Source organism: Pseudonaja textilis, chromosome 3 (assembly GCF_049901715.1).
Source record: "Pseudonaja textilis isolate UNSWEBS1 chromosome 3, rPseTex1.2, whole genome shotgun sequence".
Taxonomy (NCBI): Eukaryota; Metazoa; Chordata; class Lepidosauria; order Squamata; family Elapidae; genus Pseudonaja; species Pseudonaja textilis.
Genome location: NC_141992.1, coordinates 36205341 through 36327236, shown reverse-complemented (window position 1 = coordinate 36327236; position 121896 = coordinate 36205341). Strand labels below are relative to the sequence as shown.

General features: G+C 38.1%; 3 protein-coding genes and 2 long non-coding RNA genes across 5 annotated transcripts; 2 read left to right on the top strand and 3 right to left on the bottom strand.

Annotated features, from left to right (window-relative positions):
• Positions 1-546: 546 nt before the first annotated feature.
• TNNT2 (troponin T2, cardiac type) lies at positions 547-40104 on the bottom strand. The gene is made up of 14 exons (XM_087930358.1): positions 39975-40104; positions 39091-39108; positions 36076-36105; positions 34027-34080; positions 33176-33208; positions 31485-31506; positions 28204-28264; positions 27982-28098; positions 27198-27275; positions 26262-26372; positions 25339-25448; positions 23037-23127; positions 5193-5233; positions 547-833 (listed from the first exon to the last, which is right to left on the bottom strand). The coding sequence occupies exons 1-14, from the start codon at positions 40102-40104 to the stop codon at positions 785-787; spliced, it is 945 nt and encodes a 314-aa protein (XP_087786484.1). The 3' UTR covers positions 547-784.
• An 8575-nt stretch (positions 40105-48679) lies between these two features.
• On the bottom strand, positions 48680-77162 carry LAD1 (ladinin 1). Its single transcript, XM_026713012.2, has 10 exons — positions 76869-77162; positions 65486-65635; positions 62193-62775; positions 60783-60935; positions 59677-59720; positions 58115-58187; positions 57199-57333; positions 52564-52653; positions 51341-51418; positions 48680-49790 (listed from the first exon to the last, which is right to left on the bottom strand). Exons 1-9 carry the CDS (start codon positions 76904-76906, stop codon positions 51380-51382), a joined length of 1305 nt encoding a protein of 434 aa, XP_026568797.2. The 5' UTR covers positions 76907-77162; the 3' UTR covers positions 48680-49790; positions 51341-51379.
• A 2417-nt stretch (positions 77163-79579) lies between these two features.
• Positions 79580-90140, top strand: LOC148126074 (uncharacterized). The gene is made up of 2 exons (XR_015743358.1): positions 79580-79761; positions 89846-90140. It is a non-coding gene; the product is annotated as an uncharacterized LOC148126074 (long non-coding RNA).
• Positions 90141-92614: 2474 nt separating this feature from the next.
• On the top strand, positions 92615-95254 carry LOC148126073 (uncharacterized). Its single transcript, XR_015743357.1, has 2 exons — positions 92615-92924; positions 92982-95254. It is a non-coding gene; the product is annotated as an uncharacterized LOC148126073 (long non-coding RNA).
• Positions 94584-101809, bottom strand: TNNI1 (troponin I1, slow skeletal type). Its single transcript, XM_026712976.2, has 6 exons — positions 101771-101809; positions 101376-101507; positions 100013-100102; positions 99138-99314; positions 97171-97281; positions 94584-95527 (listed from the first exon to the last, which is right to left on the bottom strand). Exons 2-5 carry the CDS (start codon positions 101499-101501, stop codon positions 97174-97176), a joined length of 501 nt encoding a protein of 166 aa, XP_026568761.2. The 5' UTR covers positions 101502-101507; positions 101771-101809; the 3' UTR covers positions 94584-95527; positions 97171-97173.
• Between the last annotated feature and the right edge of the window lie 20087 nt (positions 101810-121896).

Here is a 121896-nt window from a genome sequence, read left to right as displayed (position 1 = left end):
ATCTTGATATGATCAAATGATTAATCAATATATTAATTGCTGCTGCTGCTGCTGTTGAAAAGAGCAAATTGTTGCTTAGGAAGAAATTGTCTTGAAAAGTCCTTGAAGATAGGTTCTAAACTGAAGGTGTGTGTCTTTTCGTGTCTGTCTGTTTGTTTGGGAAGGGGTGACTGAAGTTAAAGATTCAGTGGGTGGCAGGATTCAGAACGTCTATGCAGTGTAGCTTGAAGATGCCACATGTAACATCTCATACATGTTATAAAGTACCATGTGCAGAGAGAGTGTTGCGTAAGAATGATCACTCCATACTAATGCTTTCAAATCTGGGTGACCTCTCAAATAAGGTTCCTGACAGGATAAATGGACTTCTTCCAATAACAAAATCATTAATAGCAATAAAATTCCACGCTGGAATGACTTTTTAAAGGTATGTTCTCTTAGCAATATATGAAGAATGCCAATATTGAAGGAAGTCTGTCCCTTTCTATTTAAGATTGTAAAATTATTCAGTAAAAAGCAAATGATAAAATTAGGCAAAGAAAATAATTATAGCTTTTTGAGTTGCTTTATTTACAGACATAAATTTGTTAACTTGAGTGACAGGTAATCTGTCCATTTCCATCGTGCAGTGCTGGGGTTATGCAGTTATAGAGTGAGGCCTTTAGAAAGCAGCTTGTTCTGGAAAATCTAGACAAGTTGGTGCATTTATCTGGACCACACAGATGGGGAGAGTGGATCAAATGTACTGAATAGTTGTCTTCAGAGTCTAGACAGGAAACACATTTCACTTCCATCGGCCACCAACCACAGGCTTTCCACGGGCAGCTTTGGAGCTATTGTGAAAGGAAAAAACAAATGAGGAATTTCTGGGATTTTTTATTTGTTTATTTATATTTGCAAATATCTCAACAAAACAAAGGTGAGTAGGGAGAAATGGTCTGGATCTACTACTGTTTTGAAAAAGGGAGCACGCAGAGAGGCTCTTTTCACAAGGTGGGTGTTGGATGTTGGGTTTTGGGGTTTGTTTGTTTTTTGAGCTCTCAGCAGAATCTTTTCAGAGACCTGGCTCAGCCCAGGCTATCCAATCTGGCTCTCGGAGGGCAGACAAATGCCCCTGAAGGAAGAGCAAGACAAGTGCACAATAAAAACACATCATGTTTAATGCATAATAAGATGTGTGTGCTGAGGAAGTGGAACCCTAAGGGGAATATCAGCTTGTGCCTTAAAAGCCATAACTATACCCAAGTCTTCAAGATGATTCTCACCCTCTAATGAGCCTTGGGAACTATAATTTTATGAGGGAAGTGCAGAATAATTAATTTTCAGCATTTTCACCAATTCAATTCTACACTATACTTATGTTGGTTTTTACAGGAAGATGTTAAATGCTTCAGCATGGATTAATCTGGGTTTTTTTTGCTAAAAACTGTGAGGAATGTACGCTAAAAAGTAATTTCTGTTAAAATGAGTACGAGATTAAAGGAGGTTTGTGCCAAGAGGCAATATATATAATGTGGCCTTGTAATGAATGTTTATACTTATTTGCAAATCAATGTTGCTCTGTAAATTTTTGCTTTCAAAGTATTTTTCCACTTGTTTCTGATTAAGCCAGAAAATAGGTCATTCCTTCCAAATAAAGCAAAATTCAATAGTTTGCTGAAAGCCCAAATAGGGCTAAGATTATCAATATTGAACTCTTTTCAGGTTAAAGGCAAAAGGAAACTAAAGGGAGGTAAGATAAAATGGTATCTTATGAAGGGATCAGCAGTGTTCTAACTATTCATTTATTTTAATTCTGGTTTTCATAAGATATGTTACTTTACAATTCTCTATTTATTCGTACATTGATTAAAATGTATTAACATAAAAAACATAAATTCATAAATAACAGGTTGTCCTGGAGATTATCTATATGGTCACTACCAACCTTACAGAATAATTTCATTTTCTATAAAAGATAGCAGAGGAAACATTGTATCTTTTATTAACTCTCCTCTTTAAAGTATTTATTAAATCCTCTCAAATTAAATTGGAAAGAAGTGGGATATTAGCAAAATTAGAGAATAACTGGAATTAATCTCCCATTATTCTATTTTATTAAGATGAATAAGTAAAAGTATAAAAGAAGTAGTGATATAAAATATTTTTCTCCCTATTTCTGGCTGGATTGATGCAGCAGCAAACAGTTGCTAACTTCCTACACAGCTATAGGAAGTCTTACTAAGTGTTGTTGAGGAGAAAAAAACAAGGATGTTTACTGCCTCAAGTTACTTATAAAGTAGTAAAAATGAGATTAAAAAATCTAATAAACTTTTACCACAAGTCAACCACTTTTATTACCATTACCACTATGACCATATTGAAAAAAGATTGCTGACATTATTAATTGGAAAGTAGCAAACAGGTTTTCTCTAACCAACTAAAGAATATATTTAATTGACTTGTAGGAATGGAATTATTGTCTTCCCTCTAGTTCCTGAAATAAAGAGACCACATTGCTTCTTCCTGTAACCAAGATTGCTGGTCACTATAATAAGAAGCCATGGTGTTTTCCTTTCTCACCTAGTGATCCAGTTAGATTTGGTTTCCCACCTTAAGTTGAAAATTATTTGTTTTCCACACTGGTAAATATGATTTCTACAAGTACGTTTTGCCGAGAAAGGAAGCTTCATAAATTTTTGTTTATTTTTCAATAAATAGGGTATACATCAGTGTTAAACTTGGCTGGCTGGGGAATTCTGTAAATTAAGGTCCACATATCTTAAGAGTTGCCAAATTTGAGGAACACTGGTATAAATTGACATATATAAGTAACTGCTTGCGTATGTGTATACTCCTCAGTGAGCTGATGGGTCCAGCTATACCTTAGTCCTTGCTACTGTGGGTAGTGGGAATTGGTCCTGAGTATCTAGAGAATGCCAGGTTGAGAAAGAATACTAAATGGGATTTTGTATTGTTCTGTAAACAAAATTGCCTGGTGTTTTGGACATAGACTATGCATGAGCAATTTTAAACATTTTAAAGAGCAAGAATACAATGTTATTTAAGCAAGCTAGAGATATCATCCAGTTTTAGACTGGCTGTGACAAACCAAATAGGAAATTTATAAATATTTGGTTTGATTCTTTACCCTCTCTGTCTAGCCAATACATTTGTCTTGTTTCTCTGAAAGGGCAACAGCTGTTCCTAAATTTGAGGGCAGACTAAGAATGATATTTATTAATCTGAAAAGATTCACAGAGATTTCACAGTTTACCATTAGGCTCTAATATTTATTTTTACCTGTCCGTATAACCTCATTTTATATTGGCCTGACAAAATTATCCTTTCCTTCACTTTCTATAGTAGGCCAGTCTCCTTCTTATCAGCCTGCAGAGCACCCTCAGATCATGCTACCATGAAGGTAAAGAGGAAATATCAGTGTTCAATGGTTAAAAAACACCTGACTGTTCCCTGAATATCCAGGAATAAAACTGAAATCAGAGCATAAGAAGCATTGCATAAAACCTAAGTTGGCCATCAGTAGACATAGAGGAAGAAATCAGGATTTGCTGTGGAACCAAAGATAACATAGGGTGAAGCTTAAAGCCATTCCTTTAAGTATTTGCACAATACAAACTAGCACAGCAGATCAATACACCCCAAAGGGCACAACATGCTACTTACCCTTTCCTGAAATAAATGAGGAGACAAAAAAAGAAACATAGTTTAGTATTGCTCAGTAATTAGTCTAACCAGTAAGTTTTATTTGAAGGATCTAAAAAGGCCACCAGAAACCAAGACATTATGAATCAAGATGCCATTTGTTTCTGGGTTGAAGTAGGAACCTGGAACAATTCCAGTCCACAAACAGCTACATTTGTTGCTCACATCAATAAGAGAGGCAAGCTCCATAAAAGATACAAAATTATCGAGTTTTCACCTGGTGTAGACTGACTCCTATAATCAATACATGTAACACCAAGGAGTTTTTAGCCTCTTTGTGCCTATCTCCCATCTCTGAACTGATAGTCATAGCCAAGGAAAATGGAAAGGTGCCAATGTTAACTGATAGTTCATAATTGAATAGAATGATTCTGACACATCAGGTAAGACACAGAAAGTTCTGGGTCTTAGAAAATGAATTATATGATCCATAGGTGAGGAATAGTTTCCACTTCAAAGGTGAAGTTTGACACCACATACTGTGGTAAAACTGAACTGAAACAAGCCATGCCGTAAAAAAGTATCAGAAATGCATCTTAATTAATGCACTTTTCTCGCACTTAGTAGGGAGGTCACTTAAAGAATGAAGACAATGAGGTTCTATGAGAAAGTAATGATGTTCAGGGAGGAAAAGGAAAATAGCTATAGGAGGTGCAAAGGAACTTAGTGAAAACCGCAGCTGGAGAAGGAAAACTAGGAATGAACATGAAGAAATAGAGAAAAATGTGGGAGCAGGCATAAGATCTACAAATTGGATTGGGATGGGAAAGAAAAAAGCAACCAACCTTTCTCTGCTCAGATATATTTGACTATAATGCCTGTGATGACTTAGAATTTTGAGAGTTATAATCCAACTTTACTGGAGAATATCAGATTGTTTGGGGGTGGATCTAGTCAGATAATTGGGAAAGTTCCACTAATGGAAAAGGTAGGATATCGTTGTTGACCCACCAAAAATTGTCTCACACTTCATTCCAGGGGAGCCTTCTTGATCTCACTCTGTTTCATAAAAAAAAATAATGTCTCCCCTATACCCAATGTGTAGAATAAATAGTAATGGCAAAGCAAAATTTATAAAAATGGTAGACAGAAGAGAAAAGGAGAAAGCTCAGTTGAAGTAAGTGACAAAGAAATTAAATAAGAAAAACAACTTTTAAAAAAGTAGCAGTGAATGATATAAGCTGCCAAAGTAGAAGTACTTCATTCAAAACACCTGAACACCAAGTTATAGAAGGTGTTGTCTTCATTTATTAGCCTTGGGTTGGAACAACAGGAAAGGCAAGAAATGAAGGGCAAAGGATTAGTAGAAATGGATGAAGCAGAACAGGAAAAGAAATAAAAAGAAGACAAGAAGGAGAGCACACATTAAAGCTAGAAAGATTTGTGAAGTGCAAGGGGAAAAAGGGGGATAAATGTGGAAGATCTAGTGGGAGTGCTCGATGCTATGAAACATGGTGGACCTTTTACTACATGTTATGAGTACTTACACCTTTTGATGATCACTAATGCGATTCCGTAGAACATTAATCTGGAAGAGAAATAAATAGGTGATGATGTTTTAGGAAGAAAACATGAGAGCTACTGTGTCAGCACAGTATGAAGCCAAGAAAAGAACACAGACCAAAGACAATTGTCCCCAATAGTCAGGAAGGCTGCAGGCAGTAGAAAGATGTAGAAGTGAGAACCAGGAACATATTTGGTTGGTTTTATGTTTATTTACCTCCATCCTTGTTTCCTTTTTTTTTTTTTGTTATATCAGTGCAACTTTCTCTTTTACAACATGTCTTCTTTCAATGAAGAGGAGATTTAAATTCAAATGTCTGCTCTACCACATCTGTAAAGGCTTCATTTTTCAGATTGCTTCTCTCACATGGTCCCATTGAGATCTTTTCTAGCAACAGAATGGTATGTGAATAGTCTCCTTTCAGATACTTAAAAGCAAAGCTCTGTTATTTGTGGCAGGATCTGCATTTCTTGAAACTGTACTTCCCTTAGCACAGCTCCACAATATCCCTCATTTTGAACATTATGCATTTTTTCTGTACAAACATGTCCAGATCATGGAGTTCCACTAAGCATTCATAAATATGGGAGGAATACTAATAATGCCATAAAACTAAATTGCATTACTATGTGGGTAATTGAAATGTCAGCCAGTCATAATTTATGTCAATTAATTTTCAGAATTCCTAAAAGGAGAAATTGCAAAGCAACCAAAGATACATATACAACGTGACCATGAACAAACAATTTAATGTTAGTTAACCTACAACATTTCTAATAATTTGTGATACATAATGAAGTGATCCAAAGGATCTTGGAACGTTCATTGCCAAAAACAAAAGGATCGCGGTCCTTCTATTTCGGAGAAGGATCAAAGGTTGGAGTAAAAGAAAGGGAAAACTGGAAAAACAATATTTGTTCACTTAAGTTAGTTAACTTAGTTGCTGTTGCTACTGCTTCTGGTACAGGGTTCGAATTAGAAAAGAAAGCTTCCAAAAGATTTTTCATGTCCATAGCCCTGTTGATGGCTGAAAAGACAAAAGGCTGCTTGACCTCACAAGACTTAAACTTGATTATAAGAATCATTGCAAACCAAGCAGGCAAGCATGCCAAAAAACAAGTTATCTGAAAAGTCATTGATAGCATCCAGACTTCACAGGGACATTGGAGGACACTATTGAGAGCAGGGAGTTGTATACATAGCTCCACACCATATATGACGTTTCCAGGAAACAGGCTATACTTACTACTTGCTTAATTCATCACAGCGTGCAGTAAGTATGGAAATCTGGTTAGGGTTAGAGAAAGGAGAATATTACAGCCTTTCATGGATAAATCCACATTTTTTTTAACTTTCATCATCTGAACTTCTGGAGAATTCAGCCATTTCTAATGATTGATTAGTTCCTATTTTGGTGTCTCTCCTGAATTATTATTGCAGTTTGCTACCTAGTTTCCTAACTCTACTTTCTGTGTTCTGGGTTAAGTCCAGAATAGCATGGTCTCTATAGATTTGGATATCTCCCAATTCACCCCCTTTTTGCCAATTGTTAAGGTGGCTGATTATATACATGTGTTACTTGTTTAAACTGCTGGTGCTGACTTTCCATGTACATAAGAATGCCACTCAATTGTAATTCATATTCCCACATACTTGGCTCACTTATGCAATCAGAATGACACAATTTTCTCTTATCTTAGAATAGGCACCCCCACATTTCAAAGCTTTCTTCCATCTAGCTCCTACTCTTTAGAATGTACTCCATCTTAAGCCATGCGGTTTTTAGAGGCCTTCAAATATTTAATATATTCAAATATTTTTAAGGCTTTTATGAAGCTAGAACTTTTCAGGATGGTATTTGTCAGTGATTTAAATTATGACACTACTGGGATTAGATATTGATTATATTAACACTGGCTTATGCCATGCTGTGTTTTTATTGCTTTTTTGTTTAGATCACAAATAGTATAAGGGAATATCAAATGAAAATACTATTAATAAAAAAGTATGAAACTTGTATGCACCCAATTCTCAATGGCTTAAACAAGAAAATTACAATTAAACATTTAAAAAAACGGCAAGCAATTTTTATTGGAAGTTAAGTGAAGCGTTTCACTCTCCCTCACCAAACGCTGAATAAAGAACTCATTACTTGTATAAACATTAAAACATTTCAAAGGAAATATTAAAAGTATTGTGTAATGGGCTTCACTAGGAAAGAAGCAGACCAGCACAGCTACTACAACATTCATTGACTCAAAACTGGAACTAAGGAACAGCAAGCAAATGCCTATTATTTATAATCTAGGCCTATAGGGCCTTAACCAATCATAATACTTGAAAAAGCCCGCCCAAATATGAATGTTCTAAGTTTCCCTCCAAAATAGTTGGAGTTAACAGTTAGTTAACAGTCACCTAAAGGTTAGTTTTACTTTGGCGGTGCTTAACACAACTATATATACATGTATATTCAATACATAACAAAAAGAAACACAAAGAGGGTGATCCTGAGAAACAAATATTAAATATTCAGTTATGATACTTGAATAGCATCAATAAAGATAGCTGATCATAAATATTAACAGCAAAATCATTTTTTGATTATACATTCTTATGTAGACAAATGGATCTGTGCATGCAGAAATAGAAGTGCCATGAGGTTTGTAGGAAACCTCGGGTTTGCAAAATGGGCCTTCAGACTTGCAAAATTCTGTTAATAGAGCTTTACAATGAATTTGTTTCCTGTCTGGTCTGCCTGGGAAAGCTGACATCCATTTCGCAAGTCTGAAGGTTGAAATATCATACTGCCACTTTTACAGTCTGAGAAGCTAGGGAGAGTTTCCTCTCTGCCTCTTTCCCTGCCCATTATGCAGTGCGGGCTAGACTCTCTCTTATCTGACCATTATCTAGGCCAGAGGTCCCTAACCAGTGGTCCATGGACCACTGGTGGTCCGTGAAAAAGTTTTGGTCATCCGTCATGCATCCGGATGGAGCAGCTGCTCCAGGATTAGCAATGAGTAGAGCTCTGGATTATGGGATCAACCATAATCCTGGCGGGGCTGGAAATCTGCGGCATAGAGGGAGGCATGTGCAACTTGCAACTTTGCAGGAGTTGCAAGATGCAAGGAGTAGCGTAGCCCTTACCAGCCGGAATGAGGTAATGGTGCTGTTGTGGCAAGGGGAGGTGGGGGTGGCAGCACAGGTGGTGCGAAGCAACAGCTGTCGGCAAGCCGTGGCTCTTTCTTCCCCCTGCTGTGGCTTCCTGTTGACTGAATCCACCACTGGCTGGCTCTGGCCCTTACCCACCCCTCCCACTCACTCCTCTCCTGGCCTGAGAAGGGAAGGGCAGGCGGTGGAGATTTGCTCCATATTCCAGAGTGGGATCGAAGCTTCATCTCTTGCTGGGTCTCCCAGGCATTTCTTCCAGCCTTTTGGGGTGCTGTGCGACTGGGAGACACGCGACTTCCTCTCTGCCCCAAAACACTGGCTGGCCCAGCTGAGAGAGATGAGAGAGAGAGGGGTGAAAGAGAGAGAGATGAGAGAGAGAGAGAGAAATGAGAGAGAGAGGTGTGTGTGAGAGAGAGAGAGAGAGAGGAGAGAGAGAGATATGAGAGAAAGATGAGGTGTGTGTGTGAGTGAGAGAGATGAAAGAAAGAGAGAAAGAAATGAGAGAAAGAGAGAGAGAGATGAGAGAGAGAGAGAGAGAGAGAGAGAAATGAGAGGTATGTATTGTGTGAGAGAGAGAGAAAGAGAGGTGTGTGAGATATATATGTTTGTTTTCTTAAGTGTTCACGGGTATCTATATGTATGGTATTCAGCTTTGTTTGGGTATTTTCCCACGTCATTATAGTTCTGCTTGCTAAAGTTGTAGCAACGTTTCGGCAGAATCTCATCTGCCATCATCAAGCTTCTGTATTGTGTTCGTCTGTGAGTCAGACTTTCACAGCCATTTCTGTTTTAAATTTGGTGCTACCCTACTGCTGTGCCAGGATGTTTTTTTCTTCATCCTCATTGGTTGGGAGTCTTGATCTGTGTTTATTGGTCTTGGAGTTTGCTGTGTTCTGCTTGATTGGTGTTTCTAATATCTTCTGTCTGTTTTGTAGCTTTTCTTTGTCTTGATTGGCTGGCAACATTGTATTTCCTGTATTGGAGGCTTTTAGTGCGGCTTGGCTCTGAGTAAATGGACGGCTATCATTTATTAGGAAGCTAGGTTTCATCTGGGTGCCTGGTTGGGGTGTGTTTGAGCTGGAGGTATCAGGGGGTTCTGTTTGTGCCCAAGTGTTTACCTGGCTTGTGGTGTGGGGATTTTTTTTTTGTTTGTGAGTGTGGGCTTCCAGATAATTGACAGTCTGGTGGAGTCATTTATTCTATTCATGCTTTCAGGTCTTTTTTCAATCTCTATGGCTTCTCTGATAATTCTGTAGCTGGGGTTTTCTATAGTGGCTAGGGTTTTGGTGCCATTGAAGTCGATGCTATGACCTGTTGCTCGTGAGGAAGTGTGTTCCAGCTTTTTTACTGCATTTTTGTGTTCATCCAGGCGGGTACTTATTCTTCTATTGGTCCGTCCAATGTATGTGGCAGGGCATGATGCACAGGGGACTTCATATATGCCTTGGTTTTCCAGGTAAATTTTATCTTTGGGGTTTCTTAGGATGGCTGCTATTTTTCTGTCAGTTTTGAAGGCAGTCTTGATATGATGTCTGTACAGTATCTTACTAATTTTGTCTGTAGTACCTCTTATGTAGGGCAGGACAGCTGTTCCATAGGTCTGTTCATCTTCTGGGTCTCTATTATGTCTCAGTGTGTTTTTGTGGATCAGGCCAGTAATTTTGCTTTTGTGGAAGTCGTTAGCTGTCAGTACTTTAGTCAGGGTGCATAGTTCAGTCTTTATGTGTGTCTTGTCTGCCAGGCATTTGGTTCTGGCAATTAGTGTTTTGGCCACAGAGTTTATCTGTGCTGGGTGGTGGTGGGATTGGGCATTGAGGTAGCGGTTGGTGTCTGTTTTCTTCTGGTATATGGTGTGTCCTAGTGTGCCATCTGTTTTTTTTATAGATTAGTACATCTAGGAATGGTAGTTGTTTGTTTGTTTCTGTTTCCATGGTGAATTTGATTTTGGGGTGTGTGCTGTTTAGATGTGTTAGGAAATTGTTTAGGTTTTCTTTTCCATGGGGCCAAATCACAAATGTGTCATCGATATATCTTAACCATAGTTTCGGTTTGTGGGTGGCATTGGCTAGGGCTCTGGATTCGAATTCTTCCATGAACAGGTTTGCAATGACGGGTGACAGTGGTGATCCCATAGGGGCTCCTTCTCGGAGCCAAGCCACACTAAAAGCTTCCAATATAGGAAACACAACGTTGCCAGCCAATCAAGACAAGAAAAAGCTACAAAACAGACAGAAGATATTAGAAACACCCATCAAGCAGAACACAGCAAACTCCAAGACCAATAAATACAGACCAAGACGCCCAACCAATCAGGATGAAGAAAAAAACATTCTGGCAGAGCAATAGGATAACACCAAATTTAAAACAGAAACGGCTGTGAAAGTCTGACTCACAGACGAACACAATACAGAAGACTGATGATGGCAGATGAGATTCTGCTGAAACGTTGCTACAACTTTAAAAGCACAACTACAATGACGTGGAAAAATACCTGAACAAAGCTGAAGGCCATATATATATATGAGACTTCATCGAAACGTTGCCTAGATACTTTGAATCTTACGCGGGAGAAAACCCGAACAACCAAAGATCCACATACAAATACCCGTGAGAACCTCAGAAAATATATATATATATATGTATGTATGTATGTATGTATGTATATGTATATGTATATGTATATGATGTACACACACACACACATTAGTTTTCTGAGGTTTTTGCGGGTATTTGTATGTGGATCTTTGGTTATTCGGTTTTTCTCCTGCATAAAATTGGAAGTATCTAGGCGACGTTTCGATGAAGTCTCATTCATCATCTTCAGACTTGTGTCTTCGGTTTTGTGCTTCTTGGAGTAATGTGAGCTTGCAGTTGCTTCTTCCTTTTAACTGCTAGTGGGGGTGGGACTTGTTTGGGTGGGGGCTTGGCTCTGTTCTGATTGGGTGGGGGGTTAGCTGTGTTCTGATTGGCTGGGGGTGTGTTCTGTTCAGGTGGAGGCTTGGTTGTGCTCTGGTTAGTCTTAGTTGCTGGAGGATTTGAGCTGGTGAGCTGTGATCCTGTTGTTTGGCTTCGCGTTCATGGTCGTGCCACATCTTCATGATGGGCATCAGTTCGCTTCATGTAGGGGTCGGAGGAGTTTGAAGTGGGTAGGGATGCAGCTGCAGTATGGCTTCTGGTCTGTGGTCATGTCTCATCTTCTGTGTGGGTGTGAGTCTGCTTTCTACGTGGAAGTGTGGTGGTAGCATCTTGTGTGGCCCTCGTGGGTGTGGGTCTGGTGTCATTCTTCATGTTAGGTACTTGTTTGTTAATGAGGGCGGATTTCCAAATGGCTGGTAGGCGGGAGGTATCATCTCGTTTATTCATGCTGTGTGGGTGTTTTTCTATCTCTATGGCTTCTCTGATTATTCTGTTGTTGAAGTGTTCGGTTTTGGCGATAGTTCTGGTATTTTTAAAGTCAATCTCATGTGAGAGATGTGATATCCTGAGTGGGTGGCTGTGATGTGATGTTCCGGGTTTTGGTTTGGCTCTGAGTTTGAGGCCTGAATATGTGTTCATGGCATGTGTCCATTTGCTTGGTTTAGCGGTCAGGGTGTGTGGCAGCTGGTGATGCAGCCATGGTCTGGTTTCTGGATGGTGGTTGTCTTTCATCTATGGGATGGGTTTGGGATATCACATCACAGAACTCAGGAGGTTACAACACAAAACCTCAGGATATTTCAACACAGCCAATGACCCAGGAGATTATAGCACAAGACCCAGGATGCCACAACAATAGAACTCAGAAGGTCATCACACAGCCCATTACCCAGGTCGTTACAACACAGGAGGCTGATAGACACACAGCCAATACCTCAGCCACACATGTTCTTACGAAAAAGCCAGCCAATCTGCAAACATCAACTCCATCAACCAATCAAGAAATGACAACACAGCCAACCTCCCCAACAGTATATAGGGAGATGGCAGCTCTGGTCATGCTTTGCTCGCACAAGTACAAAGCCGAAAGCACCAGCCTGAAGATGGCGAATGGGACCTTGTCGAAACGTTGCTAAGATGCTCTCAATCTTACATGGGAAAAGACCTGAACACGCCAAGACCTGCATACCTGTACCTGTGAAAATCTATGAATATATGTATGTAGATAGATAGATAGATAGATAGATAGATAGATAGATAGATAGATAGATAGATAGATAGATAGATATAAAACAAATTAAGAAAATATATACATACATACATACATATATACATACATACATACATACATATTTTCTTAAGTTTTCATGGGTACTTACATGTATGGCATTCAGCTTTGTTCAGGTATTTTCCCACGTCATTGTAGTTGTGCTTTTAAAGTTGTAGCGACGTTTCAGCAGAATCTCATCTGCCATCATCATGCTTCTGTATAGTGTTCATCTGTGAGTCAGGGTTTTATAGTGGTTTCAGATTTAAATTTGGGGCAGCCTATTGCTGTGCCAGAATGGTTTTTTCTTCACCCTGATTGGTTGGGAGTCTTGGTCTGTGTTTATTGGTCTTGGAGTTTGCTGTGTTCTGCTTGATTGGTGTTTCTAATATCTCCTGTCTGTTTTTTGGCTCTTTTTGTCTCTTGATTGGCTGGCAACATTGTGTTACTTTATTGGAGGCCTTTAGTGCAGCTTGGCTCCAGGTAAATGGATGGCTATCATTAGTTAGGAAGCTAGGTTTCATCTGGGTGCCTGGTTGGGGTGTGTTTGAGCTGGAGGTATCAGGGGGGATCTGTCTATGCCCAGGTGTTTGCCTGGCTTGTGGTGTGGAGATTTTTTTGTTTGTGAGTGCAGGCTTCCAAATGATTGACAGTCTGGTGAAATCATCTCTTCTATTCATGCTTTCTGGTCTTTTTTCAATCTCTATGGCTTCTCTGATGATTCTGTGGCTGGGGTTTTCTATAGTGGCTAGGGTTTTGGTGCCATTGAAGTTGATGCTATGACCTGTGGCTTCCATGTGTTGGACTAGTGAGGAAGTGTGTTCCAGCTTTTTTACTGCATTTTTGTGTTCATCCAGGCGGGTACTTATTCTTCTATTGGTCTGTCCAATATATGTCACCGGGCATGATGCACAGGGGACTTCGTATATGCCTTGGTTTTCCAATTTTATCTTTGGGGTTTCTAAGGATGGCTGCTATTTTTCTGTCTGTTTTGAAGACAGTTTTGATGTGATGTCTGTGCAGTATCTTACTAATTTTGTCTGTAGTACCTCTTATGTAGGGCAGGACAGCTGTTCCATAGGTCTGTTCATCTTCTGGGTCTCTATTATGTCTCAGTGTGTTTTTGTGGATCAAGCTGGTGATTTTGCTTTTGTGGAAGCTGTTGGCTGTCAGTACCTTAGTCAGGGTGCATAGTTCAGTCTTAATGTGTGTGTTGTCTGCCAGGTGTTTGGTTCTAGTAATTAGTGTTTTAGCCACGGAGTTTATCTGTGCTGGGTGGTGGTGGGATTGGGCATTGAGGTAGAGGTTAGTGTGTGTTTTCTTCTGGTATACGTTGTGTCCTAGTGTGCCATCTGTTTGTTTGTAGATTAGTACATCTAGGAATGGTAGTTGTTTGTTTGTTTCTGTTTCCATGGTGAACTTGATTTTGGGGGGTGTGCTGTTTAGGTATGTTAGGAAATTGTTTAGGTTTTCTTTTCCATGGGGCCAAATCACAAATGTGTCATCGATGTATCTTAACCATAGTTTGGGTTTGTGGGTGGCATTGGCCAGGGCTCTGGATTCGAATTCTTCCATGAACAGGTTTGCAATGACGGGTGACAGTGTTGATCCCATAGGGGCTCCTTCAATTTGTTTGTATCTTTGTCCTTTGTATATGAAATATGTGTTGGTTAAGCAGTGTTCTGTTAGTTCCATGCGGTGTTTAGCTGGTTGGTATTTATTTTTGATGATTTCAAGGGTCTCTTTTATCGGGTCTTGAGTGAATAGTGAAACCACGTCAAAACTTACAAGCAGATCTTCTTGCTCCACATGTAGATCTTTGATCATTTCCAAGAAGTGGTATGAGTTTTGTACATGTGAAGCTGCTGTTTCAGCATGGGGCTGTAGCTGTTTTGATAAGTATTTGGCTAGGTTTTGTAGTGGTGCTCCTCTGGAGCTGACTTTGAGTCTGAGAGGTATGCCTTCTTTGTGTATTTTTGGGAGGCCGTATAGTTTGGGGCATCTGGAAGATTTTTCTCTTGGGATGATTGTCTGTTGGATCTCTTTGCAAAGATGAAACCTAGCTTCCTAACTAATGATAGCCGTCCATTCACCCAGAGCCAAGCTGCACTAAAGACCTCCAATAAAGTAACACAATGTTGCCAGCCAATCAAGAGACAAAAAGAGCCAAAAACAGACAGGAGATATTAGAAACACCAATCAAGCAGAACACAGCAAACTCCAAGACCAATAAACACAGACCAAAACTCCAATCAGGAGACCAATAGAACTAACCAAATTTAAAACAGAAACGGTGAAGAAAGTCCATTCTGACGAACACAGCAATGATGGCTGCCTGCTGAAACGTTTACAATCTGAAAGCCACTATAAAAAAATACCTGAACAAAGCTGAGATATATACATATATACATAATATATATATATATATATATGTGTGTGTGTGTGAGATGTGTGTGTGTGTGTGTGTGTGTGAAACATGTATGTGCTACAACTTTAAAAGCACAACTACAATGACGTGGAAAATACCTGGAACAAAGCTGAATGCTCCTGCATAAATACATAGATAAGTCCATTCATACTTCAGGTTTGTGTCTTCAGCATATTGTGCTTCTTGGAGTAATGTGAGCTTGCAGTTGCTCACTCTGAGAAGCACAGAGCCAAAGACACAAGCCTGAAGATGATGAATGAGACTTCATCGAAACGTTGCCTAGATACCTCCAATCTTATGTGGGAGAAAACCCAATAACCAAAGATCCATATACATATATATATATATATATATATATATATATACACATACACATATACATATACATACACACACACACACACACACACACACACACATATATATATACATACACACATATATACACACACACACACACACACACACACATATATATATATATATATATATATATATATACACACACACACACACACACACATATATATATACACACACACGCATGCACACGCAATGAGAGGAAGAGGGAGATGAGAGATCATGGTATTTTGTTTTCTTTGGAAAACGGGTCCAAATAGCTCTTTGAGGTTGCAGAAACAGGTGGCCAAGCTAAGTGATTTGATTTGATTTGATTTATTTGATTTGTCAATCGCTTACAAGATAATAGGTATAAGTATATACATAGTTATGAATACATAAAATGGGTACATATAAGAAAAATAAAAGAAACAATAGGAGAGGGACGGTAGGCATGTTGGTGCGCTTATGCATGCCCCCTATAGACCTCTTAGGAAAGGGGTGAGGTCAATAGTAGACAGTCTAAGGTTAAAGTTTTGGGGGTTTGGGGAAGAAACCACAGAGTCAGGTAGAGTATTCTAGACATTGACCATTCTTTTTTTTTTCTTTGAAAGTTTTATTTGGGTTTTCACAAAAACAAAATACAAATAAAACATCTTTTTTGAAAATAGCATGGTCCCAGGTTATCACTTCTTCATACGGACACCAAACTCAATTTCATGCTCATTTTTATATTCTATTCCATAATTTGTTACCGTTTTATATTTTCTACATAGTTTTTCCCCTCTTTTAATTTTCTCAACTTTATTTTAATTATCTCATCTCAATCATTATATTTATACTTTTGTCTGTCCTGTTTCAATTTCATATTATCTTTTCTCATTAAACAAATTTTTCCCTGTAGTTACCAACTGGAGTATGACACCTTTATACCTTTTAATTTTATCCATTCAAACTCTTATTTAAGCTTCAATGTATACCTTTAAGATTATAGCATTCAATATAATACATAACTTCCAACTGAATTCTGCTTGGTACATTCTTAAAATACACACTATATTCTTAAAAAGAAAAATATATATATATATGTAAATAAAGCACACATTCCATTCCAATTCAATTCTATCATTAATATTCATTAAAATCTTAACATCTTTAACAGTTCTTTTCAATTAAATATCATACTTCCTTGGGAACACTTATAAACTTTCCAGTTAATTCTTTTTTTTCCATATTTCTCACTTATATTTTTATAAATCATTACTAACAATTAAAAATGTTCCCATTTAATTCTCTCAGTCATTTTAATTCATTTATTTATTATCAAACATTCAACTACATTACAGTAAATATTTTATCCATCATTTTAATCATCTTTTCTAAAATTATTTCTGTTTATAATATAACAATGCTATCTTATGTACCTTTGCAGAATCCCTTTTGCAATTAAATTTTCACCCATTATCTCTAAACAAGCTTTTGGTTACAATCCTTATATCTTTTCCCTGTTTCTCTATTTCTTGTTTCTATCTTTTACAACTTCTTTTCCTTGCCTTCTTCCCCTCTTCTTCTCCCTCCCCTTTTACCCCCTCATCTCTACTTCTAACTCTCTCATCTGTAATCCCCTCTTCTGTTGCTTTCTAATATTATACTTATCTTTCAAATTATTTTTCTTCTTTTTGGTTGTTTTTTCTAGTCTTAAACCTTTCACTCTCTTTCCCCCTTTTCTTTCCCCCCACTTAAAATTATTTGATCATTAAAGATGGCTTCTTCTTTGTCCCAATCTTCTTGTTCTGCAAGCGTTTCTTGTTGTTTCTAATAGTTCCAGATCTCCATTTCTAAGAATTGAAATATGAAGCCAAAAGAACCTCTCCCTACTTGTACATCTTCTTTCCATTTTTAAAGTTCCATTTTCAGTTCTTCTAAGAGTGATACCATTTTAAAGACTTTTAAACAACCACCCGGTTAATTTTAGTCATCCAGGTGCAAAAACCAAAAATCACCAAGTAATCCAGATAATCCAAGGCTGTTTCTACTTGCTTCTTTTTTCCACTTTCTCTTCCTGGGGTTCTATTATTTTGTTACCAAGTTTCAATTAAAATGTGGGGAATCTTGTTCAAATTTCACTGTAAGTTCCTTTTAGTTACAGTTCCATTCCTTAGTTCCAGGCAGTCTCCTCCATTTTTCCAGATCCTGCCCTTTTATTCTTTTTTTTTCTCCTTTCCTGCTTTTAAAAACTTTTAAATATCCAGAAATCTTTATTATCCCTTTGACTTTTATTTTCAGCTTAGATGCCTATTAATGTCAAAGTGGATTTTTTTCAATTTCTTGCTTAAGTCTCATAGCTGTCAGTATAAGGAAGGAAAGAAAAAAAAACTAATCTTTTCCCTTCTCTCTCTCTCCTTTGCAGCTTCAAAATCTTCTTTGGGAACAATGTTATTTAATTTAAATTCCAGGGTACCTTATGTTGTTGCTTTTGCTGTTTGACCCAGTCAGCCAAAACTTTCTCTTCTTATCTTCCTCCTGCACATTCTTTTCCAGTCGAGTTCTTCTTTGTGGTGGCCATTTCTGATCACCGCTACAACCACCTTCAGGAAAGGGAGTAATGGCCAGCTGGGGAGGAGAGATGCGGCTCCCCTCAACCCTGCAGGCAGTCTCCCCCTTCTTCACCACCTCTATGGGGTGGCTTAGCCCCAAAACCAGCTGGCTCGGGGCACTCCAACAGCGAGCATGGATTGAAGCCTCGCAGAGATGAGGTTCTGGTCTGTCACCAAAGAAGCACAAACCAGAAGTCTCAGACATGGACCATTCTGTTGCTGAAGTCGTATTTCCTGCAATCAAGTTTGGTGCAGTTAACCTTGAGTTTGTATCTATTGTGTGCTCTTGTATTGTTATGGTTGAAGCTGAAATATTCATTGACAGGTAAGTCATTGCAATGTATGATTTTATATACCATACTTAGATCAGACCGAAGACGGTGTAATTTAAGGTTTTCTCAGTCTAGAATTTTAAGTCTGGTGGCATAAGGTATTCTACAATGAGTAGAGGAGTGGAGAACTCTTCTTGTGAGATATTTCTGGACTTTCTCAACTGTGCTAATATCAGATACGTAATGTGGGTTCCAGACTGATGAGCTGTATTCGAGTATTGCTCTAGCAAATGTTTTGTATGCTTTAGTTAGTAGTGTGATATTACCAGAGAAAAAGCTATGTAGGATTAGGTTAACAACTCTTAATGCCTTTTTGGCTATGTAGTTACAGTGGGTTCTAGCACTTATATCATTAGAGATGAGTATTCCAAGGTCCTTTACAGAGCTTGGATCATCAACAAGATCTTGACTATTCAGCTTGTATTTTATTTTCTGATTTTTTTTTGCCAACATGTCAGACAGAGCATTTATTTGTTGAGATTTGAAGTTTCCATTTGTTTGACCATTCTGATACATAGTCAAGATCATTTGAAGGGTAGTAGTATTGTCTGTGGTATTGAACAGCTTTACATCATCAGCGAAAAGAACGTAGTTGCTCTTAATATGATCAAAGAGGTCATTTATGTAGAGTTTGAAGAGAGTTGGTCCTAGAAGACTGCCTTAGGGGACACCCCTATTGACAAGTACAGAATTTGATAGGACGCTCCCAATTTTGACCATTTGTTGTCTGTTTGACAGGAATGCTTCTATCCAGTTATGCAGGTGTCCAGAGATACCATAAGATTTTAGTTTTAGAAGTAGTTTGTCATGTACCACTGAATCAAAGGCTTTACAGAAGTCTATGTAGATTGTATCTATTGTTTTGCCCTTATCAAGTTGTGTAGTCCATATGTTTTTGCAGTGTAAGAGTTGCAGATTACAGGATAGTTTTTTCCTGAAACCAAATTGTTTATTGGAGAGTAGGTTGTTTGACTCTAAGTGGAGGATAATGGAGTGGTTAATAATTGATTCCATGACTTTACAGGTGATGCAGCATAAGGAGATTAGTCTGTAATTTTGAACTAGGCTGGGGTCTCCCTTTTTGAAGATGGGGATGATCGTGGTTTGTGACCATAGGTTAGGCAAGGAGCTGGTCCTGAAAGATTTTTCAAAGATTATGCTTAGAGGATTCAGCTATGGCAGTGGATAGCTTGTTTAAGAAGTAGGCAAATAGTCCATCCGGTCCAATAAATAGAGGTGGTTTTAGATTGTGTAGTGCTTTTTCAACATTGTCTTCTGTAAAATCAATATGTATTAGATCATTGTAGTTGTCTGTGGTTCGGCTAGGAAATACTGGGCATGATCCATTGCTGTTTTCAAATACTGAGCTGAAGAATGTGCTAAAGATGTTGGCTTTAATGGTGTCGTCGTTGCAGTCTTTACCAATAAGTCCTTTCAAGGGTGGGATGGACCTTGAGTCTTTTAGTTTGTTGTTTACAAAATTGTAAAAAGCGCGGGTGGAATTGGTGCGTAGATGATTTTCCTTTTATTTAATGTGATAATTGGTGCATTCAATCTTTATCTGGTGGCATAAATTTTTGTATCGGCTTTTGAAATTGGCAACATGAGCAGATTTGTTATTCCGCCAGAGTGATCTCTTTTTGGATTAAAGTTTCCTTATTGTTATGGGTAATCTGTTTTTTTTTTTTGTTTGTTTTGGGAGTTGTTGTTGGTACATATAGTTTGATGACTCTTTTGACTTCAAGTAAAAATATGTTGTAATGGTCTTCAACAGCATTTCATCCAGTGAATAGAGATTGCCAATCAAGGGATGAGAGATCGTTGTCTATAAGATCATAGTTGCCTTTTTTGAAATTATAATTGGGGATTACGTCATTGTGATGATTTTTGTGTGGGCATATGTTGAGACAAAAGTCAGTCATATTGTGGTCACTGCTGGAAAAGTGTCCTTTTGTTTGTATTCCGTAAATTAAATTCAAACTATTGCAGAAGATGAGATGGAGGCAGTTATTTAGTCTAGTATTGTTGGTTACTAGTTGTTCCAGTCCCAGATTTGTAACAGCATTGTAGAAGGTTGCATGTATGGGTTCAGTTGTACATTCATTTAGGGTCAATATGAGGTAGATTGAAGTCACCAAGAAAGATAAAAGCATGTGGGCAGGATGTTGCCCATGTTAGTAGTGTATTTAGCTTGTTTACATGTTCGATGTCATAATCAGGTGCTCTGTAACATAGTAAGAATCGCAATGTGATATTTAAGGATAGTTCACAGATGATGGTCTCAGGAAGAGCAAGCTCCTGGGTAACTTGGATGTTTTTTAGATGTAAGGACTTTTTATAGAAGATAGCAACACCACCTCCTCTACTGATTTCACGATCGGATCGGTAAACGTGATAGTCTCTTACTGTGGTAAGGGAGTCAAGGAGAGATGCGTTGAGCCATGTTTCATAGACAAATATGATGTTGAATTTAGCCATATTTAGTAAGAGGAGAAATTCAGGTATTGCCTGAAGGACCCCATCCCGTCATTGGGAATCCAAGTGCTTCAGCCAGCAGCACACTGGATTCATATTGGTGGTCTGTGGGATTTAAAATTAGTGGTCCCTGAGGTCCAAAAGGTTGGGGACCCCTGATCTAGGCAGCATTTCTTTATCCAATTTCCATTTTTTTTTGTAAAACGTTTTTTGTTTCTTAAATTTTATACAACTTTTCACGTGAGCAACATGTTTCCAGATTATAACACTTTTACATAGTCATATTTTCATTTCCATTAACCTTATATAATATTAACTCATATTATTATCCATTTCATTCACCTTTAAATAAATTTGCAATTCATATTTCAGTTCATTAATTCAATATCAATATCATTTCATCCATACATAAGTGTCCTTATTTTCCTCTCATTTTCTGTTTACCACTGTGATACTCTTGTGCGAGGGCACTTTCTTTCAACTTCTTGGGGTTGTTAAGAAAAAATTCAGTTCTTTTATCTGTTTACATGTCACTCACCACTTCACTGCTCCAGCGCAAACTTAGGGTCCCGGCAGTCTTCTGTCTTCAGGGCAGCCATTTTAGACTGCCATTTCTCCCTGTCTTCCAGGGGAGTAATACCTAGCTGGGGGGGAGATGCGGGTCCCCTTGACCCAGTTGGTGGTCTCCCCCTCTTCTCCCACCCCTCCAAGGTGGGTGAGATGACTCCAGTCCCATGGGGACCCTTCCAACAAGGGAAACACGGATCAAAGTCGTGCACAATCAAGGTCTCTGATCTGTCGTTAACAGAAACTCCACCGAAAGTCTCTTTATCCAATTTCTAAAGTTCTTTCTCCTGTTCCTATGCCCAATATCCTTTGCTAACCCGGGTTGCCCACATACATTGGGAATACAAATCTTAGGATTTCCCCTTGCCAATGAGAAATTCTGATAATTGTAGTCCAAGCACAAATAAAACTCTTCAGATTGGGGAAAGCAGGTTTAAAGTTTTTTTTCATTGAAGCACAGAAGTAACTTCATTCATGTAAAGAGGTCTTCAGTGCTGACTTATGATGTTGGTTCCAAAAATGGAAATAAATCTAGGTTGTCATTCAGATGAGTCACATCAGATTACTCATGCTTGTCTGTTCTTGTCTGGAGGAAAAATAGGTCATTTTGCCGTGAAAATAAAGGGAGGGGGAAGCAAATACCAAGGTTGTGTTGAAAGCTTATCCTTTTTCATTTTCAATAGTGACTTCAGTGCAAAGAAAATATTACTCAAGCACCCAAATGAGGAAAATATTCAACTTTCTCTGAGATCAATCATCAACATGATTTCTTCAGTCCATTCTGCTTCAGTCCACCCACTTTCTGACTGATATTCCTTGATCACAGAAATGTGAATAATACAAGCCAATGAAGGATTTTCTCATTAACAATATTTCATGAAGGTATGACCCAATAATATTCCTCAAAGCAAAGGAAGTTAATTGAGCATAAAAGGAATGGAAACACTACTCTACTTGTTGGTGGATTTGCTTTGTGGTTTCAAAAACAGTTATGCCTTCCATTGAGGACCTGTATACTGAATGAGTCAAAAAGATGGCTGTGAAAATATTTTAGACCCCTCACATCCCAGACATAAACTGTTTCAACTCCTACCCTCAAAATGATGCTATAGAGCACTGCACACCAGAACAACTAGACACAAGAACAGTTTTTTCCCGAATGCCATCACTCTGCTAAACAAATAATTCCCTCAACACTGTCAAACTATTTACTAAATCTGCAGTACTATTACTATTAATCTTCTCATCACTCCTTATCACCCATCCCCTCCCACTTATGATTGTATGACTGTAACCTTGCTGCTTGTATCCTAACAATTTTTATTGACTGTTTCCTAGTATGATTTCATTGCTTATTGTACCCTATGACTATTATTAAGTGTTGTACCTTATGATTCTTGACTCTTGATGAATGTGTCTTTCTTTAATGTTCACTGAGAACATTTGCACCAAGGCAAATTCCTTGTATGTCCAATCACACTTGGCCAAAAAGGTATTCTATTCTATTGTAGATTGTTAACAGCACAGACTACAGATCTTTTAATAATGCATGCTGCTACATTGACATAACTTGGCTTCAATTATGAAAATGTTATCAAAATATATTTTTAAAAAATCTAAAAAGTTCCAAAATCTTTAATTTTCTTTAATTTCACTCAGTCTTAGTAAGAAGTAACATTTGATTATCCTACTCAGAATCCAGAGCTGTGGAGAAATTGATATCGCTGTTTAGACTTACCTCATATTTCTGCCTTTTGAACTTTTCCTGTAAATCAAATTTCTCAGCCTCAAGATCATGAATGGTCTGCCACAGTTCCTTGGCCTTTTCTCTGATTTGAGAAGACATAACATTAATAAAGGTACTAGTCATGTTAGTTCTAAGCTAAGCAAAACATATAATGGAAGCATGTTGCTCTAGAGCAGGGGTGTCAAACTCATGGCCTGAGGGCCGGATCTGGCCCACGGGGTGCTTAGATCTGGGTTGTGGGGCTACCCTGGAAATGGCAAAGGACTGGCCCTTGGTACCTCTGCCAGTGAAAATGGAGACTGGCCCTCCCAAGCTCCATTTTTTACTGGCAGAGGGTTGTAGGAAGTCATCACAGCCAAAAACAGATCTCAACAGCCCATTTTCACTGTCAGACCACTTGGGGCACCATAGGTGCCCCCAACATGAGTGACATTGAGCTGCCCTCCACACCCACCCTGTCCCCCCAAAGTCAAACACAACCCTGATGCGGCCCTCAATGAAATTGAGTTTGACAGTCCTGCTGTAGAGCAGCCTTTACCAATGCATGACCATTCACCATAGCAGAAAGGCCAATGGAGATTGTATTGCATTTTAATTTAATGAGTTCATATGCTGATTGGTTTTTCAGCCTTTTGATAAGTAGGGACAAACCAGTGTAGATGGTAATATTCAGTGGTTGGTCCCTTGGGATAACCCTGTAAGAAGCACATGCCTCCTCACATTTTGTGGCCCATATAAAAGTCCAACCCTGTAGAGGAAAATCTGATGACCTCTCTTTTCCTTCTTTTTCATCAGTCTACACATCTGGCTCTGTCCAAGCTCTGGAAATCACAACCCCAGAAAAGCCCATGTAAACCATAAAAGAATTGTAGAAGCAATTCATACAAAAGTCCTCTTAAATCTGATGCACTTTCCAAACAGTAAACTAATTTGTACTATCTTTGTAAGGTGGTTACAATTATTTCCTCCCCTAAATTACTATGGAAACAAACAAACAATCAAAAATATGGGAAAAACAAAGAGAGAGAAAAAATGAGAATATCTCCATCATCATTTCTGTAAAGTTGGCCACCGTTGGCAGGACACAATGTTCTAAAACCCTCAACCAGTCTCTTGAAGTTGTGTATTTTTTCCATGTGATCTTTGCACCCTCTAGTGGACTTTTTTTAAAAGCTCAGATGCCAGCAATACTGTACATTCTTCGGACTGATGCCCAACCAGTCATCATTACAATTGTGTAGCACCTATTTAAGATATAATCCTGCTAGTATCTCTTAAGGCAAATTGTGGGCAGTCAAACTGACAATTCTGTTTAACGTACTGTAAACATGTCAAAACATGGATAAATTACATGATGAGAAAAACATTTGTATATACTAGGAAAAATTGACCTAGGAAAAATTAAAGAGTCTCTTGACTTGATCTTGATTTCTGGTGGACTTCATGAACACATGCCTATTGTTTTCATGGAAACTACATAGAACTAGTTTGTGACTGATTTCTTCCAGATTTTTTTTTTACTTCCCTGTGTAAAACTCTGCCCTGGACTTCCATGATGATCTCAATCTAAATACGAACAAGGTTTGATTCTACTCAGCTTTATTAAAGCCAAAGTTGTTTGGCTATTGTCATTTGCTTAGGGAACTCTAATATATATTAATATTTTAGCACCAGGTTGGCTTTGTACTTTGCCTATACATATTGAAGTTACATTTGCCACACTGCAGTTAACCAATTTCTGGAAGACCATAAATTCCTCACCCCTTTTCAGAGGCTGAGTGCATGCTTACTTTTATTGTGCTTGTAGAGCAGAGGTGTCAAACTGGTGGCTCACAGGCTGGATGTAGCATGCATAGACCAAGCCCACCCCAGCTCCGCGAACGGAAAAAAACTCACAATGTGTCACGTGACAGCAATGTGATGTCACATGTTTGACACCCATGCTATAGAGTATTTCTTATACCATTTGTCTCCCAATATTCTCCAGTCATGCAAAACTGTTTGGTATGCATCTATATAACCAAATTAAATAGGATTTATTTATCTTGGACTAGAAAATGGTTCAGCATCAGCTCCCTTTTGATTGTAACAGGATCATGCCATCCTCTGAGAGAGTGACATTAATGACAGAAATTAGGCTACATTTGTTTTGTGCCTGGCCATGCGTTGTATCTAAGAAATTTTAAAAATAGCAGGTAAAACCCAGTTTTGCCTCAATTCTTGCTTTCCATTCCTAAAGAAAAGAAGACCCTCCAGCAATGTCTTCTGACGGAGGAATGAGATCCCCTCTCACCTCAATTTGTCTTCATTCAAATGATCAATATTCAGGGGTTTACGGCGCTCAGTGAGGATCTTTTTCTTCTTTTCCCGCTCTGTTTGTTTTTTCCCACTTTTCTTCTCTGTCTAAAATAAATCAGTTCATGAGTGACATCAGTGGCTATCAAGTTCAACCAAATTGCTTCGCTCCGGTGGTGAATCTTAGAAGTCACATATGCATTAAATGGCCATTTCACGGGCAAAATATTATGGGTACGTGGATTAAAACTAAAGATAAAAAAGTTTCAAAGGGCATTGCAGGTATTAAATTATCTTTATAGATTAGTGCAAATCTTTCCAAGAGCAGAGGGAAGACGCTGAGTTCAAAATTTGGGAATTTTCAAATCTTTTGTTTGAAAGGCCAGGCAAATTGAATCCAGTTCAAAGGTTTAAAAAATAAGAATAAAATAATTGGAGAGAGAGGCTTTGAATTTGTGAATGGTGTAGTGGCCTAGAAGTAGAGCTCTTGCCTCACAATCAGGAGGCTGTGAGTTCAATCCTAGGTAGCGGCAGGTATATATCTCTCTGGGCACAATGAGTAAAATATCACTGATATTTTATGAGTAAATATGAACTCTGCATTGGCAACAAGAAGGGCATCCAGCTAGTGAATACTCAGCTCCATTCAATTTCCCTTACTCCACCCCAATGCAAGGGATTGTGGGGTCATTAAAAGACAAAAAAAGAGGATTTCAATTTGTAATTAGAAACTGGATAATTAGAATATGGGCAGCAAACAGCTCAGACTACATCACCTTATACCTTACACCTTATATATAATGTATTTCATTTAAATAGCAAGTATTTGTGAAATGTGTCTTCATCCATATAATTTAATATATACACAGTTTATACAACTTTTTGCAATGGAGTCCCCTGCTACAACAGTCATATACCCACCTTCTGAAGGTAGCCTCCAAAATGAAGCATGTTGGAGAAAGCTTTTTTCTTCCTCTCATCCTCTTCAGCCCGCTTCCTGGCTTCTTCCTCCTCTTTTCGAGCTCTCTCTTCCTACCAAGAAAGGAGATATGAATTTCAGAAAGATAAAAAAATGTGCAATAAAGTCAAATGTTTACCCAATAGATGGGTAAACTCAGATGATAGCAGTCTAATTCTTGCCTAAAGTTCAGCAGACCAGTGATAATTTTGAATTAGTTCTTATTTAAGTTGTTCAGCTGCACCAAAAGACAATTAGAAAAAGATTTAGTAGTCACGATGGCTTTTCTCTCTATGAATTGAATAGCATTAGGTTTAAGATTCCAGTTTCCAGACAAGAATTAAAGGATCAGACTGGATGTACAGAACTCTTACAGAACAAAATATAAATGGTACAAGAATTGTCATCTATTTTCAATAGTGCAAAAGCTTTCAGTTATAAAATTTGCAAGTATAGACAGTAATTGGTCAATTATTACCAACTGATGAAAATTAGCACTTTATATTTATAAATATAGCAATTTATATTGTCAGACATTTAGCGCCATCTTGTCCTCTGAATTTTAAAAAAAATCAAACCATACTGCATCATTTGATATTTAATCATATCATTGTGCAATAACTATGGGACAATAATTTTATCAAAGCCAATAATCACCTCCCAAAACAGTTCAGCTTGATGAACTGAGTAAGCATTGAATAAGCATTAATGTGAAAACAATTCGGTTATGTTTCTGCCAAGTCAACGTGAATGGAATATTAAGCATTAACCCCAAATGTTCGCTGTGACTGATAATATTGATACTATTGAACAATGACTATAATTAAAAAGTGAGAAAAGTAAGTTACTTCCACTAGTTACACTTAAGAAAGTACACCATAAATGTTGGATAGACTCACAGCCAGACGGGCCTGGCGTTCCTTCTCTCGCTCACTACGGATCCGTTGTTGTTCAGCTCGTTCAGCTCGCCGCTGCTCCTATATAAAGCAAGCTTAATTTTCAATATATCTTCCTGGACAAAGACTTGTGGCCCAATCATTTAGGATTTATGTTAAAATTTGATGCTGTCAATGGAGAAGGGACAAGAACTGTTGACACTTAAACTACAATTACATTAGTTCAGCTGAAGTGGCATAGAAGTTATTGTTGTACATAAATAAATAATAATAATTGCAAATCATTTCGCCTAACAATAAAGATGGGATATGATAACTACTGTCCTGAATGTACTTATTAAGGACATACATTTCTCTATAAATATTATTTCTTACTAGAATTGCTTTATCAATCAAGATCTGCAATTTTCTTTCCCTTTTAATACAGCAGTCCCCAACCTTTCTGCTGCATGGACTGGCAATGGCAGCAGTGGTGTTGGGTGGGAGGGGATGGTATCACATGTGCACCCATGCTTGCACAAATTTGCGTACTCACATACTCACCTGCCGCTTGTGCAGTCCAGTTCCCAATCCTTCCCTATTAAGAAGAATTGCATAGCATTGCCTAGAATTACGTACTGTTATAATCGATTCACAAGTTGTCAATAAGCCTAGTCTTGATGCTATGTACGAACAACTGCAAAATCAGTGACTTTCATAAAGCAGTTAAATCATTAGTAAGGGGGTTAGGAGAATTGAGTCTGACCATAAAGAGGGTCTAAATAAAAAGTATAAAATTCTGACATACAATTCTGTCCTTGAGGAAGATCAGCTCTTCTTCTTCCTTCTTTCGATTCTCAAAATGAGCCTCAATTAGAGCTTGCAATTCATTCAGATCTTTTTCCATTCGCTTCCGGTGAATATCCTGCAGGGCAACAAAAGTGTAGCAAGATTTGGACTACTCTTTCAAAGAGCTCTAGGGATAAGGAAGAACTAGTTTGGGCCAAAGGAATGGCCCAAGAATACTCACATCAAAGTCTACTCTCTCTCCATCAGGGATCTTTGGAGGGACCAGATTAGGTGTGAACAACCTGAAATTAGAGTAAAATACAAATGACATCTGACTTTTAATTCACTCTATCTCTTTCTGCATACCTATGAGTTCATTGATTTGGTTGCATTTCTCACATCATTGGGCCAAATTTAATCCCATTGGTGTTGAGGAGTTTTCTCTCCAAATTAAAGTAAAATTATCCAACACAATATAGGCAAAACTCACACATTGTAACATTGTTTTTATCTTGTGTAAACTACACATAAGGAAATGCATTCATTGTCACTTTTGCAGATAAAAAATATTTAATCTAGAAAATAGTATATCACAAACTAGGTGAATAACCTACATGTTGTAACTCATAATTGAAGGGGAAGCCTTCAATTATATTATTCTCCTAACTATAAACTAAATGAAACTGTTCAGGTCATGTGATGTTTATCTAATTGGATGACATTGATATAGCTCTTTTTGTAAACAAGAATGATTAAAAGTTATGAATTTTAGAGTAACTGCATTGTTTCTTAAAACCCCTGTTGTATTTACTGGTAGGATTTTTTTAAAAATGTTGTAACACGTTTCTTTAGCTGTGAAAAAATAATTGCACAATGCCATTTAAAGGGCATTCTCTTATCTTTTAACAAAATGTGTCCATGATTGAAATATTTCTTAAAAACAGAAAAGTCTCAGTACCACATTCAGAATGTTAAAGGAATAAAATATCATCTTTGCTACAGTGCAAATCTAGAAGAGGGCTAAAAGTATAGTAGCTGATCTCAGAACACCCCAAACATATTTTATTTGTATTAATTTATTTAAATAATGTTTATGGCCACTATTTCATTGTGGCTATTTATTTAAACTGATTGCCAATGTCACTGTAATTCCAATTTAATTTTTTTGGGAGGGGGGGGAGGCGGATGGAAGCACCAAATGGAACGTCACAATGGTTGCCAGGTATACCATGGCTCCACCTGCCATTGAAGTTTTATTTTTCTTTACCCAGTTTAGGTGAAGTATTGAACAGCTGTAATAACTTCATATCTGGAATACTATCCTTGTGAGGGTTTCATCTAAGGCTGCAAGCTGCAACTGCTTTCCATCTGTCTCATCCCTTCTGTAGCTGACATTTTAAAAAATACTAGATAGCTTCCAGAACTACCTAAAAAAGATCGTGTATTTTCTGTTATGGAATTCGTTTTTAAAAAAAAGTTTATTAGCAATATAATCCTATGTAATTTCATTGAAAATAAAATGTACACACTTTCCTAAGATATATAAAATAATATAAACAAGAAAATACAACAGCAAAGAAATGCATCCAATTTTGGTGTTTAATTGTTAGCTTTTCTGTAGTAAAACATTGGTATACAAAAATAGTTTCTTTTTAATCAATGGTATTGAAAAGTATGGGAAAAAGTATTATCTGAAAAATTGATGCAGAACCGATCATGAAGAATCAGTTAATTGAAGGTAAATGTTATTCACATTTAGTCTCAACTTTTATCTGTATCAGAACAATTCTTAATAATTCATCCTAATAGAATATCTCTATCTATACATTTTTAAAAATAGAAACATCTGTTTATTATGTTTACAATTTTACATTTTTCATTCCTATTATAAAAAAGCCTACTTTCTTTCATTTTCTTTAATTTATCTTGACTCTTTTTATTTTTTTGTTCTTATCTTGTTTTATTTTCAATGTTTTATTGAATACTGTATTTTTAAACAACAGAATTACTTATATAAAATACTTATATAAAAGGGGGGGAAATCTACTGTTTTCAATGGTATTCCCAGTTAGTACATATAACACATATCCTACTTAAGCCTACAACAGAAATATAAGGGCTTCTTCCAAAGTAGATAATTGCAACTTATTTTTATGTGCATGCCCATAGATTTAGGTTGAAGTCTGTTTTTATATTTCTGAATATAAAGGACAATAACAATTTCATAGAATAAATACATTCATGGGAATTTAAGGTAGTTAACCTGCTGGCCTGAGCATTTATCAAACTTCTGAAGTCTAAGTGCTCCCAGAACCCTGGCCGTAGGAATAAATGATTCATCTGATGACTGGAAAGAATAAGAAACAAGCATGGAGGGATAGTTGATATCTTGACTTCAGGAGATGAAACTCATTCCAGTGTTTAATTGTTATGATTAATTTAATCTAAAGTCTATCAACTTACAGATATATTGAGAATGCAAATGAAGGTCCTGCCATTTATAGTAGAAATTGATAAAGTAGAGATGATAAAAGTATTGCAAGATTGCAAGAAGGTGCATAGCTTATGAAGCTAAAAAGACTTAGTAGCTTAGCTGGTGCAGACAGCTGTTGATGCTGCAATGACATCTAGATAATGGAGGATCCCAAGACAGCTGCTGCATGCAGAGCACTCTGGGATCTCCTTGTATCAGGTTGCTCCAAAGCTTAGTTAATCACCAGAGGATTTCAGGTCTAAAGGACTGTGAAATGGATTGGTTGCAGCTATACTATAAATGGGGCAATCTATGCTAAATAGGACAGATTAAGGCATCTGAGTGGCAGGCTAAGAGACAACAGGGATACAACAGCTGATATTTATGGCTTCCAACTACAGTCATCATGTCTATGCCTCCATTCTGTTTTTGCCTGGGTTTTGTGCTCTGTCTATGGTATGGTGCTAAGAGGAGAACTATTTAAACAGTCAAACTTAGAAACCATCTCTCGAAATATTTTCCTTATGCAATTCCAACTATACCCTGAGGAGCAATGATGCAGTTACATGAATGGCACATTAATTTCAGCAACAAATTTGAGTCCAGCCCCTACCTGAATATTGGTCTCAACTGAACATGTGGATATGAGGGGTTCCCAGAATCTTGTAATTTTCTGCAGTATCTGGCTGCATAAATAGCCACATAAGTAGCCAATACAACCCTCTTGTGAATCATTATTCATTCAAAAAGTTATGTACAGAATGGAAGACCCACTGCCACTACCCAAAAAGTGCACAGAAGACAACAGCTCCAGTGTAAAAAAAAAAAACCCATCTTTTGCTTTTTAAAAAATTGTATGAAAGAAAAAAAGATTTAAAAACCAACAAGAAAACATGGGCAGGTTATACATGAGACGTAATGGCATTTCATCTAAAACTATAAAATTCATTGAATGTGGCAAGGCAATTGTATGACAAAAATGTAGTCTAGAAACATGTTATATTTTAATGTATTTATGGTAACATAACACTCAAGTCATATGTACTTACTTGGGTTTGGGCTTTGATTCCCCTGAAATAAAAACAAATACAAAACTATAAAGCATCACAAACACCATGCTATTTCTTTTGTGGATAAGCAGTATCATACAAAAAGGACTAAGACATGCTCAGCAAAATGAATTAAAATCAGCTGATATAGTGGTAAGAAAAAAAAAACCATTTTTCCTCTCCCCAACACCCATTCATTAATTCAAGTTCTTTATTGTTTACTCCTCTTTATATTCCAGATCAAAATTTTCTATATGCCTAGTTATTACTGAATGAGTTCATGGATATTGACCTCCACTCCTATCAAGACTTTGATGAGTTGAGGCTTTTACTAACTGTTAAGGCTGGTCTCTGTCTTAGTAAAGAGAAGGAGCAGACTAGTTACCAGCCTGAACTAGAGCCATGTAACTAGCAGTATTCCCCACTAACAGTAATGAGTATATTGGTCTGTTTTGCCATATTTTGGCTAGTATATCACAATCAAATTTTACCCCAAGCATGCTGATGCTATTGTATGCAAATTATGATCTCTGATCTAGAGGCCAACTTAATGTTACATCCCAACTAGAAGATTGCCAGTTTAAAAAATAAACAATAAAAACCAAGTTTCCAACTTCTATTGATTTATAGTATTCATTGTACTATATAGCAATAGCACTTAGACTTATATACTCCTTCACAGTGCTTCACAGTCCTCTCTAACCAGTTTACATATTGCCTCCAACAATCTGGGTCCTCATTTTACCGACCACAGAAGTATGGAAGGTTCAGTCAACCTTGAACTGGCAAAGCTCAAACTGCTGAACTGCTGGCAGTTGGCACTCAACAGAATTAGTCTGCAATATTGCATTCTAATCACTGCACCACCACAGCTCATATCAATGATTCTAATTAGTGCCTTTTTATCTGCCAATGTTTAGATCGCCCTTTTCTAATTTCTGAAGTTAATCATATAGTTTGTTTGTTTTATATTTATACTTCTCTCTTCCTTTTCAAACAAGATGCTTCTTTAAGCAATGTTTGGATGTTATTGTACACCAAACTAATTCTTGGTGCATAGAATGGGAGCTTGATTCCTAATTTCCTTAAATGTAGATGCTTAGGGAAAATACAAAGGTTAGGCACAGAACAGAGGACCTTAGGAGGAGAGATACATTCCTTTCCATCTGGATGTGAATGCATTTCACATTGTCAAATCAATATGCACACATTTTTTAAGCAGAAAACTTTAGTTTTTGCCTTATTCTCTCAGGTTAAGAATTGAGATTTATGATTAAATCATGTTTTTCCACTATTGCTACACACAACTGTGCATCTTTTAATATCTTTAAAATCACTGAACCACAAATGTTATATATTTCAATAGTAAATGTGCAATAATTGTATTCTGGGGTGTACCAGAATGTCTTTTAAAAATGACATGGACAGCAATGCCACCTTTCCTTCATGAACAAAAACAAACAAACAAAAATCTCACCATAAGCTATGCTGCATCACCACTCATTCTATTCTACTTCCCAACGTATTTTAAACTAAACTCACTCTCTTGGTTCTCTTATCCATGAATGCTAAACTAGTCTAATATGAAATACGAGCTAATCCTCACTCAGCCTAAGCTAATGTAACAACTCTGAAAATTTCAGCCACACACTCAGACCGTTATGACATACAGGTATTTCCTATTTACTTGCCTTCTTCGTGTTCTTTAGCTTGCTCTTCTGGTTCTATTTTAAAAGAGGAGTAAAGAACTTGATTAGCACTGTAGCACATTACTACACCACCACTCCCTCTGGATGCATTTTATTGCTCATAAGCTATGCCTGAAATCATTCCTAAGATGCTTTGCAGTTCATCCACTCATTCCTGGAAAAGCTCACATTACTGACATTCTAGCTTGTTTGATAATCACAGTCAGTAGCATCTCCTGTCCTAATTTATTGTAACATCAAAACTGGACTAGATTATAAAGTTATGAGCCCCTACAAATATAGTTATACCATCAAAATGACTTTCAATTAATAAAATGCTATTTTTCAAAAACATTTCAAAGGACTTGTTATTTCCAGGGAAAGTGTTAGTGTCCCTCTTCTCAAACCTACTTATAAAGAAAGGGAAAATAACACATAGTCAGCATTGAATGTTAGGTATATAGTTTATCTTTTCATGTTGTGGACATCCATACGTCTGTCTGTTTTACATATAATAATTGCTAGTTTCAACAAAACCTTGATTTTTCCAAAATAGCATTATGCTTCTATGCATAAGTAAGGAGTAGGAAAATAGAATGTGCTAATGAATGTTTTCTCTTTCACTAAGCACAAATTGCTTTCTTCTGTTTCTTAGCTTTCTTGTAATATGCATGAAACATAAACAAGTAGACGTAGGGACATTAATGATTTACATATAAATATGAAGCTTTATAAAACTGTAGCTATAGATCTCTTACATCTCTGCGTTGTAAAAGAGCATACTGCCATACCCATAACCCCTGCCTCCCAAAAAGTATCACCCAAAACTGGTTTAGCAGAATATCACTGCGTGCCTTCTGCTATGGCTTCTTCTGCATCTTCCTTGATTTCTTCCACTTCTTCTTCTTCTGCAAAATAAAACACCAGAATAATCACCAAATATAAGTATACGGAGATGAACCAATTTTTAAAAAAAGTATTTTAATACATTAGTGTCAGGCTATGGAAGTTTGGTTAAAGAAGAGGAAGAGTTGAAAAAGAGCAAAGTTCCAAAAAAAGAGAGGAGAAACAGCAGTCCTGTGGATATGTGTGATATTTAGCTCAATTTGATGATGTCCTTGGTATAATTTCAAAGATCGTTTGCAAGCAAGCAGTTTAGACCTCCGAGAAAAGCAATATGTTCAGTATGAGGAAAGAAAGAAAAGAGAGTGTTAGAAACAGAGGAGAGTGAAAGAGACAGGAGGATGTTGAAAAGGGGTGACTGAGAAAGAGAGAGTTTTGTTCAATTTGCCTCTGGTTCTACCTGTCCCTGATTTGTGACTCCAATCACGCCTAAAGAAACCTGGGCCTCTCCAAAATGCTCATGAATTACATTTTGATTCAATGATAAATATCTTTCATGGTGATTAGGAAAAGGAGGCAGAATTCTGGCATGAACTGAGATATCAATATAAGGCACGTTTTAAATATCTAGGCAGATTCTTCAGGATACATCTAAGTGGACTTTTCCCACATTCCAAAACAGAATAACTGTTCAATTAAGGAAACAAATGAAGAATGGAGCAAAACATGTTCAGAGTATTAGAACATCTACAATAAAGGAAAAATATAGGCAAGTTGTAATTTTTTTAGTTAATGATTTTTTTATTTAAAATAAGTTAAATATAATCAGAACTCCATAATTATTATGAATACCGAAGAAAAATGGGCGAAACATTTTTTCTCCTTTTGATAATTTTGTAGTCTTTCATTTCTGCAATATAGATTAGATGAATTAATTTAGGATAAAAATTTAGTGAAGCAAAAAAGAGTTGTAGACATTTATTACAGAATCAATGACTCATAAAGACAGATATCATCTCATCAGTCCCTTACTAAGTACAGGATCCACTACAGCATCTATAACTGATGTCTATCCAGCCTGTCTTAAAATCCCCAAAGAAGGAGAACTCCACAGAAGAACTCCAGAGAAGGAGAACTTCGTGTAGGAGCTTGTTCCCCTACCTCACGGTTCATATGGTTGGCAGCCTAAACTCATTTCTCCTTATAATTTTTAGCCAGTGATTCTAAGCTTGCTTTCTCCATCTTTTGTATGATAACCATGTAGATGAGGGGTGTCAAACTCAATTTCATCCAGGGCCGCATCAGGGTTGGGCATGGGGTGGGGATGGCTGAGGTGGGCATAGCCAGCTCAACGTCACTTCTGTCAGTGCCTGTGGTGGCCCAAGCGCTCTCCATTTTCGGCTGCAACAACCTTCTGCAACCATCTGCCAGTGAAAATGGAGTTCGGGAGCCCATTTTCACTGAGAGGACCTCAGGCCAGTCTTTCACTGTTTCCACAACAGCCCTGCAAACCAGATCTAAGCACCCTGGATCCGGCCCACAGACCTTGAGTTTGACACTCCTGATGTAGATAGTGCCAAGATATCATGTAAGTCAAATACAGTTTGTCAACTTTCAGTCCTCAAATGGAATGTTAGGATTTTCCAGTTCTATCTTATTACAAATGAAAATAGCTTTTGTTGTATGGAAAATACTATTTTCTTTTCTCAGTATTACAGTTGCCATTCTTAGACCTCATTATATTTGTGGTTTAAATAGTCCTATTCAGAGGTGGTATTCAGCAGGTTCCGACCAGTTCTAGTAGCCGAAATTTTGAGTAGTTCGGAGAACCAGCAAAAATTACCTCTGACTGGAGATTTTACAGTATTCTTCCCTTGCTACGCCCACCAAGCCACGTCCATAGAACTGGTAATTAAAAAAATTGAATCCCACCACTGATCCTATTGATGATGTATATTTCAGTTAGGTATGATCTTTCCATGCATGAAAGAATAATAAATATTCCTATTGTAACATGAAGAAGTACTTATAAAGTAAAATGAAAATAAAGGTTCTACTACCGTCTTCCACCTCTATCCATTCTTCCTCTTCTTAATCAAGGCAAGCAGGGTGGTGAAAGAGAATAAGTACAGAAGGTTAGCAAGGATTATAAGAAGCCGTGGTATCAAAATAAAGTATAAACAACTAGGTGTAAATAACTTCAGTGCTGGTTTGTTTGTTGCTGCTGTTGTTGTGCGCATGACTAGACTTTAGGAGCCAAGCATTTATGAAGTCAGATGTTAACAAGAAAATGGGATGTTGAAAGCCAAACAACCTAGGACATTCATGTACAAACAGATATCAATATCGTGCCACTACTCAGAAGGTTAGAAGGGAAAATATACATGTAAAATTGCAAGTGCTGGAAAACTAATTTCAGACTGAATTTCAATGTACTTGTTTCAGTTCATTTTATATGAAAGTAACAGGACTGTGCATGCTTCAAAAACTACTTAGAAGTGGTTCAAATCTTATGTGAACACAGTCCTCTGCTAAAGCACTTTTCATTTTTGTTTAATCTTCAATGGAGCCTGAAAATGGGGAGGGGATGTAATATGACTTTTAAGGGGCAACTTCACAGATTGTTGGGGGCAATATGCTGACTGTGCAAACCACCCAGAGAGTGCTGTAAAGCACTGTGGAGCAGTATACAAGTCTAAGTGCTATTGCTATTGCTAGTAAGCTAAAGAAGTCTTTTTTCAGTAATAGCCTGTTACTTCTTTTTGAAGATCTGTGCCATTTTTGGTACATCAGTATTGTTGAATAAGGAGGAGGAGAGTTGCAGAAGGTGTACTAAAATAAGGAGTATTTTTTTTTCAAATTTTGATGGAAAAGCATACTTTAAAATCTATAGCTTCATTTTATCATTTCCATTAAATTACTATCTTTATCTGACATTGGGAATTATAATTTGCAATTTTGGATTGTTTGTTGTAGAAACTGAACTCTTCTGATTTTAATGAATTCTGATTGGCCAACAGATACTAGCTGATCTACAAAAAATATTTTAAATTGATTATTTGACCACAAGAGGGAGCTAAAGAACATCAAATACATCTAAAACAGAAAAATTGCAAAAAATATTTTTGAGGAATAGCACTTAGCAATAGTACTTAGGCTCATATACCAACTTCATAGTGCCTTACAGACGTTTCTGAGCGATTTATAGAGTCAGCATATTACCCCAACAATTCTGGGTCTTCATTTTACCAACCTCAGAAAGATGGAAGGATGAATCAACCTTGACCCTGGTGAGTATCAAACTGCTGGCAATTGGCAGAACTAGCCTGCAATACTGTATTCTAACCACTGTGCCACCATGACTCCTATTTAAATAAAACAATTCATTTTATAGATCAACTATGTTCCAAAGATGTCATGAAAGAGGATTAAGGGAAAGAAATTATTCAAATAATTGGAAGAAAGATGAGTAATTCAGAGATGCAACCAAGCACAGAAAGTTATCAAACCATTGAAGTTACTGCACAAGTATTTGACAATATATAGGACATAACCCTAATTTTGGAATATTAATCTGATAGCAACAGTGCCTACTATGAAGATGGTTTAATTACAAGTCCCCCAGTACAATTGAAATAAGAAGAGTTGCAAGTAAATCTACAATCCTCAGGAGAATAAGTTTGGGAATCTCCACCTCAAAATCAACATGGAAATTGGCAGCGCTGTCATATTTGTTTTAAAAGTAATATTGGAGAATTTCTTAAGAAAAACAGAAGTTTATATTTTATAGGCATTCTGAAGAAGAAAAATATTTTATCAGGATAACTGGAGGGACTGACATAAATTTAATAAATTAATTAGAGTTAGGATGATTTTCTATTGGTATGACATGTGTAATTAAAAAATAGTTCCAGTGCATTGTTTTGTGCTTATAAAGTGGATTCTAAAATGAAATGATAGGTTATTGTTAATGTAAAATGTTGAAATTAAATTTGGGAAGTATGTTGAAGAGGAAGAAAGAACACACACACACACACACGCGCATACTATACACACACACCTTTTTCTCTCTCTCCTCTTTTTTTATCCTGCTTTTTCTCCATGTAGAAGAAGGAGTGGCAGAACTTGGACGTGGAGTTAAAAGAGGGGTTAGCCTAGAATTGCTACATAGCCACAAAGCAAGCTAAGTCCAAGCTCCCTTGAATTCCGTTAACTCCAAGCAAGTGTTAATTGTTAGTTGAGTCCATTTCTGTTCATAGGTATGATTAGCAATAAATCAGTTTAATTGAATCTTCATGTATGAAGATGTCTGATCATTCGTGCCTAACACACAAACACCTTTTGTAATCTTTATTTTCATTGTATTTTATGATATACCTTAATAATACTTTCATACTAAAAAACATGGAGAGTGTCACAACACAGGAGAAAAAACAAGTGACATGAAACAAAATACATTTGGAATACAAATGTATTACAACAAAAAACAAGTACAAGAATCAGAAAGGTATGCAATATTAATTATATTAACAATTTAAATACAACTTATTGTATTAAAAAGAATTTTCTCTTATCTATGATAAGGTGCCTGGACTTACATTGATAAAACCTCCCCCTCTATGAAGTATTCCCTCCAAATCCACTTGTTCATATTGTCAGGAAGGATTTTATAAGCATATTAATAATAATGATACTCATTAACTTTTGAATATCTATAATAAGGCTAAATGTTATAAAACTGACAGTACTTAAGCCAGCTCGTATTTCTCTCTGCCTATGCCTACCAATACTAATAAGGCATTCTTGTAATTGCAAATGTCTATTTTCTTTCTCCCTGTAAAGAAAAAAATGGCATAGTTGAATCTTCCTTTTTTAGTAGAAATAGTATTTGTTAAAAGTGCACAGAATTTTGCTCTTGCTGTATAGGGGAACTTGTGCCAGATGAATTATTGCCTTTCCTGTATCACAACAGTTCTTGTTTTGTATCTTGGGGAAATCTTGTTTTATTTTTCACTGTGCTTCTACATGCCTTTAAAAGATATAAAATGACTTTTCTAATAACAACAGAAACTTACCTTCTTCAATACAGTCTTCTGCAGCAAGGTAAAACCAAGAAAGAAAGGAGAACAACATTAGACCTTGTTAAAATATCTGAAAAATCTACCAAACATGATTGTTTTCATTGCCTTACCTTCCTGTTCCCTGTAAAGCAAAAGAGAAAAAAGCTAGATTAGAATAATGTCTGAGCTTTTCTTTTCATACAGCAGGACAGAAAAGAGTTTTCCAAAAGAAAAAAGTTCTCATTACAATCAGCTTCAAGTTAAGGAGTCATGTCAAACTCTTGCTGTCAAAACAAAAAGTCTTATGACACAGAAGCACATCAGTTTATTAGTAATCAATGGGCCAAGAAGTCTTTGAGCACTTCCATAGCAATTCTTGACATCACTTTATTTTATTTTACTTGTTAAGTAAATTTATAATAAATTTATATTTGTTAAGCAAATTTACACTATTCCAATATTACTCTGGCTAGTGTACACCAAAAAATGAACAAAAATAAATCAAACCAAAACCAAAATTACATAACATTAAAACATATACTATATATGAAATCCAAAACATAAAATTGCAATCAAATGCTTTGGGGTTGACTCCTGGTTGATTTCATGATCACAGTATCTATTTTGGGGGAGTTGACTCCATTTATTTGTCCAGAACTCTACCTGCTAAGGTAGATGTCCTGTCTCAGAAGTTATCCTTAAACCTCATCTGGACACTTTATTTCAGTTGTCTCTGAAGCAAAAGCAAAACCAACATTTATTTGCAGGCTGTTCTTCCTCCATATATTCTTGAGTAATCTTGTGAGGCATTTTGTTCTATGAATTTTGTAATTGTATTATACACATACAGTCATTTTGATCATGTATGTGGGTATTTTCAAATAGTGCTTGATGCTTACTAGCAGGTGGCCTACATGCATTTCCTGGACCACCAAACTGCCACCAAACTTCAGCAACATCCCAGAGAATCAAATAGTGTGATTGGTACAAATCGGGGTTCAGGAACATAAGAGGTTTTTCTGATGTCATATGTCTTAGAGTTAAAGTAACTGTCTGCGCTCACCCAACAGTTAAGAAAGAAGGGGAAACTACAGAGAATTCTGTCAGCATCTGCTCCCACCTTTGTGGTGATAATTTAAAAATAAAAAAGAAGCAAAATATTGCCAGTGAAAGGTTGCCTCTCTAATAATGAACTGATCTGCTTATAAGCACTATGGAGATCAAGAGCTCAGTCTTTTTGTAACAAAGCCAAATTACAGCTGGTTCTTCATCGAAGAGTTACGAGACAGAAAGAGGCAGATGTAGCAAGATAGTCCTCCTGATCTGATCCCCCAAACTGTGTGACTTTTGTCTCTGAAGCATTACCACTCTAAGATAAGGTTATGGTGATTTTAGGCTTCACTATTTCATTCCTTTTTCCGAACAGTGAAACTATTTGCTAGAAAGTTAACTTGTTTACATGAATTCTTGTTTAATGTTTATATTTTGGATTTCAGAGGAATAATCTTTAGGCTGAAAGTAGCATGAAGTCTACTGGATATTTTAATGCATGAGTTCATGTTATGCATCAACTGGAGATGCAGCTCAAGTAACAGGAACAGGTGTTGGTTACATGGAGCCAGAAGAAGCGAGACAGTTCTGAAAGATTTTTTTTTCCCCCAGTCAGTCTGGTGAGGTTTTACAGCTGAAGTCAAGACCATGTGAGAAACTGTTCAGTGAATTGAATTGAGGGTGTACAAGAAACTGAGAAAGTGTGAAAGAATGGGAGGAACCGGGCATCCAAATGGTATGAAGAACTTCTAGAATTGCAATCATAATCAAGTGAAAAGCATGATGACTGCCAAGACATGTAGAGTGCTGTGACCTTTCAGTGGTTCCCGATTATTGTATTTATAGATATTTTGTATTCTGTTTATAAATATTTTGAAGACAAAATATCTCAAACTACTATAATCTTCCCTACTTGTGAAAACTTGTAATTACTACAAAGAACTGGTATCAGTTAAATTATTTTTAGAATAACCTGGAGCATGTAAAGGTATATTAGGAGGTACTGAAATGTTATTCCTATTTGCAATTTAATGTTAATACAGTCAAGGCTAGCTTTTGGATTAGGCTGCATGCCTTGTTACCCTCAAAAATGCATTACCCGGTATTGTTGTGATTAGCTCTATCAGTGCTGAAGGCTGATATGGCAGTAAACCTCACAGTCATCATGATTTAAATATGACTTTCCCATGTTCACCTGACTAGCCAGAGTTGAAGGGAGTGAACTGAATGGACCATTACTTTGATTACAGTGTCAGGCAATTTTTATGTACTTGTTCTTAATATGCTTTCCTCAAAGAGGTGTTTTTGAGAGAAATAATAAAAAAGGCAAAATTTGCATGAAGGTATGTATATTAAGTTATATTTATAGGTACATATTTAGAAATAATATACCATTTAAATGACATTGGAATATACTTTATCTTGGCAGTTATGACTGTGAAAAGGTAATGCTTCCTCAGTCTACTATCAAGAACTACTAGTGAAGATCCCTTTTCTCCCCTCACAAGATTCTTTATGTTTCATCCAATTTGTAATGCATGCAATATACAGACAACACTGTCAAACAGAGACATATCATCTGTAAAATAATACACCCTAGCCAGAGGTGAAAATCAGAGATCAAGATTCAGAAGGAGGCTCAAAGCCAACCCCTGGAGCTACAAGATCCTTCTTTTCCTCCTCATTTCTGATACGTGTTGCTGATTTCTAATTCTAATTTTCTCTTTCATGTGCTACTTTCTGACAAAGCAGAGAAAATAGAAAAAAGAGAAGTGACTTGCAAATATTTTCCATTGACTTTGCTAATTGGTAGATTAGACTTATCATGTTTAGAAAGTAAAGGGCCACCAAAAGTATTGTATCAAGGGCTTGGTGTCACAATGGTTAGAATCAGTGGTGGGATTCAATTTTTTTTACTACCAGTTCTGTGGGCGTGGCTTGGTGGGCGTGGCAAGGGAAGGATACTGTAAAATCTCCAGTCAGAGGTGGCATTTGCCGGTTCTCTGAACTACTCAAAATTTCCGCTACCAGTTCTCCAGAACTGACCAGAACCTGCTGAATACCACCTCTGGTTAGAACGTAGTATTGCAGGCTAATTCTACTGATTGCCAGCAGTTTGATTCTGACTGGCTCAAGATTGAGTCAGCCTTCCACCCTTTTGAGGTTGGCAAAATGAGGACCTGGATTATTGGGGGCAATATGGTGACTCTGTAAACTGCTTAGAGGAGGCTGTAAAGCACTATAAAGTGGTACATAAGTCTAAGCGCAAGTGCTATTGACAACCCTAGAAACAGCAATGCTTACCTTGCAAATAGCTTCCAAGAAGGCTGGTGGTGTACTTTCACTTTTGCTGAGTCCATAGATATACAATAGCTACTGCCTTCCTCAGTCATCAATCTTTTTCTCAAGGGATTTTCTATTACTCAAACTGTCTCATAGTTGTAATTCATAATGGTTTATAATGGAACCAACCAGAACTACACTCATAATTGTGAACAATAGCAAAAAAAATAGCATTAATGGCCTTCTGAATTGAAAAGGCATGACAATTGTTCATTTTATTTATTTTTCATATTTATGTATCACCCATATCTGTCAAAGAAGGATTTGCACAACAAAACTCACTTACTCTTCATATTCTTCAATGACATCTTCAGTGTCTGACATTTTCAGTTACCTGCCATTAAAAAAGATGCAAAATAAAGTTTCAGGAGATATGAAAATGTTGGAATATGACTGAGTACCATCTAGAGCAGTGGTCTCCAACCTTGGCAACTTTAAACCTGACAGACTTCAATGCCCAGAATTCCCCAGTCAGCTTTGCTTGTTAAAGTCTGCCAGGCTTAAAATTGCCAAGATTGGAGACCTCTGATCTAGAGGGTACTTTTAAAAACAGAGATATGGAAATTATTGAAGCAATCTAAATTGGACTTGATATCTGCACCAATAGTCACCAAATGCCTGCTTGACCCCAAAATGTTTTTGAATGGACTGCAAAAAATAGGCAGATTGCCTGAATGTCAATTGAAACTGCAGTTTTTAATGCACAGTAATAAGCCAGATGTTTATGGAGGCTGAGTGCACTAATGCTGTATCTGTATATGAGTACTTGGAACTGAGATAAAGTAGCCTTCATCAACCTGATCTCCAGATAAGATGGATTTCAACTCACATAACTTCTTCCTGCTTTCTGGGAATCTGACATGTTAGAAGAGCACCATTTGGGAAAAGCTGAAATAGAGGATGCAGGATTTGACTGAACTTGTTCAGTGACTGGAAGAGTCTCAATTAGCATGACTAATTATTAGCATGACTGCTTAACTTTGGTTCTAGAATAGCGAGAATGCATTCACATATGGGCTGGCTCACTAGCTGACAGTTCCTCCATGTAAATGTCTCCTGAGAAATTAATGGTCAGAACTTTAGGCATAAGCTAGCCTCCCAAAACTAAAAGTTCAGCATTTGTTATATGCATTTTTTGAACTCCTGGTGAAGAAATAAGACCCTGTAAGTAGATCAGAACCAAGCCATAGAGGTTAAAATATAGGTTAAAATCTGAACTTTAAATTGCACCCAGAAGTAATAGGACCATGACTCACAGGACAGATGTATCATGAATACACCATTAAATACCTGTGATCATGCTCACTAGGTTTTGCAACAACTGAAATATTCAACTGATCTGTTAAAACAGCCCCATGTAGGATACATTCTAGTAGTCTAACTGGGTGATAATAAGGGCATGAGCTGCAATAGTCAGATCCTGCAGTCCTGAATAAGACTGCACCTGGACAAAGGCCTCCTGGGCCAACAGCCTCAAACTGTGAATCCAGGAAAAACTCTAAGTTGCAGACCTAATAATTCAGAGGCAATACAATCAGGTCTGGAAACAAAACAATGGGTGTAGAAGATGTAGAAACATCAACTCCATTTTGCAAACGTTAAGCTGAAACTTGTTCTATCCCATCCAGATCTCTTAAACCTCAGAGAGAGAGGGGGGAGAGAGAGAGAGAGAGAGAGAGAGAGAGAGATCTCTTGCATTACCTGTAAAGGAGAACCCCACTGTGCCAAATTTCCCTCCCAACAAAAACCAACTAGAGGCAACCAGTAAGGAGTGTGCCAAACCACTGAAAAACAGTGCTTCAAATCCAATTGCTATAGCCAATCCAAGAGGATACCATGGTTGATGGCATCAAAGACTGTAGATATCCAGAACAGGTCCCAACACAATAGAGCAATCATTGCCTTCTCTGCTTCTTGTAGAATAGTTGGTCCTGAGCCACCAACTCAAAAATCTTTATTAAGAAGGTAATGTTAGAAACCAGATGGTACATATCTAATTTATTCAGATCTCTTAGAGAAAGGGAAGACCCACACCTCTTAAGGGCTTCTGGCATCAATCTCTCTTACAATGAGACATTCATGACTTCCCAGATCTAATAGAAATAGGGTGTTTGTAACAATCTGGAATCTGTTCTATCTATTCTCATATGATAACAAAACATAACAGCTAACTAAATCTATGACTAGTTCCACAGTGGTCTACGTGAAAGCTAGACAAAGGTAGTTTTAGGAGAAAGAAAGTCTATTTGGGGATAAGAGATAAGCCAAAGATTCATTATATATTAATTCTCTAATTATAGGTTAAAAAATTAGCATTGTGAGGAGGAACCCTAACCCCTCACATCTGCTATATGTACTAACACTTGATTATTGCCCATAAAACAGATAACAAGAGAAATATAAGAATAGAATTAATTAATCTGTAAAATTCAAAACCACTAAGATGTATGATATACACTAATTTGGATGGCTTTAAAAAGGCAATCACATAAAGGAGGACAGATCATGTCCTACTCATGGAGGACAGATCTATGATGCTACCTCCAGCATTTTTTAAAATACCATTGGGAAGCAAAAAAAATTGGAATCTCATATTTATAAGATTTCCAGCGGTATTTGATTGGCTATTATGAGAAATATAATGCCAAATAAGATGGGCACAAGGCTATTGTATTTGTAAGCACAAGGCTGCAAGCTCAAATATTTCTCTGGAATCTCAAGTTCTTAGTTGACACAACAGTTAACATCTACCATTTCTGGAATACTGAACTGTAATCTCTATAGTTAGTAAAATTTGCATAATATCTTTGGGAAAGGAAACAGAAAAAGATATTGACAAGGAGTCAGAAAGCTAGTGCAATGAAGTCAGAAGAAAAGACAAGCACCACCACTGTCTAATAACTCATATAAATGTAACTGTTACATTTGGCTTGAGGTCTAAAAGTACTTCTTTGCCAATAATACTGATAACAAAGTTTGTTTTTTATTTCCATTTCACAACCCAGCAGCATAGTTCTTCTAAAATAAGTAGAGGAGATTAGCAGCAGAACTGATAAGAAAGAACAAACAGAGACATCACAAGTAGTCATGTCTGATATAACAAACTAAGGACACAAGTGATGTGAAAGACAAGTATTTTAAATGAGATCAAGAAATATACTGAGAAGAAGATTACATTACGGATGAAAATATTAGTCTTGATATGTTTCTTTCATCCTACATTTAGATTGCTCTTTTTAACCAATACTTTTTCTGACCTCCATATTTAACAAGTAAAGCAATAAACTCACAGTTACACCCTATAGTCTGGAGACAAAAAGGAGGGACTGTCTGCAGTACTGCCTGAGGCTAGAGTCTGGGAAGCTCAAACATCTTAAATTTCTAGCAACTAGTGCCAGAAACAACATTGATAAATAAGTCCATAAACACATTTAAATTATTATCCCCAAATCAGACAGTATTTTGAATACCCAATGCCATGTCAATGGAGAATCCTTAGTTATTTTATTTCTAGAGGGATGTTGCTTGCACAGCTTACCACTGTCAACTCTCATATGAGAGATAATCATGGCCATTATTAGTTTCTTCTCTTTTCCAAGAAGTTTGGAGTTCTAGCTTTGCTCCCAGATTTCTGAAGCAGAAAAGAAGAGGACTAGCTAAGTTCTAAATGGTTTCCCTCTGAGCTTAAAACCAGTTACCCCAAGCTCAACTGCTTGTGTTTCCACCTGCAGCAATATAAACAAGCATATGAACCTTGTTCTTCCTTTTCCTTGCTTAAAGCATATCTGGGTCTTGGCAGTTGCTTTCAACAAATCCAATCCTGCTATATCAACTGTAAAGCAAACCACCGAAATGAAGGGTATTTTAAGCAGGTTCTGGGGAGTACAACAAATAATTTGCAAGTGTCAGACTATCTGTCTTGTCCTGTAAGTCCCTGTTTCTCTTCTACTTTGGAAGAGTGTCACAAAATCATTTGAATTGTACCCAACAGCTGTAAAAGAATAGAATCAAATATGTTGCTGCACAAATTCCCAAAGGTACTACAAGAGCAATAAAGGAAATAGCATTAGGAGCAGCATCCTAATCACAGATATTACACATTTCCAGTTATTTGAAAACTGAATAATAGTTTGACATAGTCATTTCTAAATTTTCTCTAAATTGATACAAAACTTTCCTTATCTAGACATCAGTTTTCAAATAATCTGTCACTCTTAATGTACTAGATATAGATAGTATATTTAGTACAATTTTTTCTTGGTATGTACTGCAGCCCTATGATTTCTAATTTGAGTCCACATTGTAGCCTTTTATAATGTTTTAGGACTGTAATCATCCTGATAAGAATTTTTGGTTACCTCAGGATAACACTAGCTATAGTCTTATGCATTATTTTCATACAATTTTGAATCCATCTACCTTAACTAATGAATTAGAACTCTATATGTGTATTTGCAGACACCTCAGGAATTCCCCAGGAAAATTAATTGAGCTTAGATTAAGAATCTCTGTCTTTGTGATAATGGCAATGTTACAAAAAGCAGTTACTGTGCAATGCAAAAGCATACTTTAAACAAGCTATGTACTCCTGCTACTGATTTTCCTTGTTCATCTTTTAATGGTTTCCAACATTCAGTGAAAATTCACTCTTTTTTGCTACCTGGCTTACAAAGGAAAAGAAACACTAATTCTAGTCTAATGCTATCTTCCCCCAACTTATATGAATACCATGTTTTCTAATGAGCATTTAGCGAAGCATTTTACACAGACTGATATTGCAAACTGAATTCCTTGTTTTGTTTTCAAGTCTAAACAGTCTTGTGGCATTATAGCCTTTGCCTTCTCCCCCAAACACACACATATATACAGAGCCACTAACACATACATCATTAAGGACAAGCTCATATTGGTTTTTGTTTTTTTTCATTTCAAAGGAAGGGTATCCACAGAGAAATTGAGAGGGGGTAGATTTGGGGTACTGCCACACAATATATATTCCTCCCAATCCCAATTTCAAATAGGTTGTTTTCAGATATGGTATGTGGCTCAGTTAGTTTAAGATGGAGGAATGCAAGACATGGTTTGGGGCTCCTTACCTTTTGCCCAGAGAGCAGATGAAAAGTCCTTTCAGTGGGAACAAATGTAGTGTCTGAGAAATGCAATTTAAAAAGAGGGAGGCTTTAACAAGAGCCCTCCACCCTTATCAGCCACCCTGGATGTTGGATGCCTGATTGGAGGAATGCCAGGAGGGAACAGCTTGGAATGCAAAGCTTTGTTGCTATTTTGGCAGGGTCAGCTACAGCCTCTTGTGCAATCCATCTCACCCCCGCCCTGAGCCCATATAAGCACTGGCTATTGTATGGCCTCTGTGAATTGCTATTTTAAACTTGAGATACCCAAGTGCCCAAGAGTCTGACACAAGCCAGCCAGCTGTCATTCTCGAGTGGCCTGGAACTCTGATATAGAAGGTTTGGCTCTAGGAGAGCTCTGGGTATAAATCTGAAAAGCCAGGCTGTGAGTCCCAAGGCATGCTTTTGTTCTCCGTTAAATGGGATGTCTACTGATATGTTACTCTCTGAAAAGCCTCTTTGACAAGAAGGCTATTGACCCTTTTAAACAAAAAACAACAACAAAAGTGTTGGGTGGGAGGAAACTATAAAACTCGAACCAGTAAATTAGGTTGGAAACCAAAGATTCCTTAAACTTCTTCAATATACTCATGGCACTTATAGCAATCTCTTATCTATCTGTAACCTGTATCTAAAGTTCACCAGAAAGGAAATTCAGAAGGAAAGCATTGATGTCCTGAATGAGTCTTCACTTTAACAGAGAACATAGCAAATCACTTATTATTAAAGACTATTGAAGGAGTTCCTGGATGTTATCTCTAAAGACCTAGATTGCATACATAGAATCTGTTTGGGGGGGGGTCACTTCAGAGGTAGTATTCAGCAGGTTCTGACCAGTTCTGGAGAACCGGTAGCGGAAATTTTGAGTAATTAGGAGGATCAGAAAATACCACTTCTGACTGGAGATTTTACAGTATCCTTCCCCTACCATGCCCACCAAACCACGCCCACAGAGCCAGTAGTAAAAAAATTTGAATCCCACCACTGGGTCACAATGCAAGGCTAGACATTGGGTCTGGTCAGCAGATTTAACAGGAAAAAAAAATCAGACAACAGATTAATACAATTGGAAGCAAAGTCTGTATATTGAAACAAATGTTATTTATTATGATATTTATCGTGAAAAGTGAAAAGTAAAATTCAATCCCCACTACTGAATTTAAGTAGTATGTGTATATGGGTGACTTCTAAGTTGTTTAATTATGACATGCTAATAGGTAGGACAGATGTCAACCCATAGCCCCGATTCAGTTAAAATTAGCCATGACATTAGTTGCAATCCACTGTACATTTACCTGGGGATAAGAGCTTTTGAATGCAGTAAACCTAAATAGATGTATACAGATTGGCAAATCTTGTTGAAAACATGAAAATTCTTCCATTAGTCTTACTGAGATTCAGTAATAGTTAGGACTAAGCTGAAACACAAATATATATTATAAAAATATTCTTTAAATATAGAATGCACTTTATTATACAAAATAACTCCTTGGCAATTTTTTAGGGAGGGAAGAACATTACTTTTTTTATGGCTTTTGCAAAACAAGTTCATCTATATATTCAGGCACATTGCACCCTTCTTTTCCCCTACAATTTGCAGATGGCTTATATTCTACTTACAGCATTCAGGTAAGTCTCTGCATTAAACCTCCTCATGGCTTTGATCAATTTAGGGTTAAGCATAGTTTCCCCATTAAAACATCCCTCTTTTATTCAAATAACATAATTAGATAATAATAAGATCAGCGAGAACAGGCAAAGCTACATTTATGCAACAATTGCAAATGCTTGGTGCAAACTTATAAAGTATTCATTGTGGTGGAAACATAGCTGAAACATGATCCAGTAAAGAAGCCATATGTATTTCATATTTTCTAATAGAATGTAAGACTCAACTTAATTTTGGATGACAAGGATGGATGATATAGCAATAAAAAGATAAAAATGGATTATAGAAATATAGTTTTTCTGTCATAGGTCAGTTTTCCTATCCATCAAATCATTTAAGTCATCAAGAGCCCCATTCAATAAAAGGCACTGTAGGCATTGTTGGCTGATAGATATCTTTGCCAGGTGGTCAGTTCTATAGAAGAATAGAGCAATAAACTGAGGGACATAGTAGAATTCCAAGAGATCCATGCCTTTTGTTTCAATGGGGGCAAGTTTTCCTGAGAGTAGCATGTCTGGTTATATCTAGAATATAAAAGAAAACATTTGATGAATACACAGTTTTCCACAAGGGACAAGGAAGGGTGCTCATTGAATCTGAATATATAAAACAAGCTCAGATCTTTTAGCTGAAGTCATTCAGTGGACTTCACAATGAATAGTGATTTGGAGTGTCCGAGTTCCTAACTGAAATTGTAAAATCAACACCGTATTGGATTGTTAGATTCATAATAGAAATATTAGTTAACTTGAGAACACTATTCTCCCTTTTCAGTAATGGTAAGTTCACACATTAATTATAGCAAGCGTGCACTAGTCTGGTTTCTCAACTGCTTGAGGTGAGAGATTAGTGACACTCATGCAGAGATTTGAGGAATTAATGGCAACTCTTTCAACCTCCAAATCTCCACCATTAAACATTGTGCTGGAATGACCATAAGGATTTTTATAGTGTTATACTAAGAACAATGAGAAAGCAGATCAGAATACAGCCTTTGTTATAAGGCAGAATCAGAATAATAGGAAATTTATATCCATTGGTTCAATCACAAAGAGTTGAAACATTTATTCTGAATAATTCTATTTATGATTTCATTTATGATTTTATACAGGGGTGGGATTCTACCGGTTCTGTCTGGCTCTACAGAACCGGAAGCTCTAAAGAGCAGCAGACACAGAACCGGTTCTGTATCTGCTGCTGTTTTGGCCCACCCGCCCGCCTGGGCTCTTATGTGTCCTTTATTTCCTGATTTTTCAACCACAGCTGCTTTGCATGGCACAGCTGTGGTTGAAAAAGCAGGAAAAAAGTGGCTTTTCCAACCACTGTGCACCTGCACACAGCGCTGCTCAGCTGTCCGGGCAGCTCAGCAGGTCTTAAATTGCACTCGTGCAACTGGTGCGATGCAGAGCAACAGAACCAGTAGTTCTACTGGTCGGATCCCATCCCTGATTCCAAGTTCATCAATCAATTCATCCCACTGTACTCCAGTTTTAGCATTTGGTGACTGAATCTTAAGTGTTAGATTTCCAGGACAGAAACTAATTCTAATGAATCAATATACTGAATGTCTAATCATAGAATATCCAATTAACATCTTGTTTAATCCAGGGGTTCCCAACCTATTTGATTCCGCAAATTGGTGGTGCCAGCTTCATATAAACAGATAACAGATAATCAGAGTTGGAAGGGACCTTGTAGGTCATCTAGTCCAACTCACCCCCTCGCCCAAGCGGGAGACCCTACAGCTTCAGCAGTTTTGGAGGTGGAGAGGGAATAGTTTTGCGTGCACAACCTAAATCCTTCATCTGCACAAATGAAGCTTGCTATTTTGGTGACCCAGTTCCCAATGGGCCATAGCCACTAGCTGTCTGTGGCCAAGAGTTTGGAGACCCTTAGTTTAATCCATTATTAGCAGCATGATAATAATGTACTGATAGTAAGTTAAAATGTTCATGAAGCAGATTCAATATTGTTTGTGCACATGCTGAAATATAACTCAGGCCAAATCACTTTCATACTTGTCACATGCCCAGAAAGTCACCTTCTGTCTACTCCTAACTCTTTTCATCCTTACCTTGGATTTCCTTCAAAAAACATCAGATCAGTTTTCCAATTAACTCCCCTGTATGGTGTTCCCAGTTCCCTGAACATCCTGCAGAAAGATAAAACATGGACTCTTACTAAAGCCAGATGTTACTTTCTGAGTAAGACTGAGTAAGACCCAGTGCCCAAACCAATACTGGTTCAGGAAGAAGAACATTCCAAGATAAAGAAGATTCTTGATTCTAGACTACATAGAGGATGATCACAATATTTAATTCAGTGGAAGGGGTACCCTTTGTCTGAAGCCACTTGGATAAAAAGTTGGGATGTAAAAGCAGATAGAGTAGTGAAGCAATTTCATGAAAAATTTCCCAATGAGCCAAAGGGGTGAGGAAGAGGTGGTTAGTTGTGGTATTTCTATGCCCCTGTCACTTGTGTCATTTTAGGACCTTATCTTCGCACAAATTTCCTGTGCAGATAACCAGAGCTAATATAGGTAGTCTCTAATTTATTCTACCAGCTTCCCCCAAAAGTGAGTGTGGAGGCTGATGGGGAAGGTAGTAAGATGTTCAATCCACCCATGGACACACCGTCCCCCAGTCACTTTGCATTCTAGACGTGCACTGTGCCAGCCACTCATGTACTCCTTGTATCCTCCATGACTCTCCCTGATATCCCCCATCCCCTCAAATACTCTCACTGATCCTCTCCATGTTTCCCTCACACCCTTGCACCTTCCCCTCTCTTTTCCACATCTTCCGCACACCTTTGCACTCTCCCTCATGTTCTCTCCACCTGCAAACACTTACCTGTCTTGCTTCTCTGCTTGCAAATTGCTTGGGATTTGCAACTTCCTGCTAGCTTCCCCACTGATTTGGTTATGGAAACACAGCAGGAGGCTGCCTTGCCTAACAACTGTGGGATTTGGTTAACAATGGCAACCAAGGATTGCTGCTCCTAAATAGTGCAGTAACGCTTCACAATGACATTGCTTATTAACAGAAATTTGTAAGTTGAGGACTACCTCTATGGGATTTCTTGTTTAAGAGCTGGAAATGAGCTGGAGTAAATTGGGAGTCCATTGGGAGTCCTCTGGCTAATATAATGTGCTAGTATTCTAGTTCTTTAAGTCTTGAGAGCAGGCAACAAATTTTCATTTTTAATGTGGGTCAATGTGCTCACAGTAAAAAAAAAATGACAATAAAAGTTATCTTAAATCTTAGTATAATGAGCTTACTAAAGCCTTTCTCATACCTTGACTCCTTCGTTGTTTTTTGATTCCTGAGTTCGACTTATCCAGAGATTTATTCGGGATGAGACTACTCCTGGGATCCTCAAACTTTCCTAACCATAAGGGAATAGAAAGAATACTCAACCACACCATGAAAAGAATAGGTAACCTATTACTCTTTCTAATATTGAGAAACTTAAGGTGCAATGTGGCAGATAATTAGCAAACATGAGAATGTAAATTAAAAAATACCCATGCAAACTGTTTATCAGTACAAGCTGGCAGATTTTTCTTTTGTTCTTTCAAACAAGAAAGACCTTGTTGTCCGGTTTGAGCTTCTTTGGAGACAGACCGAAATCCGCAATTGTGCAGGGTTTTGATCTGTGCTCACTGCTGGAGCACCCCGAGCCACTGGTTTGGGGGCTAAGCCACCCCGTAGAGGTGGTGAAGAGTGGGGAGACTGCCAGCAGGGTCAAGGAGAGTCGCATCTCTCCTCCCCAGCTGGCCATTACTCCCTTTCCTGAAGGCGGTTGCAGCAGTGGTCAGAAATGGCCACCTCAAAGAAGAACTGAACCAGAATAGAATGTGCAGGAGGAAGATAAGAAGAGAAAGTTTTGGCTGACCAAGTCGAACTGAAAAAGCAACAATATAAGGTACACTGGAATTTGAATTATAAAGAATAACATTGCTCCCAAGGAAGACTTTGAAGCGGCGAATGAGAGAGGAAAGGGAAAGGATTTGGGTTTTTTTCTTTTCTTCCCTATATTGACAACTAAGAGATTTAAGCAAGAAATCAGCAAAAATCCACTTTGACATTAACAGATATTTAAGCTGAAAATAAAATGTCAAAGGGATAATAAAGATTTCTGGATTCTCAAAAACTTTTAAAAGAAGGAAAAAACAAAAGGCTGGGATCTGGAAAAATGGAGGAGACCACCTGGAAGTGAAAGAAATTAACAGTGAAACTTTAACAAGATTCCTAAAAGATACATTTTAACTGAAACTTTGTAACAAAATAATAGAACCCCAGGAAGAGAAAGTGGAAAAAAGAAGCAAGAAGGAACAGTTTTGGATAATTTGGATTACTTGGTGATTTTTGGATTTTTGGCTATTGGATCTAAAGGACTAAAATTAATCGGGTGGTTGTTTAAAAGTTTTTAAAATCACTCTTGGAAGAATTGAGAATGGAACTTAAAAAACAGAAGATACACAAGAAGGAAGAGGTTCTTTTGGCTTTGTATTTCAATTTTTAGAAATGGAGATCCTGAACTATGAGAAACAACAAGAAATGCCTGTAGAACAAGAAGGGCGGGACAAAGAAGAAGCCATCTTCAATGACCAAGTATTTCTATATGGAGAAAAGAAAGGAAAGGGGGGAAAGAGAGTGAAACATTTAAGATTTGGAAAAATAACCCCCAAAAAGAATAGTTTGAAAAGTAATTATAATATTAGGAAGAAACAGAAGAGAGGATTACAGAAGAGAGAATCAGAATTAGAGAAAGAAGGGGTCAAAAAGGGAAGGTCTGGTGTCATTCTTCATGTTAGGTACTCGTCCCAGACCCACACCCATGAGGGCCACACAAGATGCCACCACCACACTTCCATGCAGAAAGCAGACTCACACCCACACAGAAGATGAGACACGACCACGGACCAGAAGCCGCATTGCAGCTGCATCACTACCCACTTCAAACCCCTCTGAGCCATACATGAAGCAAACTGACACCCACCATGAAGATGCAGCACGACCACGAACTCAAAGCCAAACAGCAGCATCACAGCTCACCAGCTCAAATCCCCCAGCAACTAAGACTAACCTGAGCACAACCAAGCCCCCACCTGAACAGAACAGCCAATCAGAACACGGCCAACCCCCCAACCAATCAGAACACAGCCAAACCCCCCACCAATGAGAACACACCCCCACCCAATCAGAACACAGCCAAGCCCCTACCCAATCAAGTCATACCCCCACTAGCAGTTAAAAGGAAGAAACAGCTGCAAGCTCACATCACTCTGAGAAGCACAGAGCCGAAGACAGAAGCCTGAAGATGATGAATGAAACTTCATCGAAACGTTGCCTAGATACTTCCAATCTTACGCGGGAGAAAACCCGAATAACCAAAGATCCACATACTAATACCCGTGAGAACCTCAGAAATAAATAAATATATATATATATAAATAAATATATATATATAGCATTCAGCTTTGTTTGGGTATTTTCCCACGTCATTGTAGTTGTGCTTTTAAAGTTGTAGCGATGTTTCAGCAGAATCTCATCTGCCATCATCAGGCTTCTGTATAGTGTTCATCTGTGAGTCAGGCTTTTATAGTGGTTTCAGATTTAAATTTGGGGCAGCCTATTGCTGTGCCAGAATGGTTTTTTCTTCACCCTGATTGGTTGGGAGTCTTGGTCTGTGTTTATTGGTCTTGGAGTTTGCTGTGTTCTGCTTGATTGGTGTTTCTAATATCTCCTGTCTGTTTTTTGGCTCTTTTTGTCTCTTGATTGGCTGGCAACATTGTGTTACTTTATTGGAGGCCTTTAGTGCAGCTTGGCTCCGGGTAAACGGACGGCTATCATTAGTTAGGAAGCTAGGTTTCGTCTGGGTGCCTGGTTGGGGTATGTTTGAGCTGGAGGTATCAGGGGGGATCTGTCTGTGCCCAGGTGTTTGCCTGGCTTGTGATGTGGAGATTTTTTTGTTTGTGAGTGCAGGCTTCCAAATGATTGACAGTCTGGTGGAATCATCTCTTCTATTCATGCTTTCTGGTCTTTTTTCAATCTCTATGGCTTCTCTGATGATTCTGTGGCTGGGGTTTTCTAATACCCGAACAAAGCTGAATGCCATACATGTAAGTACCCGCGAAAACTTAAGAAAACATATATATGTGTGTGTGTGTGTGTGTGTGTGTGTGTGTGTGTGTGTGAATGGTTGAATTTAGAAAGGAATTAGATAATTAAAAGTAAGATTGAGAAACTAAGGCAAGGGAAAACTTATTGAGAAAATGTTAAAATAGTAATAAGATATGGAATAGAACACAAAGATGAATATGACATTGAATTTGTGTCTGTATGGAGAAGTGATAACTCGGGACCATGCTATTCTCAAAAAAAGAAATTTTACTTGTATTATGTTTTGTGAAAACCCAAATAAAATTTTTGTTAAAAAAAGAACTTGTTTGAGTTCTAAGTCCTAACTAACCAATGATTCTAAGAATAAGATTTTAGACATTTCTAAACAGATTCAACTTTTTACTTTCCCTGCAAAGAAAGGCTCTATGTTCACTCCAGAGCAGGTAAACCACAGAGGTAAATTGTACAAATACATATTAATGCAGTATTCTAGTAAGAAAGTAAAATAATAACCCTCCTTTTTTTGAATTTCACTCCTGAGGATTATGTTGACATTCCATGTTGTTTGTATGACAACAATATGGAACAATGCTTTCTATTGTGTTTCCCACATACAGCCCTTGACTCTGCTGTAGTCTCCCATCATAAATTAACCAGGCTTGGCCTTGTTTAATGTTTTAGACAGTTGGCAACTAGATACTACATTTTGTTCCAGTCTGCTTAAATTGTTTACCCAGAGCCCTAATCATTTATTAAAAAATCAAAGGAATAGTCATAGGTCTATAGACAGGCAGGGCCTCAGATGAAGTAGCCTCCAAAACCAGAGGCAAAAAAATGACACATGATATATAATTATTTGAACATTTACTAATGTTTATGGGGAGATGAACATTTAAACATACTGAGTTTATTTTAAATTGAAAATCATTACAGCAATATTGGAGAAGACAGTGTGAAGGAATTTAGTTCTGGCCTTGGGAAAGAGATGGGAAAATACAAATTGAGAGAGTGACTCAGAATAGTGTCTCCCACTCCTTGACCATGTTTGCCCTAAAAAAATATACAGCAAGGGCAGGGGTGGGATTCAATTTTTTTAACAACCAGTTCTGTGGGTGTGGCTTAGTTGGTGGGTGTGCCTTGGTGGTCATGTTATTGGCTGGGCGTGTCCAACTTAATATCACTCACATCGAGGCATGCATCTCCTCACCTGGCTTCTCATGACTGTGGGGATGCTGCAAAAGTTGTAAGTGTGAAAAACAGTCATAAGTCACTTTTTTCAGTGCCATTGTACTTTGAATGGTCACTCCACACAAGCAAAGTACCAGCAAAGGAGAGAGAAAAAACTCCAGAGAAGTTCCTGAGACAGGAAGTCTAGTCCTGCCAAGAATGTAATAAGGGTTAATGGAGAGGCAGTTTCTGTAAGCAACACCAGAATGTTTCCTTCCTGCCTTCTTTACAGGATTAGGCCAGTAATTTCTTCTAACAACTTGTTCTCTGAACTGCTTAGAATGTTAACAAACGGTTCTAGCGAATAGATGCAAACTGGTAGAATCCCACCCCCGAGCGAGGGAAAATTTTGAATTGATTCAAGATTTTTGTGAAAACATCCTACAAGTAGGGTTGCTAAAATCCTTGTAGTATCTATTTATTGACTTGTTGGTGAGCAACTTTAAAAACTGCCTCTTTTCTTGTGGTTCTTAATCTTTACATTGAATAGAATCTATTGGCTAATTCACCTGAACACACCTTTCCTAGATATCTGATTCCTTCCAGCAATAGGTTTCTGGGTAAGATCAGTTTTTACCTTACGGACAAGGGTAGGAGGCTCACTCTGGACAGGAATAGTGGCTTCAAAGATGCTACGTTTGCTGGCCACACCCTCTGAAGCTGGTTGGAAGTTTCTCCGAATAGGTGAAGACACTTTAATAGATCCTGCCCTCTAGGGATAAGACAAGAGTCAGGCAATATCAGAAATTCAGGCTGCACAATCAGGCAAGAACCAATTTCATTCTCTCTTAATAATACTATTATCTTCTATATACATAGAAGTGAAATACCATTCATGCATCATCACAAAATCTCCAGAATCATAAAGCCTACAAACTTTAAATTTGGCACATATGTTCCTCTTGGCTTCTAGGTACTCACTAAGAAAGGATTTTTCAATATGACCATCAGAGCATTAGTATTTAGTATATTATTAACATGCTCTGATGCTAAGGAGTTCTACTCCCACTCCCCACCTGAAAAGAAATATGTTCCAAATGCAAAACACAAGCAGAGGAGAGGAGTTTCAGTTTTAGTTTCATAGCACTAAACAGCTTTAATACAGAACAGTTGAGCTAAGTCACACCCTTGATGTCTCCTTCTTGATCACACAGCAAATACTGTTTCAGTTTCCAAACAGCCTTCAACTCTCTCACACACTGACAGGATGCTAGCCAGATGTATACCGATGGATGCTGGTAGGCAGAGGCAGAATTTTTTCCCCTTATTTTCCTCCCCCAAAACTAAGCCTGACGACATAGTTTTGTAGCGAAGCACGGGTATCGAGCTGGTGAATAAAATATTCCTCTTTCTTTGATCTTTTAGTCCACTTACATAACAAGAAGGAATGGCTAGGAACTCTTCATGGTAAAGGCTTATTTGCTCCTTCTATTCACTTCATTTTGGAGATGTATAAATGTCCGGACAACCACATTTTCTATTGCCATATTTACCTGGACAGCAGATGTATATCTCTCCAACTTCTCCTCTAGTTTGACTGTGCTTGCCGGAAGCCTCATACTGGCACTAGTGAAGAAGATGCAAATAAATCAAAATTAATTTTCTAAGGTTCAAAAAGTATCAGCGGCTCTTACAATATTCACAGAGAACAATATTCACCAAGATAAACATTTATCGTTCTGATTAAACTTGAAAAGCAATCTAATCAGAGGTATCTGCAGGGTATAGTCGATATATTTACAAGGCTGGCCACAATGGCTGTGATCAAATGTTGTCCTGGTTTTTTTTTAATGCAAATGCATCATACAGATAAAACTAGGCAAAGCTTCATCTGAATTGTTATAATTACAGTCTTGACTTTGTTGGTCATATTCTGCAGATACCTCTGAATCTATTGTGATCTGTCAGTATTCCAATCATTTAATGTAGCCATATCTCCATTCAAACAATTAATCCCTCTAAGCCTATTGTTCATTATCTGAGATCAGGGAATATTCACCCTACAAGGCTGACCGTGACCCTCTAGAGCCTGACAAATGGTGTTCTGACCAATTGTTGTTCACATGTGAAATTCCAGGTATGATGGATTTACAACTTCAAACAAGCTTAACATTCATAGAGGCTGGAAACTATGGAACATTTAGTTCATCACATCTAGACAATACCAGGTTGGAACAGTATGGAATCCCCAGCAACTTAACATTTTGAAGTTCCCATGGAGAAATAGCAGCCTAATATTGTTCCATGTCATATAATAAGATACTTTTGTTGTCAATTGATTGATATTTAGCTTACAAGCATATTCTCACAAGAATCTCATAACATAAGATGAACATTTTAGGTGCCTAGAATACTCTACCTAGCTCTGTGGTTTCTTCCACTAACCCCAAACACTTTAACCTCAGACAGTTTACTGTTGACCTCACACCTAAGAGGTCTGTAAGGGGCGTGCATAAGCGCACAAATCTGCCTACTGTCTCTGTCTTAATGTTCCCTTTTATTCATATCTATTTCATATATTAATAATCAAGCTTTTACTTATATATATAAAATCAAATGCATGCTTAACAAAATAAATAAATAAAATAAAATAAATAAATAAAATAAAGTACTGAGTTTATAACATGCCCAAGTGCAGATAGATAAAAGTCCATCAAACTGCTGACTTGATCTGCTGGATTTGATTTGACTGAACTTCCCTTGATCAGAAGTTTTAAATAAAAATTTCATAGAGCCTACAGGAATATTTACAGCTCAATTTGCAGCAGATTCTGCCTCTAGTGGCCTATATAATAAGGGCAGCTCTTAAAACTTGTAAAAGAGGTATAATGTATGCTAAAGAATATTTAGGCATGCTTCAAATTCGAAAGCCTCTTCCTTTAAACAAAACAAAATTAAAATTAAACAAAATCAAGATACAAAACATTTTCTATTGAAGTATATAGATCTCTGTTGCCACTCTGTTGTTGTCTGACCTTCTATCACAAAGACGGGGCAAGAATGCAAACTGTACAAAGGAATAGCAAAGGAATTGCAGAAGGTAATATCTACTTGCCTTCTGTTTAATGCATCTTCGTGTCTTTCTTTCCTTGGAACAACCTAGAAACAGAGGGCAAGAATCAAGGTTTTGCATGTTAAATAATTATGGGGAATAAAGGGAAATTTTAACAAGTATTGTTTCTCCCACCCAAATCCCAACTGAAAAGATTCTGTTTCAGAGGGCGGGGGAAACCTTAGCTGCAAAGAATAAATGGGTATAGGGAAGTCACATCACAACAGAATCACAACATCATGTGCAGAAGGATAGATATGGATTAGAAGTTGAAATAGCCTTCTTTGGTAAATATTTTGAAAGATTAAAAATCTCCTAAGAGATTAAGAATGGACTGAAAGTCTTCTGTTTCTCTGATTTGGAAAATATTGTTTGGCTCTCACATTTCACCTTCTACTCCTATGAAGATATCTTCCTAACTTCAGCTCCTATGAAGGAAGATGAGAGTTATATTACTGATCCTATCCCCAACACTATGTGGCTACTCAGCACCAACCTGCCTGATATCCAGAACTGGGGAATAGAGGAATTGGGAAGTTTCCAATTGCATGAGAGTGTACATGCAGGTTTTTCTCTGCAAAAGCAGCACATAAGTAGACACCCATAATTTTGAGTAGTGAGCCCAAATTATCCTAAAAATTATTACCAAAATATGTTTATTTGAAGTTGGCCTGGGGAATAATCATGTTGGTTATATTTAGTTTTCATTAAGTTTAAATGTAGATAAAATACAATCAAAATCAATTTTGCCTTGGTTATACATATTATATTTTGGAAGGTCAAAGATTAGCCCAGACACATACAAATGTTGGGTAACCTTACCCTCAGCACTTTATATGTAAAAAATTATTGCAGTGGTAGTCGTGCAGCCTCATTGCCTTTGTGCAAGTAGAATATTACTTGTGTCTTTGCTATAGGACATAGGGCTGTCAAACTCACAGCTTCTTGGCTGGATGCGTCACATGCTGGCCACATCCACACCCAGTTTAGCAAAGGGGGAGAAAGTCCCGAAACATCACATGATGCCGCTATGACGTGAGTTTGACACCCATGCTGTAGATTTCATTTTTAAATAAGTGACCTTTTCATAATTTGTAATAAATCCTTACCCGGAATGAGATTGTCCTTGGACTGATCCGGTTGAATGAGCTACTATAGGTAATCCGGGGTTCAGAAATTAGTATAGGAGCATCAAAACCTTCTTGACCAGAGGGAGACCTTATAGTTTTAGCATTTAATTTGGGAATAGCTCTTTCTGTGACCTGGAAGAGAAACATGAACCGAAGAATCATAAGGCAGAGGACGGAGAAAAGAATCGATGGCTGTTCTACCGCAGACATTTTTAGTAAAAATTGGAAATAAATCCTTTTGAACTCTAAGACTAATTACCCTACTGAGCACATCTATTTAGATCCTACAACATATTTAACAAATGGCCTGATTACCTCTTCTAGTTTTTTTGAGAAAAAAAATATATCTACTAAGGTTTCATTACAAAGTATAGAATGTGTAAATCCAGTATGATATAGAACATAAGGGCTAGGAAAAGATAGGCTACATACGTAAAAAAGAATAAATGAAAATAATTGTAAATTATGAAAGCAAGAAAAAGGCAAAATAACTTCATCGTTGCAACATGAAAAGGCTGTGAAATGATTTTCCAAAAAGGAGTTTTAGCCTTTTGGGGGAGGGGTGTATTTTAGCACTTCTGTAAAATACTTCCATACTGTTTAAATATTTTTTTAGGCTTTTACAAACCTCCCAAAATTGTTGTTTTATTATATGCATCGCTACATTATGTATTGTAATTGTATGCTGCGAGCAGCAGAGAGTAACGTTGTTACCTGGGTCTTTCTAAATATAGTTGAGATATTGATTAATTTTATTAAAAAAACATCCACTAATAACAGACTGGATAATTTGACCTTTGATATCGCTTAAACCAATAGTAGACTGTTTTTTCTGATCCTGAGCATCCTTGCACAATCTTGTTCTATGGCAACTTCATGGCAAAATCAATAATCTTGTCATTATCTCCAAAGCCATATGACAGGGATGTCAAACTCACAGCCCATGGGCCAGATGCATCACACGCTGGCCACACCCACCCCATTTGAGTGAAGGGGAAAAGTTGTGATGCGTCACGTGACAACATGGCACTGCAAGTTTGACACCCCTGCCATGTGAGGTTTTGATAATATCTGACATCATTTCAGCATCCTCAGGTGATAGCCTTTTAATGAAAGTCTTACAAGATTTCAAGATTGGATTACTCTAATATAGGGGTAATAAGAAAGCTTCTTGTGAATGTAAGATGCTCTATGTTACTTAATCCTGCCTTAGGCCATGTCTGCTCAGCTATTTCTTGATCCTTTAACCCTGCTGCTGAATAAAGCTGCCAACTTAGATATGAGTAATAACTCCATGTATTCAATTTACTCCATATCTAATTTGCATCTTTGCCCAATTAACTTTTCATCAAACTTTCTCTGTCCTTGTAAAATACCAAGACTAAGTACCTGTGGTGCCTCAGAAGCAGGTGTGGCTACAGCAGGATCAGTAAACTTTCTAGCTCTTGGCTGAATTTTCACCTCAAGCCTGCTGATGCTTTTACGTTCCCAAGAAGCTCGTTGAGGCTCCTGAGAAGCCACCTCATTCTGGGTCACAGCCAGTCTCTGAGATTCACATACGCTCGGGACCTTCTCCTCCTCTGTGAAGACCTGATCCGCATCTGTTTTGAGGTCCTTCACATGCTTCATGGCTTCATGTTTCTCCACTGCAATCTCCTCTTTTTTCTGACTCTGGGTTTGAGGGCTTTCCTCTAAAGGACCCTTTTGCTGAATGAGGGCTTCGCATTTTTCTGCTCTTCCTTCTTCTTTGGATGATTCTGGAGGAGGTGTAGGATTCTCTTCAGGAGGTTCCTTTTCAAATTTCTTAGTACTCACTAGTATTTTCTTCTCTTGTTTTATATTATTTAAAAACTCTGCTCTCCTCCTCACTCTCCTGCCTTCCAATTTATTTACTGAAACTGGTTCAATCCTCTCGTTTTTCAGTGCTGAATTTTCCAAGTTAAGCAGCTTTGCCTCTAAGGAATTATCAAGCCTAGGAAAAAGAAGGAAACGTGAACAGCACTAGATGGCACTAGAGGCTAAATTTTAGAAGAATTCACAGATTCACAGGGTTTACACAGGAATGAGATTTACAAACCAGGTTATAAATAATTTCATAGGTCTTTGGGGGCTGTAATAGGGGTAGGGTTATATTCATATGACTTGATTGTTTGGGAAATTTGAAGCAGTAATTTTTATATTACAAAAATTAATAGAGATTAAATTAATAGCAGGATAGAATCAAGATCACTTGAAGTTCAAGTACTACTTTACAAAGTCTCAGTAAGACCACACTTGGAATACTGCATCCAGTTCTGGTCACCACAATACAAAAAAGATGTTGAGACTCTAGAAAGAGTGCAGAGAAGAGGAAAAAAAATGATCAGGGAACTGGAGGCTAAAACATATGAGGAACATTTACAGGAATTGAGTATGTCTAGTCTAATGAAAAGAAGGACTAGGGGAGACATGATAGCACTGTTCTAACCCCTCTACAAGATGAGGGATCAAACTATTTTCCAAAGCACCAAAGCCAAGGCAAGAAACAATGGCTGGAAACTAACCAAGGAGAGAAGCAATCTAGAACTAAAAAGGAATTTCCTAATGGTGAGAGTAATTAACCAATGGAACAACTTGCCTTCAGAAGTTGTGGGTGCCCCATCACGGGAGGCTTTCAAAAAGAGACTGAACAACCATTTGTCTGAAATGATATAGAGTTTCCTGCTTGATCAGGGAGTTGGCCTAGAAGACTTCTAAGATCCCTTCCAACTCTCTTGTTTTATGTTCTATGTTCTAGATCAGGGCTGTCAAACTCACATCCCATGGGCTGGATGCATCATACACTGGCCAGGGCCACACCTGGTTTAGCAAAGAGGGGGAAAAGTCCTGATATGTCATGTGACACCGCTGTGATGATGCAAGTCTGACACCCCTGTTCTAGATGATGACAATTCAGATTTTGTTTTTAAAGTTTGGTACAGAAATGTTAAGTAAAGAAAATTTCTCTCTATGTCTTCTATGTAGATAGCTTGCATATACCGTATACATCATGCAAAAGAAACATAAAATGAAGGTCCATGACTGGAATGAAAAAGGTGCTATTGAAAGTGACTAAGGAATTTATCTCCTATCAGAGTCATGATGGAATGCATTCTCATTGGAACAAAGCCTAACTAATACTGCTCCATAAAAATAATAATAACTAGAATGACGCAAACGAGATTCACATTTCATTTTTAAAGTGCATATAGCACCAAGATGTTTCTTATCATTTTCTTCAACTTTTAAAAACCAATGCACAGGCACTCTAGAAGCTTCTTCTCTGCATCTCCTAAAACATACATTATGACCATCATTCTAAAAAGTGCTGATGAAGGAATGATATTTTGCTGCAAAAAAAAAAAAAAAAGGCAAGTGCGGAATGTTTCAAGAATTGTGAAAAACTGAACGAGATCTCTAAGTACTTTGTGAACTGTTTAAAATGAACTACAGTCTCTACTTATCCCTCTCTGATCTAGCAAATATTACTGTGAAGTTTCTGAGTTTTCCTCATATACTATGAATTTGGCAAGAAAGCCATAACTAAATTATGCCAATCTCTTCAGTTTAAATTTCTGGCTAAATAAATAAGGTCAAATGATTGGAAAGTGTTGTATTGAAAATCCTTGATAGTCACCAACAACCGCAGCAATTATTCTGAGTTAGGCAATCCAGTACTCAGTATAATAATAATCTTAGTTGGTGTGGCGTCATAGAACAGAAAAAAGATCAAATAATCCTATCCTGCATTAAAGTATACATTCTCTCTATTCCTTTACAAACTATCTATAAACATAGATTGGAATCTTTAGTTACTACTCCATTAGTGGTAGGATTCAAAAAAATTTACTACTGGTTCTGTGGGTGTGGCTTGGTGGATGTGGCAGGGGAAGGATACTGTAAACTCTCCAGTCAGAGGTGGTATTTGCCGGTTCTCTGAACTACTCAAAATTTCCACTACTGGTTCTCCAGAACTGGTCAGAACCTGCTGAATATCACCTCTGTCCTCCATTCATGAAAGGTAGAGGTGGTATTCAGCAGGTTCATGAGAACTGATAGGGGAAATTTTGAGTAGTTCGGAGAACCGGCAAATACCACCTCCCCCATCTATTCTCTGCCTCCCAAGTCCCAGCTGATCGGCTGGGTCTTCTTTTGTTGCCCTGCACAGGAGAACGGAGCTAGAAAGCAGGTTATAGTGGGGTGGGAAGAGAATGGGGATTTTGCAGTATCCTTCCCCTGCCATGCCCACCAAGCCACACCATACCCACCAAGCCATGCCCACAGAACCGGTAGTAAAAAAAATTAAATCCTGCTACAGATGAAAGGTAAAGAGATTTTGTCAATTCCCATTCTGTCTTCACCTCTCTGTACACATGCACATTGTTCCCCATAATTTTGAAGAGTCCTGTAGGTTAGAAAAAGGAGAAGATATGGAAACATGAGTTTTAATTTCATGGAGAAGGTGGAGTGTTAGGTTCAAAGTATAATCTAATTCCATTTAATTTATACCTATCTCCCTAAATCTCAATCCCCATTCTTCATAAAATAATATTAGTTCAAACAAACAGAAAGTCATTGTCTCTTTTCAAAATCATTAGAATTTGCTTCAATTTCCAAGCAATTTGCACAAGCTCCACAACAGCCTAACCTACAAATACAATTACCTGTTTGATGTCTGACTGGTCACCTTCTGTACTGTGCTACTGGAGGATTCCTCCTCCTTCGTTTCAGAGGTGGAACTCAGCTGCCTGTGTCTTCGCCTGCGCTCTCTCTCCTGCTCCTCTCCATCCTCAACAGACCATTGTTGAGCCAGGCTGGAAGGGAAAAAATTGGGGGGGGGAACAAGAAAAGTATTAGTAATCAGTATAGAAAGAAAAGAGGCTATCAGAACAGATAGTTTTTTAATCACACAGTGCAACTATGCAACATTGACACTAACTCTTTCAGAGCTCATACGTATCTGAAATAAGATGAGCTGACTTTCCTCCAATCATAGGTATCGTTTTAAAAGTCTTATTGTAAAAGTATATACAGGTTTATGTTCGTTTCCATCTAAAGCATTCAAGAAGAAGAAACCAAGGCCAATAATCATATATTACAACCTTTGAATTTTCTCAAGGAGGTATCAGAACAGACTCATACGAAAAGTACCTGTTTATCTTCTGTATGCATTTGAAATTGTGCCTTTAAATAGAGAACATCATTTTTAAACCTGTGCCAAGGCTTCTTTGTACATCAGTCTAAAGAACCATAACTACAAGGAAGGAAAGTGGGATGTATGAATAATTTAGAATAGCTGAGCCCCCACCATATACAGCTGTGATACCAGCTTTCTGAATTGAGTGCAACAGGGCCTGTTCAGGAGATGACTGAAAATGAAGAACCCTATATTCATCCGGGCTAAGGATACTGTGTTGTTTTCATCCCATCAGTTCAAAGATGAGCCCCTACCAAAACTTCAATTTTTCCAGCCTCACAAATGTCTCAGACTGGGAAATCAGAGGAGTAACTTTTAATACTTCAATCAGATTCTTCAGAAAGGGTGCTGTTGATCATACTACTGATTGTGGCTTTCAGCATAAAACTGCAGTTGGATTTAGCTGATCGCTTCTATTGTCCTTACAATAGGGAAGAAGCTTACTTGGAATGATCCATAATTCTGGTTTTCTCTGCCCTTTACCTCTGAGGACAATTTTCTTGATTTAGTCTGGTGCAGCTGCAATGCCTTGATTAGATTCCATCTCTTTGAACCAACTTCATCCACCTACACTTGACTTTCCCCACCAGACCAGGTCTAATCAGATGCCACTGGCTACAGAGGAAAACATACACCTACTCTTTATCTCATATTTCACCAACCTACCCCCAAATTCCCATCTTTTGCTAGGTATCTGACTCAAAATTACCATAAAGAAAATAATACCAAATATCTCAACCATGTTGTCTCAGAGCATACTCCCATCTGATGGTTTTCTTAATGGGAAGGTATTGCAATACCTCCATGTATGGATGGGACTTTAGAAGCATTTCCTGCTCTTCTTGTTTATGTGTTAGCACACTATCAGTGGTCTGACATGTTAGTCCCAGGAAAAACATGATAATGACATTGCATAGATTTCTTACAGCAATAATGTATGGCAGAAGCTTATTCTTCAGTCACCTACAGAAAGTGGGGGAAGGAAGGCAAAACAAAGCTAACCTGAGCATGGGCATCACTTGACACATCTGATACTGTGGCAGCAGTGTGAAAGCAGTCCAAGTTTTTGATATGTTTGGTAGCTCTTCTGTCTCTGATGAAGTTCCAGCTCTAATCCATGGCATTGGAGCTGCCCCGTTTCTTGGCATTCATGAAAGTTGCCATTCAGGGATTGCTATCACAAGGTTGCTAGTTAATAATTATCACAGCAGATATTCCTCTGCATTTTTAGTTTCAGTAAAAAGTTTAGCCATTATGTTTTTCACTCAAAGAAATGGCTGTATAAATGCAGAATCAAAGGGGATAGACATAGGAGAAATACTTTGAAGGGAGGGGAAAAGGGCATGTTGAAACCTCTGGCACCAAGCTTTAAATCATCTTAGCACTGCTGGTGGCAATCCAAGACCTGCTCTCAATATACTTGAGGTTCTCTGTCATTTATGACTCATAGATTTTCCTCTTTCATTATTTTTGAATCAACAAAAGGCAGCCCCACCCTCCTTTACAATAATCCTATTTTTCGAGTACTGTATTGCCTTACTAGACTGATGTCATGATCTGATCAAACTGATTACCATTGTTTCAAATAGCCCTGTGCTTTGTTTGTTCTCCTTTTTTTCCATTGTCCACATTCTTCTGAAATTATTCTAGGTAGTGCTTGGATATATTGAGCTGAAAGACAGTGTAACTGGCTTGACTTAGTTATCCATCACTAAAGTTGTAGAGTCTGATCTCCAAATTGCACAGAACCCAGCTGTGTTTTTGGATACTGTTTTCTGACATATTTTTTCACACTCAAGACTCCTTTTCTCTATCATCGCCTGGATTAAGAGAAACCTTACCACAGGCAGATCTGCATCTAATACCTGTACATAAGAAACCACTTAGGCTACTGACATCAGTGTGGAGTCTGAATGAGTAATCAAAGTCCAACAAATAGCATTCCTGTTACATCATTTATGTATGCTTAAAATCAAGCAACATGTTGGTTAATTGGCATCTGTTTGCACTGTCAGCAATCAGGCCATTCCCTCTCCTGTCCTTCAAACAAGTTCTCATGCTCTTCTTCTTAATTGCTATTTGGTAATTGAGAAGACTTAGCACTGTGCAGAGCACTAAGAAAAGACAGAGGCATTTAGTGTCAGCGAACATCGTGTATTCAAAATCCCAAGCAATTCAACTAATAAAAGACAGGGCCCAGGGCTAAATATATGGTTTCTATGAAGATTTTGATCCCATGTATTTCTAAGTAGGGAAGGGGAATACTGCTGTTTGAAATGCAGTGGCTGCCGCCATTAAACTAAGTAGACAATAGGCTACTTACCCCAGTGCTGAATTGAAATGTTGTTCTCTCATTCCTGACAGGATAGAAACCTATACTGGAATAAAATTTACCATATACATTGCCAATTCTTACTGTACCTCTGTTTCAAATCACTGCAATCAAGAGATTCCCAACAGAGTTAGGGGGATTTGAGATCATCCTTGGATGGTCCTGGAAGCAGAAGGACAATTCTACTTCCTTTAGATACAGCTAAAGATGAATTAATATTGTGTCACTCATGGATTATGGATGAGATGAAGGCAACATTATGGGGATGTGACAATAAAATGAAGTGGCCAGGGCACGTACTCATTTCTACTGTGATTAGGTATAAGTAAGGAAGCACCAATGATTTCTTACCATGCATCCTCATACATTTCATAGCCCTGAATTGAATCTTGCATAGCACTGTTCAATTTACATTTCAGTTAGTGATGATCAAATGTGGCTAATCCTGGAAAGATCCAGGTTTGAGTTCCTGCTTTGCCATGAAATTCACAGAGAAACTAAGCCAGCTGCTGTCACCCAGCCTAAGCTATCTCCTAAGATTGCTGTGATAATAAAACTTTCAGGAAAGTCTAAATACATCTCTTTGAAAAATATAATATAAATGCAACACATAAAATAATAGCTAGTACTAAAGTTAGATTAACCCAAACTGTATGTTGCCTTCCTCTGGTTGGTGGATTTATACAATGGTGCATTGATTTGTATTGTGACCTCCAACCAGTAAAGAGAGAAAATCCTAATACTTTCCTAATAATTATTAAAAGCATCCAGCTCCCACTATGGGCAATTTAGTAAATCAAAGCAAAAACAAGCAGGACAAGACTGTTGATCTTTTGTTTGGTTTTTTTCTTTTTTTTTTTCGGGTACAAGAAAGTGACAGAATCACAAGCAGAGTGTACCTCCACCAATCCATAAAATCCATCCACACATAACTAAGTTTGTGCATATGCCCACACACCTGCTGCTTATAAACTATGCCTCTATATGTTTTAGGTGCTTCCCAAGTTCCATTTCAAACTCATCTGCTGATATGATTCCAGTGAAATGAGTTTGGTTTGGGAGGAGCTTTGGGTCAAAGTCCATCCTCTTCACGGAATAATCTTGGATAAATCATCTCACAGCAAGTGGCAGTTTCCTTCTCAGGATAAATGAAGCTTCAGATTTCAGCCTGCATATCTCCTATTCTCTACCCTCCATCCTTTCTAAAAAGAATATTAAATAAAGCCAGATCCTTTTATATTATCATATTTATAGGGGCCATCTGAAAATTAATATATCACACTTATTATAGCTGTTGTAAAAATGAAGTTGTATCACACATCCCACACTATTAATTTCTGTCTGGAGTCTTCCTTCGTTCCTTCCTTCCTTCATTCATTCCTTCCTTCCTTCCTTCGTTCCACAAGGTAACATGATGAAATCATTCAGGCTGATTAATGTGGAGGAGTGCTGTATTTCTTACTCTCATCCCACACAACTCCTTCACTACAGTAGCCTTCCCAAATTAAAATGTATCTTCCCAAATCTCCAAGCAACCACCAAAATAGCAGGTACTTAATCACAGAAATACACCTGGACTGGAATAGGGTGGGGGAAAAAGCAGGATATGCATTCATGTTAAGCAACTAGAAGGTTTGGAAAGTCATCCGAAAACCCTCTTCAGCAGAACAGGTAGCATATTTTGCTTACAGAAAATCCTAATTTAATGTTCAGTATCACCCAGAAAAGCTGAAATATAACTTTGCCTGAAGCTTTGGAGAGCTGCTGCTGATCAGTTGTATATTTGACTTGGGTTTTCTGTGTATTTCATTCTCTGCCTGCTCACTTGATTGCTAAGTCCTCAGCTCAGAAAATTCATGCATTCAGCTGGCTATTCTGACAGATGTCTAAGTTGTCAAATACCATTTACAAATATTATAAAGGATACCAAAATATAGCCTGATTAGTGGAGAGGGCTGCATTAGTTCCTCCAGGAACTGCAAAAGTAAGTAGAGGAGTAGATACATCCATCTATCTCATTTTCCTCTGCTTCTTTCTCTTGCTCATTCTCACGTACACACGCACAACCATATATATAGACTAGTCTGCAGCTTAATTTTCTACAGTTCTATCATAGAAAAATGTGCACATTGGCTAGTTGACAAAATTCTACTGAAAATTGCAATTGTACTGAAATGCAATTTTAGCCTTCTATCAAGGCTAAAATAACATTCAATTCTGTTTCATAAAACATCCAACTAATTAATAAGGACAAAATACTCTAACAGAAATTTCTTTTTTTTTTCTATGTACATATTCCCCTGGTGATTAGGAAATGTTCATTAATTATTGCTAAAGAGTTGCAATGCTATTCCACAAATAGTCACAGCTCATTAATTCTCCAAAGGATATTAAGTTCCATAATAGGGAATCTTTTTTTAACACAAGGGACATAACTAATGGAAGCTGTACCTGAAGCTAGAGGTTGAGGCCATTACCAACAAAACAGAGGTCACCTCCCTTTCTCTTTGTTTTTCTACCACACCTCCTTTCTTCTTATAAAGACATTTTTTTCTTTCTTCCTTTTCCTTCCCCCCTTAACAACCTGGGCTTTTGAAAATGCTGAAATCCCTGTTATATATTCACAGTGGTTTTAGTGATGCTCATGGTAATAATTATTCATGTCACTGAATTTGTATAAGAAAAGTTGCACCCAGATTATTGTCTTGGTGCTTTTGCTCACTTATAAATAAATTGTCTTACATATTTAAGAAAAAAGAAAGAATTAGAATAATGTATAATAATTAAGCAAATTTCCTGATTAGAACACCGTAGAAATCAATAATACCAGAAGTGATGAGTTACATAAATAATAATCCTGTGTGGTCCAAAGATCAAAGACCTATGAAACAAGGACTCATAGGTAGTCTTAAGCAACTATCATTTGTAGTTTTAACTGCCAGGATGAAAGATAAGTTGTTAAGCGAGAAGACAAATGAATACTGTAGAAAATAATAACATTTTCCAGTTTTCATTTCTGAAAACTTGACTTGCTAGAGTTGATCAATCCTATGGCTAGGAGGGATGGGGACACCAATGGCAATAATAACAAGGGAAAAAATACTTTTCTGTACAAATGAGGCATGAAAAGAAAAAAACATGTTTACTAAGTATTATATTGAGAGGATGGGATATGAAACTTTGGAAACAACAGAAATTATTATCATCTTGGAGCTACCTAACTCAGTGTAATCTGTACTGTTTAATCTCTCAACTCTGCTTGCAGTTGCTACAGATTAAACCTGAGACTTTGTTCAGGAATAACAAATATTGTACCACTCACACATGGCTGTTTTTTTCACTCCTTTCAAAACACTGCTTGATGCCAGGACAAGCACCTGGCATTTTAAGAGAGGTCTCTTGCTTGTCCCTCTTCTTACATACCATGTTTCACCTTGCCTTCTCATTTTAGGGCATTTCCACAGAATGCAACCAGAATAGCAGTCCAAGAGACTGACTCTGAAAAATGCAGATTTCCATCAAGGATGAAGACCACTAATGCCACAGATGCCAGCCACCTAAAATTTGCAGCTATTTCTAAAGCTCATCTAGCTCCAGGCCTTCACCAATTCCTGGCAAAATTGGGGGGAAGGATTCAAATTTTTAAGGATCAGAACAGGATTCAATCAACAATCAGAGGGGGAATGGGATAAGATATTTTATTCATTTGTTTGCCCATTTAATTTACATGCCATCTGAAATAACCCTGGGCAACTTTTAAATAAAAACCAATTCATTAAAAGAAAAATACAATAAAAAGTTCGTATTTATACAAATACAATCTGTATAAATGATGCCTACTCCTATGTTACCAAAAAGAGGAAATGTATCTCCAGAAAAAATGGCTGAAGATACAGTTTTGCATAAGCTAGCACATGAATACAGATGGATTCTTAAATATTGAGAGAATACTTAGTAGGGAAGCCTGTGGTCCAATCACATGCAACTATGCAGCCCAGATGCTATGTAATCAGTGATGGGTTTCCATTTTTTTTCCTACCAGATCTATGTGCGGTTTTATGTGCGTATGTTCTCATGAGGTATGGCAATCTGTTCTGCCGCGTGAATCAGCTGAACTACAAAACAAGGGCATATAGGAGAGGTAGCGGTGGGGAGCGGTGGGCAGGGCCATCAAGAGGTGGCATTTGCCGGTTCTCTGAACTAGTCAAAATTTCCATTACCAGTACACCAGAACTGGTCCAAATCGGCTGAATACCACCTCTGTATGTAATGATGGAAAGTTTTAGGATTCCTGCTGCTCTTTGGTCTGTTCATTCACTGGATCTTCTTTAAGTTCTAGAGTATTATTACTAGAACTCTGATGAGTTACTGAATCACAAACCATGATACCTGAAAATTCTCTTTCTTCTTGCATTAAACAATTTTTCCTCACAGGCTTTAACTTGCCTTTCTTTTATGCCTCCACTCCCTTTCTAACATAGACAATATAAGTGTATAAGTTATAGTTGCGTTGAAAAATCTTGAAAAGTAGTATTTCTCTGCCAACATCATCTTATTCTAAAGATAGGGCTACAGTCTACCTTGCATATCAGTTTATTGCATACATCAGACTAAACCAACCAATTTTAACTTGGTACAACTCCCAGAATTCCTATCCCGCATCAAGACAACCCCCCGTTTTTTTTTAAAAAAAGGCTGCCCTACCCTGTATGCAGATAATACCAACCCTACAGTTCCTGGAAAAATAGGGGTAGTCTAAGTCATTTCTTAATTGAAATTCCACAGGGCTTTATATTATGTCATTCCTTTACATTTAATCATCAAGGAACAAGAACTGTTGGAATTCCAGGGAAGGTAATGTTCTGGCAAGAAATATCATGAGATGATAACTTTAATATTGTAATATCAATTTCAATCCTTAATACAATTTTATAACATTAAAAAGATGTATAAAAAGATGAATGAGTAATAGGAAGCAGGTAACAATGCCTAGATGTTTTTGGCTGATTCCCCCAATACTTTAACAGAATTGGAACTGGACCTACTTGGATGGAAGATCACCAGGAGATATGAGGCATAAATAAGCTAGAGACAAGTTGAAGACAATCTCAGAAGGCAGTAGCAAATCATGTCCATGTTATTGTTAAGAAATCTACATATTTATGCCCATATAGTTACAGAAGAAAAGCTCAACTTTGGGGGAATACTTATTTTGACAGGAAAATGATTAATGCTTTCATGGTTTCCAAAAGAGAATAAAGGAAAAATCACCAGAGCAACTTCCAGTTCAATAGTTCAACAATGATATCTAGACAGACATAGATGGTAAAGCTATATAAGTAACTATAGGAAAGCAGAATATGCAAACAGGCTAAGATACTTGAAGAAAAAAATTAATATTTTATGTGTACTTTAATTACAATTATTTATTTCAGATCTGTTCCAAACTAGCAAAATATTCTGCCATTCAATGAGATTAATTAATGTGGATAAATTAAATTAAGCCTTATTAACTAATGCTACTCTAATGTTGACATCATCAAAACACAACTGCCAATCAGTTTCTCTGCTTACAGTCTGATTAATCATATGAAACTGATCTCTATATAAGCAATTTTTGGTGGGTGGGGGTAATGGCAGAAGTAATTTAGGTTTATATAGCTCTTTTCAGAAATTTCATGAATTCCTTTACTGTTTAATCAAAATGGGGGGAAGTAAAAACAGATAAATTTATATTTAATTTCATGCTTGTTTTAAACTAGCACATTTTAAAATTTGAAAGGGCAGCCAACAAAGAGGGATCCTGCCTCAACTACAGTCATTGACAACAATTCAGAGATTCCTTCTGATAGAAGCAATCATTATATATGCTACATAGAGAGAGAGAAAGAGAGAGAGAGCACATCATCTCTTACCCCAACCCCAAATAATGAACCTGTAAGAAGCAAGGCTAGAATAATTCTCACAAAGAACAATGAAGGCAAATATTCCTTATCTTGGCCCAATCAGTATACCTAGTTCCACACCTCAAATAAGCTAATAATAATTAGAAATACTCTATTCACTATCCATAGTTGCCTTTGAATTTTCATCAAATTTAATAGGTTTTCACTACTCAATTGGTTGCTTGTTTTTATTTTTTTGCAGCACAGAAATAGCTTTTATCCACCACCAACAAAGTATCTACCAACTTTTTCTGAACAATTCTGAAAGAATCTCTTTCAGGTTGTCTAGAATATCAAGCAAGACAGATCCTGCTATATTTGTATTCTATCACATCAAGAGTCCCTTATCAAATATGTCAAGTATTTCCTCCTAAATATTATACTTTATATTGTTTTTGAAGGAAGACCGTAGTCAAGGAAGAAGAAAATTATAACAAGCAAACAGAGAAGTTACACAATCCTTGTAGCTATGAAAATAGCATATATTTTGCTGATGTGCCAATAAATGCAAACCAGTAATAATGAAAGCATTAATTACTATAATATAATGACAGTAGAATAATGTATGAACTTCCTAAATATCTGGTTTAAAAATGTAGATTTAAAATAGATGTAATCATACTTGTTGTTTCTTTGAGACAGAGCATACTGTGGCACTGACTGACACTGGTGAGAGCAAATCAACCATCAGAAATTAGCATTTGTAACCATCATGAGTAATTATTAGCCCAAACTTGAAATAAAAACATGTACTAGAGCTGGTGGAGAACCCTAGGAATGTACAGCTTCCAGTATGGGGAAATCTATATTCAGGTCATTTGAAGAGCAAGAATCCAGGTGTGCAGTTTAATTCATCATAAAACCAATCAGTTAGCTTCCATGGAAAACAAATATTAGTGTGTGGGTCAAATAAATCTGGTATGGTTAGTGCCTCCAAGTTCATTCTTCAAAGAATTGTGGATTTAGACAACAATCAGCACTTGATTGGAATGTGATCTCCCTGGAGAGTCCATGCAAGCGGCTTTCCTTGGGAATCAGATCACTTGTTCAAGGTCTTATGGTTTATCTTCTCATCCTTGGGTGTCACCTCAAAGGGGACACAAGGTTTATCTTCTCATACTAACTTTTAAGGGAAAGACCTTCTCCCATACTAACCTGCTGAAGGCAGGACACCCCACCACCAAAAAAAGCCTCCTTCTTTGTAAACATGCTTTAAGTGGCCCTGGGCAACTAGTATTACTGAGCCTGAGTTCTCCAGTTTCAAGCTAAATAAGACAAGCCCTGAATAGCTGTCAAAGAGGACTAGGAACTGTGCATTCAATGCCTCCTCTCCTTTCATGTTCAGCCTACCTCTTTGGTTGCTCACTGCATCCATCCATATGGTGATAAAGTTAAATTTGCTATTCCTAAAAACATAGAGCCATGTGGAATTGTTGTATAACCCTAGATAAGATCTAGTCCCAATACCGTACCACTTCCTATCTCTAACATATGAGATATGTACAAATGAGTCCTCAGAGATGCATTAATTCTATTAAAATTATAATGCGACAACATCAGAAACCTAAGCCCCCAATACATTGGTTTCATGCTCAGGCTATATAAGGATAAGTGATGATTGCCTAATAAGACACCATAGAAGAAATCTCTATCTCCTCACATTATTTCAAAACATAGCAAGCACCCAAACAACAACAACGTGCTCATTCTATAAGGCTGCAATCTTCTCAACCTGCTATCTTCCAGATGTAATGAAACTGCTGTGATCAAAATCAAGGCACTTGCAGTTTCCACCAAATTCGGAGGGCATCAGACTGGAGAAAACTGTTGCATGAAAGCACACTGAAGTCAATGAAACCAAGTTGCATTATTAGCTAAGCAAATAATCAATCAGTCCTTTAATAACGGATATATCTGAGGAGGGGCTCTAAAACGAGGTTGGTGGGAACTCTTTTTCATCATCCTAAAGAAGACAGGTGAGCTAGCACCGGGCATCCACACTTTGTAAGAAATGGTTAGAACTTCGAAAGAAATCTACCTGCTCCTCTATTACATAGGATCGCCTTCTTAATTGATCAATATATGTTAAACCAGCTAATGAATTCCGTTTTGCAACCCTGCCCTATTCGTTGTAGTCTGTTCTCACAGGGAGTTGCCGCTCCCGGGACGGAGGGGCGGCGGGGGGAACAATCCCCGGATGGGTTCACGTGAACCAGCCTCAAGGAACCCCATTCCCCCCAGAGATGACCACCGCAGCCTTTCAAGGAGTCGCACAAGAACTCCGAAAAAAAGTTAAGGCACCCCTCAGGTTTTACTTTTTTTTTTTTTTGCTCCTAGTAAAGAGCAGTAAAAAGCATTCTCTCCTAGGTCTGGAATAGACCAATGGTACTACAACTCCCAACAGTCGTAGCGCGCTTGGCCAAGAATCAGTCCGAAGGGCGCTCGCAGTCCCGAAAGTTGGCACCAAGGAACACAGTCGGGGGAGGCTTCTGTGCCCGCCGCGACGCCCCCCTCCGTCTGCCTCCAGAGCCGGGGAAGGAGGGAAGAGGAGGAGGAGGCTGCTTCAAACCCACCTGGACAGCGCGGACCAGTTCTTTCGGTTGAAGGACATGCTGCTTGCTGTCTCTCTCCGACGGGCTTGGACCGGGGCGGATGCTGATCTTGTCTACCGATTGACTGCTTTTTATTTTATTTTATTTTATTTTCCAGGGAGAACTCTGCTAGGCTCCCGGGTAGCAGCGAGAAGCCCTTTGACGCCCCCCTTCGCAAGCGATGCTGGCTGGCTGGCTGGCTACTTCGCTCCCTTCCTTGCTTCCTCTGCGCCTCGCAGCGCACCTTTACCTTGCGATGCCACCCGTCTACTGCAGGGTTGCCTGCATCACATGGTCTCTTATCTGCCTTGACAGGCTGGAACTGTAATTTGTCTATTAGCAGCACCTTGCAAAAGGCACCCTGCGAGGGTGGGACGTGACCCAGCCTGCGCACAAAGGCAGCCATTCTTTTATGCCCGGACTGGGGACGGATTTGAATTTAGCTCCGCTTTCGGGGCCAGGCGCCCTGGATTTTCGGGGGCAACTCCCTGCTTAGAACCTGTTTTTCCTGCCTCGGGTTTCTCCACGACTGTACAGGCAGAAGTGGTGAGCTCGGGAGAGGAAAAAGAAGAAGAAAAAAAAACCCCTTCCTTTAGCAAGTTAACCCTATCTCAATCGCAGCTACCCAAGTGCAAGAAAGTCCATTTCTTATCATTTTCAGGGGGCTCGGTTTCTGAAGCCCCTTCCTCTGCTGCTGACAAATAGATGATGAACCACCAATTTGGGAGAAGTGCCTGTTTCTCCCTCACCTGGTGTCAGATAATGGCCACTAATTTAGAAAGGGCCACTGCAGATCAGACATAGGGCTCCTTCCAATAAATCAGAAGGTTGATCCTGTTTTGCCCAGTTAGGACTGAAAGCAGCGCTTCTGCTTTCAGGCAGGTTCTGGAACAGGGATTTTCTGCAAACAAAGCATCGGGTCTCGAATGGGAGAAGAGACTGCACAGTTCAACACCGTTTCACCTTGAGCCCTCTTTTTTTTCCAAAAATTGCAACTAAAAGAACAGTCCGAGAAAATAAGCATTCACAAAAATTCCCTAAGGAAGGGGAAGCCAGAGATGAAAGATTGATGTCAGCTGTCTCAAGTTTGCAGTTTTTTCTTGCAGCAAAGTTAGCATATGCACAGAATTGGAAAAATAAAGACATCCCAAATGAATTGGAAATATTGAAGAAAATCACAATGTGTGCAGAAATGGATTAAATTAACAAAAGAACTTAAAAATAAGGAAGATTTGGATTATTATAAATCATGGGAGAAATTTTATGGTTGGCCAGAGACGAGGAAGATCAATGACAATAAGGAATGATTATATGTATATATTTTATTTAAAGTGTATAGAGGAGAATTACTACTATTACTATTGGATTTAGCAAAGTAATGACAATGATTGATGTTAGGGAGACTGTACCATGTTCAACTTTCTTATTGTAAGAATGGTCCATCTTTGTGTTTGTTTAATTGTTTAATAAAGAATTAAACATTTTTTAAAAAAGTTTGCAGTTCTTTCTGAAGCACATCTACAGTACCTCTGAGCCTTCTCTGGTGCCTGCCAAAATACAGGGAGGATACATTCAGATTGTGGTTGCTTAATAGCTTTTAAGGGCCAGAGCAGGCATCAATCAGTACCAAGAACAGGGGATGTAATCAGATATTTATTACCAATATAAATAACCACTTATACATTCTCAGAAAAAGAAAATGTAGTTCCAGAAAGGATGGCAGAAAACACAAGCCACTGCATTTTAAAGGCCCTCGCTGTTTTTCCCTTGGACTATTGGGAATCTTACTGGCAAGAGACACTGTATTGTCCCCATGATGTATCAGATCACCTTGTGATTAGAGAAGGTAGAAACAACTCCTAAATCTTTTCTACAATGAGCTGCTGCAATATCCTTTTATTGCCCCAAAGGGAATTGTTGAGGCAAGCTGACACTCAATTAGAAGATGGCCCACTCACATGGGAAGATCACATTGAATGTGATTACAAAAATATTGCAGTCCAAACAACTAAATAGGCTCAGCAGCCAAAAGCAGACGGTGCTGTAAGTGATACTGAGCTCTGGTCTGCATTCCCTTCATGGCAGCTGCAAGGAGAAGAGGGGGAAGCGGTGGCAAATGATAGCACATGGATCACGATCTCCTTATATCGTTATGTTAATGAAGTGAGTTAAGTATTTGTGTTAGGTATTACACAAGTACTAGGTTGTATCTTTGTATGATTCCATGATGTTACATGTTTTCAGCACATCAACCCAACCATGGCAACAATGTAATTATTTAAACTATGCAAAACAATGAATGAATCCTAATCAGTGACTTCACACTATAATTTCCCAACATTTCCTGTAGCAATTCAATTATACCATAGTTGGAATTCAGGCAACAACTGGAATCACATCTCCATTATTTATAGGAGCCTCTGTGGCGCAGTGGTTAGAGTGCAGTACTGCAAGGTACTTCTGCTGCAGCCAGCTGCCTACAATTTGGCAGTTCAAATCCCACCAGGCTCAAGGTTGATTCAGGTGGGTAAAATTGTTGGGGCCAATATGTAAACCGCTTAAAGAGGGCTGTAAAGCACTATAAAGCAGTATATAAGTCTAAGTTCTATTGCTGTTTGTTTATTTCCTTATAGATTGTATTCCTAGGGAACATTCATGCCCATAGTTCTAAAAATATTGTTGTCTCTCCATCCATCCAGGCTTATTCCATCCTCAGATACACAGAGAAAAGTGGCTATGCATGGATAACCTGTGATTTGAAAAGGGAAACCTATTATCCAGCAAATCCTGAGAAACTCATAACTTTTCCTTTTCTATTCAGCTAACCAAATATGATTTGAAGAAAGATCACCTGAGACAAGACGCTTCAGACTTGGTACTTAAAATATAAGTGACCAGTACTATATCTTGCACATGTATATATGCACGCATACAATGATCTGTGTCATTTTCTGAAAGAATCCATGGATGTCAAAACATTTTTAGCAAAAATAAGAGAAAGAGAGCAAGACCAAGAAAAGCCTATTTCTAGTTTCCTCATCAGCAAAATGCAAGTTGTACTTGTTTCATTTCCATTGCTGATTAAATAATTCTTGACATTCATTTATCCTAAATCTGAGGTCTACAACCAAATGCGGGTGAGGGCACATTTAGCCAACCAGCCCACAGTAAGTTTCCTGGACCAACAATCCCTACCAGAGGTGGTATTCAGCAGGTTCTGACCAGTTCTGGAAAACAGAGAGCGGAAATTTTGAGTAGTTTGGAGAACCGGCAAATACCACCTCTGACTGGTCCCTCCACCATCTATTCTCTGCCTCCCGAGTCCCAGCTGATTGATTGGATCTTCTTTTGTTGCCCTGCAAAGGAGAACAGAGCTGGAAAGCAGGTTAGTAGGGTGGGAGGGAATGGGATTGTGCAACCTTTCTCCAGGAGTGGGGAGGGAATGGGGATTTTACAGTATCCTTCCCCGTCACACCCACCAAGTACTCACTTAGGTGTCTTTTCTTATTTGTTTACATTTTGGATTATTTATTTAAAAATAATTATAGTACTTAGCACTTGTCATACCTTTTGATTGGGACCAGTATTTTCTGCCTCCCACTACCACCTCTAGGTTTGCTACTGAAAGGAAAGGGTAGATATTATATTTTTTGTGTTTTTCAAATGTACTAAGTCTCTTTTAGGGTTTGTTTCGTAGTTTTTGTGAGAGGAAACTATGCTACTCTTTTTTAGCTATTGTGACTGGAGGGGATCTAAGAATCACTGGGCGTTACACATTGCTGTGGGCTTTGGTTTTTCAACCCCAGCTTCAATCAAAGTGCATTATAGATCATATATAAGGTAGAAAGGAGTATAGGTAGTCCTATGCTTACAACCATTCATTTGAAGTTACAATGGCCCTGAAAATAGTGATTTATGACAGGTCTCAACACTTATGATTGTTACGTCATATCCATGATCATGTGATCAAAATTCAGTTGCTTGGCAACTGGCACATATTTATGATAATTGCAGAGTCCTGGGATTAACGTTCCAAGTTGGCTTCCAACAAGCAAAGTCAATGAGGGAAGCCAGATTTGTTTAATGACTGCATGATTCACTTCACAACTCTAATGGTTCCTTTAACAACCAGGGCAGAAAGGCCATAAAATCAGGTGTGAATTCATTAACCACCTTGCTTAGCAACAGAAATCCTGGTTCCAATTGTAGTTTATAAATTGAGGATTACCTATATCAGGAGATAAAGAGGAGGGCTGTCAAACTCCTGGCCTGTGGGCCAGATGCATCACGCACTGGCTACACCCAGTTTAGCAAAGGGGGAAAAGGTCCTGAAACGTCACGTAAAGCCGCTGTGACAACATGAGTTTGATACCCCGATACAGAGAAAGCCTAGTCTCCTTGACTTTTTCTGCTTTTATGCTTATAACATAACCCTCCCAGAAGATTATAGCAAGAGCACAATTTGCTTAGCATCCAAAGGAATCTGGAGGCCCAACTAGACTTAATCAAGACCTAGTTTCATCTACCCTGATAGTCAAAGCAATAAGTAAATTCAGGTCCCAGGTGTTATTTTCAGGAATTTTATGGTATGAATTGATTATCTAAGTGTGGTTCCCAGCAAAATCTTCCCTGTCAGTGACGAAGCTACAGGGGTCTGGCTCAGGAACTCCTGTGAACCAGCCAGATTTCCCTTTCACAATATATTCCTTGCTGTTACCTCCCTTATTTTTCCTTCCTGCATTTAATTTTCTTATCCAATAAACCTGAGCGACTGGTTGGTTTGGAAGCAATCTCCCATCCCTTGGGCGGAAAAGGAGGGGGACTTCTCTTGTTGTTGACAGTTGAATGCAGACGGTTAACATAGCATTACTTTAATGAAAGGTTCCTACCTGCAATTAACCTGGGAAATAATAAATCTGTCAAAAGCCCTTCTCCTCCATTTTTAACCAGCTTTTCTTTGTAATCGGCTTTTAGCAATGTTTCATTAATGCAGAAAAGTCAGTGCCTTTGTAAGAGTGGGGGCGGGAGAATAGTAAACACCTTGTGCCATCATGTGCCCACCATTAGCAGGACCTTAACTCCAAGTGATCCTGGAGTTAAGGTCTTAATCCAAGAAGTTTGAAAGTCATTGCCATAGGATATAGCTGATGCTCCAGCTGAAATCTTAGCAGATCTTTCAAAGGAATTAGCCATTGTATGGACAAATGGAAACAGCTACAGACTGTACAGACAGTTTTAAGGACAAAAAGCTTCATTCTTCAGGGATTAGCTATAATAACACCAATTCAGAGAAACAACTATCTCTCTTCCTTGTTATTTTACCAGATGGCTTGATGGATGCTTTCTCCTTATGGAGGCCCTCAAACCAATTAAGAAAGAACTATTCTTGGGGTGGAGATATCATTTCCACCCCACCTGAAAAGCCTATTTCCACCACAGTAAGAACCATAAAGTGCTAAGTACAATAATTATTTTTAAATAAATAATCCAAAATGTAAACGAATAAGAAGTCACCTAAGTGAGTTGGTAGCATTCCCTTTGTCCCTTGATGTCTATTAAGAATATATTGAAATATCCCATATAGTAACCTACCAAAATTTGTATTTTGCTACCTTAAAAGACTTAGTGGGTTAGGTGAATTAGGATTGAATTTTGAATCACATTAGATGCAATATTATTTGTGCAATTTGCAGTTGTTGTTAAATTATATTAATAACATACTTTATACAAAATCTTTTTTTTCTTAGATAACATCATAACTCATTCATAGTTAGGGTTAATTAGGGTAAGGCTTCATTATTCATGCTTGAATCTATTCTCAAGAAGCTCAAAATAAGAATAAACCAGTAGTAAACAACATGCAGAATATCCAGATTCCTTCCCTAGTATTTCTTGTTGAATCAAGGATAGATGAAATGTGACACACCTATGTTGTTGAAATGCAACTCCTATCAATGGCCCCTGGCAGAAATTCCATAGTATACAGTTGGCCATATGTGGCCCATTCTATTGGTAAATGACCAGACAGTAGGCTATGATAGAAGCATACAATTGTGGATTATACCAACTATTCGATTTAAGATAAGGTTACAAAAGATATCCATGTAGCAATTCATGTAGCAATCTCAATCCTATAGTGGAGCAGGAATCCCTAACATTTTCACTGTTTGGTAATTTGCAATTTTGGTAACATGGTGTGTGAATTTTCACAAAAAAAAGTATCCTGGAAAGTTTAACTGTTTCTGAAATTATTATCATGGGAGACATAACTAGTACCCATTTACTGCCCCTGAAGTATAGATCATTTTTGCAAGGATGAGGGGAAAATATAAATGATGCAACCACCTGCTATAGTACTGGTGATTTACTCCTTTGGCTCTGGATCCCAGACTTCATCTTTAAGTTGATTTCTAGTTGCCAGTACAATCCAAAAATTTCTTCCTTGCTTTCATTTTCCTGGTGGATAGAAAATTCTTTTGTCTCAGCATTGCATTCTGACATTTGCCTTTCATTATGATTTCATTACCATAAATGGTAATGTGATAATGTTGTATTGAAATATCACATTATGGTTATATTGCCAAGGCTATATATGTCTTATGACTGAACCAATAAGGAAGAATAGCTTCCAAGAAACAATTTGCATACAGTAACAACCAGTGGTTATTTTAATGTTTGGTTAACCTGATAATGATGATGAAAAACCAGAAATCTGGTAGCCTTTTCCAACAAACACTAGCTTCCAGGTACACTTCAGTGTGTTGCCTATCACCATTAAAGCCCTTTATGACATAGGTCCAAATTATCTGAGGAACTGTCTTGCCCCAATGGGACCAGCCTGCCCCACTCCTTCTGGCAGAAGGGGCTTACTGCATATTTTTGCTGGCAGTGTCTAGGAGAACAATCTTTTCTACCATGTTCCTCACTGTTTGGAACATCTCACCACCAAAAATGAAATCCACTCCCAGTTGGCATGGTTGATGGAGAAGCTGTAGGCTGGAGGTGGTTGGTGTAGAGATAGAGAAAACACCTCCTCTGCTCCACTTGCTTGGTTTACATTTCATCCTTTGCAATCTATTTGCTTTTACATTTAGAATTGTTTTTATATTTCTATTTGTACTACATTGTAAACTGCCCAGAGTCACAGCATGTAAATTTAATAAATAAATAACACATTTTATTAAAGGGCATATGCATTCCCAAACCGTATTTCACTGCATCAGATATGTGGTATGATGAAACCAATGAAAGGTTTGAAAAGGAGATGGAGAGGGTAGAGAAGAAGAGTTACACCGATGCAGTTACATGTGAGGCACATGACACGTGTATCATTAAGTAGCAATTATAATATATTAAAACTTGTCTTTTTAAGATCTTCTGAGACAGTCTAAAGTCTTGTGAAAGTTTCTTCCTCTATAATGCTGGTATAATTTTGTTGTTCTAGTGTGAATGACAGTTTATGGCCTAGTTTGGGGGAGAGGGTACATTATGCTGTACCAGTGCCTTTTTTTCTTCTTTAAGTAGACGGACCTGAAGTTATGGTGCTTCTAGAACAACAGCATAGCAAACCTATGATACATATTGCGATAATAGCTTTGAACTCACATTTCAAGTGTATGTATAAAAACATAATGATTGTTTTCCGGTATTTGGAATTTCCATGTTGACTAAGTAGAAATTGGCTAGGCATTTCTCTTTACTGCTATTGATTTCAGAATGCAGAGAGTAGGTAAAGTAGTATAAATTTATGTTCTGGGTTTTCTAGTAGCCCAGTTTGTGTTTCCTCCCAGCTGACCAATAAAAGAATGAAAAACATACTATTCAATCAGAGTCTGACTCAGGTTTATTTCCAGAATACAGACTGTACACTGGTTTGGCTGTTGCCCTTATTCCAATCAGCTGAGCAGTTGTTTTTTAAAGGATAATTGGGTTCTTTATTCTAAAATAGCAAACTCTGCCTTCAGATAGGCACCATTAACATGAACCTAAAGGTTTCTTGTGGGGAAGGCAAGGAAGATTTTTGGAACAAATCAACCCTCTTACTATTACTACCACAGGTCCCATCCTATCCATGATGCAATTGAACAAAATCACCCTTACCAAACTGGAGGATTTTAGGCCAGCTGCTTTTAAAGGTGAAGAGAAGAGAAAATGGAATTTCTGTCAGTTTCATACCCAGCTCCCTTTGTTTCGGTTGTTCTGCTTGTCAAAATCTTTGCAATGATATGTAGTGTCAAAACTGCCCTGAACAATCCCAGCAGCAGTTTAAAACAGAATCAGTGGAGTGATATGTATACAGACAAACAAGCAATCCACAGCCCCTGAAGGATGCCTTTGGGGAGGAATGTGCAAAGTTGTTCAGAACTTCACACTTTAAGAAATTATGATTACAATGCTTAATCAACTGAACAATGGAAAGTGTAGTAAAGCAGGACCTCTTGTCCGTGGGAAAAATCACAATCTCTTTTGGCCTTCATCAGAGCCATCATGGTACAGAGGTCAAAATGCAATATTGCAGGCTAACTCTGCCCACAGTCAGGAATTCAATCCTGACTGGCTTCTCTCTTTCCAAGGTCAGTAAAATGAAGAAGATCCAGGTTCTTGAGGGTGACATTTGTAAGTTGCTCAGAGAGTGCTGGTGATATGGTGACATTTGTAAGATGCTCAGAAAGTGCTGCGAAGCATTAGGGAATAGTAAATCTAAGTTTTATTGCTATCATGGGAGATGTGTAGCATCAGATATGCTACAGTTGTGTTGAAAATAAAGCAGTCCAACCATAAGCAGGGATCAAAAGCCATGGAAGATAATTTCAATATATGATTACTGTGGCAAGGTGATTATATGACCAGAGATAGAAAGAGTCAACACGGTGGTTGGTGAAATTGGTAGATCTTGCTGAGATGACTAAATTACTGTCTTTGATTAGAGAAAACACACTATCTACATATAATGGTAACTGGAAGCCTCTTATAGACTTGTTGCATAAAAATGGGGGGAAATGAACGTGATTTATGGTTTGATGATTAAACAGGATAAATTATAGAAAGAAGAGTGATATGGTGAAGATTTAGAGAAAGATTAAAATATATTGTAATCACTACTGTGAAGAATATCAGAAGTCACATACATATATATATTTCTATTTTTCTTCATCTTTTTTCTTTTCTTGAATTTTTCCTTCTTTGATTTCTTTCCTTTTTTCTTCTTTATTTTATATTTTTTGTGTTCATTTTGATCTCCTTATTTTTTTAAAAAAATCCATAAAAATACATAGCCAACTGTAGGGATGGTGAAAGTGGTGACTTAATTATCCAGTTGTGACCACTATCTTGACTTTTGGAAAATCTGCCGTGCCCCACAGATGCCTCTGATCCCAGGTACTAAATGTAGGTGTTAGTGTGGGAATACAGAGCTCTGGAACAGATTCAGGAATAATGGAGGACTTGTAAGGTTTCTATGCTTCTTGAAGAATGAAAATAAATGCACAAAACAGAACAAAGAGTGGTAGATAAGATACATAAAAAATCCAGACTAAGACACAAACCTATTGGCTCTACTATTTGCCAAGCCACGGTCATGGAGAACTGCTAATTAAATATGTAATTGATCAATTAACCCTCCATACTTATTCTGATGTAGTATGGTTACAAGAGAGCAAAGCAGCTGACTCAAAGCCAGGCATCTCTTCTTAACCAAGGCAAAAGGCTTTAGAAACAGAAATGAAGCTAATGAAGGGATAAAGTCAAACTAGAAAATTAGAAAGTAAATGGAGTAAACAGCAATGATATTTTTTTTTAAACGTACAGGATTAAAGTTTTTAGATTGGCTTTTTCTTTAGTGTGGTAATGTTTTCTTTGGTGACTCATTTCTCCAACTACATGAGCCATGATGGCGCAGTGGTTAGAATGCAGTACTGCAGGCTACTTCTGCTGACTGCTGGCTGCCAGCACTTTGGCAGTTTGAGTCTCACTGGCTCATGGTTGACTCAGCCTTCCATCCTTCTGAGGTGGGTAAAATGAGGCCCCATCTTGTTGGGGCAATATGTTGACTCTGTAAACCACTTAGAGAGGGCTGTGAGGCACTGTGAAGTGGAATATAAGTGCTATTGCTATTGCTACATCATAAAATACATAATATATTATTTGAAGTAACTTGTCAAATCTATTGGAAGCCTTATGTTTAACTATGTAATCTTAGACTATTTGGAAATTCTCTACTGTAAATCTGGTTCCTGTGTTTCTAAGCTTCTTACTCATCTGACATGCCTTATGGAACTACAGTACCAAAAGATAGAAGATGGAAGTGCAGCAAAAGGTGGTTAAATGAATTTTTGTGTCCCACCCCCCCCACACCGCCCTGCAATGCTTTTAATAGACAGTGTGTAATTCTACTGAAATCATTTTTTATTTATTCGTCACATTTCTGTATCCTCCAACTCAAAAGGTACACCATTGAGGTGGAATTATTTTTTTATTTTGAGTAAATAAGTGAAACCATATTCTGTCCTCAAACTTTTAAACCATGCAGCCTAAGTACTATGTTGTTTGTTTGCATGGAAAGGTTTAATTAGCAAGCTGCTTACCTGTTTCAAGGAGGGAATGCACTAACTCCCTGGGGGGCAGAGCATAGGTAATATTTAACTTTATCTCTGTTCTGTTTCTGGTACTTTAGCCTGGCAATAAGCAGTGTAAAACAACTAATGTGTGTGTGGTGTGTTTACACAAGTTGTACTTCTGACCTAAGTAAAACTGGAGGTCATATAATCTGCGTCTTTTATGCTATCTATTCATAAAGTAGTACAGTCTGCTACTTGGTCCTCCAGACCAAAAATAAAAACGTACCCATGCTTTTGCAACCCTAAGGCACAATAGGGACACACTGGAACTGATGCTGTTTAATATTCCTTAGTTTTGCTTCCCCTCTGTACAAATCTCAAGATAGCAATTGATAAAGGAGTATTCATATTACAAAATATGTCACAGAGCATGGCTACATGTTAAAATATTTCCCACTGTTTCCTATACGGCCTACAATTCTTGGGGATTCACTTCCAACACATCTCAAGGCTGCCAGCTTGTGGAAGGCTCTCTTACTTGCAGTTTTGGAGGCAGATGCCATGCAGATTCTAAGAACAATGTTCTATTTGATGACTCCGCTTCCTCAGTTCATTGATCTCTGCTCTCATCCAAGGACCAAGAACTTTCTCAGGCTTCCAGGACCTTCTGAAATAAGGCTCTGTAAATCACGGAAGCCCATGTGTGAAATCCCCTCTACAGAGGATGTCCTTCCAGGGACAAACCTAAAAATATGGAATTTTCCAATATATTGTCATAATTACTTTAATATTAATAATATACTCTCTTTTGCCACTCTTTACTGCCATCTCGTAGTTTAATGAAATCTGGCCTAGATATTGCTTAAATAAATTAATGAAATTTGTTTTATGAAAAAATAGACCGCACATGATTTTCTCTTTGTTTTTCCTCCTGTGTCTCTTTCCATTCTTTTTCCTTTTGTATAACTCTCTATCTCTTCTTCCTTCTTCAAGTCCTTCTTCTATTACTGACTGACATACACACATTTTCTTTAACAGGGGGTCATCAGTACATTTGTATCAATGTTGAACTTGACTTGAAACTATCCAAGTGAGACCAACCAGAAGAACTAGGTTCATGGCACGCTAAGGAGCATCACTTCATCTCTTACTGGCTAATACATTTTACAAATAGGAAATCTGCTGAGCTGCACCTAGTCTTTGGGGAAACAGTAAGATTGTATGACAACAATTTTACATCATATCCCAGCAAGATGGGGAAATATCCAATCTTTTTATTTCCAAGTATGAGACAAAAAAATGAGCCAGTAAGTTTCAGAAATATAAAAATTTTATCTTTAAGGATATTTGCATCCTACTGCTAATATCTCAGGGTAAAAAAAAATTAGGGGCTTTCTGATTTACTTGCAGATAAACATACTTTCATCTCAAACAATTCTGCAGTCTTTCTTCCCTCTTCTTTATTAAGTGGCGTTCAATGTATAACTTGTCCATTAGATGTTAATCTTCTCCAAGACAACCAGTTTATGAAGAAAGAAAACATTTTTTATTAATAGAAGACTCCTTGCACAAATCTTGCACACTGTTTTCTAAAAGTTGCATAGGAGATGCAGTACAACTGAGAGCAATTGGGGGGGGGGAAGGGTTAGGGTTAGTTTGACATCAGTGAAACCTACGTGCACAAGAAATGTAGCATTTTGTATAATAAATATGATATACAAATACTGCTTTCATACCACACACTGAGTAGGCCAGCCGAGAACAATTTGGTTCCTGTGGGTTGAATGAAATCTATTTGTTCTCGTCAGAAAGTAAGCAAAAAAAAAAAAATTATAATGGGATAGTAGAGGAAATGTTGGAGTACTAGATGGGACCCAATTGTCTTCTGATTATGGCTTATTTGTACTTGGCCAAATCAAGGACCCCAAAGGCATTAGTCATGCTGAAAACAGTTCAAAGTCCTTCTAATCATAACTTTTTTGGAGGAAATATGCTGTAGAGCATATCTTAAATAATTATCCAAAATTGATTTAAAAAGTAAAAGGAAACTGGAAAGAAAAAGATAGTAGGGTGATTCTGCAGCAATAGCAGTGAAGAGAAAAATAGTGGGAGATGAGAAAAAAGCATGCTGGGGTAAGGGAGAAGCTCCTGGGTGAGGAAATGCTGGAGGCAAGAGAGGTATGTGTGACAAAAATTATAGAGTGGACCCCAGCAATTGGAAGAGGGAGGTTTCCCAAAGGCCATCTTGCCTACCGCTCTGACAGAACAGCTGGACTTCACCCCCTCTACCACTTTTTCCGACATTTGTCATGTGCTGGAAAGTATCCTAGCTGTTCTTTTCAGGAAGATTTTTTTTTGCTCAGTTTAGAAGACAATCTTCCATAATTTTCTCTCATGCTCTAGGTCTGCATGACAAGCAGAAGTCCAACTCTGCTCCGAGACGTGAAAAAGGACCACCATGAAGATTGTGCATGCTTTCTCTTGGTCTTCCTTGCTGTTCTGTGTGTTTTGAGGGCCACTGTTGAGGGGTCATTTTTCAAGCTGGCAACTTTAAAACTAGTTCGGAATTCTTGGGGTTGAAATCTACATGCCTTAAGTTTCTGAGTTTGTAAAATGCTGCTATAAAGTCTCTGATAGCATCCCTTGATCTCCATGTCTTAAGTACATATGTTTGAAATAAATGCATGTTCGTTCCAAATTTACTTGTACCATCATTTCATTTTCTTGTGTCTCATTCTTAGAATTACAACTTCCAGAAATCTCAGCCAGCTTGGCCAAAATGAAAGTTTGAATAGTAGTACATTTTCTAATACCATTATTTGGAAATACAGTGCAAACAGAAGAGAATAATATGCCTTGTAAACCAAAGTAACTACTGGCACATGTTATACTGGCATTCCTGCTGAATGAGGTACAAGCATTTTTTTCCACAAGGTACAAAGAACTCTGTGAACTTAGTTACTGGTAAACTTCAGCCCAATAGGCAAAAGCTGATCTACTGTGGTTTGTGGCAAAGTGCCCAGATAAAGTAAAAGTTGTGTAGGACTAATTAAGAGCAAACTTTCTCTCAGCCCAGGCCTCAAAATGATCTGCTGTGAGACTAGAAACCTTTGTTTACTAAACAAGACATGCAATAATAGAAAGTGTAAATTAGCACAGGACTTAAACCAGGGGTGTCCAACCTTGGCAACTTTAAGACTTGTGGACTTCAACTCCCAGCTTTGCTGGCTGAGGAATTCTGGGAGTTGAAGTCCACAAGTCTTAAAGTTGCCAAGGTTGGACACCCCTGACTTAAACAATGTCTTCACCCAGATATAATAAAATGAAAAGTACAACTGGCCCAGGTCTTCAAAACTGGGCCAGTTGTAGTTTTCATTTTATTATATACCAGAGTTCATCATGTTATGCTAGTATTATGTGAGCAGAGCTGGCTCCCAGTTTCTTTCCAGGTGCAATTCAGAGTACTGGTTGTGATCTTTAAAGTCAGATAAAGTGGGTGCACTTCAAGTCATTCCCTAAATTATTTCTGGAAGAATCTTGGAAGCTCACCTCTGAAGCTGCTCCTGCCCACTGGAATACACTATCCTGAAGATCTGGCAGGCCCCCATCCTCCTTACCTTCCAAAAGTCCATAAGGGACTGGCTCTTCCTGCAAGCATTGGGCAAAGATGAATGTTCATGTATAGGAAGTTTTGTTTGGGGGCACCAGAACTTGTTTCAGATCAGGGTTTATAGATATTTCATGTGTTATTATGTCCTTGTAAATCACCCAGGATGTACATAAAATGAGTGGCCATATAATTTTTTTAGATTTAAAAAATAAGTTTAAATCAGATTTAGTTATTCTGTTGATTCATTTGAGAGCTATCCCTGTTTCCCTAAAAATAAGACCTATCCTGAAAATAAGCCCTAGCATGTTTTGCGTGTGTGCCTAATATAATCCCTACCCCTCAAAATAAGCCCTACTTAAGAGCCTGTGCAGCTGGCCACCTGCCCATTCCATCTGGTTCTCATGGTGCCACGATGGTGGTGGAGCTACCCCACATGCCCAGCATTGGATTATCTCAGGGTCCCCACAGCCAGGCCATCCATGCCCTGATACTTGGCTCACGGTGGCAGCACTGCCAGCATGTGCAGCAGGCACCCATATGGCTGCTGGACCACTTCTGCTTGCCTGTGGCCGCAAAGGAGCAGGAGGCCAAGTGGTGTGCTGGTGCCACAGCCACGAGGTGAGGCAGGTGTTTGGGCATGGATGGCTTGGCTGTGGAGGGCCCTGAAATAAGCCAGTATGAGGCATGTGGGGCAGCTCCACCCCCCGCACCTCATGGTGGTGGTACTGGTACACCATGCAGCTTCCTGCCCTCCCATGAGCAAGCAGAAGAAGTGGGCCTCCCATACATGGAAGAAAAAAAATAAGACAACCACTGAAAATATACCCTAGTGCTTATTTTGGGGCCCAAAAGAAAATAAGACTCAGTCTTATTTTCAAGGAAAATAGTCTTATATAGTCTTTCAAGGAAAGTCTTATAATAAGACTCAGTCTTATTTTCAAGGAAACCCACTATTAAAAGCAGTCAATTCCAAATTTTAAAAAGTAGTGGCATCACTGGAAAAATGAAGTGCTCTGTCATTTTGGCAGGAGCCTCTTTAAAAAAACAAAAAAACACCCTTGTATTCACCTGGTATTTTTTTGGCTAGACCCCCCAAAAATAGGCAATGTGATTTGGTTTTTTAATCTTTTTCTCCCTTTGGCTCTAATTGTAGGTGGAGGAGAACAAAATTCTTTCATAATTATCCCTCAATCCCTTGTCCAAAAGTTCTTCTTCCACTTATCCCATCCCCATAAAGCTGATTTTAAAAATTGTCAAGATAGTTTTGTTATGCCTCAGGGGAAACTAGGTTACTTTTTCATTAAATTTGTTGTTCAGTGTTAAAGAAAATTATGATCCTACCCAAATTGATTAAGATCAAGAGTTTGAGGTGTTGGAAAGGGGAGTTATTACTAATTACTGTATATAGTAATTACTGTATACAGTAATTCTCCTTCTCAGTTTAACTTCTTCAGAGAGTGGTTATTGTACAAATAAAATGAAGGAGAATTTCTGTGTAAGTTTCCTTAAGTTAAAAGTCCCAATGGGTAGTGCAACAAAACTAGAAATGCTTGAGCATACAGATTTGTTTCTCCTTTTTTATTTTGTATGAAATGTCAATTAGTACCCTCTTGATCACAGGTGTCAAACTCGCCACATCACATTGCTGTCACATAACATTTTTTCCATTCGCAGAGCTGGAGTGGGCATAGCTTATGCATGAGACATCTGGCCTATGGGCCTCCAGTTTGACATCCCTGTTCTAGATGATAAGATTTGTAGTACATGGTAATGAGACTGGCCCTCAAAGGAAGCCTTGTAATGTTTTGTCCTGGATTGCCGGATGAGCAAAACTTTTTCTAACAAAAGATGTCACCAGCACCATTTGAAGATGTGCTGTTGCTGCATTGACTTTGCAATAAACAAAATGTTACAGGAATTTTGTTCCAGCAACTATAATAATTCAGCGTACAGAACCTATGTGGTAATGCCATCAACTGGTAACATCTGGAATTACATTTACTCAATTCTTTACAATGCATATCAATTCGAAATGAACTTTGCAAAGAAAACCAGACTTTGGATCTGAATGTTTTTTAGGATAACAGATAACAGATAATCAGAGTTGGAAGGGACCTTGTAGGTCATCTAGTCCAACCCCCCCACCCAAGCAGGAGACCCTACACCATTTCTGACAAATGGCAGTCCAATCTCTTCTTGAAGGTCTCAACTGATGGCACTCCCACAACATCTAAGGGCAAGCTGTTCCATTGGTTGATTGTTCTCCCTGTCAGAAAGTTTCTCCTTATTTCCAGGTTAAATCTCTCCTTGTTCAGTTTCCATCCATTATTCCTTGTCTGGCCTACAGGCGCTTTAGAAAATAGCTTGACCCCTTCCTCCCTGTGGCAGCCCCTCAAATATTGGAAGACTGCTATCAAGTCTCCCCTGGTCCTTCTCTTCACTAGACTAGCCATACCCAGTTCCTGGTAGACACTATTTGGTATTTGGAGAAGCTGCTATGGCTTCTCTTGCAAATTGGCTGCAGAAGAAAGCTAGCCCATTCACAAGCTGGCTGCCACAGGTATATAACTAGTTGCTAAACTTCAATTTAGGGGGAAAAGATTATTTTGGAGGAGCAATACTGAATTTCGGGATTTAATGACCATGGTCTAAGTTTCCAGGCATTTCATCAGCAACCATGGCTGGCATCTTCAAAAGCAATCATAGACAACAAGCAACTGTTTGTCTACTATTGACCTCACCCCTTTCCGGTCTGTAGGGGGTGTGCATAAGTGCACCGACGTGCCTACCGTCCCTGTCCTATTGTTTCTTTTTATTTTTCTTATATGTATCCATTTCATGTATTCATAACTATGTTTATACTTATACCTATTATCTTGTAAGCGATTGACAAATCAAATAAATAAATAAAAACTGAATAGGGACTGACTGGGCTGCTGTCTTTAAAACCAAGTGACCTGAAAACAAGCCAAACTGGTTTGTTTTCGGTGCAAGCCAGTAAAGGCTAATCTCAGACTGGTTCTTTGTTTGTGCCCAATCCTAACTGGTAATTTTGGTGCTGTTGGATCCTGATTGTTCAAGCTGGCTTCTGACTGGTCCTCTTGTTTTAGCAGACCAGCCACAGATGCCAGTAAAACATCAGGAAATTCTATTGTCAAGTCCACAGTCACAGAGAAGCAGGATAACTACATATTTTATTTGATAGCTCTATCTACTTGATAGGCCTGCCCACTTAATATACTATATATTCTAGACCATATTATTCAGGTGGGAAAAATCTTAATGGGCCAGAAAATATTGTGTATGACTTGGCAGAAATATTGTTTCTTATATGTCTAATAGAAATGCCAACTGCAGCATGAAGTATAGAGCTAAACCAAACCCAATTGATTTTACTAAACTGCTATGAGAACTGGCGATGTGGAACTAACAATGGATTACATACAGGCCATGAACCTCCACCACAATTAAACTTCATATCACTCCACACACCCTCATTTGGAAAATCCAAAGAAACACAGAATCTGCATATTTGTTCTTGATGCTACTCATTTTGTTTTTCTTTAATGGAATACAGAGAAAGTATAGTCACCTATCCCAAGCTGTATTTCATGGAACAGGTTGAAATCTTTTCTTGCTGAATAGAGCAGGCACTAAAGCCTCTGCAGCTACAGTCTGGGCTGCATTTCAGTCCGTAAGTGATGTCATCTCCTGAGCAAAGATCTGATCTGAGATGATGTCAGACAAAGCACCAGCTTTCTTTCTGCATTTCAAATGCCATCAACTCAGAATCGACATCTTTTCTGTAGGGCAGAGATGGTACCGTACTGACAAATTGTGACAATAATCATTGTGTGGACATGTGCTAGCAAGAAGGCAAGTGTTCCAGTTGGCCTGATGGCATGAATCAGGATGTGGTGGCATGAATTGCAGTACAGGTAGTCCTAAACTTATGACCAATAGGTTTTGCCCAAAATCAAGCCCAAAATTTATATTGCTAAGCAAGATAGTTGTTGAGTGAGTTTTGCCTTGTTTTACAACTTTTTTTTGCTATGGTTGTTAAATGAATCACTGCAGTTGTTATGTTACTAACACAGTTGTTAAGTGAATCTGGCTTCCCCATTGCTTGTCAGAAGATTGCAAAAAGGGATCACATAACCCTGGGACACTGCAACTGTCATAAATACATGCCAGTTGCCAAGCATCTGAATTTTGATCACATGATCACAGGGATGCTACAACAGTCATAAGTGTAAAAAATAGTCCTAAGTCACCTTTTTCAGTGTCATTCTAACGTCTAAATGAATGTAAGTCAAAGACTACCTGTAATAAAATCTTCCATATTACCCAAAATTGCTGTGGGGCAGTAGATAATGCAGAAAAATGGTGAGACAAAGGAAGCACCAAGAAAAAAAAAAGTGATGCGCTTAGGCACTATGGAAGGGCACTTCATTTTTCTGTGAAAGAAAGATGACCTGAAATAGAAAATGCAGAATAATAGTTAATTACATTACAGGACTCTAAGGGAAAACATCTACAATAGTACATCTGGGCTAAAAAAACCACCACATGCTGTCATAGTCAAACTATGACTACGGTAAATAAGGACTGAAGTTAAATAACAAAAACAAAAAGATATCCATGGTTGAAATTAAGAGTTAGGAACCATGAGCAATATTCATAATAGAGAGCGCTAGTTTCTGCAATGGATCTGGTAACACACAATTTTCTACAAGCCTCTGTTATTGCTAGTCTTGTGCTATGCTATAACTGTTACACCATAAAATACATGAATGCACATTAATTGAGACATCAGAATAAATAGCTGCAACCAGATTGTACAGCAATGCAGAAAACAATGAACATGCAAGATGCATGCAATCTTTATCATTTGAAACCAGCAAGGACCAGACAGTAGGAAAGCAGTCAGAAATTAACAAAAGGTATGTTTTTTTAATTACCCCATATGTAATGCTTCACTGTATCTTCCCAAGAATAAACTGACTTGTATTTTTATTATACCATTCCACAAAATCAGCTATTCACATTTAAGTCATTGGATAAATTAGAAAAGGTCAGCATTACAATCAGGCTTAAGTTTGTAAAGTTACAACTTTCCCTTGTCCAAACCAATGAACAATTATTTAGCCTTGTAGTGAACACTAAGGAGCTTGCCAATAGATAGTTTTACTCTGCAAAAAAAAGAAAGAGAAGATTTGCAAGGGCTGACTTCTCCATTTTGTATATCTCTAAGGAAAGGTGCATAGCAGTGAACTGCATTTCTAATTTTGCAATTAGAAATTACAGTAGATTATTTGGGGAAATGGCTAGAGTTAGGACTAGAAATAAAAAAGAAATATTACTTTGCCCTGTTAGATTTGGTTAAGATTTGGCTCGTTGTTTCTAGCATTACATAAACAAGAGTACAGCTTTATGCCCAAGACAAAGTAAATATTTCACAAAGTAAATATTTGTATGCTGTTGTCTCTGACATTTGGCCATTATGCCATAATTGGAATGCCCATAACTGAACCAGCAAGTCAAAGTTCTAATGAAGTTCTAAGTTCTAACTTCATGCTCAGATGGCATGATAGTATCCCTCTTATTTCTAAAGTTCTGAGATTATCATTCTTTTTAAATTAAGTACAAAACCACAATGCACCTAATAGAAAATCCAATATGAGATAAATAAAGTCTTCTTCAAGTAACTCTGATTCATAATAACTTCAGGGAAACATTCCTATAGTATTATCGGCATCAACAGAGAAGTAATTTGCCACTGTTTTGGGGATGATTTGTTTTTTATTTTCAAGTCTGGCCTGTGTTAGTATTTCTTGGTGAGTTCTCAAGTGTGATTCTGCTTAGATTTTTAAGGCCAACCAATCTCACTCAATTGCTGCCTGGGCATAAAATATTTTGTCCAAAGAACTACTTCAGATAAGTAGATAAGGTTGATTAGTGCCTACTATTTTATACTGAATTGGTCATTAAAGCAGTTGTATCCAAGATCTTGACATTGGAAATATTAATCAGGCACCATAACCCCTTTGAGTTTGGGATCTTTAACAATGCTGATAAAATATTTTAAAAGGATGCTGTTGGGCAAAAAGGTATATACTTCTCATTGTCCTGTTGGTGATTTGGCAGCATCAAACATCTTCTTCCTGCCTTCCATTCCTGACATGGCCTCCACATTCTTACGCCAGTCACCAACTTCTACTGGGCGTTCCTGTGAAGGAAACCAAGAAGTTAATCCTTATTTGAGGAGGAACTTAAACAAAGGGCTAATTTGTACAAGTACAGGTGAAGATATCTACTCTGCATATGCCATATGAAGAGAAAGGTGAGGAATATGTTATATGGGTGTCAGTAAGGTCATGTGGCTAAACATTTATAAACATAGCTAATATAGGAAGGTTCCATAAGGGTTTCCTGGCATACATTAGTATATGCAGAAAATAGAATCTAGACAGCTTGAGCACCAATAAACTCTTCAATAAGCACCCCACATTAAAATTGTTATTTTAAAAAAAGCAGTCTTTTTTAGGGAGAAAAGATTAATATACTAACCAAGATTTAAAGGAGAGAATCAAAGCATCTTCTAATTTAAATCTAAACTCTACTGTTTAATCACTGGAATATATGCCTGTGTCCAGGCTAGCTCTGTCTGGAATTTACCACATGCTAACATTTTTCAGATCTGAGTGACTGTGTAATAAAGAAAAAGGGTTGGATCATTAAACCTGTTATTTTCTTCATCAACAGCCTTGCAAACTGGCTGTGTGCATTTCCTTAGTATGAAATATTCTCTATTAATTGTTGATGTTGGAAAAGCATGGACAGATTCACATATACAGGTCTAAGCACTGACTTTTCATTCAAGGAAATCAGTATAATAAATAGAAACTATTGATCTCTAGTCGCATTACGTTATTCATGATAGGCTGCTGAAAATGTTTTCTGTGTATTGAGTGACTAGCATCCCAGAATGGTATTTGCAAACTTTCACGTCATCACTTGCTCCTATGCGTAGCTCACAATCTTTGGTAAAACCTATCTGTAGGTCTGATTACTCTTTGTTTAATTCACTTGATAGTACAGTACAGTATTTCTTAATTTTTGGCTTGTTTGAATTTTTTATTGTCATCTTTAAGAGTTATAGGTATTACAGTGGCCCATATGCTTTTTCTTTATTTTTTCATCAAGTACCAAGTTCAGTTGTTTCTTATCTACAAATGCCCATTACAGGTAATCCTTGATTTATGACCACAGCTGGAGTCAGAATTTCAATTGCTAAACAAGGTGATTGTTATGTGAGTCATGCCTGGCTTTACAACTTTTTTCATGGTTGTTAAATGAATCACTGCAGTTGTTAAATAAATTATGTAGCCATTAAGTGAATCTGGCTTCCTCCATTGACTTTGCTGGCTGACAAAGTTGCAAATGGTGATCATATGACTCAGGGATGCAGAATTATTCTAAATATATGCCACTTGCCAAGCAGCCCAATTTTGATCACATAACTGTGGGGATGCTGTGATGGTCATAAGTGCAAGGATTGGTCAGTGCCATTGTAACTTTGAGTAGTCATTAAACAACTGGTTGTAAATTGAGGACTACTTGTAATACCAAGAAAATTCCAGTCTAGAAGATGCAATAAAATACAGTGTTTTTCTTCCATGCTGAAATCCTGGCTGCTATTAGCAGTGCGTAGAGAATTGCAAATCATATGGATAAACTTAACAATTTTACTTTAATGAGTGGGCTCTCCAACCATTTTCACAATCCTCCTCCTTCATGGGAGAAGCTGTCTTAATTTTAGTTCCTGTTCTATAGCACATTCTATAATCCTCGATCTAAGAATGTTCATTTAAAAACTATTAAAGGTAGGGAACATCTACTTATTTCTCTATGATTAAATTTATATGTCAGCCATCTCGCTATCGGGAGGCTCTATGGAAAAACATTAATCAAGCAAAAACCTAAGAACATGTTTCTTCACGGCGACATCAAAGAAACACAAATACACGGGACACTGGGAAGACATGATATACAATACAGTATGTGGGATTCCCAGGCACCAACCTTTTCTGTATCCTCTTTCTTGACAGACTTGAGGTTGGCTCTCAGGTCCATGGATACTTTGTGCTTCGAGCCAAGCAGAGCTCTAAGCATGGCATCTGCGGATACGCGGACACGGCGCAAGGGAGGACGCTTGAATTTTCCCCTAAGGTCAAGCACCTTCAATTTCAAGTCTTTAATCTGCAGAAGAGGCAATAGAGGTGGTCATATATCCTAAGAGGTCTCAGGAGAAAAAAAAGCTTTGCTCTTTCCCAGGAAAAAGGTAGTGCAAGTCCAGCCCGCTTGCTAAGTTACAAGAAGAAATGCTTTGAAAGGTTTCTTGCACTAAAAGGTATTCTGCATTCTGTGTTAGGCATGCTAGCTGCCTTGAGTTATTTATGAAAATAAAAAAGGTAGAATATAAATAATATAAATAAATATTTGGTAGCCTCTGAAAAACTGCCACAGGAGCCTTGATTTATAAATCTCAGTTCCCTTGCTTTCAGTTTGCACACATTTTATTCATTCCACTGATAAAGGGAAAATTAGAATCTCTACTAAAGCAAGAAAACATATAAGGTTATACAGAACATTGGCCTGGAATAATAATCCAGTGCTTTTATGGAAGATCCTGGAGATGTTCAATGTTCCTATTTACAATTTAACACAAGGAAATGCTCCATTCTGGCTATCATATGCCAGCAGTCAGAAACAAAGGTCCAGAATCCAGTTTAGAAAAAAAATGAATAAACTAATTCATGATCTTTAAGATTGCCACAAAGTTATTACCTTATCTGTATCGAACATTTTCTTATGGACAATGATATTTTACTGTTTTTTGTATTAATATATTCTTTTTATCTGAGAATTTAAATAAGAACTATTCTCCATCTTCTTACCTCCCGTGTGTTATGGTTACACTTTGCCTCGATGTCATATCTCTCTTCATCCACAATGTCTATCTTCTCATGAAGCTCCCTGCACAGATCCTGTGTAATTTAAAAGAGGAAAATGTTACGGGATATTTTCTCTAAGCCTTGGATCAGGTTATTTCTAACTGATATTTCACTGGGATCAGATACATTGGTTAGGTATTGTTCCAATACTAGGCATTGTCGGTCCCGATATTCTTTTGATCAGAACTTCAGAACTGAAAAGATCTTACATCAGCAGCATTTGATATCAGATATTTGTGGTAGCCATCCTGTTCAGTGACCTCAAAAGACTCCACGGATACTGTAGATATATTACATTCTTCATGGATGATCAAACTCTAAAAGTAACTTTACTCTTTGTGGCAATTTAGGACACATTTAATACATACATACATACATACATACATACATACATACATACATACATGCCTATATATATACATACATACATACATATAGTATTACATAGCTGTGCAGAACCTACAGATTATATTCAGAAAGAAAAATGTAACATTGAAGTATTAAGCACCATTGTGTCTTACAACCTAAAAATAATGAAATGGTGGGAAAGCATGACATTTGGGAAAGTCATGAGAGCCATTCTGGTGGAAGCTACCCATAATCATCTGGGGTTTACTTTAAATAAGACAGCCATCTGTGTGATTCAAGTTTAAAAATTTCTATTTCAGTTGTGGTATGTAAATATTTTAATAAATCAATCTAAATATGGAAATAATGCAGATGTCACAATAATATATATCCTCTTTTAACTCTTAGTTTAGTACTGCTATTGCATGATAGCACAGAAGTGACTACACTATTTAACTCTTGTTTTAGTACTGCTATTGCATGATAGCACAGAAGTGACTACACTATTTTGCCCTACTAATATGAGAATCTTGAGATTGTGGTGATGATAAATCTATCAAACGTTAGTCAAACATTCTTATTTATCTAATCTTCAAAGTGACATTTTTGGATAATTTTCTCCCAAATAGTTTTTTGATGCATCTGGGCCAATCACTCTCCTTGCGTCCAACTGACCCCACAAGGTGGTTGTTGTGGGACAAATTGGAGGAAGAAAGAGCCTTATGTATGTTTGCCACCTTTATTTATATGTATAAATTTATAAAAATATAATAAAGGTAGGATTTTTAAAAACATTTAAAAACCCTGATGATATATGTATTATTCTACCTTCTGGGAAGGGAAAGATGGCATTGAACAGGAGTTCCAAATTAAACTTTCTAATACAGCTCCTTAGAATTCTGTCTAACTCAACATGTCCACTTAGGCATCCACTCCATTCCCTAAACCAAGAATGTACCTGGAGTTGGGAGTAAGAAAGCCCACTAGTATGCAAAGGTGCTATCCTTTCTGCCAAATATCTCTCCTTCTCTCCTTGTTTGTCCACTTGTTCTTGTTCCCATTGTTCTTTGGCTTTAGCCAGCATCAAACTCTAGAAAAAAAAATTAGAGAAACATTTGAAAGATAACTTTGTACCTTTTTCACTATGGATCTGAAATATCAGCTGGTTTATGAAGAACTCCTGTGTATAATGCACAAGGCAGAAGCATTCATCCAGTTCTCCAACCTTCTGCCTCCAAATGAGCAGCAGATAAGGTTGTCCCAAATTTACATAGAATAATTTGTTCTGTACAGTTCCATGCAAGAGTATCTCGCTTTAATTAATGCATGATAACTTGCATCTTCATGACTCACCTTTAGAAGGAGTTTGCGTGAAGCTGAGATCTTGGGCTTCCTCTAAAGAACAAAAATAAATGAAATCAAGGGCACCATTTCAACAACACAGTGATAATCATATATTCATACCAGCAAATGTTAAGAAAAACAAATCCGGGAACTGTACTTACCTCTCTATAGAAATTCATTTGGGAGAAGGAAGAAAGAGGGGAAAAAAGTGGAAAGAACAGAATGAATATATGAAATGTAATACTCTGTTCATGATACTGAAAATATGAGTGAGTGAGAACATTTTATCAGGCTAAACTCCATAGTGATTCTGTCTGCCTTTTAAGGTAGACCAGACTTGAATTCCAAAGTTATGAATACTAAAACTATTTTTATTATAGGGTTAAGTAACAAATATGAATGTGCCTCCCATCCTCCCTTACTTTATGTCAGAGTCACGTGAATCATGAGATGGGTGATAAATAAATATAATTGATAAACAAAATATTAAATAGAACTGGGTGGAGTCAAATCTAGCATGCTTTCTCAAATTCCATTCCTGCTTTGGCTGAGGCTTTCCCTCCTGTTCTTTAAGATTATTCTTCCATCCTATTGCAGATCTGTATTGATCAGGATGGATTTCCTATCTGGTGTTGTCTTATTAGCTGTACTATTATGATGAACTGCAGTGGCGCAGTGGTTAGAGTGCAGTACTGCAAGTTACTTCTGCTGACTGCTGGCTGGTTAGCTGCAAATTGGCAGTTCGAATGTCACCAGGTTCAAAATTGGCTCAGCCTTCCATCCTTCCAAGGTGGGTAAAATGAGGACCCAGATTGTTGGGGGCAATATGCTGACTTTGTAAACTGCTTAGAGAGGACTGTAAAGCACTGTGAAGTGGTATATAAGTCTAAGTGCTATTGCTATAGCTATTAGCCTTGTTAAAATCTCTCCTTAAAAGTCATAAGCCTCTGTTACTAATAATCACAATGATCTCATTCTGCTACAGTTCTTTAACTTAGCCATCCTGAAACATGTGCTCTCCTCATGTCTTGAATTACAATTTTCAAAATCCAAGGCAAGATAGTCGATAATTCTACAGATCCAAAACTTCTGGAGAGCAGCAGGATAACAAAGTTTGCCCTAACCTTCTAACCTAACCATGTAATCCAATTACGTGGGCTAAGAAAAGAGTCTCCATTCAGACAATATGTTTTCTCTGTTTACTAAAAAAATACATTTCCTGGGTTTGCATAATACAGTCAAACACACAAGATGCTCATTTAAAATTAAGCAAGCTCAGTATTTCAGGGAAATGAGGCTGCTAGTTTTGTAATATATTTGTTAAGAATGGTGGGTGAACACAACCAGAATCTGACTAAAAATGTTGTTTAAGATTTCAGTACAATTTTATGTATCTGTCACTGCTGCATATTCCTATAAACTTTCCATAAAATGGAAACATTTATATAATACTGAAGCTTAGACTCAGACAATAAGAATTATTTTCACACTTATTACATCTACAAGTGGATTCATATTTGAATAATTGACTGGTGAGTTGCCAGATTTTGAGAATGGGGTAATTACATTCCTTAAACAAAAGGATAGCTATCCCCAGGTAAAAAAATATTCTTATCAGCTCCTCAGCCTAATCATTTATGGAATGCATTGCTGCATTGCAAAATCATTGAGGTTTTTTTTCTGCCATCTAGTGATTGTTTTGCAGAACTGTTTTATAAACCTAACTAAAATGTTTTTAACCTCAAAATGATCTGGTCTGCCTGTAAATATTGGTAATAATCAACAGAATTCAGCATCTATTTTCAGCCAGTAATGTTTATTGGAATGTTGGTGGATGATTTATAATTTCATCACCAATATTCAGTGTTAAACTAAACTGTTTGGAAAAAATTTCTTTCCACTTTAGCTTTTTTATAACAAAATCTTTGTGCACTGCTGAGAAATATGTATTTGAAAATTCACCACTTTTAATTTTCATATGTAAAGCTTGCCAAAAGCAAAAACCATCAAGAATCAATGAATGAGTTTCTAATCTAGAGATCTTTTTTCATTTAAAAGTTAAATCTGAATGTCAAATTTCTCATATCAATACTAAACCTAGAAGTTGCTACATGTGTAAACACTAGTTCAAGAGTTATTGTTTATACAAGGAACCATGTTAAAATTGTCCTACAATCACCAGTTTGGAAGAAAATCCCATTTAACTTAAAAGGAACTAACTTTTGAGTAGACATTCACACTTGGTATAAGATTTAAACTGTATCCAAGAAATGACCTGGATCTTGGAAAACAGCAGCTCTTTATCAAGTTCTGTTCTCAACGTGTAGGCAGAGAGTGAGATGGAGGAAAAGTGGGGAAACCTATATTGCAATGTTAAGTATCTCATTTATCTATTTCACATAGAAGGTAAATGGAGGAACAACACAGTTTGAGATTTTTCCACAACAAATTCATAGCAAGCCTAGTTCTATTCAGAGTATCGTATCTCATAATGCACTTATTCTGAGGTCAAATTCAGAAGATGAATCTGAACCATGTGTGAATGAAAAATATCTCAGCCAATGGAGAAAATAAAATATTTACTCACATTTCAGGCATTGTGGAAACAAATGTTGTGCCTACAAATCACAATAAAGCAATGTGTTACAAGGAATGAAACAATCCCAGCATTTAAAAATGAATGCAAACAATGATGCATAATATAAGAAGCCCCCGTTTATTCTTTGCTGTATTTGTTTTATATTTCTTTATCCCAAGATTCCAAGAGGCTAGAAAAGTGAGACTGAATAATAGTATTTCCCAGCAAGGATACCTTGATATGTTTTTCTCCCCAGGGAGAGGATGGCAACTCTAACGGAGTGGTAAATTCCAGCTAAAAATAATTCTTATGACAATGAACAGCAATGGGTTATTTTATTGTTATTCCTGGATAAAATCAAATATGTTTAAAATAAAAAAGATGATCCATAATAAATTGAAGTGCAGTTATGTGAACCATTCTGTGTATGCATCTACAATATAATAAATGAAAATATTTCCATTCCCAACTTATGGATATTCTCTGTGTGGATTCACTTAGAAATAAAGCCACTGAATCTCATATATATAAACTTGGAAGTAGGTTATAACTAGTGGTGGGCTGCTGCATGGTTGCGCAGGTTTGGGTGAACCCTTAGTTGTGATCACCAGAGAACCGGATGTGAATGTAAGTGCAGCTCACCTCTTGGTTATAACTTCAGGCAATAGCTCTGAACACCAAGTGTAGAAAAGCCAAAGTGAATTCCATGGTTTTACTTCTGAGGAACAAGCACAGGACTAGACACAGGAAAATAAGTAGAGCTTAACACTCAGATAGATCCCCCAATGATGAGACAGCTCCGAAGCCAAGTCCCACCCCTGTGATGAGAAGTGACAGAAGAATGGAAGGAAAAGAATCCCATGGCTACTTATTGCCACTGCTGCCTTACTCACAGCAGCAAACATAAGCAAGCTCTCAGAGTTGCTTCTGATCTCCTCAGTCCTCAAAGTATTTCTCCTTCTCTATCGACTTCTTGCTTTCAAACTTTGCCTTCAAGACCCTTCTGAACATCATTTTTTTTGGGGGGGGTGCGGCGGCAGTAGGCTTAACATCTTTGAACTGCAAAAATATCTTTGCTACCATCCAACAATAGTGAGCATTTCCCACATCTCCTAGCTAACTAGATTTTTGCCCCCTGGCTATGATCACTGTACCTCACGCAATGAAATTTGTTAAAGGGGCGGGGCAAGGGGGTAGGGGATGAGTGACAAGGAGACCCCAAGTGTCTGCCTTCTCTGCCTGCCCTATCCTTATTGTACTACCTTCTCTGTTGCCAGTCTTGTGTTATGGCTACAGAAAGTACTGGGCAATATTAAAGCCCTCAAATGTAGAGACCTCGGACACTAGCCTCCAGACTCCTGGAGCCTGAATCCCTGAAGACTCCACAGTAATGAATGGGATATTTATCAAGAGATTTAAAAATAATACTTGTCTCAAACACAGTAAGATACTATTACATTGTAAAGTGCTTGGATGGCTTTTTTCAAGCTCTGTACAGACATTTGTCATTTGAATAATTTGATAAATAGATCTCATCCTATGGTTTCTGCCTTCAAATCCTATCTCCAGCAAAGAGCCTTAAAGTTAAATAGTGTGATTTTCTTATATTTTCAATACAATTCATTCATATTAGCTTCAAATATTTCAGCATTTTCCAATAACAAATGTAAAAGCTGAAAACTATATCTATAATTCAAAATAGACGTTTTCGTTTTTAACAGATGCAAATTTCTCACTTGTATATTGATTATTTTGCAGGCCATCATTGGAAATTTCTTTTCTATGATGCTTATGTCAAGTATATGAAATCTAAAAAATGATTCTAAACAGAGTATTCTAAACAGAGTATTCTTATTCTTTAAAAGTAGGGTTTTTATTTTTTATGTGTGCTACCGAAAACATTCAGAAATAAATTTGTCAGATCCTACAATATTTCTGCTTAGGTAAATTACCTTGGAGCTTAGTTTTCCTTAATCTGCTTGGGAAAATAGTACATTTGTTTGACCATCATTATGAAGTTAAGAAAATGCAAGAAACCTACAAAACATTGAGAAGACAACCCAGCACATAAGGCAAAGACAAGCAAAAATGGGCTCATAGTAATCTGATACAGAAAATAAGTCTTTGTAGCATTTCCCTGCTGAATAGCAACTGGAATTTTGTGTGGGAGAAAATGGATGTTTAGGCATGCCAATTCTCAAGGGGGCTTGCTTCATATATTTGTATTGTAATTATATATGATCTAATTATTCACATCTGCTCCCAAGGGCTTTTCATAAACACTTCTCTTGAGATCTAATGAATCACAGCTGAAACTGCCCCTAAGCTCCTCACTAATCTGTCTATTTTATGCATATCAGATATTAAATAATGATTAGAAGAAAAGCATCTCAGTTTCCCTGTGGCTGGCCTGGCAAATATAATTGTTTTATCATGCAAAAGAAGTCACATGAGTAACTACCCCACTGAGATCCTGTTCAGCCAGCTGATCTTCTTATTTGGCCTGATCAAAATAAAGTAATGAAGTTATAATTATTTTTCCCTGCTTGAACCTAAATCATCACAGTTCCTTTAGCACACGATTATATCGTGGCTAAGTCTTTGATCAAGCATCTTACCCTAGTGCAGTCCAGGCAGGAGAGAGATGATGGCTGGAGAATGGAAAGGCTCAGACTGTGAACGACAGACAAAAGGATGGGAGTAATAAATTGAAGCTTGACTACAACTGGTTAGTAAAAATAGAACTGAGACAAATACCCTTCTGGTATGCCTGCTTCCATACTGTGAAATGTCTACCCACTGACAATACACCCTTACTATCTAGTCCTTGTAAATTGCACACATGTGCACCTTGTCCATTACTTTTCCAATACTCTTGGAAGAATATACATCCAAGAAATGTGTGTGTGTGTGTGTGTGTGTGTGCAACTGAATGTTGTGTGTGTGTGTGTGTGTGTGTGTATGTATATATATTCAGTTGGACGCATTCAATGAAGCTGTGGTGAAATTGCATACTTATTTCTATTCATGCCTCCAAGTCTTCTTATCAGAGCTAACATATTGTTACTGTTCTTGTTATTTTGGTTGAATTGGGAAGGGCTGGAAAATAAAGCCAAAAGCAGTGAAACAAAGCATCTAGCAAGCCAAGAACAGAATCATGATGCTGGCATGGATCCAGCTTGAATTTAGGTGGATTGTAACAGAACCAAAATCTGGTGATTCATTAGCATTTCAGACCTTGGAAAACAGTTCTGGATAATACTATCATTCAGTGATTAAGTACGTGCTTTTAGAGGCCCGAGTTCTCAAATCCAGGTAGTTTCCAGCATCATCATCAAAGAAGAAGGGTCAAGCAGAGGATAATCCAGAAATACACCAGCCATGGTGGATAGTGCAAGATTTAAAAATCAAAGAGTTCTAGCTGTAATATTGCAGCTTCTTTTGTTCTGGTACAATATCAGCCGGATCAGGAGCTGATCCTTGCCCTGCATTTCTTGACCCAGTTTTTCTCTTTGAGCCATAACAGTAGATAGAACTTCAAATTACTTATGAGACTATTATGGAAAACATAAGCAGCCTACACACTTCCTCATATTCAGCGGAACTAAAGAGAGAGAGAGTGGGGCCAGCACAATGCATATGTGATTGAAGTCAAGGCCTATTAATGTTTTTTTTTAATTAGGTAATGGGGCCAGAGGAATACGTGTGTGGTTGAGTTTAAGGTCTAATAATGTTTTTGAAATTAGGCAATAGGTAGCTTTGATGGTAATTTATCAGTTCTGCTCCTATTTTCTTTCACCCTTGTCATTCCCAGGCACAGAAAATAACTATGATTTAATATATACATACATACATGGCTATTCCTTCATCTATTGCATGTTTAACTAAAAAGTCTTTTGCAACTTAATAAAAGCATAATTATTCCAAAGTGTAGGGTGCAAGGCATCCTCCTCCTATAAGAAGTATATATGCATGTATGCATGCAGGCAAGTATGTATTTGATCAAGTAGTTGAGGCACTGGCTGCCAAGAATAGATACAAGGCTCAGTGCAACAGTCCAGCATGATGTCTCTCAGGAAGAACCACAAATATTGAACATATATTCACACAAACCAGATTGAACTGGCTCATAACCCTACCAATTCATCTCCATCTAATAGCCCCACATGTGGGTATTGTATGAATTAGGAAGACTCCCTGAAAATAATAAATCCATACAGCATGGCTTAGGTGTAGGACATTTGGAAGAGTTCAAAATTAAGAAGGAATTTTGTTTCCCCTCTGGACTGCCTTTCCTACATTTCCGCCAACGTAGCAGCTTAAACAAGGTGCTTGAGAGGGATAAAGTTAAATTTTTAAAAAGTGGAGTACAATGGCCAGTTAGATTTAGCTACCACAAAGAAAATGCCATGCAAGGACAGGGAAATAGAGGGCAACAACTTGCCTAATATTTGTACACTTTTATTCATATGCATCAACATAAATTTAAAAATAGTTAGGATAATTTTAAATGGAAATGTAGTACACCCCAATGATAGTGGGGAAGAAATTGGCCAGCTTTGAAACACAGAATATCTTCAAAGAAAGGGCTATAAAGGAGGACCTATGGCCATCACAGAGGAAAGATCTTACCAACTGAGAATGCTATTGTTGTCGTTGCAAAATTATCTTCAGATGGACATTTCACTAAGTGTCAGATTTGGACAGAATATAGTAGCACACATTGTGGCTGATCAGCCTGATCACATGTAAGGCAAATATATAGCCATGACTGATAAAAGTGAACAAGAACTGTGATTAAAAAATTGCACAGAGACTAAGATAGTCAGAAATGGAGCAACCCATTATTTTATCTCAAATCTATACAAAAACCAAGGAAACCCCCAGTAATGACTGAGGGAGATGGCCTTTGTTAACTTTCCCCTCTCTTGTTTCTGAAATAAATGGATTTCACCGCCCTTCCTGACACCTATGAGCTTTTCTTGCACCTGTTCATCCATATATTTTTAGAGAAGAAGTTATGAGAACACAATTCTATAGTCTGGCAAGGACAATGCCTGGCATTTTAATCCTTGCTGCTATTATGGTGCAGGCAGAGAATACAAGCAGGAGCTTCAGTTTTAATGACTGACAGGAGGAACAGGCATAGGGTTTCTCCTGCTCCACTACCAGGGTATGCATCCAAAAGATCAACAAGGCAAACCCTTTCTATATTTATAACAATTTTAAAAGTCATCTATCCTGAAGAGCTCAGGGCAGTAGACATATTCTGCTCCTGATTTACATATCCTCAAAACAACTCTGTGTGTGTGGGTGGGTGTGTGGGTGTGTGGGTGTACGTGTGCGCATGCGCATGCGCGCGTACGCGCGCATGCGCACACCCACCCAAATGAGACAGAGATTCAGTTATTTGAGTCAGGGTTCCTAGTCTAGACAGGGGTAGCTCCTAGTCTCCAAAATTGAGCTGGGCAGATCTTCAGGGTAAGCTTTGCCTTAACAAGGGTTCAAACATAGCATCCTCCTGAGGCTGATGTCTTAGGTCAAAAGCACAGAACAGCCATGTTGCATTACTTTGCTCTTTTTTTTTTTTTTTGCTTCATTCCCCCTCTCCAAAACTAAATTCGGGAGAAGGCTAAAATAAGACAGTGAAGCGAGGTGAAGTACTTTTTCCAAGACAAATCAAATTACCTCTTCATTTGATAAGGTTAATAACATCATCTTCACAGCACAATGCAAATTATACATTACCATTGAGCAATCATCATTGTTCAATACACAAAATTGAGGTTAAGAAAACTTGCATTAGGTCCTAAATTGAAATCAGTGGAACTTCAGTTTACCCAATAACACAATTTTGTTCAATACTAATAGCAATAGGAATAGCACTTAGATTTATATATCTTTTCATAGTGCTTTACAGCACTCTCTGAACAGTTTACAGAGTCAACATATGGCCCCCAACAATATGGATCCTCATTTTATAACCTTGGAAGGAGCAGTGGTGGGATTTAAATTTTTTAATTACCGGTTCTCTAGAACCGGTGAAGGGGAAGGATACTGTAAAATCTCCAGTCAGAGGTGGCAATTGCTGGTTCTCTGAAATACTCAAAATTTCTGCTACCGGTTCTCCAGAACTGGTCAGAACCTGCTGAAGACCACCTCTGAATGGAAGGCTGTGTCAATCTTGAGCGGGTCAAGATCAAACTCCTGCATTCTAGCCACTGTGCCCCAACAACTTAACATAACTCTTATCTGAGAAAAATATATTTGATTTGAAGACTAAATCCAGGAGATCTTTGGCTGGCTTTGGCTGGGTTTTCATTTGTGCCCTGTCTTGATGTAACAAAACATAGTAATATTGATTTGTGCCCTCATTGTCACCTGACTGGATTACAGTCATACACTTTACATGGGGCTGTTGAAGAATATTCCGAAACTATAACTGGCCTTTCTTTCTTACAGACTCCTGGTTGGGGATCACTTAAAAAAAACACACACACAATTCTGTAAGCCTTGTACCAGTTACCAAATAAGTATAATTTAAAGAGCCTGTATTGACCCATTAAACCCTTCATAACTTGGCTCCTGGGTATTCACTTCTTCTATCTACCGGTATATTGACCCACATATCAGATCTTACAGGGAATAGTCATTAATGATTCCACATCAGGCAAAGACCTGATGGAACAGCTTCTCTGTGCCAGTGTTACTGCTTTGAAATGGTATCCCATTGGAAAACAAACTCAGCCCATGACTACTGCCCTTTATTCCAGAAAGTATTTTCATGATCTGGCTAAATCAATGGCTTTCCCCACTTCTATTATTTCATTCTGTTTATCACTTATGTTGGTATTCTGTATAGTTGTTCAAACTGTCACTTCACTTTTTTCTTTTAAGCTACTGAGAATACAGCAGGGCATGAATCTAATAAATAAATATTTACTTGGGATTGCAATATTTTTAAATCCAACATAAGTAAACAACAGTAAGAGAGGGTAGGGGAGGAGCTTTCTCAAAAGAAAGTATGTCTTATTTACACTCTATCCTTTCCCAATCTGCTGTTCTCTGGAGATTGATAGTTACTGTGGAACTTATAAGGCAGGGGTCCCCAAACTTGGCAACATTAAAGCTATGCTGGCTGGAGAATTCTGGCAGTTGAAGTCCACAAGTCTTAAAGCTGCCAAATTTGGAGACCTCTGGTAGCAGGTGACCATCATGTTGGAGTTGCCACATTGTAGTCCAAAAGATACTCTCTCCTTTAGCTTCAAAAAGAAATCGTATTTCATATGAAGAAAATAGTAAATATTTTGGCTGAGATGTTTTAAAAATTCTTCTTCCTCCCCACACATTGAAACATTCACTTATTGAATGTTTGTTGTGTTCTGTGCTTTAAGTCAACGTTGATGACTGCCTGGACTCTAAAGTTTTTCTTGGCAGGTTTTAGAAGTGATTTGTTATTGCTTTCTTTCTAGGGTTGAGAGAGAGTGCTTGGCTCAAGGTCATCCGACTGGCTTTCTACCCTGTTTCTCCAACCATACAGCCTCCCCCAATAGGAAGTCCCAGCACGTTTTATAGGCATGAAATGAAATTAAGCCCCTCCCCCCAAATTAAGGCCTATATTAAAACATGTGAAATGGGGGGGTGGCAGGGGGGGCTTGCCGTTAGGAAGCACTTCTGTTGCACACTCGGATATGGTGCTGCCTGCGTTGACCCCAAGCCATCGCCGCCCGCCCGCAGATACAAGTGGGGGGAATTAAGTCACCCCTGAAAAGACGGCCTAGCCATTTTTTCAGGGCTCAAAAAAAAATAAGACCCGGCCTTATTATATGAGAAACATGGTATTTAAGGCAGGACTAGAACTCATAGCCTCTGGTTTTTACCCTGGTGCTTTAACCACTACATCAAACTGGCTCTTCCACCCACCAGACACATCCTTGTCCAGATCCTGAAAAGATTCAGAAGCCTGAAAAAAGTTGTGGCTGCTTTAATAAGGTAGTGGAAGATCATTTCTATGCATTCTGAGGCACACCTTCTGAATCATTTTTGAAGCATGCACAGTATTGTATATATTTCATATGAATGTACATAGTAATACTGGAAACATAGAAAATGTTTCGGTAATCATTACTGTACGATAATATTGAACAAAGCAAGTATCCCTACCTCCTTATCCACACCTCCACACAATCTCAATAGGTGGTCTGCCATACTGCTATTTGTACTACAATATCTTCAAATCATCCCAAGAATCTTTTTGTCTTTCACTCACTTCAGCCTCCTTGACCACCATGTCACTGATAGGGTGATATAATTTCTCCCCAGCAGAGCTGCACCCACTCTAGAGGACAAGAAACTATTCAGATTTTCTGGGAATGGAGCGAGGTCCATTTCACAACAGGAAATGCAAACTGGTCAGACGGGTGTGTGGCAGACAAATGTTAGGGAACATGCTTTGAGCCATGTCTGAAATGTGTAAAAATCAATCCACTCATTCTCCCCCAGGTTGTTAGGAGCTAATTTTGAGCTATGAATAGAGAGCACACAAAAATTGCAGTAGTTTACAGATAGTCCTCAACTTATGACAGTCACTTAATGACTGAAGTTATGATGGACTTTTAAAAAACTATTTATGACCCATCCTTCGAGGTATGACTGCTGCCCCCATTGTCACGTAACCACAATTTGAAAAAACAGCAAAATATGCCCATTGGATATGTTGGATTTAATCACATGATTCCCTTAACAATCACATGGCTTGCTTAACAATTGCGGTGACTCACTTTATGATCACCATAAAAATGTTTGTAAAATTGACTCTGGTGACAGTGGTGTCTTGACTTACAACTGCAACAACTTACAACCCAATTTCTAGGCTCCATTGCAGGGGTGGGATTCTACCAGTTCACACCTATTCGCTAGAACCGGCTGTTAACATTCTAAGCAGTTCGGAGAACCGGTTGTTAGAAGAAATTACTGGCCTAATCCTGTAAGGAAGGCAGGAAGGAAACATTCTGGTGTTGCTTACAGAAACTGCCTCTCCATTAACCCTTATTACATTCTTGGCAGGACTAGAGTTCCTGTCTCAGGAACCTCTCTGGAGTTTTTTTCCCCTCCTTTGCTGGTACTTTGCTTGTGCAGAGTGACCATTCAAAGTTACAATGGCACTGAAAAAAGTTACTTATGACTGTTTTTCACACTTACGACTGTTGCAGCATCCCCACAGTCATGAGAGGCCAGGCGAGGAGATGCGTGCCTCGATGTGAGTGATATTGAGTTGGCCACGCCCAGCCAATAACATGACCACCAAGCCACGGCCACAGAACCGGTTGTTAAAAATTTGAATCCCACTCATGCTCCATTGTGCTCATACATCTAAGACTACCATATCCGAATAGCTGCTTCTGGGTGACTTATAGGAGAAATATCAAGCTTAGAATTTTTTTCCCCCTAAATATGATCAGCCTCAGTGAAAGTAATGATAGGAGTTTAATTCAGCTAAATTAATTAAGTCATCCACTCAACTTTGTTGAAAGGTCAAAATTAGTCATGAATTTATTTTGTTCTTTCAAAATTCTTCCCTGGGATAATCTAAATCATCAGACTACCTAGGCAAAAGTTAATTAAACAGAGCAAAAAAGAGCTGTCATGTAGACTTCTTGATCTCTAACTTTATGAAATAACTTTAAAGCATACCTTGTAGGTGTAAATAAGTGTGGGAACATTAAAATATTTGGATATTTCCTTAACTGCTGAGTTATTACTTTAGCCAAGCTATTCAAGGTGTACTTAAAACTGACCAATTCTAAATTTTGATGGGAAGAGTTCCACATTTTTAATTAACCTTAAATTAGAATAAAATATTTCTACATTTATGCATTTAATTAACATATACAACTTTTTAGAAATTATGCAAAATACTTTTCTCTTTGTCTTCTTTTGCTGATGCATTTCCTTTCTAGGGAAAGCAGAAAGAAGTGTTACATAGCACCTATTACAAAAACTTCAAACTTATGTGTGTGAAGTCAGCAATTAGGACCCTCCAAAAATACTGATATAAATTATCAGTGGGCATTCTTTAACTGAAACATGTAATGGAAATCTCTACGTGGATGGTGGGCCTCATCTAACAGAAAGGATAACACTGCCATACATCAAAAACATCTCAGAAACCATCAACAGACTATTACAACCACATGGAATCAGGTTAGCACACAAACCAACTAAAGTGCTCCAAAACATCTTAAATAAACCAAAAGTCCCAGTAGTCCAGAAGAAAAAACAGGAGTCATCAGTGTAAAGACTGCAACAGCCACTACATAGGACAAACGGCAGACGTTTAGCAGAATACATCCATGAACACCAACTAGTAATCAGAAGACATGAAAACTCTTTAATTTCCTAACATATAGTATGGACAGATTTAACCATAGTTTCAACTGGGAAACTGTGACCATCGTAGACCAAGGCAAGTCCCAAAATGCTACACAATTCCTGAAAGCCTGCGACTCTGACAAATTGAGCATGAGTAGATACACAGACACAAATAACACTTACATACTATGCAAAAGAGACAATCAACAAGTCAAAAAGACCCCACCATCAATCGACACCCAGTTGAGCATAGATTAACATCAGGATTAACATCAGACCAGCAACCAAGGATTAAATAACACCCCAATCAAGGAATTGCCAAACAAGCTAACAATAAACAGCCCAATCAAAGAACCTCCAAGACCATTCCCATCAACACTGACAATCCACTAAAATATACACCGAGAGCAAATCCCACCCCTTACTAGCATTGATGATGTTACCTAATTTGAGTAATGGGAATGTCTGCAAGAAAAAGACCAAGCTCAGAGAGCACTAAGGACCCCCTCATAGTTAAGCAAGCCAATATATATGAAGGTAATGATATGGCTACAATTCTGAGGTAGGAAAGCTGGATCTGAGTGGCCAAATTTAACCAGTAAAAATTATTGCTTACTTTCTGGCGTGCATTTTATTTCACTGGTAACTAACTTTGTCATGCTGGCTCCTTCTGTTACTGTTTCTTACATTATTAGGAAATAATGCCAGAAATAAAACAGAGACTAATTTTGTTAAAGCAGCCAAATCTCATCCTATCACTCGAGTCACCCAAAATATCAGGCTCCAAATCCCTTTGCTAGGTCCTGTGAATAGTATGAAGTTGGAAGCTATTTCCTGCTTTACTTTTGGTCAAATTATATGCCCTCTAAAGGTTTGCAGAGAAGGAGAAACAAAACTTTCATGCCAAAGGCGATGTTGGTTAGTTCCAGGAATGTGGCTGCTTGAGTCCATGCATTGAAGAGTGTATAGGCCCTGCCTATGTGTAGAGCTTAGCACTTTTGAGAGCCATTTTCCAAATTAGCCCTACACCCAGGAAAATGCCTCTGACACTTCCCTCCAGACAAAGGATCTCCTTTAGCCATCTCCCCTCATCCTTTTCTCTCCCGCTGACCTTTAAAAAAGTAATAGCTACCAAAAGGAGTACTGTGTGATTCATCTTTAGAAACAACAGCTGAGCTTTTGTTTTCTTTAGGGATAATTCCTCCAATCACCCGCTCCCCAGCACACAGAGGCTGCTGCTCTTTGCCAGCTATGAAATGTCAAAAGAGAGTGGAATTTAGGCCAGCCCTTAGCAGCAGCTGCCAGAAGACTCTATTCATCAAGAAAATGATGAATACTGGGGGGGGGGGGTGTTGGGAAAGGGAGGAGTGCCTTGCTTGTTCTGGGCAGCTGAGAGCTTCAGAAAGCAGGGCAGTAATGAAATGGAAAGAAGGGAAACCAGTATGATGGGAGGGCCCCAAAAGTCAGTTGCATAAGTCAAAGCTGCTACCTTGACTTTTGGGATCCTCTCTTAGAGGAAGTGTAATTTTGGGTGGGGTGGGTGGGGGGGGGGGGTTCCCAAACATGCCTAGTTTCCTTTTTTTTTTCCCTTGTGACAGGAAATTGAAGGGAAACCTACCAGCAATTGTTGGTGATTTGTTGATAGAATTTGCTGTATGGTACTATTTTGCAGGAGATGGGAACATTCTGGAGAGCTGCTGCTGCTGCACACACCGAAACTATAGGTGGAGGCACCTATCCTTGTTCCAAGCAGAAGAAAAACATTGTTAAGCTTCTCTTCAGAACAAGCCCCCTTTCATCTACCTACAAACTGAATTTGTGAGCCTCTGTATTAATGCACCCAGATAATGCCAGCTCTCTGCTTTCTGGTGCAGGGGTCCCCAACCCCTGGGCTGTGGCCCACCTCTGGGCCTTGAGCTGTTTGGAACTGGACTGCAGAAATGACAGATGTGCACATGTGTGTACTCCATTGGGGTGAGGGTCAGGTGTGCGTGCCCACTGCTCGTACAAATGGAGCTGCTTCCGTGTGTGTGTGCTTGCCTGCCACTCCTGTGGGACCATCCCGTCTCCTTCCCACCAGTCCACAAAGCCAAAAGGGTTGGAGAACTCTGTTCTCATGCATCCAACTGTAAAAAAGGACAACACTTCTATTCCTTTCCTATGGAGGCCTGTCAGCATTTCTTATGAAGGCCACCTCAAGAAAGCGGTTCTCTTTTGCAATTTTGCACCCTGGAGGGATCAAAAGCAAAACTCTTAATACAAGAGTTAAGAGTTAATATCACAGTTGGAGAAAACCACAGTTGGAGACCGTCATCCCCATATTGATAAACATATTACCGCAAATTTCTAGATTTAAATGCTTTCCAATAGTTTCATGTAACTGTTAAATAAGATTAACATTAAAAGATGTGACATCCTGAAGCATAAAAGCCAACATAGCTAGACGTTCATCATAATGCAAGCAAGCCACCCCCAACATCTGGAGCATCCTAACGAGAAAAAAAAAAGGAGGAATTTCTATAGAATCACACTCCATGTAGTTTTTATAACTGATAACTTTTAAACTCCATTTAACTATGAATTTCTTGAATCCTCTTTTATGGTTATTTATGCCAGGGCTGTCAAATTCCCGGCCCATGGGCCGGATGCATCACGCAATGCACACGCCCAAGCCCGGTTTAGTGAAGGTGGGGGGGAAGTCCTGATACATCATGCGATGCCACCATGATGACATGAGTTTGATACCCCTGTTTTATGCAGTTCAATAAAGCATCTTTCTACTTTGCTTGAAACCATGTCATAAAAGTTCAGTGATCAGGTTCTCTCCAAATGCTTTTATCAACTCTTGTTATTGTCCCAATAATTTTTTTTCCAAAGCTGAATGATTGTCTTCAGGATGGTTTGTAGGTGTGTGATAAATCATGTGCTTTGCACACAAAGATCCCAGTTTTACTCCTTCAGTATCTCTTGGCATTTGCTTTTATTCAGTGCAGGACTGGCAACATTGAGTTAGATGGATGGCTCATCTGATAGCACTAATTCCATCCTGTGTTGAAAGTCTGCAGAGATTCTCAGTCATCCAGATCGTGCTTGTCCCAAAAGTGCTTTTTCAGGAGGCAACTAGACTTCCTTGTTTTTTTTCTTTTGCAGACATTTCACTTCTCATTCAGGAAGTTTCTTTGGCTGTGATAGGATATTGTGGAATCGAAGATTTATACATTTTACATTAACAGAAACCCAACCATCCTGTGTTGGGTTACTGTTAATATTGGTTGTCTTATGCAACTCTGTTTATTCCACATTAGTAATAAACTAGAAATTTTGAACCCTTAAATTTCTCCCATAAGTAATCATTTTGACCTTAGATATTATTAGCAATGCTAAATATAAATAATCCACAATTTGCTCTTTGCCTCCTCTAGAGACAGTCTCCAACCTTGGCTACTTTAAGACTTATGGACTTCAATTCCCAGAATTCCTCAGCAAGCTTTTGAAGTCCATAAGTCTTAAAGTTGCCAAGGTTAGAGACCCCTGCTCTAGAGGGCAGCAAAGGGCAGCAAAATTACCAACAGGATATATACTGTGGAAAAACAGAAAATCCCTCATTCCTAAATGTCATATAGGAGGTCATGACATATATGATATCTACCTTTCTCTTGTTTGAGAGCTTAAGAAAGGAAGGTAGACGGAATCAACTCCTGTAAAGACAAAGAGCAGCTAAGGGAACATCTGCCAGTTGGGATGCGGCCCAGAGAAATGTCTCTCCTTGGGGCACGGAGTGTTCTCACCCCAGAAGAACAGAAGCAGCTGCAGCATTCTTGACCAAAAGCCAAGGAAAGGAAAATGGCTTTGTCTTCCTCGGCAACCTTTTGCTCCAGTGTCATTCCTTCAGCATGGTAACATAGGCTACTTCCGGAGGTATGATTGCCTCCCAGCCCATAAGGGATCCTCTGCCCTTCACCTTTTTATTCCACATTGCTGTTCCGTGAAAATCACTGGAGAATATCAACAGCTCTGGAAGTTAAGATAAAGTTATATGCTCTGATACATAGTCTACTACAGGCAATACTAGTTCATTTTTGTAGAATCTGTATTCCTCCTTTCCACCAACAAATGACATTATTTTATTTATTTATGTTTACTTGCTTTTATGTCAATTTTTATACCTCAAGGAAAAGTGGAAAACATGGGGGGTTCTTTTGTTGCATACAACATCCCTGTGAAGCAGAAAAGATAGAGAAAATGGGCTTCATGACTTGAACATGACTTTTCTCACCCTTTGCCAGAACCACTAGAAATATTCATTTTCTTCATGCGTTTCCCCAAATAAGTGCCAATGTTCTCAAATTCAGATCAACTGCATTTCTCAGGTGCAAGCTGGCTTAATAATTATGCTGATTAGTATTTTCTATAAAATCACGATAGCATTTCCGTATTAGCAATTTATAGTACTGTTGTGCATTCAATTCAAAAAAGATTTGCTAGGTTTCATGGGTGCAAAAGATATCCTGCCTACTTGTAATGTTTTAAAGCAGCTGAGTCTATTTCCAACTTCAGGGAGAAATAAATCACCAATGAAGTTTCCAATCAGTTAATGTATTGGTAGGTGGGTGCTTTAGGCTGCTAGTTGGGAAAAGACATAAATTTCATTTCAATGCATTTGTCCATATGATGTGGGATACTAGACTTCATGATTTAGTTATATTGCTGCTAAAATCTTTGTGCACCATTGTTTTTTCCTCACTGTGAGACTCCAGTTCTAGGCACTCTTGGCTTGGAATAAGCCCTGCTGAAGACAGGAATTTTTCTCCTGAGAAGTCATACATTACCAAAAAAAAAAAAAAAAAAAAAACACCCCACATTCTAACTGATCAAAGCCTTTCCAGCTCTTTGTTGCCAAGATGGGATGAGAAGAAAGAAAATAACAAAAGAATTGCTTGCTGCTACAAGAATGCATTTAGTATTAATTTAGAAGGGAACCTGTATCAACTTGCCAGGTTTAAGAGCAGTGAAGCTCAATATGTGATACACATCCGAATTCAGTCCAAAACTCTCTTTTAGGAAGTAAATGGGATAAAACAGGTCAGCACTTGATGAATTTGCTGAAGATGTGGCAGGGGATGGTGGTAGAGAGCTAGATTAGAATTCAGACTTATTGAATGATGGAGAGCTAGTTATGTTCACTCAGCTGAGTCAGCTGAATAAAGTTGCCAGTGTAAGGATTTTTTTAAAATAGGAAAGACAAAATAAGGTTAAAATTAACAAACAAGTAGAATATAGACAATAGAACGAGCAAGTCCTCTTGAGATAGCAAGAAACATTTTGCTCAAGAGCTAGTTAGAGAAGGAATGAAATCAATGGGCCTCCAAGCATGCTAATTGGGAATCCAGGGACTGCAGTGGCAGAAATCTGTGTGAGGCCACTTTAGAAAAAAGCCACCGTAAAAGCCATGGTGGTGCAGTGGTTAGAGTGCAGTACTGCAGGCTACTTCTTCTGACTGCCAGCTGCCTGCAATTAGGCAGTTTGAATCTCACCAGCTCAGGGTTGACTCAGCCTTCCATCCTTTCAAGGTGGGTAAAATGAGGACCCAAATTGTTGGGGAGAATATGCTGACTCTGTAAAATTGCTTAGAGAGGGCTGTAACATACTGTGAAGCGGTATATAAGTCTAAGTGCTATTCTTATTGCTATTAAAAGAGGTGTATTGAATAGATAATGGTTTAAAAAGCACCAATGGCCACATCAGTACTTTTCAATCTTGGCAGCTTTACCATTTGTCTGAAATGGCATAGTGTCGTGTTGCTGAACCTATGCCACACGTGCCGGAAGTGGCACGCAGAGCCATTTCCCCCCAGAACGTGAGAGGTCACCCAGGAGAGCCCACTGCGCATGCACATGCACGCTGCCACCCGACAGCTGATTGTCATGTATCTGGTGTGCATGCACAGGGGGCAGAGAGGGGTGCGCAGCAGACACATGCACATGCAAAGGGATGCGCTGCGCATGAGGGGATCACGCTGTGCATGTACAGATGCGCAGCACTCTAGTGGAAATCACATGTGCATGCACAAAGATGTGCATCATGTGAGGGGGAATCATGCATGCACAGATGTGCAGTGCACAGGGAGAATCATACATGCATGCACAAAGACACATGAAGGGGAATCATGTGTGCATGCATAGATGCGTGGCACGTAAGGATGGAATCACACGTGCATGCGCAGAGATCTGTGGCGTGTGAGGTCACATGTGCATGCGCAGGGGGAGTGGTGGGGACCAGCATGCATTGCCTTCTGGGTCCTGGCATGTGAGCATGCGCAAGTGAATGCGCACACAATTATCAACACGGGAGCCAAAAAAGGTTAGCCACCACTGGTATAGGGTTTCCTGCCTGAACCTCTGGATGGACTTCTGGATTGTCAGAATATTCATGAACTGGCAGAGACATGGTAACAAGGTCAGCCAATGAACAGGCATGGCAACTGGGTCAACCAATGAGGGCTTTTTTGGAAACAGAAACTTAAGGAGTCTGGGCATGGCTTAGCTCTGTGCTCAGCTCTAAAACAAAATTAGCCTGCTCTTGTCTGCTGAACTGAAACTAAGAACTTACTTACAATCTCTCCTCTCTACCGTGTTGGAAGAATCTGTTCTTGGTATTGTAAATTTACTTCATGTGTTATTATGTATATAAAGAAGTTAACGAATCCTACTGAATCAGTTATCTGCTTTCTGGATTGGATTTTCTGCAACAAACTCTGACAGGATTAGTACCGGTCTGCAGTATGTCAGAAACTGGGCCTCACATGCAAGCAACGCCCCATCCATGGGATGTAGACAGCACATGAAACCATGTCCTCTTGGTCTGTGGAAAAATCTTTCTCCTTGGAACTGGTCTCTGGTGCCCAAAGGATTGCAGGCCACTGGACTAGAAGACCTCCAAGGTCCTTCCAACTCAGTTATTCTGTATTCTAAAATGTATGGACTCCCAGAATTCCCAAGTCAGCATGCTGGAAGTTGAAGTCCACATACCTTAAAGTTACTAAGGGTTAAGAAATACTGGGCCAGATAGATGCCATTCTGAATGGATCCCTTCTAGATGATTTCTCTCTAAAGTCACCTGTTCACATGCAGCAAGATGCTACTATCTTCATCCATATAATTAAGTGTCATTTATTTTAAGCTGTTTG

Excerpts from the sequence above, each read along its gene's own strand:
- TNNT2 (XM_087930358.1), bottom strand. The coding sequence starts at position 40,104 with ATGACATCAGAAAAACCTCTTATGTTCCTGAACCCCGATTTGTACCAA. Across the intron at positions 34,081-36,075 it reads ATGGATAGAGGTGGAAGACG|AAGAAGAAGAAGTGGAAGAA; the intron begins GTAGTAGAACCT and ends TTTATTTTGCAG. Across the intron at positions 834-5,192 it reads ATTAGTGATCATCAAAAGGT|CTCCAAAGCTGCCCGTGGAA; the intron begins GTAAGTACTCAT and ends CTTTCACAATAG.
- LAD1 (XM_026713012.2), bottom strand. The coding sequence starts at position 76,906 with ATGTCCTTCAACCGAAAGAACTGGTCCGCGCTGTCCAG. Across the intron at positions 59,721-60,782 it reads CAAGGACAATCTCATTCCGG|GTTGTTCCAAGGAAAGAAAG; the intron begins GTAAGGATTTAT and ends CTCTGTTTCTAG. Across the intron at positions 52,654-57,198 it reads CTCCTACCCTTGTCCGTAAG|GAAAGTTTGAGGATCCCAGG; the intron begins GTAAAAACTGAT and ends CCTTATGGTTAG.
- TNNI1 (XM_026712976.2), bottom strand. The coding sequence starts at position 101,501 with ATGCTGGCTAAAGCCAAAGAACAATGGGAACAAGAACAAGTGGACAAA. Across the intron at positions 100,103-101,375 it reads TTTCTTACTCCCAACTCCAG|GATCTGTGCAGGGAGCTTCA; the intron begins GTACATTCTTGG and ends TAAATTACACAG. Across the intron at positions 99,315-100,012 it reads GTAACCATAACACACGGGAG|ATTAAAGACTTGAAATTGAA; the intron begins GTAAGAAGATGG and ends CCTCTTCTGCAG.